The following is a 144,179-nucleotide window of genomic DNA, read 5'->3' on the forward strand; positions in this document are numbered from 1 at the left end:
GGCCCGAATGCCTGGCCCAGACTAGACATCTATTATCAGTCCTGTGGTCAGGATAGATGCAAGCAACCCAAATGTTGTTACTACCCTGTAATAACCCAGCCTAGCCAAGCACATGATCATCCCTACCTGCATTGTAGGTGGACATAGGCATGCTCTAGGAAATGTATGTTTGAAGTATTGTACATATATGCATCCATATAAGAAGCCTATATAAATACATAATCCATTTTTCCTATGAATAATCATTCTTCTATCTAACAGTAATGGAAAGTGCATTTTGATCTTCTATTTCTAATGACTTAAATTTTGCATCATATTTCATCAAATCTTTTAAATGCTTACAACTGAACAATTTCCCCAATTATTGTTTCTTTGAGATAATTTGACACAACATACCTGGAATCAGAACTATGTGAGATTTGCAACACGTAAAATACATGCAGATGCAAAGAAAGCTCTGAAGGATCTTCTTTTCAAGAGTGGATGCTCTAGATTTTCATTTCAGGTTTACCCTTCTTGATCTCTTCCGATATGTGACATTATTCAAGAACATTATCCCCACAAATAATCTTAGAATATATTTATTATTATAGACAACTAAAAAAGGTTATGAAAGATTGATCTTTCTTTTTTACTTATACAGATTGTTCTTTAAACTTTCATTGTCTTGTTTTATTCTAATTAGTAAGTTTTGCATGGGATCCGGTAATTTCTAAATCTAGTACCCACTATTCCCAAATGCAAGTCCTTCAACAGATATCATCTGTTAATCTGGTAATTTCACATTTGACAGATTTGAAGATTAGGAAATAAGAATACTAACTAATACATGTGATCAGAAAGAAGAGATCACTGACAATATTTGGTGTAGTGTATATTGTATAAAGATCTATCAAAACATCTTCAAAACAAATCCAGTTTAAACAAGAGGAATGGCAATTACTGTTCAGCGGGCACTATATATATGACAGGTCTTCCTAATCAATTTGAACTACAGATATCATCCTAAAACAATGAGCTACATAGGATGACTGGATGTACAGATCAAATTGAGAAGTCATCTGGGATGGGCATACCATTGAAAATTGTAGTTCTTTGTATTTGGTCTGTTTTGTTCCTATGTGCAAGTTTCCTTTTGCTTGTCAATGAATTATCTTCTTATAGAGAAAAAAATGCTGAGTTACAGAGGCATTGGTTCTCCACCCTCCACATGCATTGCATGTGCTATGGCTCTAACCCAATTTGTTTGATTGCACACAAAGCAATGGTTGTGCTTGAAACATTGGAAATGCCAAATTTACAAAATGTCTCTTGTTTTCGCAAAGCTGACATGGGTTGGAGAAGAAAAAGAACAAATTCAAAGAAAAAAAAAATAAATCAATAACAAAGAATTGAGACATAACAGGTTCAACTTTCTTTGACTTGCTTACCTAATTACCCTTCTCCTTCCGCTTGAAACTGGTAGAGACTTAATCAATTGAGAATTTGTATTTGATTAAAACTCGATAGCAGTTACCTCTTTCTTAGTAACGACCTTAGTTAATTAGAGCGGGTCTTCTTTTGTGTTGATGTTGCCACCTATATAAAGCAGTGTTAACCACTCTCACGGTTTTGAGAGTGGATAGCTTTTTGTACGAGTGTGGGAGAAACTAATTCTGAGTAGAGTTAGCCGATTAAACTCTTTTTGAGGAGTGGGTTTTCTCTTTGAAAATGGAAATAGCCTACCCCTGAGATGCTATTTACTGAAGTTTTAGGATGCCATGTGTTTGAATGGGGGAGGCTTCAGCTTGAAGACCTATATATATATATATATATATATATATATATATATATATATATATTTGAAGAAGAAGACAAAATATTGTTATTTCAAACAGACAGCTGAATATTGTTATTTCAGCATGTCTCTCCTCTGAGAAAAAAGCTATTTATCTATTTTCTCCTTTTTGTATTTTTTGTATTTTCTTTTGTTTTAAAAATACAAAAAGTAATCATTGTCTACTTTGATTGGATAAATAAAACTATACAATATTACACAAACACACACACACACACATATAGAATAGTAATAATATAAATAGGTTGAGGAAACAATCAAAAAATATTAATTTAAAAATCCACTAAACTTTCACTTAAAATAAATATTAACAAAACTTAGTAAATATTAAAAATGTGATTCTATTCCTCTTAAAAATCAAACTTAACAAATGCTAATAAAATAAGAAATTTAAAGATAAAAATATTAATTGATAGTTTTAACAATATTATTAGATAACATTGTATTAATGCATTTTTAATTAATTAGTAATCTTATGAGTTGAGATCGTTATTATGCATAATGAATTCATTACAAATGATAAAGATTAATGAAAATTTAAAATACAGAACCCATTTTATTAACAATATTTTATTGAAAAATTATTGAGTAATAATGAAAAAATACCAACAATTAATTAAAAATCCAGAAAATTCTAAAAACCTAAACGTAATTAAAATACTGAAAATTAACAGTGTTTTATATTAATAAGGGTATTTACTAAAAAATAATTAAAAAGTACAATTAATAGGATTTTATTATTAAAAAATACCAAAAAGTATTTAAAAAATAACGAAGCAAGAAATTATTGAAAATATTGAAAATTAAGTGTATTTTTTATTAACGATGGTATTTATTTAGTTATTTAATTTATTTTTACTGAAAACAAATGAAAATTAATTTTGTGGTGACTAAAAATTATTGAAAATACTCATATTCAAAAATTACTGAATAATAACGAAAAAATAAAAATTAATTAAAAATCCAAAAAATATAAAAAAACCTAAAACTTAATTAAAGTACTAACAATAATTAAAAAAGTTCAATTAGTTGTATTTTATTGCAAAAAATATTGAATAATAATGAAAAAAATAATGTATTTTAATTATTAACTGGAATATAATTAACAATAATTATTTTTAAACTATAATTATAATTTAAGCTATAAATATCAGAAAATTATATTTAATTAATTTTGGCTAAGGAATTATTAATATTTCTGAAAATAGGATAGTTTCCAGAAAATTACGATCTTTTATAGATACAGTAATTTAATAATTACAATATTTTCATAGGTAACAGTATTTTAATAATTATAGTACTTTTATTAATTAATAGCATTTTATTAAATACAATATTTTGAATAGTTAATAGTATTTTAATAAATTAAATTTTTAATGAAAGTGTTAATAATTACATCAATAAATAATGCATTTATTAATTAATCAATAGTATTTATTAAAAATAGCATATTTATTAATTACCAGTAAATTGATAATTATAGTATTTTTAATAATTACAATATTTTAATAAATACATTATTTATTCAAAACAGTATTTTATTACAGCATTAATAATAATTATAGTGTTTTTTAAATAATTAATTGTATTTATTAAAATATTTCATTTTTAATAAATACAATATTAAAATGGTCCCGGTTTGTCTAGAAACCTAAAATATGAAATCTATATATAATTTGAAGCTTAATAACTATAATAATAAAATTACTAAAGTTAATAAAAATATTAAGATTTAGCAAGTTTTTCTCTAGCAATTATTAGAAGTTATGAAATTAATGAAAATGAGTTAGTAGTTCATAAATTAAAAAAAGAATCTAAAATATAATTTAATAGGATAATTAAAATAAATATAAAAAGTAAAAGATTATGAAAAATAAAAATTAAACCATTTGCATAATATCATAAGACTCCTTCTACTTAGGGATGATCTTTTATAACTTAGCTCAACCTTGGGTTCAAGCAAATATTTTCTTCTAATCTAGTTTTAACTCAGATCTACACCAAGCCTAAGTATAAATTATTGATAGAATAATTAAATTTTAATAGGCTTTATTAGGGATGAACACCATTCAGTTAAAATTGAAAACCAAACAAAAAATGTTGGTTTTTGTTTTTTTTTTTCCAGTTTGGTGTTTTCGATTTTTGGTTAAATCGGTTTTCGGTTTTAGTTTTTAGAATTAGAAATTCGGTTAACCAAATTAAACAAACTTTCTATTATTATATGTAATATATGATATGTAATATGTTAGATATAATGTATAATATATAATGTGTAACATATAATATATAATAAAATTAAATTTGATTTCATAATATATATTTTATTATATATAATATATATTATATGTTATAATATATATAATAGAGCATATATTATTAAAATTTGGTTTAAACCAAAATAACCAAAAACTGAACAAAAAATTGTGGTTTTGATCATTTCAGTTTTGGTTTTGTTTTTTATACTTTTTTAGTTCAGTTTTTAAAATTTTGGTATATTCGGTTTGATTTTTAACCAAATAAACCAAATGCTCACCCCTAGGTTTTATCTAGCAACTATTTAAAATTAGTATTGATAGGATAATTGAAATTAATAATAAATTGTAACAAATCATTTATAATTTAACCTAACCTGATTAGATCTATAAATTTCTAAGCTCAAGCAACTATTTTCTTTTGTGTTAGGTCTAGCTGAGATATGCAACAAGCCCACACATTATCAGGGATAATCAGATTTGAAATCTAATTGGGTATCAAACTTTTGGAGACCAATTATGGCTTTAGCAAATAGGGCCCAAGCTAAACAACTCCTAATAAGCTCAATTTGGAAGTTATATGCATATATGGTAAATATTATTATATAATATTTAAATCATGTGTGCATGTGCGTTGACTACACCGACCTCAACAGAGCCTACCCAAAGGACAATTTCTCACTTCCTAGAATAGAGCGCTTGGTAGACACGACCTCGAGGCATGAGTTGTTGAGCTTCATAGATGCCTACTCCGGCTATAACCAGATTCGGATAGACCCGACAGACCAAGAAAAAACCTCTTTTGTAACCGAACTGGGCTTATATTGTTATAAAATAATGCCCTTCGAATTAAAAAACGTTGGAGCTATTTTCTAGTGACTTGTAAACAAGATTTTTTCACCTTTAATTGGAAATAAAGTTGAAGCATATGTTGATGACATGGTTGTGAAGACCCAATTTTCTAGTTTTTTAATTTCTAATTTAAATTGTGTTTTTGAAATCTTAAGAAAATATAACATGAAGCTCAACCTGAACAAGTGTATCTTTAGGGTCACATCAGGAAAATTTCTTGGCTATATAGTGCACCAACGTGGCATCGAAGCCAACCCATATCAAATTCAGGCAATCTTAGATATGAGACCACCTAGGTCAATAAAAGAAGTACAAAAGTTAATAGGTCAGATAGCGGCCCCAAATTGATTTATGTCTAAGTCAGTTGGGCGGTGTCTCCCATTCTTTAAGGCCATAAAGAAAAATAAAGACTTTGAGTGGACCGAGGAGTGCCAATTCACGTTCGACGAGCTCAAAATGTATCTCAATTCACCACCCCTATTTGACTAGTGTGACACCTGGAGTGGTTGAGCTTATAGCCACGTCGGAGGAATCAACTTGTACAGCACCCGTCCCGACCTGGGACGAGGAGCCCTGGATCCTCCATATTGACTACTTGTCTAACCTGTGCGGAAGTAGGGCTGGACTGATACTTTACGGGCCTAGCAATGTGAAGTTGGAGTATACCCTCCAATTCGCATTCAAAGCATCGAACTATGAAGTAGAGTATGAGGCACTGATAACTGGGTTGACTTTGGCAAAGGAGGTTGGTGTAAAGAACATCGTGGTATGCAGTGATTCTCAACTGGTGGTAAACTAGGTGAATGGGCAGTATGAGGCCCAAAAGCTCGCCATGTTGGCCTATTTGGCCAAGGTGACAGAACTCCTACCTAACTTCCACTCATGGTATATTCAATGGATACCGAGGATCGAGAACACAGAGACTGGTGCTCTTTCAAAGATGGCTAGTGCAACAAAAGTTACAAAAAGAATGGTCTACATTGAAGACCTGTCATAAACCAGCTTAAAGATGGCGGCATAAGGGTAGAGCTGGATGGATCTTGTAGCTCATTGTGACACTAGCAAGTGCACTAGCCGTTCAAGTAATAAAGTAGTGAGTGAAGTATCGTTCCCACGAGGATTTAGGAAACAATTACCAATACTAAATTGGGCACTTCTTATCTGATCAACAATAAATCAAAACTTTAATGAAAGCTAAAAATTATAAACTAAAATTTATCTAAAATATTGGCCCAATTGCCTTCAAATCAGGTTAGAAGAGTAAGCAGTAAATGTCAATCTCAGAATTCAGCAATCTATCAATTTGGATCATTCGAATAAATCATGATTGAGCCTTGGTTTGGTGAAACCCCAAGGTCATGAACAGCCTCTCTCAAGCGCATGTTCATCCTATGCTTGAGTGACGGTTCTTCTATCTCTAGAAAGAATCTAATCCCCATGCATGCATTTCTTCAAACACTTCTAAGGAATCAATTCAAATCTGAATTGATCACCAACTGAATTGTGCAAGTTATCTCTAACCTTGCACTCAATTCAGTTCTTGAATAGTAGATCTGAATTCCTAGAGTCTTTCTCAAACACTCTAGGAATTCCAAGCTTTAGATCCATTCGGCCAATCTGAAAATTGCAGATCTGAATTCTCTTTCAAGCAATTCAGATCTTGCAATCTCAGATCTGAGTTTTGAAGATTAGTTGGCCGAATTAATCTACAATAACACCCTTATTCAAGAAACTTCAAGTACAATTCATGACCATTTGAATGAATCAAAAAGAATTAGATTGTTGAACTGAAATTTTACAAGCTGAAATACATTAAGGAAGAATGGAAAAAAAGAGAAAGAAGAAAGAAAATATAACAAAGAAACTGAATTCAAATCAAAAGAGAATGAAACTACAATTGATTTATTACAAAAGATCTTTGAATCACAAACCCTCAATTCGAACTCACCTTCTCTTCTAGCTTGCTTGTCTTGAACTTCCTTCAGCCCTTCTTCTTCTTCTTCCTTGCGCCTAACCTTCTTCTCTTCTCTTCTCTCAAGGTGGCCAAACCTCTAAGAGTGGGAGAGCCTTCCTCTCAAGCAATTGAACACCTCTCCCCCCTCCTAGAGGCCTCATATAGTTTTTCAAGGGGGCTCTTTCCCCTTCTTGAAGCCTCTAGAATGGGGTGTATTACACCCCTTTCTTGAACTTTCTAGAGCTCTCTTGAAAGCCTCCTAAGGGCTGCTATTTGGGCTGCACTTAGGCTCTCTCTTAGCATATGATAACTATACATTGAGCTGCTCTTTTGGGCTGAGAATGGGCCTTCCTTGCTAGGCCGAATTCTACTCATAGCTAGGCTTTCTTTTCTTGGGTTTTCTCAAGGAATTCACTTGCTCTTCTTGGACCGAAGTGCTCTCTCTTGCTTCCACGACCGGGCTGGACTGAAATTGGTCTTTTTGAACCTTCTTTTCTTGCCTTTTTCCTTCCTTTTCTTGGATTAATTATCCCTGAAACTTATTCTTAGCATTAAGCTAAATTAAGGCAAAAATTAATAAAACCGGCATAAAAATCCATGCTAAAGTCCTCAAAAATTATAGATAAATTGTAAGTTCATCAGATCTATTCTGATAGTAGAGCCAAGCTGGATGGATCCACTCATTGAATATCTATGCCATAGGACCCTACCAGCATACCACAATGCAACTCAAAGGGTAGAGCGGTAGTCAGCTCGCTACGTCATCATTGGCGAGCAGCTGTACCATAGGTCTTTTATGCTCCCCTACCTGCGCTGGTTGTGTCCTACAGAGGCAAACCAAGTACTACACGAGATCCATGGGGGTCTTTGTAGATGTCACCTGGAGGGTAGGGCACTTGTCCAGAAAGCGGTAAGGCAAGGATACTACTGGCCTACTATGAAAGGGGACGCACTCAAGCTCGTTCAGAGGTGTAATAATTGTTAGAGGCACACTAACATACAACACAAGCCCGCTACTGACCTAAAGTACCTGACCAGCCCATGATGTTCACTCAGTGAGGGTTAGACATCCTCGGTCCCTTCCCACCTGCGACAAGGCAAAGAAGGTTCTTGGTCGTTGCGGTTGACTATTTCACAAAGTGGGTGAAAGCCAATCCATTGGTGTCAATCACAACCCGAAATGTACAAAATTTTTTCTGGAGGAATATAGTTTGCAAATTCAAATTCCCCAAAGTGATAATATCAAACAGTGGAAAATAATTTGGGGACATCAAATTCCAAAATTGGTGTGCCGAGATGGGGATCCAACAGAATTTCACATTGATAGCTCATCCCTAAGCAAACAGACAGGTCGAGGTGACGAACAGAGCAATCCTCCCCGGACTTAAAGCTTGGCTTTCCTGAGCTAAGGGTTTGTGGGTAGACGAGCTGCCCAACGTTCTTTGGGCCTACTGGACTACAATCTAAATGACAACCGGAGAGACCCCCTTTAATCTGACGTATGGAACGGAGGTCATCACCCTTGCCGAGACCGAGGTGCCCACCTTACGGTTTGAGAAGTACGACAAGGAAACCAACAACGACGAGCTATGAACCAATCTCGACCTGGTGGAAGAAGCCCAGGTCCTAGCTTATATTCAAATCACGGCCTATCAGCAACGAGTAGCTCGGTACTATAATTCTCGGGTCAAGAGGCCACTTCTGAGTTGGCAACCTGGTACTTCGGAAAGTTATGGTACCTGAGCCCTGTGTAGGTAAGGTAGGACCAAACTATGAAGGTCCCTACATAATACTAAGGGTAATCAGTGAAGGAGCGTACAAGCTCAAGACGTTGGAGGGGAGGCAGGTACCCCATGCCTGGAACATGGATAACTTAAGGAGATACTACCTTTGAGCTTAGGAGTTCGGCGTTTGCAACTTCATAAACTTCTCAAAATTTCACTAACTATAAAAGAGACCACCCACCTCGGTGACCTGGTCAAGCCGAACTGCATTATGGAGCATGTTGGCTAAACTACATCTCAAAGGGGACTCCAAGTTGCTCTTAGCTTAAAGGCCCCCTATGCCTACCTAGAAATGATGTCGGAAGTTCGATATGGATAGCCGCTTTGGCACCTAGGCACTTCGGGTTATACTATGCCTAGTTGCTTCGACACATAGGCACCTCGGGTATAATCCCATAGTATATTTTTGTGAAGTTTTAGGCTGAGCTCAAAGGCTTGGCACTTTACATATGTATAGGGGGGTCCAAGAAAAGAGGCAAAGATGATTCAAAGGTCTCAGGGCTCCTCATCCCCATCACCAACCACGTCGGCAACATCCACTTCAATAGCATCTTCATTGGCTCCAATGGCAGCTCCCTCGCCGATCCCGTCTTCTTCATCCTCAGAGTTAGGATCCAGATCAACCTTATCTGTCATCTCATCGGTACAAGCCAAGGACTTGATGGGCGAAAGATCGAGCTCAGGTACACCAACCTCACCAACATCCGACAAAGTTTGAAGCCTTGATGGAAAGCACCGGTGCCAAACTCCTCCCTCTCTTGCAAGTAGTCTGACAAAACTTTGAATTCCTTGACAGCTCAGACCTTGGAAGCCTGTACCTCATCGAGAAACTGTGCCTCGTGTTCAGCGAGGTGAGAATCCTTATCCTCCAGCTCCTTCTTGAGCTTCTCAATGTGAAGCTCTAGCTCGCCATTTTAGTTCTGCTTAGTGACCAACTTGTATTTTAGCTCGCCGATGAAGGATACGACCCATTCAACTTGAGACTGGTACTCGCCCATCGCCACCTTGGCAGTTTCAGTCCTCAATAGATGTCGCTTTAGATTGCTTGACCAAGGAGTGAGTAAAGGTGTTTGCCTACAAAAGAAAGTAGGAGCTATGTATGGAACACATATCAAAATAGCACAACAAGGATGTTTGAAACTTACCATCATGAAGAAGCGCACAACTTTGCCACCGAACTCGCCAGAGCACAAGAGAGATCAGAGACCTCCTCGGGGAAGTTGGCTTCTTTGCTTTTTGATCAAGGTGGTCCTAAAGTCCATGATGGTTTGCCTCCCCTCAAGAGTGTCCTCAACACCCAAACTACCAGTCATCGAGGCACTGGGTGGTAGAGGACGTGACTCGAATGTCTGGGTCGCCTCGGTCTCCAATGGGGTTCTCTCTGCCTGATCTTCCTCGACCAAGTTGACCACTAGGACTGCTTTGGAAATAGTCAGCGATGTGGGCTCGGTAGACAACGCCCGAGGTGCATCCTTGTGGGCCACCTTCTCTTCTTCCTTTTCCTCATGCTCTGAAGAAATCTGGTAGTTGGAATTCTCAACATGTCTCTTGCACAAGAAGCTTGAGTGTTAGTCAAATTAACATGAAGTAAAAAAAAAAAAAAACAAACACCCGAACCTGAGATGACGACCTACCTGGAGGACTCATCCTGGCCTACATTAGCTTCTCCTCAGCCAAGAAGTCACTCAGCATGAGCTGGCGGTCCACAAGGTTTCGCACTCTGGCCTACACCTGCTCATTTAGTTCTTCCCAAACGTCTTTCACTCCCTCTCTCCAGTGCATCAGGAAGGGCCATCCACTGGACAACTTAAGGAAGAAGTACTTGCTCTTCCAGGCCAACACTTTAGAAGGGAAGCCACGCAAGAGCTTGTACCTGGGTCGATGAGACAGATAGTAGCTAACCTTACCCGGGGTGCTAGCAGGGTTCTTCTTTATTTGATAGAGGTCGTCAATGGTTTTAATGTCTAAAGGAATGCCGATATGGAAGCAAAGGGGGATTGTACCGACTAGGGTATGGATGGAGTTTGGGTGTAACTAATCGAGGCTAACGTTGTAATAATTCAAGACCTCGGGGATAAATGGGTGAAGAGAAAACCGGAGGCCTAACTTTAGAGCCTCCTCGAATATGGTGACCTCATTTTCGTCATGCTCCCAAGGGAAAGCCCTAATAGGAAGGGAGTAACTGAAGTGGTCAGGGAACCTATATCGAGCCGCAAGACCATGAATCTCCCTGGTAGATAGTTTAGTAGGACCGAAGTGGTTCGGCACTTTGGCCTTAGGTGGCCGACGAGAAGACAAAGGTACATGCAACTTAGCTCTCGAATTCCATTGCAATTAAGCTCTTAGCTCTCTCAAATCTCCTCATTGCTAACTTAAGCATCGGAGTGCCCACACCGGGTAAAACACCCTAGACACTCTGATAGTCTTATTTTGTAGCTCGACTAGGCGACATCACTAGCCCAACGTTCAAGCTGTCCTCCAGCAAAGAGCTACCAGATCGTGCTACATCAGATTCTATTTAATTACCCATTAAACTAATAAAGAAACAAAATAGGCTAAATGATCTCTGACAACCAATAGATAAAGAAAGAGGGATTTGCTTTTCTAATGTCTAGCGAAGCGGCACCACTACCCCACTTTCTCCTAAATATATATATATATATATATATATATATATATATATATATATATATATATATATATTTATATATACACTAAAGTAGAGTGATGCCACGTCATGGCCTGAGCTTTCTCCATTACCCCAATGGGGAATTCTCAACCCCTCTGATTTCAGCCTTCCTTGCTCACACATGAAGCCACCTCATCACTCCCTTCTCCCTCTCTTATAATGACACCTCATCATGCTTGGCCCACCCCTCTTTTCTCCATGTTTATCCCTTTCGATATCCCTTCCTAAAACTATTCCTAAAATCTCTCTCTACCAAAATCTAATCTAATCTAACCAAGTGGCACCACTATCCCCCAATTTCTCCTAAATTATCTAAAATTCCTATTTATCTCCTAAATTATCTATAATTTAGTAGAGTTTCTCCCCTAAATTATCTCTAATTCCAATTTATCCTCTCCCCCACTTTTCATCTATAAGAAAGTTTGAATTAAAAAAATTTAAGAATTATTTAAATATTATAATAAAATTATGTAATAACTTTCAAATATTTATTAAAAACACAAAAATCATAGATTTAATAAAATTCATATTATTAATAATTTTATACTTCTATGAAATTCATAACAAAATCATGTACTAACAAAATATTAAAAATTTCAAATTAAAAAAAATATTATTTAAAAATTTCAATAAATAAATATTATAAATAACAAAATATTAAAAATATTATATAGAAAAATATTTAATATTATGTAATAAATTTAAACAAAATTTAAATAACGAAATTATGTAATAAAATTTAAATAACTAAATTTTTAATAGTTAAAATATCTAAATTTTAAATAGTTAAAATAACTAAATAACGAAATAACAAAATTTCAAATGGTTAAAATAACCAAATTATGTAATAAACTTAAAAATTTGATTAAAAGTAGAAAATCGTTATAATAGATTATAGTTGAATTAATAATAATTTTATATTTTACAAAATTAATAAAAAATTATGTAATAATAGTATAACTTATAATTTTATGGATTATGAAATTCAATAAATAAGTAGTATTGAAATAACTAAATAGTGATATTATTTACATAGATGAACAATATTGTAAATAACTAATTTTAAATATTTTAGATATTAAAAAATTAATAACTAAATCATATTTTAAATATTATTTTAAAACAAATAAAATATATTAAATAAAGAAATTATGTAATAACCTTAAAACTTTTATCAAAAACACAAAAATAATTATAATAGATTTAATAATATTTGATAATAAGTACATAAAATATATATAATTTAAAAAATTTAAATATTATTGAAATAATTAAAAATAGATTAAATAATTTATAGGTATTGAAGCTTTTAAATAACAAAAATAGGTAATAACTTTAAAAAAAATTAATATATATTAAAAAATAGAATAATAATTGCAATTGTTAATGTACTAATAATAGGAAATTATTTAACTTAATTATATCAATTAATAATTCTAGAAAAGAACTTTCAGAAAATTGATATCTACTTATAATAATTTTAAAATCTTAATCTTTATTTATTATATATTTATATATACTAAAATTTATATTTATTGTATTTTTGTGATAAATATATTTTCAATATTTATGTATAAATCTGTTTTTGTTACACACACACAAGTAGAAACATGCCACGTCATGGCCTGAGCTTTCTCCCATACCCCAACCGATAAGTCTTAGACACTCTTCATTTTAGCCTTTCTTGCTCCCTTATGAAGCCACCTCATCATTCCCTTTTACCTCTATCATAATGAATTATTTAATTTACACTACAGGAAAAATGACTTTTAGCGGTAGTCAAAACTGCCGCTAAATGTCCCCAAAACTGTTGCTAGAAACTTTATCAGAATTCGGCAAAAAGCCACTAAAAGAACTATCACTAGAAGTTCTAGCGACAGTTTTCTTGACTGCCGGTAAAGAACAAAAAGCTGTCACTAAAAATACTTTTAGTAGTAGTGTAGTGTTTCCTCAAACAAGGGGCACATTGGATTGTCAAGGTTGTCCTTTTTTCTTCAGAAAACAAAGGTTGTAATGCTCCTTTGTAGTCTATTTAGCCTAACGTTTTTAAGTTTACAAAACAAAAACTATAAAGTAAATAGTCAGTATCATTGTTTGTGGCATGCTTGTATCTATAAGAATTTATTTATGAGATTGTATCAAATATCATGAATTTAGAATATGTCATGTACTAGTCATCATCTAGGCACTGACTAGAGAGGCCAAATTGATTAATCATCACCCTACTGCATTGACAATACTGGTGATCTCATGATAGGATTTTTTTGACCTTATCTTGTGAAGGGGTCCAATTTTGTAGTATAGTGATGTTATCAATTTTTTTTTTTTTTTAATAAGAAAGAGCATTGAGTTTGCAAATACTACTGATTGAGGCATTTGCAAAGAGTTTTTGAAGATGAATATAGTGCTAGATTTTGCATGAGAGTTATGGCAAATAATTTAGGTATGAAGTTACCAATACCAAGGATAATTTCATAGGTTTTTTCAAAAAAGTATCTTGGCTGCATACAAGATGTCCTAGGAAGTATATCAGATACCAAGTCCTTGTTGTATTCCTGCAACATAAATGGCTAGATGCTGTTAACTTTGTGGTTGTAAGATCTTGAAGATTTCCATACTATCGTATATCACCTTTATACTTCTAAATGATTATTTACTTTGTATTTTCTGAGGCATTAAGAGTTAAACTTCACCATTCACAATCTAATGCACAATCTATAAATTGGCAAGTTATGCTTGAAGTTAGCTAGGGGAAAACCTGATTGGCTTGGTTAGACTGTGGAAAGATTGTACATATACTTTCCAGGTATAATAAAAGATTAGTTTAGTTTAGGAAATTGAATGTGGAGATTGTGGATGAAAGCAAGATACAAAATATCAATTTTGCAGATGGTCTAGGGAATAACTTGACAAAAATAGGTGCTAATCTTATTGATCTAAAATGAGGACAAATGGGGTTGGGTGAAAACATGTAACTATGCATTAGATTTAAAGAGTGGCCTTGATAAAGGATGGTTGGTTGATATGTATGGTCATACTCTTCAAAGAGTTTTGGAGAGTAGTATTGTCCATTCTCATTTTTTTCATTTAATGAAATTGATTGTTCTTGATATGAAAAGGCTTTTGGTAGTCTGGAAATTTTAGATTTTGTGGTGCTTAAGCAATAACAAAGCTTAAGTTAGGCTAGAATATGCCAAAATGCAAGTCATCCATAGAACAATCATCTCTTTTCATGGAAATGGAGTTAATGGTAGTTTGTTTCAATTACCTATAATGATGGATGTATTTTGGAACTAGCAAGTGTGCATATGATTAAGGGTGGTTCAATATATTTAAAATAGTCATGTGAAGCGGTGAAATCTAAAGGTTACAAGAATGGATATCAATGTGGAAGTAATTTTTGGTCCATCTACTTAGACTATCATCTTACTTGATGGTATGGGGGAAGGGCCTTAAAATCTAGTCTTGATATATTTAGTATTTCCTTCTAGGTAAGGTTTCTTCTTCCTTCCCAAGAAACTATACATACATAAGGCCTTTCCCCCATAGTTTTATTATCTTTTTGTCGTTGCCAATGCATACTAGTAAGGATTATATGATGATTGTTAAAGGATTTTAGATAATAGTTTTTTTATTTTTCTTATTTTAAAGGATTTTGGATGATTGGTTAAGATTTTTTATTTATCTTATATTTGAATATATTATATGTTATTGTGCAGAGCCATGGGTCAAAAAACACTCCCATTCCACATGGAGATGATCTCCATCCCCATCGTGTAGCGTCAACATCAAACTCTTTTGAATTTATTTTTGTGTTTTTATATCTTTTGGCATAAAAATAACATTATTTATTTTGTCTTTTGTAGGACATCCAATAACTTGGCACAAGGTCCTCTCATGCACATGTAGCAAGTAGGGAGAGGGAGAATGTGAATGTGAAGGGGAAATCTCTTCATCTTGGATATATTTTTTTTCTTTACTGTATGTAGTTTTTGGTTAAACAAAAAATGTTTAATTGTAAATAATTTTTTCTTAATTTTAATATTAAAGTTTAATTTGTTTTATTTTAATATATATTTATATTGTTAATTGAGTAGTTGTATGGATGGCAGTGATGAATTAAGTGTAAAACAAGTGATAATAGATGATGTGAACCTTCAGGACACCAAAAAAAAAGATAAAAATAGAAAAGAAAAAGAGTACAACTTCTGGTGACGTTTGTGAAATGCCACCAATACACATTTTTTGTAAACATTTTAGTGACATTTTAGAAAAAGAGTACAACTTCTACTTGTGGGAAACTTTTGTAAACATTTTAGTGACATTTGTAAAACATCACCATAACTGAAGTACACATCACAATAGCTTTTCATGGCATTACTTTTGGCAACAAGGGAGCAAACATCACAAAAACATTTTCGTGACGTTTATGCCCTCTTTGGTGACGTTTGTGTAACGTCACCAATACACATTTTTTGTAGTGATTGCCAGTCTTAGTAGAGAATAGAATGTAAGAATAGGAAATAGACTAAATCATAATTTGCACATTAAGTAAAAATTATTTATACATGAGCCAACAAAACCGGCCTCAATAGATAGGATCAGAAAATAAAGTTGTTTTAGAATAATACTTCAAACCTAAAATAACCACAACAATAAATGTTTATATTTTCAAATTACTTAAATGTTTTCTTTGCTCTACAAGATTTGTTTTTTTTTTTTTTTGCATAGTTGGTCATTTCACATCTCTTCACGGCTTAAGCTATAAAAGTGAGCTATATAGAAGTAAAACCATCATAATTCCCATGACTTCTGTTTAAATGCAACCATTAGCTCATATAAAAATTGATTTTTTTTTGCACAAATCAGTATTTACCTCTCCCAAATTCCAAAAAAGGATGCATAAATGTACACATATATCTTAATTTGGTTATTATATCAGTGTTGAGAATAGGTGCATCTAGGAGTTGGATCTATTTAACCACAGAACTTTGGGATATAGGACTTGGTTAAGAAGGAAGGAAACAACAACCATAAAACAAAGTCATGCACTTGGTTAGAACATGCTCCACAGTTCATGCTATTGTTTATATGAAAATTAATCTTTACAAGGAAGCAAAAATGCATACCTCAGTTGCACCAAACAAAGTCTTCACTGTTTTTCCATCTAATACAAGCTTTTCTTCAACAAGTTTCATGATTTCTTGTAATGCTTCTTTACATTCAGCACTATCTGACACGCCAATCTACATATGAAACTCATAAAAGATACAAATCTCATAAGTCCATAAAATCTATACCAAAAGAAGAAGTTAGTAAAACCTAAAATGCAATAGGAGCATATTGATTCAAGTTGTTAGAATTTGATTGTTTCACATAACACATTTCTATCCTATTTTGGTTAGCATGTTCCCCATTTCCCATGATTTTTTATAATGTTAACCATTTTGTTTTTTTGTTTTTTATATTTTATTTAAAAAAATAAAAATAAAACAATTAAAATTTACAATCCCATTAGAAAAGATTCAAATATATTCAACCATATTTTTAAAAATATATAGATGTATGTGTACATATATACATATATAACGTATGCATACATATATACATATATATTAGTGGGGATCCCATGGGGCAGGGAGTGTTCTCCCTGTCCCCGCTAACGGGGATGAAAATTTCCCCATCCCCGTCCCTGTGGGGGGAATCATCCCCATCCTCGCCCCATTTGGGGCGGATCCCCACAGGGATCGGGCAAATGTGGAAAATTGCCAACCCTAAGAGTGAGTACTTCAGTCATTATACCAATCAACGATTTATTCATTCTTAATTAATTGGGTTACATAGCATATTGTGCATACCTTGTTTGTAGCAAATGACACGTGATTGGCATCTTTGTAACTGAGGTCATCATAAGTAGGGTTCACTTGGTCAACATGTGATTGACCAGTTCGGTTTTTGGTCAATTCGATTCTCTATTTTTTTATATTTATAATATACTTTACAAATAAATATATAAATAATATATAATTAAATATATTATATATTATAAATAGACAATTATATATATAATATATATTTATTATATATAGTGCATATATACTTATATATAACTAGTAAACATATACGTGTATTTGCACGTGACAGTATCTCCAAGACAAAACTATTTACAATTCATGGGCAGTTTCTTAACTGTTATAAGTGGGCAGTTTTTGGAGTGAGAGTAAATGACATATATGCCCTCTTTATGCCCGTTGTATGCTGCTTAGATAAGGAGTAAAAAATGTCCAATGAAAATTCCAAAAAAAAAGGGGAATTCGCTCTTTTTAAGGTAGTATAGATAGATATAGATAATATATAATATATTTAAACATACATACCGGTTGGTTTGGTTAACCATTAGTTTTTCTTGTAGGTTAATTGGAAACCAAAGTCGATGATACCTTTGGTTTTTTCAGAAAAACCAAACTAAACTTATATTGATTCTAAAGTCTAAATGGTTCTTTCTTTTCGACTTTGGTTTTTCTGAATTTGGTTCTTTCTTTTCGAATATTTTCTATGAGCATCCCTATATTCTTAGGGCCTATTTGTTTGCATTGAATTGCAACTCTAAATGACATTAAAACTATAATAATTACTTTTAAAGGTGCATTGGTGGAGTTGATAAACTTATATTGATTCTAAAGTCTAAATGCATAGAATGTTGTTTGAAATCTGAATGTTGAGTTCTAAAAAGTGATAATTAACTATTTTAGCCCTATATGTGAAAAACCTTATTTGACTTTTTAGGCTGCATTTATTTATGGTGTAAATCAGTATTGATGTAAAACTTCATCGTTGCTTCATTTTGTCGGCATTTGTTTGCAATGTAAATCAAGATCGATGTAAAACTCCACTTTCGGTTCAGATTTGCAAGCATTTGGATGGAGTGGAGTTTTGCATCAATTATCACGTTTTTCAAAGAACAACGTTTCATAGATTTTAAACCATCATTGTTGAATTCCATCACTAGACTTTTACATTGATAGAGTTCTACATCGCTTTCAAACATAACCTTAACAAATTGATTAAACAATTATCCTATATAATATAATATAATAATATTATTATTAACATATAATTATTATTATATTAATTATTTTATTATTATAATAATTAAGTAATCTATCTATATAGCAAGACAGTCCATGTCACCATGCCTCTCCTTGCTCCATTACCCCCACCCTGCATTCTCTGCTCATGGGCTGGCCCAGCCCGGCCCGACCCAATCTAGGTTGGGCTTGGATAGGATTTCAGACTTGTAAGCTCGGGCTCGGGCCAAAAAAAGGTCAGGCTCAGGCTTTCTCAAAAAAGCCTAGCCCAAGCCCGAACCTAAGCCCGACTTGATAATGTATTATATAATAAAAATATATTTTTTATAATATATATAATATTTTTCTTTATTTTTCAAGTAATAGTGAGATCTTTCATTATTTTTTTTAGGTTTTGAGGTTTTTTAATATAAATAAAATAGTTTTTAATTGAATAAAAAAGGAAAAAAAACTTCTTCCAAATTTTTGGCTGGGCTCAGGCTCAAGACCTAAGCCCGACGATCAGGCTGGGCTCGGGCTCGGGCCTAAACATATCTATTATATATATATTAAAGGAAGGTATTCAAGCAACAACTCCTACAATTCAGACACATGGCATTGTAAAATTTCAATAGATAGAATCTTAGAAGAGGTTAAATTCTCACTCTTAAAAAAGTCTATCCACACAAAAAAATGATAACTCCACTCTCTTAAAATTCACAAACGTAGCATCCTAATCCATAAAAAGTGGCCACTTTAAATGTTATGGTAGTAACTGGATTTTATTCAAACACAACCATTTCAAAAGTAACCATTAAACAAATAATTTAACTTAAAAATATTCAAAATATTAAATAGATAAAATAAAAATAAGTGAAATTCATAAAAATGACTAAAAAATTAATACAAATGGTGTGAGTTTCATTCTTTTAGATGAAATAATTTATTAATTGCAAACTAGATTTAACTTTTTTTGGAAGCATAACCTAATTTAGCTTTTAAAAATAAATTTATCAAATAAATAGTAAATACCAATTAAAGTGGGTTACTGTTAACAAATAAGACCTCATTTAATCTCTTAAATCATATTAAAAACAACATAAATTAATAGTGATTTTCAAACAAAGTAGGTCAGAATAGATTGCCAATTACAAAGATGTAAGACCCATGTTAATTTTTCTAATTTATTTTTTATAGTTAAATAATAATTTTTAAATTAAATGATACTATAGTTGCCCCTTAGTATGGGGTCATTCTGTAGATAAAACATGGTAAGTTTCTTAAATCAAATAAAAAGCCTAACCTAAATATCTAATATAAATAATTTTAAATTTTAAATAATTCAGATTAATGGTCCCGTACTTAGTAAGGGGTCATTCCTAGTTCTATAAATGTAAAAGCAAAGCCCAGCCCAACAGGTTTAGTTCTCCTTGACTCTCTCTCCCCTCCCCTTCCCACTACTCCTAATCTGTCATATCATCACCCACTCAGTCACTCTCACTTCCATAACCGTCCTGCTATACATGGAAAACGTGAAATCAGTACTAGTGAATTCAAATTTAGAAACTACGGTAATTAAAATGGTTATCTTGGATTGATTGTTTCTGTCCCCTCCCAAAATGTCTCTCACTGGTTTTCTTTTTTTTTTTGTTTGTTTTCTCACTGCAATCCTTTCCACTTTCAATTTAATAGTCGCAGTCTCAGCCCATTCGAGGTTGGTTATCTTCATTTTGTTTCTTTTTTTGTTTTCTTTTTTAGTTTCGTTTTCTCACATCTGTTTTTGAATGTTGTTTGTTTAAGATTGTAAGTTTGCTGTCACCCTCCAGCATCTCATATTGTAGGTTTCTTTTCTTTATTTTTTGTTTTTTTTTTCATGTTCATTTGTAACTTATTAGCTCCTCTTTTGGTTTGCATAGGAGTTGTTCAAGCTACTTCAGGAGTGGGTGAAGACCTGAAATGCACTTCCATCACAGACCCGCCAGTTTTGCACTTTTCTAGCCAAAAAGACGGTCCCAATATTTGCCAATATGGCTTGGAGGTGATTAAAAATGATCTTCATGCTATTTCCAATCAAAACCCGATTCAGGCTGATTTCGGATGAAGAAGACGATTGACAAAAACGGATTTTCGTATATGACATTTGATTTTCTGGTATTTTTCTTTTTTTTTCAGCCATGTTTTGTTGATGTTTTTCTTTATTTGTTATAACTTGTCATCTTCCAGAGATGTTTGGTTTCCAAATCGTCTTATTTTTTATTTTTGCATCTTCCATTATCGTTTTTTTTTCCATTTTCATTACAAATCCACTATGCAACCAACCACACCAAATCTATGAAAGAAATTATCCTTTTTTTTATTTTTATCCTTTTATATATCTTTTCCTTCTTTAAGGGCCATGGAGTTCTCTGCTAAGAGGAGGAACATATAACATATGTTTTACAAAAAAAAAAAGAATATATAACATATTGTTTCCATGGTTTGTTTCTGCAAGTATGCATCAATTTATTTCGAGGTTCGACAATGCTGACTTGATTAGATATGGGTGCATAGGAAGGAGACTAGATCTGCTCCTCACACAAGATGTCTCACATCGACCTCATATGCACTTCCTATCATGCATTGGGAACATCTTCCATACTTATAAGTTATTATTCACGAGAGATGTTCTCAATGCACGGTGGATGTGTCTGTAAGGTGTCCCTGTGTGAGCAGCAGATACCGTGAGGTAGGATTGAAATTTCATAACCTTCATTTTTTCTTCTCTTATGACCGTAGAGAGCAAATCAGCCCCCCACAACATCCCACAACACATCCCTGCCGTGTATTGTGAACATCTCCCGATGATGACATCTTATGGATCATTCATCATTCTATCTTCTTCTGCTTTTGTCGACTTAGAAAGAATGATTTTAGTATTGAAAGTTTTGCATCTAAACTTCATTTTTCCCACAAGTAGGACAACTTTATTATCTCTCATCGACTATGTGGTACTTGGTGCTCCAAATTCCATGATAATAAAATCGTTATAAACTTTTTTTGAGCTCCATGAATGACACAGACCCTACTTAGAAGGAGTTCACTATTTACACACAAAATATTTAAAGAAAATGTCCAAAAAAGGGCAGGAAATTCAATAGGCATGCTCTCATTTAAAAAAATAATAATTTTAAAATTATTTTTTATTAATTCAAAGTCCATTTAAATTTATGCAAATTAAAAAATAATAATAAATTTAATACAACTTTATCTAATCATACCAAATAAATAGATAAAATTTATTTTATTAAAAAATTAATAATTAATAAAAATTAAAACCCTTGAAGTTATACTTAAAATAATAATTAATAAACATTAATAGAAATTAGAAAAAGTGAAGCAATGCTTGAGTTGGACTTGACGGCTAAGCTCAATTGAAAATGTCAGAAGTATTCCACTTATATATTCCATTATTTTTAATATTAAATAAATTTTAAAAAGGGTAAATTACAAAGACCCCCTTGTACTATGGGGTTTGTGACAAAGACCCCTTGTACTTTGTTTTGCGACAAAGACCCCCCTTGTATTATGACTATGAGACAAAGACCCCCTTCCGTTAGCTTTCTGTTAAAATCCACCGCTACAATATTTTTTAATCTCCACACTACCCTTATAATAAGAAAAACACTGTTCATTTTCCCTAACCTCACGATACACGAACAGGATGGAAAAGGCATCAACGAGGATGGAGTGTTGGTTTGGTATGTGAAAAACTCCTCCAATCCAAACCAGCCAACATTTGGTTGACGGAATTGGCCTCAGGGTTGCTATTAATTACTGTTGTTTCTTCCAGGAATACCTTTGTGAATTCGCTAGTTGCACTCTGCAGGCTGCAGCAAAAAAATAGGAGTCTAATGAAGGGCTTTCTGTAAATCAGTTTTCCAGTTCAATAGTTAATTGTGTGTTTGAAATCCACGAGTCAAGACCGAGATTGCTTTGATCTTTTCTACTTCTTTTATAGATTAATGTTCCTTACTTGTTTCTCTTCTCCCTCCACTCCTCTCTCTCTCTCTCTCTATTTTTATCTTTTGTTGGTTTTGGTACGGAATTCAGATTACCATGATTGAATTCTTTCTTGATCTGGAAGTTATGGTTTTACCGGAGTCGTAAGAATCAGGGTAGTTGGATTTAGGGTCATTATTGGCGAGGAAAGAACCATTGCTTTTGGATAAAATTAGTTTTGATCGATGAGAGGAGACATGAGGGGCGTCAATAACACCATGGACACTATAAGTGCTACTGTGTCTGCGATCGTCACCGTTGATGCTCGAGTCCAGCCAGCTATAGTTCAGGTAAATTTCTCGACTGATTCATTAGCTTTGAAGTTTCTTTCTTAATTATAATACTATGTGCTTGTTTCAGTTTCTAGTTTACATTATTTTTGGTTGAGTTCTTTGAATTCAAATTCTTGGACTTTATGATTTTCTTCCAAGGCTTGAGATCTGTTGAATTACTTAAGCTTGTTTTCGTTATTTGTTTATCCTTTTTGCCTTTTCCTCTACGTTTTCCTTTACCAATTTCTTTGTTTTTGTTGCATTTTCACTCTCAATTTCTTTATTTCTTCATAAGACTTAAAACTTGCCTTGGTTTCAGAATTTACAAAACTAGTTTTACTAGATTTCTTTAGTTCTTTGTAAGACTTAAAACTTGCCTTTAGAAAAACAGAGCCCATGCCTCCTTTTATCAAAATCCCACCATAGTTGAGGTTTCTAGGGTTCTCTTCATCGTCACCGATCTAATGAAATACTTCAAGTTCAACCTTTGCTTCCTCGTCGTTCTAAATCTGGTCGCTCAATTTCTCTATGAAAGGTCTCCAATCACTAGCAAAATCGTGACGGCTGGTACCAAAACCACTTCCGGTGTTTTTTCTGCATGGAAATGGATCAGTTTGGGTGTGATAAAAGTTCTGGATTCCTTGCCATTGTGTGCAGATGTCACATGCCTTGTCATTTTGGAAAACAAATTGCTGCCTTTTCAGGGACATTCCATCAACAAACTCCAAGAAATGAATTAACAACAACCCTGAGGCCAATTCCGTCAACCAAATGTTGGTTGGTTTGGTTTGGAGGAGTTTTCCACATACCAAACCAGCACTCCATCCTCGTCGTTGCCTTTTTCATCATGTTCGTGTATCGTGAGGTCAGGGAAGATGAATAGTGTTTTTCTTATTATAAGGGTAGTATGGGAATCAAAAAATATTGTAACGGTAGATTTTAATGAAAAGGTAACGGAAGGGGGTCTTTGTCTTACGATCATAGTACAAGGGGGGTCTTTGTCGCAAAACAAAGTACAAGGGGGTCTTTGTCACAAACCCCATAGTATAGGGGGGTCTTTGTAATTTACCCTTTAAAAAATGATTGATTCAGACTTAGAGTGATTTAACCCAACTAAAAATGTTATATAATTCCTTTTGCTTCAATTTTATTTAACAAAGTTCGCTCATCTCACAAGTCCCCACTAGTAATAATATAAGAGAGACAAGGGGATAGCTATAGTGGTGTTTTGGCATGGTAGAATACTGATGTATTTCATTCTATTGCCCATCGACATATTTATATAGTAAGCTGCTGCAATAAATAGAAAGAAGAAAAAAATAGAAAGAAAAGGAAATAGAAAGTACAAGAATAGAAAGAAAGAAATAGAAAGAAAAACTTTCTAAATCAATCCTTTCACAATCCTAGGAATATATACAATTCTATTTTTACACAACTACCAAATATAGATCTGCACCAGTAACCCCACGTTTTCCAACACTCCCCCTCAAGCTGGTGAATAGAGATCCTCCATTCCCAGCTTGGCTATAATTCTTTGAAAGTCTGTACTATTGAGCCCTTTAGTAAGTACATCGGCCAGTTGTCCTTTTGTAGACACATAGGGAGTGCAAATCAACTTGTTGTCCAGTTGCTCTTTTATAAAGTGTCGGTCAATTTTGATGTGCTTCGTCCTGTCATGTTGAACAGGACTGGGAGCAATATTGATGGCTGACTTGTTACCACAATATAGTTGCATAGGCTCTTCTCGTGGAATCTTCAGGTCTTCTAAAATTATCTTCAACCAGAGTAATTCACACACTCCTTGTGCCATAGCCCTGAATTCTGCCTCTGCACTTAACCGAGCCACTACATTTTGCTTCTTACTCCTCCAAGTGACTAAATTTCCTCCCAAGAAGGTACAGTAACCGGAAGTGGACCGTCTATCTACTGGAGATCCTGCATAATCGGCATCTGTATATGCTTCAAGAGCCAATCCCCCCATTTCTTCTAAATAAAATTCCTTTTCCTAGATTGGCTTTCAAATAGTGCAGAGTTCGATGAGCAGCTTGCAGATGAACTTCTTTAGGATTATGCATAAACTGACTTATTACACTTACAGTGTATGCAATATCTGGTCGTGTATGTGCAAGATAAATGGGTTTTCCAACCAGTCTTTGGAACATCTCTTTGTCTACACTTGCATTCTCGCTAGCTTCTCCAAGTTTATGATTGGGATCTATAGGCGTGGAAGCTGGTTTACATGCCATATTTCCTGTTTCTCTCAAAAGATCAACAACATACTTTTGTTGAGAGATAAAAATTCCTTGTTTAGAATGTGCAACTTCAATTCCAAGAAAATACTTTAGTCTCCCCAAGTCTTTTATCTCAAATTCTCTGGAAATGTAGTTTTTCAATGCTTCCTTCTCCTTTTTATCATTCCCAGTAACGATTATATCGTCCACATAGACTAATAGTGCAGTAACTCCCCCTGAGGCTGTGTGTTTGATAAATAATGTGTGGTCACCTTGACTTTGCTTGTAACCTGTACTAAGCATCACTTTTGTAGACCTTCCAAACCATGCTTTCGGAAATTGTTTGAGGTCGTATAGTGCTTTCTTCAACATACAAACTTTGTTCCCCTTAATGCCTTCTCCAAAACCCAGTGGAATGTCCATGTATATCTCCTCTTCTAGATCACCATGGAGAAATGCATTCTTTACATCAAACTGTTGCAAATCCCAATTATAGTTAGCAGCCAAAGACAACAACACCCTTACTGTATTTATTTTAGCTACTGGGGCAAAAGTTTCCTAATAATCTACCCCATAAGTCTGTGTATATCCCTTGGCTACCAGTTGTGCTTTGTACCTTTCTAACGACCCATCGGATTTGTACTTAATTGTGAACACCCATTTATAACCTACAGTCTTCTTGTTTCTTGGTAGATCCACAACTTCCCATGTGTTGTTCTTTTCTAGTGCCTCCATTTCCACTCTCATGGCTTTTCTCCACTCCTTATTAGAAAGTGCCTCGGCTAGAGTATTAGGAATTGGAATGGTGTTAAGGCTGGCTAGAAAACTTTTATGGGATTTAGAGAATCTTTGGAACGACACAGATTTGGCTAAAGGGTACAATGGGCGTTTGGTAAATTCTTTGGTTCCTTTTCTCAGTGCAATAGGTAGGTCATACTCAGACTGTGAAGGTGCATGTTCAGGTTTTGCATATCCCTCAATTATAGGATTAGGAGTTGAATCTTGGACTTGCACAAGTTGAGGATCTGGATTTCTTCTCCTAGAGTAAACCTACATATATCTCACAGCATCATGCACATCATTGGTGGGGTTAACAGTGTCTGAATTTGGTTCAATGGTCGGGTTGTTTGACTCTTGTTGAGACTCAGGAATGTGGGGCTCAAAGGATTGCAACTCAGAGGGATGTGATTCTTGACGGTTGGATGGTTGTGAGGAGGGTAATACATCTAAGGAGAGTAGATCCGAGGCCTTATCTTCCATTAATGAGGGCTCCTCTTGATATAAGGTTGAGTGAAAAAGGATTGTCCCTCCTCAAATGTGACATCGATGGAGGTGTAGAATTTTCTGGTGGCTAGATGATAACATTTATAACCTTTCTGAATTGGGGAATATCCCAAGAAGACACACCTGATTGCTCATGGATCCAATTTTCCCTTATTATAGACATGAACAAAGGCAGTGCAGCCAAAAATTCTTGGTGTGAGATTATTTGAGGTTTGAATATCAGGGTAGAATTGAGAAAGGACTTGTATTGGGCTTCGGTTGTCAAGAACTTTAGATGGTAGTCTATTTATGGTGTATGCAGCAGTAAGGACAACTTCCCCCCAATATTGTTTTGGCACCCGGTTTTGAAAGAGAAAGGCTCGGGTGGTTTGCAAAAGATGGCCATTTTTCCTCTCAGCTATCCCATTCTGTTGGGGAGTGTTAACACTGGAGGATTCATGCACAATGCTTTCTTTCTAAAAAAATGGGGACAAATTCTGATTTAAATAATCTGTAGCATTATTAGATCGAAACCTTTTAATTTTCACACCCAACTAAGTTTGGACCATGTTATGAAAGTTGGGAAGAATGGTACCCACATTAGATTTAGACTTAAGAAGAAAGATCCATGTGACCCTAGTGCAATCGTCAATAAAGGTGACAAACCATCTAGAACCAGTAATGTTGGGAATTTGAGAAGGGCCCCATATATCCGATGAATCAAATAAAAAGGAGTTGAAGATCTTTTATTGCTGATTGGGAAAGAAACCCTTTTGTGCTTAGCAAGTTCACTCTTCTTTCCCGAAACCTAGTTCTGAAATACACAGTAAGAAGGAAAGAACACAACATTGCAGTTCACATCCTGGGTGAGTTTATGCATAGAGATAAGGCTAGTGGATAACTTAGGAACATGAAGCACATTCTTAAGTAATAGGGATAGAGTAATTTGAATATTCCCAATCCCTGCCAGTGTGGTGAAAGAACCATCAGCAATAGAAATTTTTCTATTACTAGGACAGGGTGTATAGGTGAAAAAATGTAGTGAAGAGGGTGTCATGTGGTCATTAGCTCTAGAATCAAGAATCCATGGAAAAACACTAGCCGAGGCATGTAATCATAAAGATAAAGACTCACTTGAGAGAGAAAGAGAGGTAGAACTACTTCCTGGTTTCAAGGATTTCAGGAAGCTCCTTAGCCTTTCAATTTCTTCATCATTAAATGGTCCCTGACTTGAGTGTTCTTGCTGTGGGGTTGAGGAGACATTATGGTCCTATTAAACTCCTTTTGAAACTCCTCGATTTCCCCATTCCTTGCTGGATGTGGGAGGTTTTCCATGAAGTTTCCAGCACCGATCTTTTGTGTGTCTGGGCTTCTTGCAATAGGTGCACTAGAGGTTATCGTTAGAGTCACGGGTAGTCGTGTCACGAGCCAAGTTGTGATTATTCTCACCCTTTGAACCACTGTAACTTCCCCTTGCCACCATGGCTGAGCCTTCGGGATCTTTAGGCTCAAGCATGATTCCACCATAGCTTTCCTCAGCTCTGACAAGGGCTATGACTTCATTCAATGGAGGCACTTCTTCTTTGCCAAGAATTTTTATTTGGACCTAATCAAATTCAGCATTCAGTCCGACCAAAAAATCATACACTCTATCTCTTTCAATAAAATTCTTCAAGATCACAGCATCATCAGGGCACTTTGTCTCAAGAACCCGATAATGATCAAGTTCATGCCATAAATTTTGCAATAGATTTGCATACTCTGTAACACTTCTGCTCCCTTGTTTGGCCGCCACTGTCTTCACTTTGACCTCATAGACACGAGCAGTGTCATGGGCTTTGGAATAGGTTTGTTGGACAGCATCCCAAATAGCCTTTGTAGAGGGAAGAAACATACAAGTATCACTGATCTCGGGTGTCATTGAACTTCACAACCATGACATAATCATGGAGTCCTCTTTGTCCCAAGCATCAAAATTTGGCTCGCCCAACTTTGGCCCTATTCCAAGAAGGTGACTAATTTTTCCTTTTCCCTTCAAATAGGTACGCCTAGTTGTGACCACTTCAAGTAGTTATGGCCATTCAATCTATATGTTGTCTAAATATTCTGCAAATCACCAGTGTGAGGATGAGAATTCGTTGCTCCTTCATCGGTTTGGACGAGAGCATTTGTTGCAGTCATGTCGGACATTGTTAATGGAGGAAAAATACAACCAGCAGGAAAGGAAAATAAAGGAGGGAAGAACTGGCCGGAATAATGGAGAATAAAGGAACACTTCTGGTTACAGATCAACACTAAAGGCCAAAAGAGAAAGACACAAAAAACTGGCAATGAAGGCTGAAAAAAATCTCAAGGTTGACAAACCTAGAGCTCTGATACCATGTTTTGGAATGGTATAATACTGATGTATTTCATTCTATTGCCCATCGACATATTTATATAGTAAGCTGTTGCAATAAATAGAAAGAAGAAAAAATAGAAAGAAAAGAAAATAGAAAGTAGAAAAATAGAAAGTACAAGAATAGAAAGAAATAAATAGAAAGAAAAACTTTCTAAATCAATATTTCCACAATCCTAGGAATATATACAATTCTATTTTTACACAACTACCAAATATAGATCTGCACTAGTGATGAGCAAAAAACACATATTACTGGTGGGGATCTCAGTCGATTTAATATTATTCTAATATTTATTATTACTTTTAATAAAAAAGAAAAATAGAATGAATGAAAGAAGTATTTATCACAGCATGTGGGTCCTCAAAGGTAAATGAAGTGTTTGGAGGGTATATGTTTTTAAAAAACAAAAACAAAGATATGTAAATAGGCTAACGATTAAGTAGGTGTTTGGTATTGGTGCTGGGAACATCTCATCATTTTCTCATAAAAATAGTGTTGGGCAGGTGGAGTTGTAAGAAAATGGTGCTTATTTTTTGTTTGGAACTGGTGCTGCCACATAAGCATTTTTTGAGAAAACATCACTTGTTTTGTTTGGTACAAGTGCTGGCAGCAACGCTTTCAATATTGATCTATATTATCCAACATCCAAGATGATGCCACATCATTGCACTGTTGGTAGCAATGCGTCGTTTCCTCAGAAAACATTGAATTTGGCATTGCTCCAGACAACACTTTCCTGATTTTACAAGGCATGGTTTGGAGAAACATTTTTTCTAGAAAAACGGTACAGAACAAGAGGGCATTGTTTGAAGCACTACTTTCTCTGATGTGATGCCTACATGGTGTTGTTTTCTCAAAAAACAACATTGATGCCAAACATCACCTAAATATGGAACCAAATACTCTTAGGGCTATGTTTGGAAAGAGTACAAATACAAATATGTACAGTATAAACACATATAAATTAGGGAAATTTTCTTATTAGTACCCTGTACTTTGGGCCTAGTGTCATTTTGGTCCCTAAACTTTAAAATGTGACAATTCAGTACTTGGAACTTTCAAAAACGTGTCAATCCAGTACTAGTCCATTAACCAACTATTAAGTGGTATTTAAAAAGACACAAATGCCCTTCCAATGTCATCTAATTTTATTTATCAACCGTCCAAACATTGATAAGAAATGAACAATCCCAAATCCCTGCCTCTTCTATTCAAGAAAGTTATGGTCACTAGAATGCCCATTGAGAAGTGACTCCAGCTTTCTTGAATAGAAGAGACAAGGATTTGGGATTGTTCATTTCTTATCAATGTTTGGATGGTTGATAAAGAACATTAGATGACACTGGAAGGGCATTTGTGTCTTTTCAAATGCCACTTAACGGTTGAATAATGGACTGGTTAAAGACAAGTACTGGAGTGACACATTTTGAAAATTCAGGTACTGAATTGTTGCATTTTAAAGTTTGGGGGCCAAAATGCACTAGGCTCAAAGCACAGGATACTAATTAGAAATTTTTGTATTATATATTTGCATTTTGTATATTTGTATATACAAAATACAAGATTTTGCACTATATATTTGTATTTGTACTCCTTTCAAATTGAGCCTAAATGATTTTTTTTTGTATGGAGCACTTTAATACTTCAGCTTTAAGTGGCACCGAATGGGGCTTCAATGTAATTACGTAACTGTTAAAGAGGAAAACGGAAAACCTCTGATGTCGGAAGCCAGAGTTGATTGTAACTACTTTTTTACCCCACAGTCATATTGATGTATTATAATTCATACATAAATCTTAGGACATTATAATTGTTCCAACTAAGATGTTAGAAAGACATTTTTTATTGGCAAGATGATGTCGAAAAGACACTATACAGGAAAATCTTACAATCAATGACCAATCAACAAATTAATCAAGTGTGGGGTTTTTAATTTTTCAACAAAATTTACAGAATATTTTGGTAATTTGGTTAAAGCCCTTTCGGTGTTTTCCGGCATCATAGATTTTTCCTTTCCTCTAATGCAGGTTTCTAATATCACACGTAGGGGCAGCAATCTTGACCCTGACCCTTCTGATCCACCCAACCCACCCATTTCAGCAGTGGGTTATATGGGTCAAATGACCCATTAGGCTCAAGGAGAGGGTTACGGTGGGCTGGGTCGAGGGTACCCATTGGGTCAAAAAGGGTTAGGGTCACTTGGGTCAAGGAGAGGGTCAAGAGAGAAGCTATTGCAAGAGTCTGTTTGTTTTCGGGCATACGGGTCAATCTGACCCGCTTCTGATGCATGAAATCCTTGATAGAGATTATTTTCTTGACATTGTTTTCGGGCATACGGATCAATCCGACCCGCTTCTGATGCATGAAATCCAGGCATTGATGATGGATCATGGTGGGTTAATGGATCAAGATGAATGGTTGATATTTTAACCCTTGCCCAACCCATCCCAACCCACCCATTTGCCACCCCTCACACAGTCACATGAGGGATGAAGATTGAACGAACACATATAGCTGAGTTCATATCGAAGCCCCATAGCACATCTCAACTGTTTAGGAAACATCTCCCAAGGACAAAGCACGAGAGATGTTCCCAATGCACGCTGAGATGTGCATGTAAGACTCATGTGAACATCTCAACTGTGATTTCCATGTGACGGGATCTGCTCCTCATAAATGAGTGCCTCGTATGCACATTCAGCGTGCATTGGGAACATCTCCAGTGAATAATAACTAATAAGAATGGAAGATGTTCCCAATGAATGATAGGATGTGCATGTGAGGCGCCTATAAGGCGCCAAGTGTGAGGAGCAGATCTAGTCTCAATCTCCATAGCTCCTCTCGAGTCTGGAGAGACGAGAGCGTACAAGAGGTCTCACCAACAAGACCGGATCCGCTCCTCACACTTGGCGCCTCACAGGCGTCTCACACGCACATCCTACCATGCTTTGGGAGCATCTCCTGTGAATATTAGGTATTATTCACGGGAGATATTCCCAATGCACGGTGGATGTGCATGTGAGGCGCCCAAGTGTGAGGAGCAGATCCCGTCTCCTCACCAACTGCAATCTTTCCACGTGTCCCGTAAACGGTTGACCGTTTAAATGTCTTCTTTCAGTGAGTTTAGGCCAATAAAGAGAACTCTCGGTCCCGTCACTAAATTCTAAAAGCGTTTCCCAAGGCCCAACCCAACCCCTCCATCTCGTTTCTCTGTGCCTGCCGTCGATGAGAATTATGGCTGTGGTTGCTTGTCAGTTACCGTAGTTTTTAGAAATAGGGGTTTGTACAGATTCAAGGTTTGCTGAGAGGTATGGAATCTGCAGAGAGGAAAGATAAAGGAGGAGATCATCATGTCGTCGAATTGGTCGTTAGCGATGCTGCACCCCAAGTATCCGATCAGATCACTCCTCTATTATCCGTGGCTGGGAAACCCAAGTCCAGCATCTTCTCTGTCTCTCATCCCAGAAGGAGGCCCAAGGTAAACCCCTATCGAATGTTATTTATTTGCCTTCCCCTGCAATCGGAACTTCACTATTAGTTCTCAATTTACATTTATGCGATTGGAGTAGTTGTATTAATTCTCGTCTACCTATTGTTATTTATCGTGGTTGAATTTTGGTAATTATGATTTGGTTTCTTCTGGAATTATGTTGAAACAGTAAAGTAAACCCAGAAATGCCATAAGTTTTGCGTGGTAGTATAGGCATTATTTATGTCTGGTGAATACATCCTCCCCTTATCTTAATACATCTTCTAAGTTGTTCGTCATTTTGTTTATGAGTCTCAGGACATAATGCAAAGTATCTTAAATATATCTGGTCTACAATTGTGTAGTTTTTAGTTTTTTACTTGCTATATGAGGTAAAATCGAGGCCTTCCTTGTTGGTGCAATGTCTGTCACATTGCTTGTTATTGTGTTCTTTAGTTGCTACTGTTATGCTTCCAGGTGTGAGAAAAAGAAAACGAATTTAGCTATAATAACTTATCCATTTGCAGGAGCAAGTAGCAAAGATAAATGAAACAGACGTATCATTCTTTTCTCAATCTATTTTATGGTTATGGAGCGGACCAAAGTACTCAGGTTTAGTTTGCATGGCATTATCTTCTACTATCTATTTTGTCATGGAAATCCTGGCAAGCACTCTTTCAGGTTAGGAACTTCCTTTACTATATTGATTTTTTTTTTCTGGAAATTCTTCTGTCATGATATGAATGGAATGCATACGTGTTATTTCTTCACCGAGTAATTATAATAATATCCTACTGTGGAATGTTCCATCATTCTCTGATTTGGCAATGCTGAAGTTTGCCTTCTATATCTTAACGAACCATTCAACCTAAAAGCTTAGGCTGTTAGGTGAGGTCTCAGAATAGGTTTTTATGCTCTAATATTAAACATATGCCACATATGTTCTCAACGAGTTTCAAGCAGGTAACAGATGCCTAAACCTGTACCTTTTTCAGATTGTACTTTTTGACCTTTCAAAAGAGAAGAAAGATTTGCACTTAGTAAAATAAAATATGCATCTAATAAAATACAGTAGTGGACTAGTGGGTGAGTAAATTTATAATATTTATTTGTTCTGGGCTGTGTCCCATAGCTTTAACAATAAAGAGCTAATTGACCACACTTGAATTCTCAGTTTACCAAACTTGATAATTTTTAGTTTGTTCCATATATTGTGAGATATTTGTATAGTTTTAAGTGTATAATATAGAAAGGATGCACTTAAGTTAGCTGTTATACATGAAAATATGGTGCACAAGTATTTTTTCTGTTGCCAAGAAAAAATACAACTCAACTCAACCTTAATCCCAACCATTTGGGGTTGTCTAAACAAATACTATCCTGTCATTATTATTCTTCATCAACAACCATGTTTTCTATCAAATTGTAAGCCCTTAGGTCATTTCTTACCTATGTTACCCATATACAGCAAGGACATGATTGGACACGGTGTTGGGTACACTATTTAAACTAAATTGAAGTCTCTGACATGATATTAGCACCCTCGTATAGGTATCCAGGTATTGTAGTTTCTTTCCACTTTAGGATAGGCTTTCTTTGTTCATCAAATTGCTCTTTTAGAGCCTTCAACTTGCACCAAGTCCCTCCTCATTGGTGCAGTCATTGCTAGGACTGAAAATGGATCAGATTGAATTCAGATAGGAGTATACCCAAATCTGATCTGATAACAGATATGTAAAACATAGATATGAGTTCGATTTGTTTACATATCTGGGTATCTGATTCAAATCCGGTTTGCTTAAAATATAAGTAAATCTATATAAAATTAGCAAAAAGTTATAAATAGATATAAAACAAAATTAATATATCATAAATGAAAAAAATGATTCTATAAAAAAGTTGTAAAGCCAGTTATGCTGTATGGAGCAAAATGTTGGGCAGCCAAGAAACAACATGTCCAAAAAATGGGTGTGGAAAAAATGCGTACTGAGATGAATGAAGGGTCAGAAATGAAGTCATTTAAAAGAACTTGGGAGCAGTAAGTAATTAAATGAGAGAAAGCAAATAGTTGGTAGGATTTCAGACTTTTGTAGCAGAGACTTGGGATCAAATCCCGCTGCCACCAGGGTTGGAGGGTTAAGGGGATAGGGAATGGGCTACCCCTGTTGTGTAGCCCCATTGAAGCAAAAATGAGAGAAAACAGACTAAGATGGTTTGGTCACGTGCATAGAAAACCTCTAACAGCACTGACAAGATGAAGTAATCTGTTGCAAGTTGAAGGGGTAGGGGTAGACCAAAAAGGACATGGGTCAAAGTAGTAAGAAATGATTTAAGTGCTAATAATTTTACGATGGATATGTCATTAAATAAAACAGAACAGAGAAACAGGATTCATGTAGCTGACCCCATATAGTTGAGATAGGGCTTGGATGATGATGATGATGAAGTGCAAAAGAAAAACAAGTCTGTCTAAATCCCAAATCCAACTAATTTTGTAAAGAATTTTAATACTAGAATAATATTACATATAAAATATTATTTTTAGTATATACATGGATTGGATCCTAGCAGATTGGATCAAGCAATATCTGAATTCAATCTGGTCATGGCTAAACAAATATCTGAATCTGCCTTAAATGAACCGAATTTGAATTTGAATTGGATTAAATTTGATCCCATTGTAGCCATGATCAGTGCTTGTCTATGCACATGGCTTAACCATCACAATTCGCTTTCCCTACTTATTATTATCAATGTCGGCTACTATCAATTCTGGTTAATTGGTTATTTACAATTCTGTCTTCTCCAGTTTTGTCACTCATCTACCTCAGCATCCTCATGTCATATAAGTGCATTTTTTATAGAATTTTTCTTTTATAGCATCATTGGTATACATTGGTCACAAATGATACACCAGATGCACCTCTCTACTTCAACCACCACCTACTCTAATTCTATGGACAACATTCTCTTCAATTTGTTCTTCATTATGAATAGTTTATAATAAATATTTGAATTGTTTTGTTAGGGGATCATCAACCTTAATTGAACCACCATCAATACTACCATTTCTACTAAAATAGTAAAATGGTTCAGCCATTGTTCTAGCTTTATGTTCAACTCATGCTTATTCTTATTAACAATACCATATCTATAGCAAACAATATGCACCATGGGACCTTTTCCTGTAAATATTTAGTTAGTTCATCCATAACTAATGCAAAAGATATGTACAAGTGCTGACCTTTGCTCAGTTTGTTGTAAACCCATTATGGTTGAAAACTCTCTCATCTCCCATTCCTGAAAATGGAGTTGTCTTGTTTCACAGAGTACAGCTACAAATTTGTGCATATTTAATTGTATTGGAATAATACTGTAATATGTTTGTTCATACATGATGAATAGTCCTTAATGGAAAACTTACTAAAGTGAAGATGAAAGAATTCTAAATTCCTACAACCCAGGACATGGAAGTGGGAAAAGAAACCTGTGTGTTCAGTAGCTCAAAAACATAAAAAGATAGCCCATAACAAATATCAAACTACTGGGAAAGTGGGGATGGCAGTGCATTAATATCAATCACTCCACCAATTCCCTTGCTTAAACTATCAGCTATCGAGTTGATATAACAGGATCCATCCGAATGAGATCTTGAATCTGGAAGCCAAGGCTCTCACCTCCCTGATGGAATAAACTGTCATTCAGTCAATCAACCTTCTCCCAAATGCTGCAACTTGTACCAGCCTAAGCACTCTACATAATCTTCCCTTTGTGGGGCAAGAACCCATCCCCAAAGGTGCAAAGAAGCTCAGTATATCAGCAGGAGGCTTCAGTTCGGCACTCAGTGTGCTTAAAGTGATACCTAGCCCTGGTAATAAAATCATTATGGATGGAAAAAGGTAATTACCCTAACTCACCACTAGCTTCCAAATCTTGATTCTATATTGAAGCATCTTAGGAGTTAGGAGTATTAGCCTTCATATGCATTGTTTTCACAATGAAAATCTCCAGATTTTGGCATGATGGAATCTTTTTACTTGGATAGCTTTGAGCAGAGAAGCCTAGGAACTAAACATTTGAGAGCTTAAGAAAGAGGAACAAGAGACCTTCTGTATATAATTGATAATATAATATATATTGTATATTCAAAAGGGTAAAACTATAAAATGGACGTTTCTTAGAGGTTATAGCATTCAGATTATTGAACAGTTTCACTACATTCAGAGGTCTGAAAAATAAAAAAAAAGAAAATTTTCACATATTAGAAGTCAAACTTTCCCAGATTTTTTTTCTCTTTTTAAGATATTAGAGTTCAGATTTACCGAAAAACACCTAAATCTCCTTGACAAGTCTTCACTGAACTAATTTTGTATTTTACTAGAAGAGATTGTCTTCAAAATGCCTAAAACCCCCATCCTCTATCCTTTTATCAACAACCTTCCAATTAAGAAGTTGTTTTTATATTTGAGACATTATATCTTTATATTATTTGTTGGGTCATACTAAGTACTAACTACTGCATATAGGGCACTTGTTTTGGATTAATTAATATGTCTAGAAAAGAGTTTTTATTCACTTTTCAGTGATGTAGATTTGGATACTATGGGGCCGTTTGGCAAGTCTTTTTTGAAAGATCTTCTGGAAGCTCTGACATATGAGCTTTTGCATGAAGATCTTAGCAGCTTGAAGATCATTTGGTTAAGGCGCGTTTGTCCATGTGTCTTTCCGCGTGAAGACGAGTTGAAAAAAAGGCGAAAAGCTCCATTTGGAGCTTCCCGAAAATAGCCTAAAATGGGCTTCCCATGTCTTTTTGGGGATGTGGTTTTTGGTGGTTAGATTTTTCCCCAACCAAATGGGAAAAGACCAAAACGCGGGCTTCTGGGCTTCTAAAAAGCCGACAGCCCACGTGAAAAGACGTGCCAAACGAGGCCTATATCTTTTGCACAGTTACCCTCTCTCCTCTTGTAAAACACTTTCCAACTTATTAAAAAGGCAACACTTTAATGCATGGAAAGAAGATAATCTTAGTGGGTAACTTTCGATTTATTTGTTTTCCCCTTCATGATCCATCCATTCACTGGAAGACCCAAATGCTACAAATTAAAATGGGGAAAACTTAGATGTAAAAACATATGCTTCAAGGATCAGAATATGTATAACTTATTACACCTCTAATATTTAAAGGATCGGGTTCAATTACAAAGAAAGTAGCAACTGATATATTAACTCCATTAAAATTGGTTTAGCAGATTGTTACTGTAGAGAACATTGATGTGGGCCCCACAGCTGTGGTACTACTCTGCCCGTAGGGTAGAATGTATCTAGTCACAGCTGTGGTTATTTTGTTGTTCTGTTATTTCTAGTTTCAGTTTTATATTGGTTGTTATTTGTTAGTAGTTATGATGTAAACACCAAGGGCAGATATGTCCTTTCATGTAACTAGCATAACCTATATATATTAACTTAAAGTGGCGGCGGCAGAATATTGACATTTTGTTCTTCTCCTCAAAATCTGTGTTCTATTGCTCTTCCATCTCTCTTCTTCTACATCTTCACTTTCTCTTCTCATCGAACCTAAAATCTCTTAGTGATCAAGACTGAATAGCAGTCTTGAAAACCTACATGGTATCAGAGCTAAGTTAGGGTTTTTCATGTGAGTCTAATACCAGCCGACCACATGAGAATCTCCTAGGACTGAAAGCTGAAAAGGAGTTCGCAGACTGATTCTTTGAGATCGCCAGAGGTACTAGCAGCTGTTGGAAACTTGCTAGGGTTGCAAAGTGTTGGTGGTCAGGAAGGATCAGAGAAGACTAGGGTTCAGGTAACCCTAGAAGGCAGCGAACTATTTTTTCCTTGTAAGTTGTTACTTTTTAATAGTTCTTTCTGAGAAGATAGGTTGGACCTATCTGGAGGGGAAGGCCGAACCATTCTAGCTCTTTCCTTCTTCGAGTTCCTAGGGTTTTACATCAAACCCTGGACCGAACTGTGTTTCTCTCTACTCTAGGGCTTGAAAGTGATCTGCGGCAAGCCCTAGTGGTTGACTGAACTCTGTGATCTATCTAGAGCTACTCTTAAGTTGATTGGTAGGTCCGATCAGATTCTAGGGTTTCTTATTAACCCTACTGCAAGCTCATCTATATAGTTTGGACTGTGCGACTGAATTGCTTCCTTTCAGGACTAGCTTGCCTTCACTGTTTACTACTTACCATTTGTCTTCTGGTAGAGATAAGTTATCTATTGCTGATGGCTCCCTGGTTCCTATTTCTGGGAAGGGTGACATCAAGCTTTCAGATACCATCTCCCTATCATCTGTTTTGCATGTGCCTAAGCTTGATACTAACCTTCTTTCAGTCAGTAGTATTACCAAGCATATGAACTGCTCAGTAACCTTCTTCCCTGACCGATGTGTTTTTCAGGACTTGGAGACGCAGAAGGTGATTGGGACTGGCTGTGAGACGAATGTGATTTATCTGCTCGGGGAGCGGTTTCATCAGGGAGAGTCAGTAGAGAAGTTGTCTTTTGTTTCTAAGAGTGTGAGTCCTAGCATAACCGATTAGGTCATTTGTCTTTTCGATCTTTACAGAGTCTATTTCCTACTTTATTTGAGTCTATTGAGTTGTCTCAGCTACAGTGTGAAAGTTGTGAGTTTGCTAAGCATTGTAGAAAGCCTTATTTATTGAGTAATAAAAGGAGTGATAATTCTTTTGATATTGTGCATACTAATGTTTGGGGGCCTTATCATATCCCTTCCATGGGTGGGTACAGATATTTTTTGTTATTTGTTGATGACCATACCCGCTTTTCTTGGGTTTATCTCATGCGTTCACGAGATGAGGTACCTTCCCTCACCCAAAATTTTCACCAAATGATCCTAACCCAGTTTGATGCCAAGATCAAAGTTCTCCGATCTGATAACGCAAAGGAATACTTTGCTAAATCATCGACATCTTATCTTCTTCATTATGGGGTTATCCACCAGAGCTCTTGCCCTCATACACCTCAGTAGAATGGAGTTGCCGAGAGGAAGAATAGGCACATTTTGGAAGTGGCTAGAAGCCTCATGTTTACTTCCAATGTCCCTATTCGCTTCTGGGGGGACGCTATCCTCACAGCGGTATACCTTATTAATCGGGTCCCTTCCAGGGTCCTTGATATGCGATCTCCTTTTTCACTTCTACACCCACGTGAGGACTTGTTTTCTATTCCCCTTAAGACATTCGGTTGCACTTGCTTTGTTCAGCTTCTCGGACCCCATCCCTCCAAGTTCGAACCCAAAGCCTCCAAATGCATCTTCCTTGGTTATGCACAAACTCAAAAGGGTTATTGTTGTTATGATCCTGTCTCCGGGAGGAAGTTTGTCTCCATGGATGTCACTTTCTTTGAGGGGACACCCTATTATCCTCGGGTTGCCCCTCAGGGGGAGAGTATTGAGAGTAGGGGTTTGAGTTCTTGTCTTCAGGGGGAGAGCAGTGAGAGTGGGGCAGTTCCTTTACCTATTCCATTGGGTGATGAGAACTGCAATGGTGAGGGTGGTCAGAGGGATTAGGAGTTGAGGGTTTATCAAAGGCGGTGCAGGCAGGTTGATCCTGATCATCAGCAGTCCAGACTAGCTCCAATCTCATCTGCAGCTCCAGGTCCAGATACTTCAGTCCTAGAGCCCACAGAGACTTCCCCTACAGATGATCTTGACTTTCCAATTGCAGTCCGTAAAGGGAAACGACATTGTACCACATCCACAGCCCACTGTATTTCCCATTTTTTATCCTATGATCGCCTATCTCCTACCTACAAGTCCTACCTTAGCTCCATTTCCAATGTCCCTATTCCAAGAACAGTGCAAGAAGCCCTATCCGTCCCTGAATGGAAAGATGCAATGCAAGTTGAGATGGATGCTCTGTTGAAGAACAACACCTGGGAGGTAGTTGATTTGCCAAAAGGAAAGAAACTAGTTGGATGCAGATGGGTATTTACGGTGAAGCATAATGTAGATGGATCTATTGAGAGGTATAAAGCTTGGTTAGTTGCAAGAGGGTTTACACAGACTTATGGCATAGATTACTTGGAGACATTTGCACCGGTAGCCAAGATGACTACTATTCGAGTTCTCTTGTCCCTTGCAGCAAGTCACACTTGGCCTTTATACCAAATGGACGTGAAAAATGCCTTTTTGAATGGAGATCTGCAGGAAGAAGTTTACATGCGTTTGCCACCTGGATTCTATGATGCAGAAGTAGGTAAGAAGGTCTGCCGGCTCAACAAGGCTTTGTATGGTTTGAAACAGTCACCTAGGGCTTGGTTCGATAGATTCAGACTAGCACTTGTGAAGTTTGGATATGTACAGGCCCAGTCAGATCACACCCTATTCATCAAGAGGGTGGAATCCTCTTTGACACTGTTGGCAGTATATGTTGATGATATTGTGGTCACAGGGAATGATAGCCATGAGATTGAGTCTCTTAAACAGCTTCTTCACCAAGAATTTGAGGTGAAGGACCTTGGTGTACTCCGGTATTTCTTGGGTATTGAGGTTGCTAGATCCAAACAGGGGATCTTTATATCTCAGAGGAAATATGTCCTAGACCTGTTGGCAGAAACTGGAACGTTAGGTGTCAAGCCTGCAAATACACCAATTGAACAGAATCACAGGATTAGTGCCGAGAGTGGGGAGCTTCTTGAAGAAAAAGTTATGTTCCAGCAACTGGTAGGAAAGCTCCTATATCTCTGCCTCACTCGGCCAGATATTACTTATGCTGTTAGTGTTGTCAGCCAGTACATGCATTCTCCTAGAACCACACATCTTCTTGCGGCAGAAAGAATCTTAGCCTACTTGAAGAGATGCCCAGGTAGGGGTATACTTTTCAAGAACAACAATCACATGAAGGTGGAGGTTTATACTGATGCAGATTGGGCTGGGAGTGTTGATGACAGAAGGTCTACCTCGGGATATTGTGCCCTTGTGGGAGGAAACCTTGTCTCCTGGAGAAGTAAGAAACAAAGTGTGGTCTCCCGGTCAAGTGCTGAAGCAGAATACAGGTCCATGGCCAATGGAGTGGCTGAAATCCTATGGCTAAGATCTCTACTTGAGGAGTTGGGTATTGAGTATGAGAAGCCCCTGATGCTGTACTGTGATAATCAAGTCGCCATTAATATAGCACATAATCCGGTATAGCATGACAGAACCAAACACATTGAAGTTGACCGTCATTTTGTGCGAGAGAGGGTCTCATCTCAAGAAGTATGCCTCCCTTACATCACATCCAGTATGCAACTAGCCGACATTCTTACTAAAGCCGTATCAAGAAAGAAGCTAGAGGCGGATCTATCCAAGTTGGGAATGATGAACATATACTCCCAACTTGAGGGGGAGTGTAGAGAACATTGATGTGGGCCCCACAGCTGTGGTACCACTCTGTCCGTAGGGTAGAATGTATCTAGTCACAGCTGTGGTTATTTTGTTGTTCTGTTATTTCTAGTTTTAGTTTTATATTGGTTGTTATTTGTTAGTAGTTATGATGTAAACACCAAGGGCAGATATGTCCTTTCATGTAACTAGCATAACCTATATATATTAACTTAAAGTGGTGGCGGCAGAATATTGACATTCTGTTCTTCTCCTCAAAATCTGTGTTCTATTGCTCTTCCATCTCTCTTCTTCTACATCTTCTTCACTTTCTCTTCTCATCGAACCTAAAATCTCTTAGTGATCAAGACTGAATAGCAGTCTTGAAAACCTACAGTTACTCTTGTATTTTAGAAATCTATAAGATTAACAAAGGATATTAATTTTTCTCGAGATTAGATGTTTATTATTGGTTTTAATTACATTGACGTTTTGTTTAGTTCAACATATGGCACATGAGGGTAAAAATAAATTTATCCAATGTGATCCAATAGAGTTATCTTCATTGTATTATTATTATTATTATTATATTTTTTTTGCTTAATTTAAGGAGTTAGAAGTTAAAACATTTTGTACAAGATGGAAGTTTTGGAAGAAAATTGCGTATGTAAGGTAATTAGGTTGATAGAAGGTGGATGGTGGTCTTCTTGGTGCATTAGATGCTCTTAAACCATTTCTTGTATGCACTTGTACATACTGTCGAGTATTTAATCAGTTTTGTGCAGATTTAGCAATAATCTTTTATATGTTTACTGTTTAGATAGGAAGTGGGGACCACAACACTCTTGTTGGGCCCTTTGTTGATTGCCTTTTAAGTGTTATATGCAGTTTTAGATTAAGAGCTTTCTTTTCTCTCAAACCTCTTCCTCTTCTTCTTCTCTCTTCTCTTCTTCAAGAAAACATCTTTTCTTTCACAGATTTTTTAATTCAGCAAGATTTCTACTTGGTATCAGAGCAAGGTTGGGGTTTCTTGGAGTTCCCCTATGCAACCCTAGATCAGCCGATTGCATGAGGAGATAAAGGGCTGATCGATCTACTTCAGACTGCCCAGTTCTTGGATTTTTTGGTGTATTTCAATCATCAAGAAGGTGATCTAGGTTTTGGCATCAAAATCAGGAAGAACTGGAGTGCGGGGAAGAATCCTAGGTAAGTTGGACTCTTCATTCTTGGTCTGATCTTGGGCGCTTGGACCTTGTTGGACTTCTTTAGGGTTTTTAGAGTAGGCGGTTGGGTTTTTGGATATTTTTAAGCTTTCTAGAGTGATCGAATCACTCTTCGCTCCAGTGGAAGATGGTGGGAGAAGAGGGTTTTCTCCTTCCAGAAAGGTCAGTCACCACTATGAGTGAGATCGATCTGATTTTAGAGGCTTTTTACCTAGTGTTTTGCTGTTTTTAAATTGTTTGAAGCCGAGATGGAGGGCTGGAGTACTGAGCAGAAGTCCACTGGTAACATGGGTCCAAGTGTTGGAGGTACAAGTGATATGTTTGTGTTTGGAATTATTACCACAGTTAAATTGGATGGTACAAATTATTTAGAATGGGCACAATCATCCAAGATGGCCATTGGTGCTCGTGGAAAACTAGGGTACATAACTAGGGAGGAAAAGAAACCTGATACAGATTCCTCTCAGTGGGTACAAAAGAATTACATGGTGATGTCTTAGCTATGAAATTCTATGTTACCCCACATTGGCAAAAAATTTCTTTGGGCTAATACAACAAAGGAGATTTGGGATGGAGTGACTAAAACCTATTCCTAGAAGCAAAATGTAGCCATAGCCTATCAGTTAAGGAATCGGGTGATTAGTATAAAATAGGGAGATAAACCTCTTGCCATGTATTTCTCCATGCTGAAAACCCTTTGGTAGGAGATAGATCACTTAGAAACTGTGGTTTGGGAAAGTTTGAATGATGCAGCAACCTATCAAAAGTTGGTAGAGAAGAATAGGGTTTTTGAGTTCTTGGCTGGGTTAAACCCTGAATTCGACATTTCTAGGCAACATATTCTTTCTAGAGAGAGTGTGAAACTTTCTCAAGCCTATGCCTTTGTTTCTGGAGAGGAGAGCAGGAGGAATGTCATGTTGAGACAACCTGGGATTGATCAGTCTACTATGGTTAGTACAACCAGACTCAAGCCAAATGGAGACAGGGGGAGCAGTGAGACTAAGAGGGAGAACAAGAAGGACTTGGTGTGTGATTATTGTAAGAAGGCTAAGCATACCAAAGACACTTACTGGAAGCTCTACCCACACCTTATACTAGGTCGGGTCAAGAACAAGAAGGGAAATGCAAATGTGGCAATTATAGGAGACTCTACGGAACCCCTTACCCAAGCTGATTGGGAGACCATTGCAATAGCAACAGTCAGAACCAAATTGGAGAAGTTTGGATAGGTTATGAATAAGAAGGATTCAGCTGGTTCCAGTTCTTCAGATTGATAGTAGAGTGCAGGAGCCAATCACACCACTTCTTTTGCTCATATAGGTAGCTCATATGCAATTGCAAATTATGCATCCACCTCAGGTAAGGGGGGACCTCCCTGGATTATAGACTTAGGAGCATCTGAGCACATGACTAAAATGCCTACCATTTTCAGTTCTTACCAATTGTGCTCTGGTAGAGACAGAGTCTCTACAACAGATGGTTCACATGTCCCCATTGTTGGGAAAGGGACAGTTAGAGTGACCAATAATATTACTTTATCTTCTGTCTTACATGTCCCTAGATTTCATACTAACCTTGTTTTTTGTTAGTTCTTTGACAAAAAATTTAAACTATTTAATGACTTTCCTCCCTAGTAATTGTGTTTTGCAAGATCTGGAGTCAAAGAGGATGATTGGGAGTAGACCTGTTCATGGGCTGGGCCGGGCTTTCACTCTGTATTAACAGATTTTTCTAAGGCTAGAGCCCGAGCCCGGCCCGACCATCGGGCCTACAACTTGGGCCCGAGCCTGATCCTCATAAAAAGCCCGAAGTCTGGGCCTGGGCCCGAGCCCGAAATTTAGCCCATGTTGTTACTACTGCTGAATAGAGAGAGAAATTATAAAGAAAAAATAAAAAAATGTATATATTAAATTATAAATATATATATTTCAGGGCCGGGCTTTCACTCCGTATTAACAGATTTTTCTAAGGCCAGAGCCCGAGCCCGGCCCGACCATCGGGCCTACAACTTGGGCCCAAGCCCGACCCTCATAAAAGCCCGAAGTCCGGGCCTGGGCCCGAGCCCAAAATTTAGCCCATGTTGTTACTACTACTGAATAGAGAGAGAGAGTGAGAGAAATTATAAAGAAAAAATAAAAAAATGTATATATTAAATTATAAATATATATATTTCAATAAATATTATATTATTTATATATTTTATATAATATATAAAATACATATTATGTATTTTATAAAATATGTAATGCTGAGTTGGGCCGGGCCGGGCCGGGCTCGGGCCGGGCTCAGTCGGGCTTACTGTGTTAGGCCCGAGGTTAGGCCCGCGAGCCTAATTACATGATCAAGCCCGACCGGGGTGCGGGCCGGGCCGGGCCATCGGGCTACCTGGCCCATGAACATGTCTAATTGGGAGTGGTCGTGAGGTGAATGGAGTCTAGCTTTTGGATGAGATACTGAGACATCAAAGCCACCATGTTAGTAGCAATAGTAGTGGATCATAGTCAGCGAGTCAGATTATGCTCTGACATAATCGATTAGGTCATCTTTCTTTTAGGTCATTAAAGTTTTTGTTTCCAAAGTTTTTTGAGTTTATCTAGTTATCTAGTTTGGAGTGTGAAAGTTATCAGTTGGGAAAGCATTGTAGACATTCTTTTAAATCAAGTAATAAAATAAGTACTTTTGCTTTTGATGTTGTTCACACTGATGTATAGGGACCATACCATATTCCTTCCATGGGTGGCTATCGTTATTTCCTCTTGTTTGTGGATGATTATGCGCAGTATTCTTGGACATATTTGATGAGATCTCGTGATAAGGTACCTAATTTGGTACGACAGTTCCACCAGATGGTTCTCACACATTTTGGAGTGAGAACTAAGGTCTTCAGATTAAATAATGCCGGAGAATACTTTGAGAAGGATTTGGCCACATACCTTTTGGAGCATGGTGAAATTCATCAGAGTAGTCGTGCATATACATCGCAACAGAATGGAGTAGTAGAGGAAAAATTAACACATTGTGGAGGTGGCAAGAAGTCTTATGGTGTGTGCTTTAGTTCCTATTCATTTCTGGGGGGATGTAGTTCTCACACCTATGCATTTAATTAACCGTGTCCTTTCACATACTTTGGGGTTTAAGGTTCCATTTGTTCTTCTTTTTCCGGATGGGGAGTTGTTTCATATACCTTTGAGGGTTTTTGGGTGTGTTTCCTTTGTTCACATTCTTGGCCCTCACTGCAAGAAATTAGATCCTAAGGCCAAGAGAATGTGTTTTCCTTGGGTATGCTCAAAACCAAAAGGGGTATTGTTGTTATGATCCTGTGTTGGGGAGCAGATTTGTCACTATGGATGTTACCTTTTTTGAGTCTGCTTTCTTTTTCTCTAGTGGTTCTCCTCAAGGGAGAGTTTTGGGGAGAACTCACAGTTTGTTCCTCTTCTTGTGCCTCCTTCTCCATCAACTTTACCCTTAGCACCTCCGTCAGTTCCATTACCTGATCCACTACGGGCAGCCACACAACACTATTAGTGTTGCTACCAAAGAGGGTTGACCCCACACATGCTCAACTAGAAAAACTTGCACCACTCTCTATCAGTCCTTCTGAGTTCCAAATTTGGCAGATATAGTTCCAAGTATTCCCCTTGAGCCTAACCATGTTATTTTTCCTGATGATAATGCTCATGTACCTAGCACTATTGTTGCAGCTGATCCCATTGACCTTGATCTTCCCATTGCACTTCGCAAAGGGTAGAGAAAGTGTACTACCCATTGCATCTCACACCATCTCTCTTATAATGCCTTATCATCCTTCTAACGGGCCTTCCTTTCTTCCTTGGATTCTGTGTTTATACCCAGGAATGTTACTAAAGCTCTTTCCAAACCTGAGTGGAAAACATCTGTGCAAGAAGAGATGGAAGCATTGGTTAAGAACCAGACTTGGGAGATAGTTGATCCTCCTCCAGACAAGGAGACAGTTGGATGTAGATGGGTGTTCACTATAAACAAGGATGATGGCAGTATATAGAGGTACAAGGCAAGGTTGGTTGCAAAAGGGTATACACAGACCTATGGTGTTGATTATCTGGAGACCTTTGCATTGGTTGCTGAGATGGGTTCAGTTTGAATACTCTTGTCTCTAGCAGTCACCTATTCATGGCCCCTATTTCAGCTTTATGTTAAAAATGCGTTTCTTAATGGTGATTTGTAGGAGGTATATATGGACATCCCATCTGTTTTTTTATAAAAATGTTGGTAAAGGAAAGGTTCGTAAGGTGAAAAAATCATTGTATGGTTTGAAATAGTCACCAAGGGCATGGTTTGACAGGTTCAAAGGGGCACTTATCCATTTTGGGCACACACAAACCCAGTCTGATCATACCCTTTTTGTGAAAAGGAGAGATGCACTTGTGTCAATTCTGATTGTGTTTGTGGATGATATAGTAGTTATAGGAAATGATCTGAAGGAGATTGATGTTCTCAAGAATTCATTACAACAAGAGTTTGAGATCAAAGATCTTGGTGAGCTAAAATACTTCCTGGGGATTGAGGTTGCAAGATCCAATATGGGATTTTCATCTCTCAGAGGAAGTATGTACTGGACCTACTACGGGAGACTGGGAAGTTGGGAAGCAAACCAACTGATACTCCTATTGACTCAAATCATAGAATTAATGTTGTGGATGGTGAGTTGGTTAAGGATGTGGGTATATATCAGAGAATGGTAGGTTGGCTATTATATTTGTGTATGACATGTCCGGATATCTCCTATGCTATTAGTGTTGTGAGTCAGTACATGCATGCACCTCGGGTTCAAATTGGGAAGCCATTGAAAGAATACTTGCATACCTGAAGAAGCACTCCGAAAGTGGTATTCTTTTCACAGACCATGAAAATATGAAACTGGAGTCATATACAGATGTAGATTGGGCAGGTCGCTTAGATGACAGGAGGTCTACATCAGGGGTATGTACCTTTGTGGGTGGAAACTTGATTTCATGGAAGAGTAAAAAACAAGCAGTTATGGCTAGATCAAGTGTAGAGGCTGAATATAGATCCATGGCTCATGGTGTTTCATAACTACTTTGGGTTAGGTCCCTTTGATTTCATAGAAGAGTAAAAAACAAGCAGTTGTGGCTAGATCAAGTGTAGAGGCTGAATATAGATCCATGGCTCATGGTGTTTCATAACTACTTTGGGTTAGGTCCCTTCTGAGTGAGATTGGGATAAAAGCAGAGGAACCTATGATGTTATACTGTGACAACCAAGCTGCAATCAATATTGCCCACAATCCAATTCAGCATGACAGGACAAAACACATTGAAGTTGATAGGTACTTCATAAGAGAGAGGGTAACAACCAAAGAAGTTTGCTTGCCTTATGTTTCTTCAGAATTGCAGTTGGCTGATGCCCTCATTGAAGGAGTTGCAAAGAACAAGCTTGAACATGATCTACTCAAGTTGGGAATGTGTGACATTTACTCCCAACTTGAGGGGGAGTGTTGAGGATTTAATCAGTTTTGTGCAGATTTAGCAGTAATCTTTTATATATTTATTGTTTAGATAGGAAGTGGGGACCACAACACTCTTGTTGGGCCCTTTGTTGATTGCCTTTTAAGTGTTTTATGCAGTTTTAGATGCTTGCCGCCCTATAAGGGCATATTTGTCATTGTACTCCACTTTATATTTTTAATATAAATACTAGTGAAGGGGGCGGCCAGATTAAGAGCTCTCTTTTCTCTCTCAAACCTCTTCCTCTTCTTCTTCTCTCTTCTCTTCTTCAAGAAAACATCTTTTCTTTCACAAATTTTTTAATTCATCAAGATTTCTACTCATACAACCTTATTTGTTTTAAGAATAAGAGAGCACATCCATTTAATTGAATAGTTGGGCTATGATGCATGTATCTAAAATGGGTGGAACCTTGATAGGGGAAGCTTAAGTACATTTTGCCATGCTTTCCTTGCAAAGTGGTGGCCAACAGAAGAATAGGACATCCACGAATATCTTTTTGCATCTCAGATCAATCTAAAACCATTATCTCTTGGTACTTAGCATAGGGATGTTAATGGGTCGGGTTCGGCACGGGTTTGCCTCAACCCTAACCTGACCCTCCAGCACTCCAACCCAAACCCGATCCGGCCTGGCTTAAAATACATGATTCCTGAATCCGACCTGACCCTATAGGTTTTAACCCGGTTCTGACCTGACTTGACCCGTATAGTTTTAAATGTATTTTTTAACACATTTTGAAGACCTAAAATACATTAATTTAAATAAGGAAATTGTTTTATAGATTCTAAGGTGTTATTTTTTCCATTTAGAAAAAGAAGAAAATCAAAATCAACATATAAATAAATTATAAACTTTATGCCTATAAAGTTAGAAGTCAAACAATTGCAAGAATACATGGTATATATGCAAGGTATCATGACCCAGCGGGGTGAGTCAGCCAAAACCCAAACCTGACCCAAACCCGATTGGGGTCAAAGAATCAAAACCCTAACCCGACCCTAAACCAAATAATACTTGACCCTAACACGATCCTATAGGGTCGGGTCAAGCCGGGTTTACCATTTAACCCAACCCATTTTCATCCCTAAGCATAGTGAAGTAAAGAAACTACAACTTAATATTAGTGATTATTACCAATTACCAACAAAGTTTAGTATGTTTGACGTTGCTCCATGCAGTGATTTAAAAAGCATGGCTAGGCCCAACATTTTCAAAAGGTGTGTGTGCCTAGTGCACCCAGGCATGTGCATTGTACACCTTGCACTTAGCTCAGGTGTGCACGTTTTCGAAATTTGTGCATTTTGCTTTTTTTTTTTAAGCCTAGTGGCTGGGTTGGGGGTGGAGCCCCCGGACTTGCTCACCAAAGCTCTGAGAACCCCCTATTTGCTAATGTTGTTCATTCATTTCATCCTAATACAAGATATATTTTTAAAAGATAATTAAAAATATAAAATCATTTTTCTTGTAAGGATTAAGAACTTAAGAACCTAACATGGACTTGTTTGGGTTGCCTCAAGGGGTTTAGTACAAAGGTGGCCTGTAGAATTAGGAATGCAAAATGTATAGCAATTTGAAGTAATGCGGTTGGGAAAAAAAATAAAGTGACCAAAAGTTTAACATGCTTTTCATTCTGAATATGTTTTACATGTTATGTTTATGTATTTTAAAATTTAAGTTTATATTTTTAATTAATATTATGTTTAACATTTTTAAAATTCTTGCATTTTTTTGAATTTTTGCCTTTTGCATTTTTGTGCCTTGCTTCAAAAAGGTGCATTGCGTTCCTTGCCTTGTGCCTTGTGCTTTTAGAACACTGGTTCCATGGAATTGGCTATAACTTTTGTGTTTATGTGGATGTAAGTGATAATTTCTTGTCATATTATGCTTTGGCTATGATTATTCAGTTTATGTGAAATGGTAAGATCTCGGGATGATAAGCATGGTTCAAGTCTGAGAGCGGCCACCTTATGCAAAAAACATAAATAGAGGTTAGGTTGTATTTAGTCCACCCCTCCCAAGACACCTGATTGCTGGGACCAACATTGGGTAATGTCCTTTTTAAGGACAGAGTTTTCTAGTTTAGACAGAATGAATTGCATAAATTGCCTATGGAATACTCATATTGATTTTCTTTCCTTGTTCTGATGTTCTATTGGTCATTATGTTCATCATAGCTCTTTTTTTATCTTATTTTATTTTGCAATGACAGGTCAACCAATTCCATTATTTGAAATTGTATTTGTGAGGTGTACAATTATCTTGATCTCATCATTTGTGTGGTTGAAAAGGACTAGACAACCTATCTTTGGACCAACCCATGTACGGAAACTTTTGTTTTCAAGAGCCTTAATGGGATACCTCTCATTGTTCAGTTTTGTATACAGGTAAAAGTTTTCTAAAGTGGTTCATGTTTATTATTTAGGCTTGCATGTATTATGATGGGAAGAAGTTTTTCTCTTTATGTCTGTCATGCACATACAAATATGAGTCTGTGCTATGGGTCAGGAGGATGGAAGACTCCAATATGTGGTATCACTGAAAAGATCTCTTAAGTCAAGAATCAGCATATATTAAGTAGTTTATGACCTTATATGTGGATTTTCTGTTTTAGGTCTATTCAATCATGTTCTTTTTTGATTGCTGTGATGGTATCGGTTCTAGTGCAGTAGAACTTTGAGCACCCTTTTGGATCTTCCAACTTACTTTCTTATTTTAGTATCTCTCTACAAATGGAATATGATTTTTGAGCTATGATGTTTTTAGGTTCTAATGGGGGAATGTTTAGATATTTCTGTACATCTTACACAACTATCATCTTTGCTCCAACATTATGCTTTTGTCGTACTCCTCTCTTATAAAAGTTATGAGTTTAGAAACTTACATGGGAATGATGGTCAACATATATCTAAGCTTTATATGGGGAGGGGAAGGTTTGAGAGGTAGAGGGAGAAGAAGAACCGGATGCATTATTTAAGAATTGGACACAAAGCAATTTGTACTAGAGAATTGGTGCATGGGATAGTATTGTGATGCCCAAATATGGATATGGACAAGATCACTGATATAGGTGAGGGTATGCCATGTAATATCATGCTTTAGATCTAGTTTTTGAAACTATATTTTTTTGGTAGTACAAATAAAAATTTTATTAAAAGAAAAAGAAATTACAAGAAAGGTGACCAGAAGTCACCCAAGAGAAGAGATAGAAAAACCTGACATCCAACCAAAACCCTTTACCAAACCCTCAACTTCCAAGCCAAAAGAACCTTCCAAACTCCAAAGAACAGCCTCCTTGAACCAATACACAAACTCATACATCTTACCAAAACTTGACCCCTGACTATTCCCTATTGGAACTTCACCCCTACAACATTGCATTTGGAACCCTCTTTATTCACATCCTCTATGTCTCCAGAAGGTATCAGTTTTTCTCTGAGCTTCTTCAAACCCTAAATTATAACCAACCGGTTCATTACCCGATTTTTCTTTTTCCCAACCCTAAATTAAAACCATCAGAAAGCCTCAGTCAAGATTTGTCTTGCCATATTTAATTGAATTTCTAGCATTTACAGACGCTTTATGGTATACCTTGTTTGAACATACTATTTTACAAGTGTTGATGCCATAGAGATAGAGTACATCTACAAGTATCTATTCTGTATGTGATGTTACATTTGGTAAATATCATGTTCAACCTTGGTCATCATCCAGTTCTGGGTATGCTTGGTCCACTAAAGATCAATCAGGCCCATTAAAGAGTGAGTATCTATTTGTTAATTTTCTTTTATGGTTAACAAATACAAATGGCATGACCGGTTTCGAATTTTGATTAGTGTGAATAAGTATTTGGAGCAGGTCCCTTACATGAGTAGGGAAAAAAGAAATGAAGATTGGGTGGCTAAGGGAACCAGAGAAAGCGCCTTGGTCACGTAGGGGAGCTTTGTGAATGGTGTGGCAGATTGTTTAGCTAAGCAAGGGATACACAAGAATCAGTTATTTTGGGCACAGTTGTAATATGCTTTTTTCTCATTGAGGCTGCAGCTTGCGCCTCTGTGGTTGAAGTTTCCACCTTGAACCTTTCTCCTGTTATTCTTTAATTTCAATAAAATTTCATACCTTATCAAAAAAAAAAAAGAAAAAATAAATGAAGATCTGTCACCCATCTACAAATTGGTGAGGAGATTGGTCATTCAGATTTAAGAATGAAATGCAAATTTTGAAAGCAGGCTCCATATGGACTACTAACCATGAGAAATGGATAAGTAGGCCATTTTTGTATCAAACCATCAAAAAAAGTGAGTTTCAGACACAAAAAGTGGAGGAAAAGATTTAAATGAAAAAGGATATGTTTGCATCAGCTTATTACAATATATTCTCTCAGTCATTAGAATAACAAAAATATCACCTTTCTCCATGTTGATAGAACAAGTTTTTATGGAAAACATTTCTAAAATCTAGAAGAAAATAGTGTGAACACAGCTGGTTTAAAGGGTTTCTGGGAAGAAATTTAGGTTTATCATGACACTGCAAAATCTGTACAGGGATTGCTTTGATCAATCAAACCATGAAAATGAAAATGGAAGTGGAGGGCTGAAAACAAAAGATAAAGAGAACATCATTTACTTGTCTAGTATCACACATGCAGAAAGCCAAGTTGGTTGAAAAAACGACCTAGAAACCAAGACTTGAAAAATGTAAGCAATGTTTAGTTTTTTTATTAATAAAGTGGTGGACAAAAGGGTATGGAATAATGTGGTTAGGATTACCATTGGTTCTTTCACAAGGTGGCACCCATGGAAAATTTATTATATTAATAAACCAAAAGTGGGGTTGCTACTTGAAAATTATCAAGTATAGGGTTCTTTTTTCTCGCAAAAGTATAGGGGTGCTTAGGCACTGGAATGCAACATTATCATTCTTTTAATCTAATCAATAAAATTTTCAGCAGCTGATGAAAAAAAAAAGTCTCTTTTAAAATGACAGTTAAGAGAGAATAAAGGATGAAAATATTAAATTGAAGATACGCAGAAACATTTGGTAGTTTTTAAAAGAAGCAAAACAAAAGAATGAGGGATTAGGTTTTTGTATACCATTCTTTTCTTTAATAACAAAAAATGTTGTAAGCAAGAAAATTTGAGATTAAGGTGTTATGCAGCAGGGGCTGGCCTATTCTAGTCTAAAGGGGTGCGTGGCATAGAATTTTTGTATATCATTCTTTTCTTGCAATATGATAAAATTAATCAGTTAGCAATAGAAAAGAGGGGATTGGATTTGGGGCTCAAATTGGGTAGGATAAGCTATTAGAATTTCCCTAGCTCTAAACATGGCCATTATATGGAAAAATCAAAAGGAGATGTGGATTAAGGAATTTTGGACGTTTTTGAAAAAAAAATACAATGATGATGCAAGGGATGGATGTGGGGGGGGGGGTATGACACTTCTAATTTTAGAATCTAGTTTTAGGGAAATTTCAGAAAAAACTGACAGAATTTCCCCTTAGAAAATCAAAATTTGATGACAACTTAAATCATCATCATCCGTGTCTTATCCCAACTATATGGGGTTGGCTACATGAATCTTGTTACACCAATCCATATCCACTGTTAAATAATTAGTGCTTAGATCATTTCTTACTACTTCTAGCCATGTCCTTTTTGGTCTACCCCAAGCTTTTCTAGGCCCTTCAATGTGTAACAAATCACTTCTTCTAACTGGCATAGTCGGTGATCTTCTATGCACATGCCCAAACCATTTTAGTGTTCATTCTTTGAGGGTCTGAGTGAGCGGTATATACCTACAGGAGCTAGCCCTAGGTTCCTTTAGATAACTTCATTCCTAATCCTATCCTTTCTGGTTTTTCCACTCATCCTTAATATTTGCATTTTTGCCACATTCATTTCATGTTCTTTCTTGGCTGCCCAACACTTTGCTCCATACAACATAGCTGGCCTAACAGCTTTTTTATAGAATTTTCCTTGTATCTAGGTGGTATTTGCCTATCACATAGAAGTCCAGATGCACCCCTCCATTTTGCCCATCCTTCTCTAATTCTTCGGGTGACATCCTCCTCAACCTCTCCCTTGTTATGAATTATTGAACCAAGGTACCGGAAATGGTCACATTGAGTTATCTCTTGGTCTCTAATCCTAAGTGTATTTTGATTTGCACTCCTATTATTACTAAATTTACATGTCATATACTCTATTTTGGCCCTACTTATTTTAAAATCTCTTGTTTCTAGGGCATTTGTCCATAAATTTGATTTTGCAGTTAATCCTTCATTAGTTTCATCAATTAAAACAATGTCATCCACAAACATGCACCATGGAACTTCCTGAAAATATTTAGTCAATCACAACTTAAATAGATATTTATATCTAATCTCCTTTTAAGCAAATGAAGTACTAACATATTAATATCCAACAAATTTCTACTTGGCTTGGAAAGGGAGTTCTATTCAAGAGAACATTTTGGCAAAACTTCCTCTTAGAAAAATCAAAATTTTGTCAAATAGTTAGTGGAAATTTTGACATTATTTTCCCTAAGACAACTGAGAAAATCAGTTTTTTTTTTTTTAATAAAGTTACCATTTTATTTAGAAAAAGTAAAACTAAAATATGCAGCTTTAAACAGTGGCTTTTAAAGACCTAGAGGTGCCTCTTATTGCCTCTGTTCATTCAATCAAATACCACTTTTTTAAACAAGTTCTCTGGCCCTTGGTAATTTATTTCGAGACAAGGGAAGGGTTCCTAGCTTAGCTAAGGCTCATCCATAAAGAAAGAAAAAGAAAGGGAAAAGGACAGTAGGGGAAAATGGCAGAAATAGAGAGAGGAAATATAGAAAATAAAAGGTAAACAGAAGATCCTTGTTTTTCATTTTCCCTTTCTTTTAAACAGTGGCTTTTAAAGACCTAGAGGTGCCTCTTATTGCCTCTTTTCATTCAATCAAATACCACTTTTCTAAACAAGTTCTCTGGCCCTTGGTAATTTATTTCAAGACAAAGGAAGGATTCCTAGCTTAGCTAAGGCTCATCCATAAAGAAAGAAAAAGAAATGGAAAATGACAGTAGGGGAAAATGGCAGAAATAGAGAGAGGAAATGTAGAAAATAAAAGGTAAACAGAAGATCCTTGTTTGTCTTCTTGTTCCCAACTTTTCTTCTCCTTCTTCACAACAAAAGAGGAACAAAAAATTATCCTTTACCAATGACAACTGAAATGATTATGCTCCCAACTTCTCCTTCTGGCTTCGTTTGATTTTTTTTGGGCCTTTTCTACCTTGTTTTGGAAACTTTGGAAAGTAAAATGGGAATTTTAGAGAGTTGGGATCATGGAGAGGCATGGTGGTCAATATTTGTAATTGAATACCTGCTCAGGGATGTATTGTTCATAATAATGCAACCATGTTACATCATCTAATGTTAAACCTATGCTTTCTTACAAATAATACAACCACCAAGCATTTTAAGAGAAAACAGCAGGCGGTTATGACTGTCTGCCTTATGTGGCAGATTCTGCAGATTTGAGATTATTACAAAAAATATTCCTCTGTTATTTATAATAATCTGCCTCTCAAATGTGTTGTTAGAGTTCACATAAAAATCTGACTATAATCCAGCTGAGGCTGATGTGGCAGAGCAACAACACAATACTGCTTGAATATGGACTATGGAGTTGAAACATTATTTTGAATGATGCTTAGTTATTGTGTAGTCAAAATAACCATAAACCTCATATTAGGTCAGCAGAACATGTTCCACATTATTTTTTAATACTGCAGAAAAGGAAATAATTATTTAGGATGCTCAAGTGTTGGGAAAAATTAGGTGCTTATAATTAATATAAATCATGTCCCATCCACAATGTTTAAAGATATGGGGGTCATTACTTGGTGTAAGGGTAAATTCTAGCATGAGAATGTGGGTTCAGGTCTGAGAGCAGACCACTTTTAGATTGGCAGGGCCAAATACAAGAAACCAACTCTAAAAATGCCATGCATCCCAAAAACAACAATGCAACTATACAGGGTGAGAAGGCCCAAAATACATCCTAGATGTAGTGGTACCACTTCTAGTAAATCATCTAAGGGGATGCCCACTGACAAGTTGTCATCCAAGTGGCATGCTGTCATTGACTAGAAGTTAAAAGTGCCGGAAGGAAAGAGGCTTTCTAATTTTCTAGCACCTCTCTTTCTTGTTATTGTCATCTTTGGGATAAGGATTGTTGCATAATGTTTGTCTGAACCATGCCTAAGTTTTATCTTTCAAGATTTTTTTGAATACTTTAAGGGCTTGTCTTTATTTTGTTTTCTTATTTCTTACCATTACTATATCTTTAACTTAATAATTACAATTTGAAGCCCATTTTGCTTAATGTTTCCTGGTCACTTCTCCTGTGTTTTTTTCTCAAGTACCATTGATACTCCGATCATCTTGCCTTCTGTTGTTGATGACTTTGCTTTGATTATAATGTTTTTGCAATTTGCTTCCAACTTCTATCCTCTGAATACTTGGTAACTACTTTAATAATGACAAGCTAGTTGACTTTCCTTTTCAGCATACAAAGCTTACCTCTATCTCAGGCTATTGTGTTGAACTTCACCACTCCAATTATGGCTTCTATTATGGCTAGAATCATTTTGAATGAGAAGCTGAAATTTTTAGATGTTGGAGGTATGCATTTAATATGGTGGGACTGAAGCATCGTTTCTTATGTCAATGCAATTGAAACAATGTCCTCTATGTAAATTTTTTTTTGTGTGTTTTAATATAGCATCTTGGTAAGGCAGGTATTCCTGAGTATGGAGATATAAAAATAAAATAATATATATATATATTATGATATAAATAAATATAAAAAACAAAATAGGGAACATGGTCAAAAGTGTGGACTTGAATGTTTAAGAATCTTTTTTTGGCTTTTCTGAAGAGGTTGCACCTCATGCCTCATCTTGGGTCACTTGTATCTCCTATGTTCTTTGATTAATAAATTTCCTCATTTATAAAAAAAAAGGTTCTGTAACACTGAAGAATTCATGTTGGGTAGAGAAATAGAAAAGCAAGAGGAAAATGATGGTAGGGAAAATTTTCTTCTACTTTCACATGGACAGCCTGCATCACACACTCCCTCTTGGGTGACTGTCAGTGTTGCAAGGGCCATCCTAAATGAATTCCAAAACCTTGGATTCTTAAGGTGCCCTTCTACATAGTGTTTCCATTTTTCTCCTAGTTTATTTGAAATGAATGAACAACTTATGTACATGATGAGTACCATTTTCCCTAAAGACCATTAGTAGTAAGATAAACCTTTTGACCTTAGATATGTCCCATGCCCCATGCAACACTAGTATTTCTGGATCTAAAATCTTAACTTTTTATTTATTTAATTAAATTGGATTTGCTGAACTTTACACTTGCGCACATAGTTTCTACATTTTCATATATCTACTTATCTAAAACAAAATGAGTAGAAAATTCAGAAAATATAACCAGATTTATAACAAAAAATAAAAGAGTATAAGAAGAAAGGTTTCTTAGAGAGAAGAGAAGAAGAGAATGAGAAGAAAAGATGGGAGAAGCCAATGATAGATCTGGATGCCCCACTCATTAACTTATATAGTCACTAATTAAAAAGAAACTACAATGTCTAATATTGCCCTTAATAGGGCGGATGCTGTCAATACCATAAAAGAAAGCATTAAACTGTTGGGACTTGGGCCCAATAACACTAATTTAAAACATAAAACATAAACTACTAAAACCTCAACACTCCCCCTCAAGTTGGGAGTAGATGGCGTACATTCCCAACTTGTGTAGATCATGTTCAAGCTTGCTTTTTGCAACCCCCTTGGTGAGTACATTAGTAAGTTGGAAGTCAAATGATGGCAGACAAACTTCCTCAAATGTCATCCTTTCTCTTATGAAATGCCTATCTACTTCTATATGCTTTGTCCTATCGTGCTGAATTGGGTTATGAACAATGTTAATTGTTGCTTGATTATCACAATACAACGCCATATGTTCCTCTGCGTTGATTCCAAGCTCTCCCAGTAAGGACCAAACCCAGAGAAGCTCTGAAACACCATGTTCCATAGCTATTCTGCTTTTGCACTTGACTTGGCTATAACTGATTGTTTCTTACTTGAAGAAAACTGAGAAAACAGACTTTGAGAGTTCAGCAATGAGGGTTTTGAGAGTGAGAGTTTCGAACATTACTCCTTCTCAGCACTCTAACACTGTTTTGTTAAGGTAAATTTGAATAATTACGAGGAGGCCCTTATTTGGGCAAGAAATTACAAAGAACAAGACATAGAAAGGATGGGCCTGGAATAAGGCCCATTACAAAAAAGAACATAAACAGTAAGAAAGAATAAACAGCCTATGGGCCATTCGGCCCATCTTCTCTACACTCCCCCTCAAGCTGAGCATAGATGTCAATCATGCCAAGCTTGCTAGTATCATGTTGAAGTTTTGCCTTGGGAATGCCTTTGGTGAGAAAATCTGCCAACTGCCCTTCAGATGAGATAAAAGGAAGACATACTTCACTGGAAGAGACCCTTTCTCTAATGAAGTGTCGATCAACTTCAATATGCTTAGTTCTATTATGTTGCACTGGATTGTGAGCAATGTTGATGGCAGCCTGATTATCACAGTACAACATCATTGGCTTGTCATGTTCAACCCCAAGTTCCTTCATCAATGATTTTAGCCATAATATTTCAGAAACTTCATGTGCCATGGCCCTGTATTCTGCTGCAGCTGAAGACCGAGCAACAATCGATTGTTTCTTGCTTCTCCAAGAAACAACATTACCAGCCACCAAGCTGCAATACCCAGAAGTAGATCTTCTGTCATCAATGTTTCCGGCCCAATCAACATCAGTGTAGGCTTCAAGTTTCATATGACCATGCTTGGAAAACAAAATTCCCTTTCCTGGGGAGCCCTTCAAATAACATAGGATTCGCTCTACTGCTGCCATATGAGTGTCTCGGGGAGCATGCATGAATTGGCTAATGCAACTGATTGCATTGTCAGATCTGAAAATTTTAATCTTGGTATCAAATTGGGTTAGAACAAATTCATGGAATTGTCTTACAAGTCTTGGAACTTCATCACGGGATTTCATTAGGAATATCCAAGTGAACCGAGAAAAGTCATCAATAAACAATATAAAATATTTGTAGCCACCCATGGAGGGTAAGTGGTAAGGCCCCCACACATCAGAGTGCACAATATTAAAAGGAAAAGAAGATCTTTTATTGTTCAAAGGATAATTGTTTCTACAATGCTTTGATAACTCACAAGACTCACAATGAAGATTGGACAAACTAATTCCCTTGAACAGTTTAGGGAATAGATGACTCAAGGCAGGAAAAGACAAATGACCCAAACGACGATGACACAACATAATCCGACTAATAGACTCTGAAGAAACAGACCCGAAAGCAACATTCCCAGGATGATTAGTGCATTGTCCCAGAGTATCAAGCAGGTATATTCCATTCGCCTCATGGCCACTCCTAATCACCTTCTGAGACTCCAGATCCTAAAAAACACAGTAGGAAGGAAGAAGGTTACACAACAGTTTAGTGACTTGGTTAAACTACTAACAGACAACAAATTTGTATTTAGTCTAGGTACATGAAGGGCAGAAGGTAGGAACAAGGAATCTGTAGCCTTGATGGTTCCCTTGCCAGAAATAGGGGCAAGTGAACCATCAGCTAAAGTGATTTTATCACGTCCAGGAAGCAAGTCATATGAAACAAACAAGGTAGAAAGGTTGGTCATATGATCAGAAGCACCTGAGTCAATAATCCAAGGGATTTTAAGATTACCTGAAGTGGTTGCATGATTGGCAGAGGCCCTTATACCTGAATGAGCAAATGCAGAAGAAGCTGAATTTCCTGAAGGGTTGGAAGAAGTCACATCCTCTAGATGACTGATCATCTTCCCAAACTTTTCATATTCTGCTTTCATGGCTGCCAACTGTGCACAAGCAGACATCTCTTCAGTATAGTACTTATCACTATCTGGCCCAGTAGCCACATTTGCGCTTCCTGTCCTTTTACTATCATGTTTTTTTCTGAAACCGAATGGGAACAAGATCAGGATGTAATTTCCAGCACTTGTCTTTGGTGTGCTTCGGCTTCTTACAGTACTCACATACAACTTCTTTCTTTCCTGAGCCACTAGATGTCCCAACAACACCTTTGGGTTTAACCCCCATATTCGCAAAGTGATCACTAATACTAACCCCTTGAACCTGAACAACCCTTCTGCTCTCTTCACCGCTCACCAAAGCATAAGCTTGTGACAATGAGACACTCTCCTTGGAAAGAATATTCTGTTTTGTGATATCATATTCTGGGTTTAGTCCGGTTAAGAACTCAAACACCCTGTTCCTTTCAACCAGTTTTCTGTAAGTCTCTGCATCATTGGTGGTGTCCCAAGTTACAGTTTCTATTAGGTCAATTTCTTGCCACAGAGACTTATGGGTCGAGAAGTATGCAGCTAAAGGTTTCTCCCCTTGCCTTAAATTCTTCACATCACTTCTCAATTTATAGGCTCTAAACACATTTAGTTTTTGGGAATAGGTTTCTGCAACACTGTCCCAAATTTCCTATGCTGAATTCATCCATAGGTAGTGTTGGCTAATTTGTGGCTGCATTGAGTTCACAAGCCACCCAATGACAGTGTAATTTCTTGCATCCACTTCTTGTAGGATGGATCATCTTCTGGGGGAGCCTTCTTGCTCCCGAAAATAAACCCCCACTTTCCTCTACTGCATATATGAATCTTTACCGATTGTGACCATGCCAGATAATTAGTTCCATCTAGTTTAACTGTGGTCACAGTCAATAAAGAATCACCTGGAATCCCCTGAACCGGTCCATATTTAGCACCAATCTTGTTTTCAAATTCTGTGGAGTTCATCATGTAAACACTTCAAATATGATTTCAGATGACTTCTACAAGTGTACCGAATGAGGATGAGCAAGGACTGAGTTCAACCAACCTCAAGACAACAATACACAAGGCCAAACTACACCCGGAAGTTGCAAGAACCAAGACTGAAGTAGAACCTTGGTTCGGACTTCAAGAAGTAATCAGAAAACTTCTAAGCACTCAATCGAAGTTCCTTTTCTAAGCAGGGACTTCAAGGTAATCACCAAAAAGTAATCAAGAAGAGTAAATACCAGTCCGTATTGCTGAAGAGGCCTTTTTACAAACACAGTGTGGACAATAGAGAAGACCCCATCGTCAAAGGTGAAAAAGGTCTCAAGAACAATCCGTACAGGCCCCCAAAACACAACCAAAAGAAGCAACAATTTGCAGCACTGAAACCAAGGATGTTTCGGCAGTTTTAACAGTCCAAAAAGGAGTGAAAACAACCCAGAAATCTCTGGGTTAAACCAGATTAAAAGACAGTCGAATAGCTGTACAGAAACAACCCAGAAATTTCAGACACTTCAACAGTCCAAACACAGAAAAATAACCTAGAAATCTGAGCACCTTACAATATTTAAGCTTCAAATCAGAAACCAAGCTGTTTCCCTTTTTTCTCTGATTCTTTTTGGCCACCGAACCCCTTCTCCAGGAGATTTGAGTCTTGGGCACTTTCCAATGACCTCCAAGAATCAGGCAACACGAGCTGAAGCTTCCAGCCCTAGAATACTGAAGTTCAGGCCTGCTCTGATACCATGGAGAAAACTGAGAAAATAGACCTTGAGAGTTCGGCAATGAGGGTTTTGAGAGTGAGAGTTTCGAACATTACTCCCTCTCAGCACCCTAACACTGTTTTATTAAGACAAATTTGAATAATTACAAGGAGGCCCTTATTTGGGCAAGAAATTACAAAGAACAAGACATAGAAAGGATGGGCCCGGAATAAGGCCCATTACAGAAAAGAACATAAACAATAAGAAAGAATAAACAGCATATGGGCCATTCAGCCCATCTTCTCTACATTACTCTTCCATGAAACCAGATTACCTCCAACAAGAGTGCAAACTTCTGAAGTAGATTTCCTATTATCTAGGCACCTTGCCCAATCCACATCAATATAAGCTTCCAGCTTCATATGTCCATAATTAGCAAACAATATCCTTCTACCTGGATGCCTTTTCAAATAGGAAAGTATCCTATCAATAGCTTCCTAGTGTTGAACTTGTGGGGCATACATGTACTAGCTCACAACACTACTACATAGGAGATATTTAGACATGTCATGCACATGTATAGCAGTCAGCCCATCAATTTCTTATACGTCCCAACATCCTTTACTAACTCACCATCTAAAGCATTAATTATACGGTTCTGGTCAATAGGCGTATCAATTGGTTTGGTTCCAAGTTTTCCAATCTCCTATGTTCAGATCCAACATATACTTTCTTTGGGAGATGAAGATCCCATGTTTGAACCTTGCCACTTCAATACCCAGAAAATACCTTATCTCCCCAATGTCCTTAATCTTAAACTCTTAGTGCAGGTTCTTCTTTAAGGCATTAATTTCACTCAAGTCATTCCCTGAGATTATGTAACCCACATATACTATTAGCATTGACATTAGTGATCCCCTTCTCTTTACAAACAAGGTATGATTTGATTAGGTTTCAGTGTCCAAAACAAATCAATGCTCCCCTAAACTGGTCAAACCAAGCTCTGGGTGACTAGTCCAATCCATATAATGACATTAGTGATCACCTCTTCTTGCAAATTTCTATTGAGAAAAGCATTCTTCACATCAAGTTGAAAGAGAGGCCAAGAATAAGTGGATGCTAGAGACGAGAATCCAAACTGAGTCCATTTGGGCAACTGGTGCAAAAGTCTCCATGTATTCTATCCCATAGGTCTAAACATACCCTTGTGCAACCAACCTTTCCTTGTACCTTTCTATGTTGCCATTAGCTCTGTACTTTCATAATATACACCCATCTACATCTAATTGTCTCCTTGTCAATAGATAGATCCACAATTTCGCATGTTTGATTTTTTATCAAGGCTTCCGTTTACTCTTGCATATCTATCCTCCACTCATTTTTGGAGAAAGCCTCACTAATATTCCTTGGTGTAGACACAAAACCAAGAGAGGAAAGGAAGGCACAATAAGAGAGAGATAAGCCACTATAGAAAAGATGATGTGAAATACAATGGTTGTACACTTTCTCTTCCTCTTTTGGAGTGCAATAGGAAGGACATACCTAAGTTTGTGTCAGATCTCAAATGAGCTGATGGGAAGTGGTGTGGGTTCCTCTATTGTGGAATCAACCCCCTTGTGTTTCCATATGCGTTGATGTGTAAGAAACTGAGAAGTGGGATGTAATGGAGCGGGCAAAGTAGGTGGAACAACTGGGGCTGGTACTGGAGTAGGTAAAGGAGATGGAATATGTTTGCTGGAACACAACAACCGAAGAAGAAGAAGAAGAAGAAGAAGAAGGAGATGGAATATGTTTGTTGGAACACAACCCCCTTGGTATCTCTCTTTGTCAAGGTAGTCCTCTCCTATTGATTCCTGTAGACCATGGTTCTGTTCTATTGGAGTATCTGCTGGTCTACACCCCATCATATATGTTTCCTCTAGAAGATCAAGGACATACTTCCGTTGACATATATAGATGCCCTCTTGTGACCTAGCAACTTCAATTCCAAGGAAGTATCTCAGATGGCCCAAGTCTTTGATCTCAAACCCAGAAGCCAAGAACTCCTTTAATCTTGTTATCTCTTCCAGATCATCCCCAGTAATCACCATATCATCCACATAGACGATGAGTGCCATAAGTTTGCTATTCTGTTTCCTTATGAACAAGGTATGATCTGCACCACTTTGAGTGTATCCCACTCTTTTCATGGCCCCACAAAGCTTCTCAAACCAAGCCCGAGGAGACTGCTTAAGGCCATATAATGCTTTCCTCAGTTTATACACTTTCCCATCAAAACCATAACTTGGTGGAGGATCCATGAATACCTCTTCACGTAGATCGCCATTTAGGAAAGCGTTCTTCACATCCAATTGATGTAGATCCCGTGAGAAGTTTGTAGCTAATGACAATAAAACCCAGATTGTGTTGAGCTTCGCGACTGGAGCAAAGGTCTCTTTGTAGTCAATCCCTTCCTTTTCAGTAAACCCCTTTGCTACAAGTCTGGCCTTGTATCTTTCAATGGACCCGTCCTCCCTATCCTTTACAGTGAACACCCACTTGCATCCCACAATGCTCTTCCCTTCTGGTAGATCCACTAATTCCCAAGTCCTTGCTTTCATTAAGGCTTTCATTTCTTCATTCATAGCCTCTCTCCATCTTGGGTCAGACACTACCTCTGAGTACCTAGTAGGGACATGCACAGAGGAGAGAGCAGACACAAAGGAATAATAACGAGGAGATAAACATGAGTAAGAAACAAATTCAGCAATGGGGTGTCGGATAGTACAAGAACGGGTAGATTTACGAAGAGCAATAGGGAGATCCAAATCAGAAGTATGAGTTATAAGATTACCTAGAGTTGTTGAGACAGATTGATCTGAGTCTGATTGGTTGCTGCCATGAGTTAGAGGGTCTTTTTTCCTTCTGTTGTAGGTGATTCTTATATCTTTTTGTTGCCTACTGGTGTCCTCAGTTACATCTGCAGCATCAAGAGTGGTAACAAGTGCAATGGGAGCCTCACTAGGTTCACCCGAGATGCTACAACTAGGAGGATCAAGAGGAGAAGATGGAAGGCCCTGAGGCAGAAAGATGCACAAAAAAGGAGGGGGAAGAAGAATCCTCTTTCATCCCACTAGTCTCCCCCTGAAGAGGATTCTAGGAAGAATGAAAATAGGGTTGAGACTCAAAAAATACCACATCTTTTGTGACGTATTTCTTCTTGGTGACGGGATCATAACACTTGTAACCCTTCTATGTAAGAAAGTACCCTAGAAAGATTCCTTTCGTAGCCCTAGGATCCAACTTGGTCTTCTTTGGATCCTTTACATGTATAAAACATACACAACCAAAGACTCTAGGTGGAAGAGGAAAGTCTAGAAGATTAGGACAAAGGACAGAGAAAGGAGTTTTCATACCCAACACCTTGGATGGCATCCGATTTATCAGATATGATGTGGTAAGGATTGCTTGAGACCAGTAGTGCTTGGGAACCTATAGTAAAGCTCGAGCGGTCTCCAATAAGTGTCTATTTTTGTGCTCAGCAACCCCATTCTGTTGAGGGGTACTAGCACAAGATGACTGATGTAGCATGCCAGCATCCTCCATGAACAAGTTCAAGGATCTTTCAAAATATTCAGCAGCATTGTCCGAATGGAATTGTTTAATCTTCTTGTCAAATTGAGTTTCAATCATTTTACAAAATGCCATGGTTATTCATGGCACTTCATCACGTCCTTTTAACAAGTAGATCCATGTGCATTGTGAGTAGTGATCAATAAAACTGATAAAGTAACGAAAGCCATCTACAGAAACAAGAGGTGAAGGGCCCCAAACATCAGAATGGACCAAATCAAAATGAGCTTGAATTTCATTACTAGAAATTGGATAAAGAGTTCTACATTGTTTTGACAACTGACACACTTCACAAACTAAACTTTGACTTGAAATACCCTTGAATAATTCAGGAAACAACCCTTGCAATGATGAAAAAGGTAAATGACCTAGCCTAGCATGCCACAAGTGTAACCTAGCTATTGACTCCTGATTATTCTGACTACTGGCAACAGATGTTTGTAAGGCCGAACTGATGTCTACATCAAAATAGTAGAGACCTCCACACTCATGACCGCTCCCAATCGTTCTCTTCGTCAATCTATCCTGAAAGACACAATGAGTAGGAAAGAAAGTTATGCTACAGTTTAAATTCTTGGTAAGCTTTGAAACAGATAAGAGATTGGAAACATGCAGAACAAATTTAAGAGAGAGGTCCTTGCTTAGGTCAACCCCCCCCTTCCCAGAGATGGTGGAGAGAGAACCGTTAGCAACTCTCATCTTATCTTGGCCAGACATCAATTGATAAGAAGAAAATAAAGAGGACATGTGTGTCATGTGGTCAGTTGCACCGGAATCAATAATCCAAGAAGTAGAGTCAATAGAACTAATTGCACTATAAGCAGAGACAATACCTGATCTGGCAAGGGAGGTGGAAGCAGGGGAATTAGTCCTTAGATGGGTCAAGGCCCGGCTAAGGACCTCTACCTCATCAGCAGTGAAACCTAAGGACCCGGATGCGGAGGAATTAGCAGTTTGTCCCATGGGAGAAGATGCAACTGTAGATGTGTTCTTCGAGCTATCACCACTATGACTAGTAACAAGGTTTCCACTTGTTGTTTGATTCTTCTGGTGCTTCTTGTCTTTCCTTAACGCAGCTGGTTTCAAATGAGGATAAAGAACCCAACAAGTCTCTTTTACATGCCTTTCACCTCCACAATGAGTGCACTTAAGATGCCTCTTGTCTAAATGCTTGTTCCCCTTTTGGTTTGAAGAAATCAGGGTTGAATGTTCAACAGGCTGTTCAACTGGCTGTATTTGAGTGTCAACTTGCATCTCTTTCCTACTAGCCTCTTCATTCCTTACTAGATAATAGACATGATGTAAATCTGGCATTTCATCCCTTCCCAAAATTTGAGACCTTATACTCTCATACATTGGGTCTAAACCAGCCAAGAACTTAAAGGCTCTACCCTCTTCAATTTGTTTATCATGCTTCTCCTTGTCTTTTGCATTCTCCCAATCAAGAATAAGATGATGATCAGGTTCTTCCCATAGTCCTTCTACGGTTGCAAAATATGTTGCAACTGCCATATCTCCTTGTCTCAATGCAGCAATGTCTTGGTTTAGCCTATAAATTCTAGCATTGTTCTTTCTCTGTCCATAAGTTTTAGAAACTTTCTCCCAAATCTTAGCAGCAGTTGGAAAGTGTTGAACAGTCCTGGCCACTCTTGGAGTCATCGAAGCAAGTAGCCAGGACATAACAGTAGCATTTTCCTTACACCATACTGTGTACTCCACACTACCCACTTCAGGTTCCTTCTTCTATCCATCTAAATAACCCGTGAGTTCCTGGGAAGTAATGAAGAGCATGGATGAAACAGACCATTCTCTGAAGTTGTATTCATCCAACAATACACTGGTGATCTGCAAGCTGTGCAGATTTGGATTTTCCAGATTAGGAGACCTCCCACTAGTTTTATTATCCCTAGAAGACACTTATCCCGATATTGAAGACATCTCCTTCCTCTTACAGTGATCACAATTGAAAACTCAATACAAAGAACACTATTTCAGACTTACTGAAGCTGTTACAAGCCTGAGAACCCCTCGTAACAGGTCTGAAACCAAGAACAATCCACCTTTGTATTGTGCTGAACACTTCTGGACTAGGCTAGGCTTTGACTTTTGCTGTCGTAGACTGTGATCACCCTTACGATCTGTACTAGGACTGTCGAAGTCAGTCCTTTCACCTAGATCTGTTCCACACATCTCTCTTAGCAGCCGAATGGCTACTACCTGCTGCAAGGTGTCTAGTAGGGCATCGACTTCTAGAACAGACTCCCCTTGGGCCCTACAACCAAGGGAAACCCTAGATATAGACCTTGCTGTGTTTTACGGTCAACCCTAGGGTTTCTTCACAGCGGCCAAGATAGGAGAGAGAGAGGAAAAAAAGGAATAGAGAAGAGCAGAAAAGTGGCGGCTGTAACCAGATAGATGGATTAGTGCTCTGATACCATGTTTGCTGGAACACAACAGCTGAAGAAGAAGAAGAAGAAGAAGAAGAGAAGAAGATTTGAGAATGGTGGCTCATCTACTTCAGCCGACCCTACAATCTTATATAGATGTTTACAAAATAATGTTACATGAATGGATTAGAATGCCCCTGATTAGTGATGGGACACCTAGTCAAATAAAACATTAAACAAGTTTAGGCCCAATAACTAAGGACTTAAGACACAAATATGACTAGCATAAACACTAAATCAGCCGAACCAACAGAATAGGAAGTGGTGTGGGTTGCTCGTTCTCTCCCTTAAAACACTCCCCCTGAGAAGGATTACCTGAAAAGAAAGGTGTGGGTTCAAAGAAAACATCCATAGTGACATGCTGACTTCCTAACACCAGATCATAACAACAATACCCCTTTTGATTTCTTGCATACCTAAGGAATATAAACTTCTTTGCTTTAGGATCTGGTTTCGAGCAGTGAGGACCAAGGATATGGACAAATATACATACCCAGAAACCCTCAAAGGAATATGAAACATTTCCCCCTCCAGAAAAAAGGAGGCTATATGGTATGTGTACCCAAGAACACGAGAGGGTACCCAAATTAATCCAGAAGACTGTCATAAGAATTACATCACCCTAAAAACGAACTAGAACTATGGAGCTCACCACAATACTTCTTGCCACTTCCACAATGTCTATTCTTCCTTTGTGCTACATCATTTTTTTGTGGAGTATATGAACAATTGCTTCGATGAATCACTCCCATGTTCTAATAAATAAGATGCTAGGTCTTTTTTAAAGTATTCCCTAGCATTATCTTATCTAAATACCTTAACTCAAACTCCAAAATGCGTAAGAACCATCTAATGAAACTATCATACCAAAATAGGCACCTCATCACGAGAATGATCATCCACAAATAATAGAAAATAATGATAACCACCCATAGAAGGAAAATTATGGTCCCCAAACATCAGTTTAAATAATATAAAAAACCGAAGAGTTTATTTTATTACTTGACTAAAAAGAATGTCTACAATGTTTTCCAAGTTGACAATCCTCACACTCTAATTTGACAACTTAACGAACTTAAATAACCTTGGAAACAAAAAAACGTAAAGAACCCAAAGAGATATTAGTGTTTTAAAAGTGAATGGCACAAGGCGCAAGGCAAGGCACATGCCTTTTTTAAAGCAAGGCACAAAAATGCAAAAAGTTCTAAAAAAATAAAAAACCAAAAAATTCAAAAAATGTAAACTATAAAAATATTAAACAAATTATTAACTAAAAATATAAACTTAAATTTTAAACCTATTATCTCAAATTAAAATACATAAACATAACATGTAAAACATATTTAAAATGAAAATTTAAAAATAAAATCAAGTGTAACATATAAAATGTATTTAAGAATGTAAGCTCTTACTCTATATTTTTCCCAATTGCATTACTTCAAATAGCTAATGCTCCGAAAGCCCAATATTTTCTAATGTTACTTATTCATTCATCCTAATAAAAGATATTTTTAAAAGACAGTTAAAGTTATACCTTTCTTTTTTATAGGGATTAAGAATTTATGACCCTAATATGGATTTATTTGGGCCTGCCTCGAGGGGCTTGGTCAGGGTCCAAGGGTGCAGACCCCGACCTAGCTGCTAAACACAAGAAAAAAACAGAAAAAAAATGCACAAATTTTCAAAAGGCATACACCTGGGCTGAAGCATAAGGCACACCAGGCACATGCCTAGGTGCACCTTAGGCGTGCCTTTTAAATCATTGAGAGAGATGCCCTTACCAATTATGCCAAAGCACAATCTAACCCACTAACTCTTAACTCATTACTCCTGTTGCTAACATGATGACTTTGGTAACTAGGAAGCACATCGAGTATGTAGATTCCATTCACCTCACAACTACTCCTAATCATCCTCTTTGATTCCAAATCCTACAAACACAATGACCAAGAAAAAAAATATTACTGAACAAAAGGCAGGGTAACGGTATTGGTTACTTACAATTTCTGAAAGAAAAGATCAAGGAATGGAATCAACTGGAGTTTGGAAGGATTGAAGATAGAAAGAGAACTTTGATGGACCAAATTGTGAGTTTAGATGTGAAGGAAGAGAGGGAAGAGTTTGGGGAGGCAACAAGGAGCAAAGAAGAAGTCTGAGAAGACAGTTAGAGGACTGCCTACATAAGGAGGAAATAGGTTGGAGGTAAAAATCTAGATGCAAGAGGGGGATAGGAATACTAGGTTCTTTCATTCTATGGCTAATGGAAGGAGAAGGAGAAATTTTATTTCCAAACTGGAGGTGGATGGAGTTGAGTTTACACAACAAGTTGAGATTGCAGGGGCCTTTGTAGGACATTTTAAATCTATCTTAAGGAGGCCTGTGAGTAGGGGGTGTGGTTGGAAGGCTTGGACTGGCCAGATGTGGGGGATGATAATAGGAGAAGATTGGAAAGAAGGTTTGAGTTAGAAGAAATTAAGGAGGCTGTCTTCTCAATGGATAGAAAAAAAGCTCCAGGTCCAGATGGTTTCGCAATGGCTTTTTATCAAGATTGCTGGGATACTTTGAAAGATGATCTGTTGTTGGTGTTTGAGGAATTTCATAGGAGAGGAGTGGTTAACCCGGGTGTGAATTCCACCTTTTTAGCTATGGTTCCAAAAAAGAAAGATGCATCCCACTCAAAGGACTTTAGGCCAATCAGCTTGATAAATAGTTTGTATAAGATCCTAGCTAAGGTGTTGTCTTTGAGATTGAAGGAAGTATTGCCAGATATCATTACACCAAATCAAGAAGCCTTTGTGAGTGGAAAACAAATTACCGACCAAATCCTAATTGCTAATGAGAGTGTTGAGCATTTCAGAAAGGATGAGAAGAAGGGAGTGGTATGTAAGCTGGATTTGGAAAAGGCTTATGACTTGGTAGGTTGGGACTTTTTGAGGAGAGTCATGTCCAAATTTGGATTTGGGGATAGATGGTGCAAGTGGATTATGGGCTGTGTTCGGAATTGTCATTATTCTGTACTAGTGAATGGGGGCAATGGTTGATTTCTTTCCAGCTATTAGGGGTATAAGACAAGGGGGACCCCCTCTCTCCTTTCTTGTTCACATTGATTGCTGATGTTTTGGGGAGACTGATTCATAGAGTTGACTCTAGGGGTCTCATTAGAGGATGGAGAGTTGGAAGGGAGGAAACCCCCCTCACCCACCTACAGTTTGCAGATGACACGATTTTGTTCTATGAAGGAGGAAGGAGGAAACTTGGGGTATATTAGGAATATGAAATTGGTGGTACTACTTTTCGAACGAATGCCAAATTTGAAGGTGAACTTTGAGAAAAGTTGTGTAGTGGGTGTGAATTTGGAGGAGCAAGAAACTAGGGAAAGTGCAGAAGTGCTAGGGTGTGTGGCCTTAGGATGGCCATTGAACTACTTGGGATTGCCATTGGGTGACAATCCAAAGAGGGAGAGTTTCTAGAATCCGGTGGTGGAAAGATTCGAGAAGAGACTTGTAGCTTGGAAAAAGAATTATCTTTCTCCTGGAGGTAGGATAACACCGATTAAGGCTACTCTAGCAAATTTACCCATCTATTTCCTTTCAGTGTTCAAAATCCCAGTAAAGGTTGCTAATAGATTGGAAAAAATGATGAGAGACTTCCTCTGGGAGCCGGGAGAGGAGAAGAGGGACCATAGGGTAAGCTGGAAGGTGGTGACTAGGAGTACAAACAATGGTGGGTTAGGGCTTGGGAATATTAGAAAAAGGAATTTGGCACTCTAGGGGAAATGGTTGTGGAGATTCCCACTAGAAAAGGATAAACTATGGGCCAAAATAGTGGTAAGCATGCATGGGTTGGAGCTGAACAGATGGAATGTTGGAATTCTGGCTAGGACCACAAGTGCCTCGCCTTGGAAAACCATTCATGACTTATTACCAGTTTTCTCCCCTCTTATCAGGTTGATTTGAACTCAGGAAACTCCATAAAATTCCGGGAACAAACGTGGGTGGGGAATGCACTTCTTAAGAACCAGTTTCCTTCTTTGTATGCTCTCTCTGATTTTAAAAATGAGCCAGTTTCCTCTTTTTTGACCCCATTCTCTTTCATTTCTGGATTTAGTTGGAATTTGGGTCTGAGAAGGGCTGTGAGAAGCTCAAACCTAGATAGTATCTCATGTCTCCTCTCTATTCTTGATAATGTTTTCTTGGACCCTTTTAAGGATGACTCCAGAATCTGGACCCCCACCCCTACTGGTTCTTTCTCCTGTGCCTCCTTTAAAGTACTAAGCCAACCTACCAATCCCGTAACCCCCCTTTCCCTGTTAATGAGGCTTGGTGCAGACCAATCCCTCCTAAGGTTGGTAGTTTTTGTTAGGAAGCCTTTTTGGAAAGAATCAACATTAGTGATCTGCTCCAAAAGAAGAGACCCAATACTTGTTTGTCCCCTCATTGGTGTGTTCTTTGTAAAGCTGATGGGGAGACCAGTTTTCATCTTCTGGTGTCTTGCCATTTTGCAAAGTCTATTTGGGAGTGGGCTTTCTCTCTTTTTGGGTGTACTTGGATTCCTCCTTTGAATTTGCAAGGCCTTTTTTATCCTTCTTTTTGTAGGTGGTGTATGAAAAGGGGAAGGACTATGTGGAGAGGACTAAGGGCAGCAGTATGCTGGTCTTTGTGGGAAGAAAGAAATTCTAGAATCTTCTCTGATGTAGAGAGAGGTGCTGAAGAGTTGAGGGCCCTGATCCACATAAGGGTTGTTCAGTGGATGAAGTCCCTAGAGCTTTTCACAGAATACACATTGGATGATATGCCGAGGAAGTGGGGTGAGATTGCTAGCTGTACCCAGACTACAGTTGGGGTGAGTGTGTCTTGGGACTCCCCCACCTGTGGGCTTCATAAAACTAAACTTTGATGGTAGTAGCATAGAGAACCCCGGACAATTAGGGATTGGGGTGTCTTCAGGGATGAGAATGGGGTCGTTTCTGCCATGTTCTCAGGCCCAATTGGAATGTGATGAAGGGAAATTTGGCCCGGCCTCGCGATCGCCCGACACGTGGCAAAGACAAGCAGCTCGGGACAGTAGAGCACCCAAAGCAAACATCGGAAGCAAGTCCGAACTCACTACCGAGCCCGAACTCCAGACCGCTGTACTTAGTCCGAGCTCTTTGTTAAGAGCGAGCTCCCTGTCAAAGGTCCGAGCTCCCTAAAACCAGAGCTCCCCAAGTCCGAGCTCGGTACCAGGAGCCCGAGCTCGCTAAATCCGAGCTCCCTACTAGGAGCCCGAGCTCCCTGATTAAGAGCGAGCTCCCTGTCAAAGGTCCGAGCTCCCTAAAACCAGAGCTCCCCAAGTCCGAGCTCGGTACCAGGAGCCCGAGCTCACTAAATCCGAGCTCCCTACTAGGAGCCTGAGCTCCCTGTCAAGAGCGAGCTCCCTATTGAGAACCCGAGCTCCCTGCAAGGAGCACGAACTATACTGGGCCCCAAGCCTCACAAAGCTGGCCCGAGCTGACCCGTGACAGCTCGGAACCCTCCAAACCGAACTCAAGGCACCTTGCTCGCCACTCCAACACTTCACTTCCAAAGCACCAGGCCAGCCAAAACATACCCGTCACCAAGGACGTCTTTATCCAAGGGCGACGTACTTGACTGATTTGGGATCTGACGCCTGACAGCCGCATTTCAAACGGCATCCTGCCACCGCCACCTGCAACCGTCGTCACTAGCCGCAGAGACGGCTCTGACAAAAGGAACAGCGGCGGTTCTGTCCGACCAGAGGAAATGAGACCCGAACTGGCAGGAGTTCAGAAGTAATCATGCCCGACCTGACGGAGGCCTGGAAGTGAGTGCGTGAGGTGGTTATAAAAGGCTTCTACCCCCCAGGGACGAGGTAGCTCTCGCGCTATCTGGTTATTCTTGCCTTTGAAGGATTCTAACTTAAGCTTCGGAGCCCTTACGCCGGGTTCTCCCTGGGGCTTCTCTTCTCCTCCCGTTTCAGGTCCCTGTTACTCGGTTCAGAGGCAAGATCATCGACAGCTAAGACCGGCCAGATCGTGCATCATCAATTGGCGCCGTCTGTGGGAATACGCTTCAAAAAGCCTCCCTCCAAAACTTTCATACCCTTTCCTTCTTCTCTGAAAAACTCGTTACTTATGGCCTCGTCCAGCAACGCCGGACGCGGCACAGAGACAAACACCCCCGGGGAACAGCTCCAAGTTCCCGTGGTGTGTGTGGGGCAGTTCACCATCCCCCTCACGGTGGATGGAATCCCCAACCTGACCACGCCACAAACAGTGGCACCTATAACCCTGCCCTCCGCAAACATCTCCTTCCCTCTTCCCATCGAGACTACCTTCTCTAAACCGACCGCCGTCCCCCTGGCAGCTAGCCAGAATCGGTTGGACGACTTAATGCAATGCATGCGGGCAATGCAAGCCCAGATGCAGCAGTTCCAGCAACACCAGCTTCACCAACACCAAGTGTTGCACAACCTCTCCCAATACCACTATCAGCAGCAGTTTCCCCAACTGACACCGAAGCCAGTAAAGGCCTCTCCGCAGGATGGGCGCCTTCACCAAGGAAAGGCCTCCAGGCCCCAGAATCCCCCAAACAGCCAGGCCTCGTCCCCAGGCCGGAGAGAAAGAAAAGTCATCCCCGCCTCGCGGCTCGCAGGCGGATCAGGAACCTCGCCCGCGAGGTCAGCACCTCGGGTCTCAAAACCGGAGTCCCCACTGGTGGGAAACCGATTCGGCGCACTAACAGCAGCGGACTACCAGAACTCCGAGACCATCGAGCTCGGCAACACGGAGGCCAGCAGCGCCAGCACAAGACCCACTCAGCAGCGGAGACGCCGTCGAAGTCGACGAACCGCCACCCGCGTCTTATCCGAGCTCAGAGGCAAAGGCGAGGCGAGCTCGGACGAGGTAGGAATCGCCCCGATCCTCTCAGTTCCTTCCCCCCTCGCCTCAGAACTCCTGGCAGTCCCCTTGCCTAAAGATTTCAAGCTCCCGCCCCTAGACAAGTACGACGGATCCTTCGACCCCAACGACCACGTGGACGCTTTCCAGTCCCAAATGCACCTCGCCAGGGCCAGCGAATCATGCATGTGCGTGGCCTTCACCACCACCCTCAAGGGGGTAGCCCGCACTTGGTACAGGAACCTGGCCCCCGGATCGATAAAGTGTTGGGCATAGTTCGTGCAGGTCTTCACTGCACACTTTGTTACCAGCAAACGGTGCCCCAGAGCAGAGGAGAGCATCTTCGGAGTAGTCCAAAGGGAAGGAGAACCCATACGGGGCTACATCAAACGATTCAACGAGGCATGCTTACAGATACCTCGGTTGGACCCCGCGGTACAGCTCGCCGCAGCGAAAAGAGGGGTGACGCACAAGGAATTCAAGTGGCACATGGTAGCTAATCAGCCCGCGACCGTGGCCGAGTTCCTCAAGCTCGCGGACAAGTTCATGAGGACGGAGGAGGAAATCAACCAAAGAACCGAGGGCGGAAACGAGAAAAGAAAGAGGGACGGCGAGCCCTCTAGCTCGGCCGACCGTAAAAACCCGGCCCGGGACCCGAAACCGCACCAGTCACTCCGAGCTCCCCTCCCAGCCCGGACGGATTACACGCCACTGAACACGAGGCGGACCGAGATCCTAATGACGATCAAGGACGCCCCCTTCGTGAAATGGCCACCTCGCCTAAAGGGAAATCCGAACGAAAGGAACAAGAATTTGTATTGTAGTTTCCATAGGGACCACGGTCACAGTACCGAGCTATGTAATAACCTCCGAGACGAGATAGAGGGGCTCATCCGTCGCGGATACCTAAGAAACTTTGTACAGCACAACAATAACAGCAATAAAGCGGATCAACCGGGCGAACACTTAAAAGACGCCCCGGAGACTAGCAGCAGGCCTGCCAAACCAATGCAGCGACAGCCCCCGGCAGAAAGGCCAGTTCGGGGAACCATCCATGTAATTGTGGGAGGTTCAGTAGTGGCGGGGTGCACATCAGCGGCAGCTCGGACCTCAGTCCGCGAAGCGGTCCTCGAGGAGCAGAACCCCCCGAAGAGGCCGAAGACCGAAGAGCCGATCCTTTTCACAGAAGACGACGTGCGGGGAGTTCGCTACCCTCACGACGACGCACTCGTCATTAAACTCCAGATCAGCGACTTTGAAGTTAGGCGCGTACTCGTAGATTCAGGTAGCTCGGCCGACATCCTATTCAAGTCGGCATTTGATCAGCTACAGCTGCCAAGGAGCGAACTAAAACCTGCGAGCACTCCCCTGGTGGGCTTCAGCGGGGAGGAAGTCAGGCCCCTTGGGAAGATAACGGTGTCCGTGGAAGTCGGCACATGGCCTTGTGCGGTCAGACTCAGCCACGATTTTCTGGTGGTCGCGACCCCCTCCCCATACAACGCCATAATAGGACGGCCAATCACGCATATCCTGCGGGCGGTGGTCTCTACCTATTATTTGGCAATGAAGTTCCCTACGGACTTCGGTGTGGGGGTAGTGCGGGGCGACCAGCTCGAGTCCCGCAAATGCTACGTCGCCGCCCTAAAGGGCAAGTCCAAGCCGGCCGGCGACCTCGACCTGGAGCGGCCTACGGAGCAAGGCGAAGAACGAGCCTCGCCGACAAAAGAGACAGTCGCGATCCCGACCTCACCTACGGACCCATCTCGCGCACTCCAGATTGGTGCTTCTGTCAAGGAACCCCTACGGGCCGAACTGGTAAGTTTTTTACTCCAAAATTTAGATATTTTTGCATGGTCCGCGGCCGAAATGCCCGGTATTGACCCTAGTCTTATAACTCACAAACTTAACACTGACCCTTTAGTCAGACCCGTTAGACAGAAGAAACGGAACTTAGCCCCGGAGCGCTGGAAAGCGGTCGACGAGGAAGTCGAAAAGCTCCTCGCGGCAGACTTCATAAGGGAAGTCCATTACCCGAACTGGGTGGCCAACCCTGTGCTGGTGAAAAAGGCGAACGGCAAGTGGCGCATGTGCGTCGACTACACCGACCTGAACCGAGCTTGCCCGAAAGACTGCTTCCCCCTTCCTAGGATCGACCGTCTAGTGGACGCGACCTCGGGACACGAATTGCTAAGTTTCCTGGATGCCTACTCAGGCTACAACCAAATCCGGATGGACCAGTCCGACGAGGAAAAAACCAGCTTCGTAACCGAATTCGGTATATACTGTTATAAGGTCATGCCCTTCGGGTTAAAAAACGCCGGGGCGACCTTCCAAAGACTTGTAAATAAGCTGTTTCGGCCCCTGATCGGCACAAAGATAGAGTGCTATGTAGACGACATGGTCGTCAAAACACAGTTTTCACAAGAATTAATACAAGACTTAGATTCTGTCTTCCAAATCCTGCGTCGGTATAACATGAAATTAAACCCCAACAAATGCGTCTTCGGCGTCACCTCGGGCAAGTTCCTGGGCTACGTTGTCAATCGACGTGGCATCGAGGCCAACCCAGACAAAATACAAGCCATCCTAGATATGAGACCACCTCGGAAAATAAAAGAAGTCCAAAGGCTGAACGGCCGCATAGCCGCCCTGAGCCGCTTCATGTCCAAGTCGGCAGACCGCTGCCTACCCTTCTTCAAAGCAATCAAAGGCCAAGGGTTCGAGTGGACCCAAGACTGTCAGCTCGCGTTTGACGAGCTAAAAGGCTACCTCGCCAAAGTACCAACCTTAGCTCGGCCCGAGGAAGGCGAAGTCTTGGAGCTGTACCTCTCGGCCAGCGACGAGGTAGTCATTTCGGTACTAGTAAAGGAGGCAGACCGGGTCCAACGACCCATATATTATGTTAGCAAAATCTTGCAGGGAGCAGAGACAAGGTACCCGCAGATAGAAAAACTAGCGTATGCTCTGGTGATAGCAGCACGGAAACTCCGCCCGTACTTCCAGGCCCGCACCGTCATCGTCCGGACCGACAAACCTCTGAGACAAGTTTTACTCAAACCCGAGGTTTCCGGCCGGCTGACGAAGTGGTCCATCGAGCTCAGCGAGTACGATGTCCAGTATAAGCCAAGAACTGCCATCAAGGCCCAAGCCTTGGCAGATTTTATTGCAGAATGCACGTTTAGCCTCGAAGCCCCTGAGCCGGTAGAGCCCGAGATCCCCAGTTCGGGCGAACTCGGAGCTCCCGAGCCAAACGAGTCCGAACCCCGTGAAGTAGCAGCCAGTATGGCATCCCTCCTGGTTAGACCTAGCGCGAACTGGGAGGAGGAGCCCTGGATCCTTCACGTAGATGGCTCCTCGAACCAACAAGGCAGCGGGGCTGGAATAGTGCTACGCGGCCCGGGCGGAACAAAACTGGAATACGCACTACGCTTTGAGTTCGCGGCGTCCAACAACGAGGCAGAATACGAGGCACTGATAGCCGGGCTAAACCTAGCGCGCAAGGTCGGAGCAAAGCACGTGGTTATCTGCAGTGATTCCCAGCTCGTGGTCAACCAAGTTACAGGCGAGTACGAAGCACGCGAACTCACTATGATTGCGTACTTGGCAAAAGTAAAGGAAGCCCTGCTGAACTTCCAATCACACTTCATCAAGCAAATCCCGAGGTCAGAGAACGCCGAGGCCGACGCCCTGTCCCGACTGGCTAGCACGAGCCACAACGCCAGAAGAACCGTGTACGTAGAGGACTTATCTCGGCCCAGCATTCTCGGTGGGGCAGAAGAGGTCGCTCCCGTCATCGAAGCAGAGCCGAGCTGGATCGACCCACTCGCGAGCTTCCTGTTAGACGGAACCCTCCCCGCGGACCGCAACGCAGCCAAAAGGATGCAGCGCCAGGCAGCCAAATACGTCATGATAGACGAACGGTTGTACCGACGATCCTACACGCTCCCCTATCTGCGATGCTTGCGCCCATCTGAAGCCGAGCTGGTACTCCGCGACATCCATGAAGGCTTGTGCGGCGGACACCTGGGGGGCAGAGCCCTCGCCCAAAAGGCACTTCGACAAGGATACTACTGGCCAACGATGAAGGTAGAGGCAATCGAGCTCGTCAGAAAATGCGGCAAGTGTCAGAAGCACGCCAGCATCCACCACCAGCCCGCTGCCGACCTCAAATACCTCACCAGTCCATGGCCCTTCGCCCAATGGGGCATCGACCTCCTGGGGCCATTCCCACCAGCGACAGGCGGGAGGAAATTCCTAGTAGTGGCAGTAGATTATTTCACAAAATGGATAGAAGCCGAACCCCTGGCAATAGTTACAGCCCGAAACATACAAAACTTCTTTTGGAAGAACATCGTATGTCGCTTCGGGCTACCTCGGGTACTGATCTCCGACAATGGCAAACAGTTCGAAGACATCAAGTTCCAAGAATGGTGCCAAAGTATGGGAATTAGTCAGAACTTCACATCGGTCGCACACCCGCAGGCAAATGGCCAAACGGAAGTAATGAACAGAGCCATCCTCCGCGGACTAAAAACACGATTGGACCGGGCCAAAGGTTTGTGGGCAGACGAACTACCAAGTGTTTTATGGGCACACCGAACCACGGAAAAGACCGCCACGGGTGAGACCCCCTTTAACCTCACCTATGGCACCGAAGCAGTGATCCCGGCGGAAATCGAAGTGCCTACGTTACAACTAGAAGCGTACGACGAACGGACAAACGAGGGCGAGTTGCGCACCAACCTCGACCTACTGGACGAAGTGAGAGACCTCGCGCACATCCGAACTGCGGCTTACCAACAAAAGGTAGCTCGGTACTACAACGCGCGAGTAAAAAAGAGGAACTTCCGCGTCGGCGACCTGGTTCTCCGTAAGGTCATGGTGCCCGAAACCGGCGTAGGGAAACTGGGACCGAACTGGGAAGGACCCTACAGAGTAACGAAAACACTCGGTGGGGGAGCGTACGAGCTCGGAACCCTAGAAGGGAAACAAGTACCCCGAGCATGGAACATTGTCAACTTGAGAAGGTACTATCTATAGGCCACCAAAGCAACTACGCCGAAGTCATTTCATTAAACAGACGGACCGAAATGGTCAGTTCGGCAAAAAATATAAGCTCGAAGACACCAGTACATGAACAAAGAGACGTTTCATTTCAAAACAAGTGTACATTTCATTTCATTACATTTTACAAGCCCGGAGCTACTTCATCGTTATCAGAAGCCTCTCCGACAACGCCCGAAGGACCTGCCTCCCCCTCGGAGTCTGGTTCGGCATCCGCGGCATTAGCCATCTCCGGAGTGATGCGCGAAGTGGATATGGCGCTGGTATCAAGGTCGGGGTACGTATTCCGGATCATCCACCGACTTAGCTTGAAACCCCTCCTGTAGGAGTCTACCATCAGGTCATCGAAATCTGGCGAAGCAATGTAATCACTAACAGCCTTCTTCGCGTCTTCGATGCCCTGAGAGAAGATCTGAGTCCTCTCCCTGATATCCTCCTGAAGATATTCGACCTGGTGCTCCAAGTCCAGCTTCATTTCCGCCATGCGCTGCACCACCACCCCCATGGCCTCGGCATCCCTCTGAGACCTCGCCTGCCTAGACCGCGCACGGCGAGCAGCAGCATCAGCAGCGCGAGCATTCTCCTCGGCAGTCCGGGCATTCTCCTCGGCAGCCCGAGCAGCCTCCTCGGCAGCTCGCGCCTGCCGCGAGCATTTCTCCACCTGGTTCGCCAAGGCGTGAATGGAGGAGTTCACCTATCAAAGGAAAAGGAGATCAGAGAAACGAATGAAAAAATAGAAGCTAAGCACGGAGGCAGGCCACTTACCACCATGGCATGAGTAACGGCACGGCAGGCCACTTGGTGCAGAGGGAGCTCGGTCCACGCCGCGACTTCCTCAGGAAACGTCGCCTCCCTACTCCGTTGAAGAGCATGCACGGGCGACAGCACGCTCCTGAAGTCCTCCGGGACCTCCGAGCCCGACGGCCCAGCTCGCATATGAGCGGACTCGGAATAAGCGGGAGCCCCCGTGTGTGTGGTTTCAGCATAAGGAGCCCCCGCCGGCCCCTGCATGGGAGGAACCATCTCGGGCTCCTCTGCCGGGCAGTCCGGCACCTCGGGCTCCGCAGCCCGGGATGGCTCGGCGCGAGCTCGCTTGGCCACCCGCTTTCTCCTCTTCATCCCCTCGAATAAGTGCGCACCTCGTGACCCTCGTGAATCCATTGTACCTGCGAAAAGGAGTTCGGCATCAGTAAGACGTAAGCGAAGAACAAGACAAGATCACTAGGGAAAGAACCTACCCGAACTAAGGCCCGCAGCAATAAGCGTGGCCTCCGTCAGATACCATTGGCAATCCAGCCCAAGCCGCGCCCATTGCCGAAGGCCCTCCGCCGTCTCCTCATCAAGTGTGACGCCGGAATCAGGAGCGGCCACCCCCCAGCCGGTCTGAAACGGCCACCCCATCGCACTTCGCACCCCGAAATAGTCTCGCTTCCACGCCGGGACCTTATTGGGGAGTCCGTGTAAGAGCTTGAAGCCTGGGCGAGGGGACAGGTAGTATGCCCGCCTACGCCCAGGGAGGGGACCCACTTGCTTTTTCAACATCAAGATAGAAGAAAAAATCTCCAGATCCAGAGGGAAGTTCTCGTCGCAAAATAAAGAGATCGTTCCCACTAAGTTCCTAATAGAGTTCGGGTGAAGCTGGCCAACCGTCACACCGAAGTGGTTTAGGACCTCGACAACAAGAGGGTGGAAGGGCAGTCGCAGCCCCGTGGCATGCTGTTCCCGGAAAATCACCATCTCATCGGGGCCATGTTCCCAAGGAAAGCTCCCCGTTGGGATAAAATAACCGTACTCACTGGGCAAGTTATAGTAGTCTACGAGGGTTTGAAGTTCGTCAAGCGTCATGGTCGAAGGGCCGAACTGATCTACAACCCGGCCACGGCGGGAGGTGGATGCCGACCTACCCGAAGCACCTCGGGTGGTAGGCCCAACCCCTCCCTCAGGACCTACATCGGGCTCGCTCGAACTACCGTGGGACGCAAACTGGTTCGTGGAACCCACATCAGACCCGCTTGAAAAGTCTGAACCATCCAAACCGGACATCGCGAAACGGAACGAGACTCCAAAAAAGATACTCACCCGGGAAGAAGACAAGCAAGACCTAAGACGCGAGCTGAAAAGCTTGGACGCGAGCTGAAAAGCCTGGACGCAAGCTGAAAAGCCTGGACGCGAGCTGAAAAGCCTGGACGCGAGCTGAAACTTAAGGCGCGAGCTGAAACTTAAGGCGTGAGCTCAAGATATACGACAATAGCAGGGACGGGCCCCCCCCCCCCTGTGCACTATTTATATCCACAGCGTACGGAAAGCGACGGCCCAGATCAAAGCCAGTCCAACGGCCCACAACCGCGCTAGGACGCACGTCTTCCAAAAAACCAATCGGCGCACGTCTTTTAGAGACTGACGGAACGTCGCGCACGTCTTGTCAGAGGACAGGTGTCGGCACGCGTCTTCCGGAAACTGACGGAGCAACGGCGCACGTCCCCTCGCAATAAAAGCGTCTGCAGCGTAACTCTCGAATAACTGACATCACGACTTCCGAACGCGCGCCCCTTTTTGAAAATCAAATTGGAGCGAGCGCGCTCAGTACGGACCAAAACCCTCCCACTACCTTGCAAACTCCCTGCGCCAAGACGGAACCGTTGTCACAGGGAGTGGGGGGCAATTGATGAAGGGAAATTTGGCCCGGCCTCGCGATCGCCCAACACGTGGCAAAGACAAGCAACTCGGGACAGTAGAGCACCCAAAGCAAACATCGGAAGCAAGTCCGAACTCACTACCGAGCCCGAACTCCAGACCGCTGTACTTAGTCCGAGCTCTTTGTTAAGAGCGAGCTCCCTGTCAAAGGTCCGAGCTCCCTAAAACCAGAGCTCCCCAAGTCCGAGCTCGGTACCAGGAGCCCGAGCTCGCTAAATCCGAACTCCCTACTAGGAGCCCGAGCTCCCTGATTAAGAGCGAGCTCCCTGTCAAAGGTCCGAGCTCCCTAAAACCAGAGCTCCCCAAGTCCGAGCTCGGTACCAGGAGCCCGAGCTCGCTAAATCCGAGCTCCCTACTAGGAGCCTGAGCTCCCTGTCAAGAGCGAGCTCCCTATTGAGAACCCGAGCTCCCTGCAAGGAGCACGAACTATACTGGGCCCCAAGCCTCACAAAGCTGGCCCGAGCTGACCCGTGACAGCTCGGAACCCTCCAAACCGAACTCAAGGCACCTCGCTCGCCACTCCAACACTTCACTTCCAAATCACCAGGCCAGCCAAAACATACCCGACACCAAGGACGTCTTTATCCAAGGGCGACGTACTTGACTGATTTGGGATCTGACGCCTGACAGCCGCATTTCAAACGGCATCCTGCCACCGCCACCTGCAACCGTCGTCACTAGCCGCAGAGACGGCTCCGACAAAAGGAACAGTGGCGGTTCTGTCCGACCAGAGGAAATGACACCCGAACTGGCAGGAGTTCAGAAGTAATCATGCCCGACCTGACGGAGGCCTGGAAGTGAGTGCGCGAGGTGGTTATAAAAGGCTTCTACCCCCCAGGGACGAGGTAGGCTAACTCTCGCGCTATCTGGTTATTCTTGCCTTTGAAGGATTCTAACTTAAGCTTCGGAGCCCTTACGCCGGGTTCTCCCCGGGGCTTCTCTTCTCCTCCCGTTTCAGGTCCCTGTTACTCGGTTCAGAGGCAAGATCATCGACAGCTAAGACCGGCCAGATCGTGCATCATCAGAGTGGGTGATTCTCTCGGAGCTGAGATCCATGCAGTTATGGAAGGTTTCCAGAAAACTAGGGAGATGAATTTTAGAAAACTTATAATTAAAGGAGACTCGGAGGTGGTGGTTGGGTGGCTGAACAAAGAAGAGAGTGGTTTATGGAGTTATAGTAACTTGAAGAGGAAATTCAGATGGCTGGTTCGAGAAATGGAAGTTAAAATCTGTTGGGTAAAAAGATCAGCTAATTCTTTTGCTGATGGGTTAGCTAAACAAGGGGTGGACAGGGATGTCATGTTTTGGGCACAGATATAATTTAATTTTTCTCTTCTTATGTTCTCTCTTTCTCTCTTGTTTGTTCTGTTGGGGCTCATAATGTAGTTGGAAGATAAGAAAGTTTGTCTTCTTCTTTGTAATTATTGTGATAATTAATGAATTGTGTTATTGATAAAAAAAATGGTATTAGTTACTTTGACCGACCCCTTCCTATCAATGGGAAGATGGGAACCATCAGCTATAGAGATTCTATCTAAACCAAAGCATAGGTGGTAGGAAGAAAAAAGTGTGGAAATGTTGGTCGTATGTTCTAAGGCTCCTGAGTCTATAATCCAGGGAGGTCCCCCTTGTAGTGGAGATATAATTTGCAGTAGGATATGAACTATTTGTATGAACAAATGAAGTAGTATGACTAGCTCTAGACTTATTTGCACCTTTCTGTCCACCCAGTGAATAATTGGAGCCAATTGTATATCTTTGGCTCAAATACTACTCATATCTCTCCAACTCAGCCTTAATTGTGACTATTGCAACTGACTCTATAGAGGCTGGTGTTAGAGGTCCAAATGGCTCTCTAGTCACTATCATATTAGCATTCCCCTTCTTATTTCTAAGTTGTTGAATTTTGGGCTGATATAACATGTTTTTTTATTTACATAGCATAGTTAGGGAGTTGGCCTTAGGCCCATTAGTTTATGTTTTAAGTTAAGAGTGTTTTTAAGTTCTCACAAGTTGCCAATTTACTAAGGGCATACTTGTCTTTGTACTCTCTTTTATTTATGAGTATATAATCTAATGAAAGGGGCAGCCAGACCTAATTCTGAGCTTCTCCCATTCTCTTCTACCTCTTATCTCTCTCTTTCTTAGCTGAAACATTTTCTCCTCTTTCTTTTCTTCTTTCTTTTACAGCTTTTATATCAAAACAGGTTGTCCAAACCTTTCTACTTGGTATCAGAGCAAGTTTAAACATTTCTTGAGCTGCTCCATCGTGCAGCCTAGATCGGCCAACTGCATGATAAGGTAAAGGGCTGATCAAAGACTTCAGGTAAGCCCAGTTTTTGGATTTTATGGTGGAACTGCAATCCCTTGTAGCTGGTCTAGGGTTTTACACCAAAATCAGGAATAATTGGAGAAAGGGGGATGTTATGTTTGTGGATTTCTCTATTGCCAACTTCATAGTGGATTTCTGTTCCTCCTTCGCCTGTGGACATAGGCTATAAGCCGAACCACGTAAATCTGTGTGTGTTCTCTGTGCTTGTTTCTCTTTATCTCTACTTTTACTTTCAGTTTGGGTGCCATTCGAATCTGTTTTCTTGGGTTTTTCCGCAATAGGGGAGAGTCCTATTTTAGTAGGACTTCAATTTTGACCTAGGAAGTGGCACTCTAGTTTTCTAGGGTTCCTTGAGGTTTTCTGAAGGGGGTGGTTCAAGTCCTAGCCTCTTTGGAGGAAGGGGCTTCTAGGGTTCCAAGAGGGTATTTGAGGTTTCTAAAGGAGATAAATACCTTCCTTTTCATCTCAAATTGATTTCCTAATCTATTCTGAGAGTTATAGAGGGTTGTGGAGTTGGAAACAAATTTTCAAGAGAAATGAGATTCGGGGGGAGGAGGTACTGGAGACCTCTTTGGGGCCGGAACCATCACTACAGTCAAGTTGGATGGTACAAACTACTTAGAATGGTCACAATATGCAAAGATGACCATTGGTGCTCGTGGGAAGTTGGGGTATGTCACCATTGAGGAAAAGAAACCCGAAACTAACCATTCCCGATGGGTACAAGAGAACTACATGGTGATGACTTGGCTGCATAATTCCATGTTGCTCCATATAAGAACTTTTTATGGGCTAACACAACTAAGGAGATTTGGGATGGAGTAGCAAAAACCTATTCATAGAATGAAAATGTTGCTAGAACCTATCAGTTGATAAACTAGGTGATTGCTACTAGGCATGGAGATAAGTCTGTTGCTATTTGTTTTTCAGCCCTAAAAACCTTATGGTAGGAGATAGATCATTTGGAGACTGTGGTTGGGAAAGTAGCAAAGATGCAACAACTTATCAGAAGTTGGTAAAAAAGAATAGGGTTTTTTGAGTTTTTAGCTGGACTTAACCCTGAGTATGATATTGCATGACAACATATTCTTTTCCGAGACAGTGTAACTCTCACTCAAGCATATGCCTTTGTTTAGAGAGGAGAGTAGGAGGAATGTGATGATGAGGAACCCAGGCCTTGAGCATTCAACTATGGTTAGCACAGTGAAGCCTAAGCCAAGTGGGGATAAGGGTGGAAATGAACCAAGGAAGGACAAAAGGGATCTGATCTGTGACTACTGTAAGAAACCCAAACATACCAGAGATACCTATTAGAAGCTTTACCCACACCTTGTAGCAAGCTGACTCAGAAATAAGAAGGGAAATGTGAATATGGCAGTGATTGGTGATTTATCAGGGCCATCTACTACAACCTCTCTAGAATCTGTTGCAGCAGCTATAGTGAGGGCCTAATTGGGGAGATATGGGCAGTTCCTGAATCAGAAGGGTACAACCAGTTCCAACTCATTATCAAGTAGACAGCAAGGTGCAGGTGGATCAGGAGGTAGTCATTCTACCTTGTTTGCACACATAAGTAGTTCACATGCCACTACAAATTATGTATCCACTACAAGTAAAGGGGGACCTCCCTAGATTATAGACTCAGGAGCCTTAGAACATATGACCAACATTTCCACCATTTTCACTTCATACCACCTCTTCTCTAGCAGAGATAAGAGTTTCCATAGCTGATGGATCACATGTTCCCATTGCTGGGAAAGGATATGTTAGGATAACTGATATCATTACCCTACCTTCTGTCCTTCATGTTCCTAGACTGAGCACTAATCTTTTATCTATTAGTAGCTTGACAAAGAATTTGAACTGTTCTGTGATTTTTACCCTTGGTCATTGTGTTTTGTAGGATCTGGAATCAAAGAGAACGATTGGGAGTGGTTGTGAGGTGAATGGAATCTATCTTCTTGATGTGCTTCCTCAGTCATTAGAGTAATCATGTTAGTAGGAGTATTGAGTTAGAGTCAGTGGGTCATATTATGCTTTGGCATAATCAGTTAGGACATTTGTCTTTTGCTTCTTTGCGTTTTTTGTTTCTCAAATTGTTCGAGTCTGTCAATTTGTCCAGTTTGGAGTGTGAGGGCTGTCAACTTGGAAATCATTGTAGACATTCCTTTAAAGCAAGTAATAAAAGATGTTCTTCTAGTTTTGATATTGTTCATACTGATGTGTGGGGGCCATACCATGTTTCCTCTATGGGTGGCTATCGGTATTTTCTTCTATTTGTGGATAATTATTCTCGGTACTCTTGGATATATTTGATGAGATCCTATGATGAGGTACCGTCTTTGGTTCAACAATTCCACCAGATGCTGTTGACACAGTTTGGGGTATGAGTGAAAGTGTTTAGATCTGACAATGCCAGGGAAAACTTTGGAAAAAACCTGTCATTATACCTATTGAAGCATGGAATTATCCATCAAAGCATTTGTACATATACTCCACAACAGAATGGTGTAGCAGAAAGGAAGAACAGACATATTGTGGAAGTAGCAAGAAGCATGATGTTGAGCTCTACAGTTCTAGTTCATTTTTGGGGTGATGCAGTTCTTATAGCAGTGTTCTTGATTAATCGGGTGCCTTCTCGTGTTCTTGGATATAGCACTCCATTCAGGGGTGTTTGGATATAGTTCTTATAGCAATGTCTCCTGAGGGGGAGACATTCCATATTCCTCTAGGGGTGTTTGGATGTGTATGCTTTGTCCATGTTCTTGGTCTTCATCGCTCAAAGCCGGATCTTAAGGCGAAGAAGTGTGTCTTCCTTGGGTATGCAGGAAATCAGAAGGGGTATTGTTGTTATGATCCAGTCTCCGAGAGTCGGTATGTTACTATGGATGTCACCTTTTTTGAGCCCACACCTTTCTTTTCAAGGGGAGTGTTTTGGAGAAGGAAGTGAGCAATCTATACCACTTCCTATTCCAACTCCTTTGTCTACTCCAGTGTCTGACCTACCTATCTCACCCACTTTGCCACCTCCATTGTGTCCTGCCTCTCAGTGTTTTAAACGACAATGCCTACGACAGCACGGGGAGGTTGATTCCATAGTAGAGGAACCCACGTCACTCCCTATTGGCTCATTGGAGATTCCAAGTTCGACTGACACAGACCCAGGTATGCCTCTTGTTCCCCCTGATGGTTTAGTTCTTATTGATACTACTACCCCTGCTCCTAACGCCATTGTAGATGACCTTGATCTCCCTATTTCCCTTAGAAAAGGGAAGAGGAAGTGCACTAATTACATCTTACACTATATTTCCTACAGTGGATTATCCCCTTCCTACCAGGCCTTCCTTTCCTCCCTTGACTTTGTGTCTATACCCATGAGTGTTAGTGAGGTTCTCTCTAAGCCTGAATGGAAGATACCTATGTAGAAGGAAATGAAAGCAGTGGCAAAAGGTTCAAGGCGATGAGTTTATACAGTGAAGTACAAGGCTGATGGGAGTATAGAAAGGTACAAGGCGAGGCTATTTGCAAAAGGGTATACTCATACTTATGGCATAGATTACTTGGAAACTTTTGCACCAATGGAAAAGATGAGTTCAGTTTGGATTCTTCTATCTATGCAGGTTGAAGAAGTCCCTATATGGTTTAAAGCAATCACCTAGAGCTTGGTTTGACAGATTTAGACGTGCATTGGTTATATTTGGCTATACTCAAACTCAATCAGATCATACTCTTTTTGTGAAGAGGAGGGGGTCACTGGTGCCAGTTTTGATAGTGTATGCTAATGACATTGTAGTTACAGGAAATGATTTGAGTGGCCGTGAAGAAGAATCTGCACAAAGAGTTTGAGATTGAGGATCTTGGGGAGCTGAAGTACTTTCTGGGCATTGAAGTGGCAAGGTCCAAGCATGGGATCTTCATCTCACAGAGGAAGTATGTTCTAGATCTACTATAGGAGACAGGAAAGCTTGGGGCAAAGGCAGCTGATACCAATGTTTTAAAAGGCGTGGGAGGCATATGCCTAGAGGTGCGCCTCTAGGCGAGGCGCTCCCAAAACACCCCGAGGTGTACGCCACATGCGCTTTTTTCATGAGGCGTGCTAGAGGTGTATGCCTCATTCACCTCATGCACATCTTATATAAAAAGACAAAAAAAAGAAAAAAGAAAAGAAAGGGAAGGGAAAGAAAAAGAAAGAGAAGAAAAAAAGAGAAAATGAAAGAAAAGAAAAGAAAAGGAAAGGGAAGAGAAGAAAAGATAAGGGGAAAGAAAGTGGTTTGCCCCCTTCCTCTTCATCCTCCCCCCCTTCCTCCTCCTAACCCCCCTCCTCTTAAGGAGGCTTACGCCTCTTGCGTTTTGAACTACTTCTCACGCCTCTAGGTAGTGGAACGCCTCGCATCACCCTTCCGCGTTTTAAAACGTTGGTTGATACACCTATTGATCAGAACCATAGGATAAATGCTTCAAAGGGTGAACTAGTGAAGGATGTTGGAAGATATCAGAGGTTAGTGGGGCGGTTGCTATACTTATGTATGAAACGACTAGACATCTCTTATGCAGTGAGTGTGGTGAGTCAATACATGCATGCCCCACAAGTTCAGCATTGGGAGGCTATTGACAGGATACTTTCTTATTTGAAGGGACACCTAAGTAGAGGCATATTGTCTGCTGACCATGGACAGTTGAAGTTAGAGGCTTACACAAATGCTGATTTGGTAGGGTGCCTAGATGACAGGAGATCTACATTAGGAGTTTGTACTCTTGTTGGAGGTAATTTAGTTTCGTGGAAGAGTAAGAAATAGACAGTTGTGGCAAGGTCAAGTGTAGAAGCTGAATACAGAGCCATGGCACATGGTGTTTCAGAGCTCCTTTGGATCCGTTCCTTGTTAGGGGAGATTGGAATTGAGGCTGAAGAACCTATGATGCTATATTGTGACAATCAGGCAGCAATTAACATTGCCCACAACCCAGTTCAGCATGATAGGATGAAGCATATAGAAGTGGATAGACACTTTATAAGGGAAATGGTGACATCCAGAGAAGTTTTCTTACCATATGTTGCATCTAACTTGCAGCTTGCTGATGTTCTTACAAAAGGAGTTGCAAGAAACAAGCTAGAACATGATCTATGCATGTTTGGAATGTGTGACATTTATTCCCAACTTGAGGGGGAGTGTTGAGTTTTGGGCTGATATAACATGTTTTTTATTTAGATAGCATAGTTAGGGAGTTATTGGGCCTTAGGCCCATTAGTTTGTGTTTTAAGTTAAGAGTATTTTTAAGTTCTCAACAAGTAGCTGACTTACTAAGAGCATACTTGTCTCTGTACTCTCTTTTATTTATGAGTATATAATCTAATGAAAGGGGCGGCCAGACCTAATTCTGAGCTTCTCCTATTCTCTTCTATCTCTCATCTCTCTCTTTCTTAGCTGAAACATTTTCTCCTCTTTCTTTTCTTCTTTCTTTTACAGTTTTTATTAAAATGGGTTGTCCAAACCTTTCTACTTAAGCCAAACTGGTATAAGATGTGGGTGAAGCTTCCAACAAGTGTCTTTGGTATGTTTAGGCTTCTTACAATAGTTACAGACCAAATCCTTATTGTCCTCCTTCTTACTTTCACTACCACCCTTGTCCCTACCAGGCTTAGGTTTTATCATGCTAACCATAGCCGATTACTCAATGCTTAGATTGATCAACATAACATTCCTCCTACTCTCTTCTCTAGACATAAAAGAATATGCTTGAGAAAGAGTTACACTATCACAGGAAAGAACATATTGTCGTGCAATGTCATATTCAGTATTAAGTCTTAATAGGAACTCAAACACCCTATTCTTTTCTACCAGCTTCTAGTAAGTAGTAGCATCCTCCGTATCTCCCAAACCACAATCTCCAAATGGTCCATCTCCTACTACAAGGTTTTAAGAGCTAAAAAACTAGACTGCAATAGGTTTATCTCCCTGCTATGTACCAATCACTTGATTTCTCAACTGGTAAACCCTAACAATGTTCTCACCCTATGAGTAGGTCTCTGCAACTCCATCCCAAATTACCTTAGTTGTATTAGCCCATAGAAAATTCTTGCTAATATGGGATAACATAGAATTAGAAAGCCAAGTCGTCACCATGTAGTTCTCCTGCACCCTCCGGAAAGAGTTGGTCTCAAGTTTCTTTTCTTCACCAGCTACATACCCCAATTTTCCACAAGCACCAATGCCATTTTGGCTGATTGTGACCACTCCAAATAATTTGTACCATCCAACTTAATTGTAGTGGTGGTACTTGTTGCAAAAGAATCACTAGCACTGCCTACACCTAGTCCCGTGTCACCGGTAGATTTGTGTTCTACTTCATTACCCTCCATAGTTCCCAGAACAACTAGAGCTTCAACTGTAAACAAGGAAACACTCCTCGAAACAGATTGATCCCCTTTGGAAACCTCAAAAAATCTTTTAATAGCAAAAAAACTTCACTTAGAGAGATTTTTGTCTTCCCAGGAGCCGGTAGAAACAAGAGAAGGTTTCTGCTCCCTCCAAAGGTCTCAGAAAACTCCAAAAACTGAATCATCCCGTTCAGAAAACGTCAAAGATTGCAAAAGACTGGGTCAAAAACAAAGAATCCTACTACAATCAGGATTATTCTGTTATGGGCCCGGGCGTAGGATCGCGTCACGGGTCGGTCCATGGGGAAAAGCTCCTGTTTTCCCTTGTTCCTCCCCTTCCTAGCTGAACCTATCTTGGCGTCCTAGAGGGTGATTTGTCCAAGAGATCATTGAACTCTCCTTTTGCTCTCTTTCTTGACTGGAAATTTTGATATCTTTATTCAATAATTTCAGCTCCTTAAATAGGAGATTATAAGAGGTAAGAGTCCTCCTTGTAGGAAAACTCCTTGATAACTAAACTGCTTACAAATAAGATAGATAAGACTCCTAGATAAGACTCCCTAAGATAAATCAGACTCTATACTAATCCTTATTGGAACAGATAAGATAAGAGTAAGAAAGCAGATAAGATAAGGATAAGGTAAGATGAACTGTGGCTAGCTAGATAATCTGATGAGGGTCCCACGTTACTGCTGCTGCCGGCAGCGGTACTTCTTCCCCACGAATGCGTCCATAACATTACTCCCCTCCTGGACTTCGAGCTTGTCCTCAAGCTCGAAATCTGGATATGTGTCTTGGAGTTCAGTCAAGGGAATCCAGGATAGGTGGAATGATTTAGCCCTCCTGGATCGGGTTCCAATGAAGGGGGTTCATCCTCTTCGTCCTCTTGTTCCACCAGGAGGCAGAAAAGTCTCTTGCACTTGTGCCTTGTTGAGTAGAGCTCATCACAATTAAAACACTGTCCCCTCGCCCTGCGTTCTGCCATCTCAGCCCTGGACAAGTGCTTACTAGGGGGTGCAACAACGCTGCTCCCCTCACTGCCTTTTGATTTGGAATTGTGGCTCATCTATGGTTTCCGTTCTTGGCTGGCTGCTGAAGATGGAGCCATTCCGAGTGGTTCCGGGGATGCCCATGCGGATGGAGGCCTCCCCATACTGAAGGTTCCGCAGCTGAGCTGCATCTTTCGTTCGAAGGCGCGAGCTAGATTCATGGCTGTAACCAGGTTGGGGGGGTGTTGCATCTCCACATCCACCCTCAAGGGTTCTGCTAACCCTGCGGTGAACATGTCTACCTGCTGGTCCGGTCGTACCGAAGCTGCTCTGGCAAGGAGGGTCTGAAATTGGCACTGGTATTCAGCCACCGTTCTCGCCTGTTTGAGGTTGATCAGTTCACCTAACGGGTTGCTCGTCAGTGGGGGCCCAAACCTGAGGAGGCAGTAGGATTTGAATTGGGTCCAACTGAGCCCGGGTTCCTCCTGCTCCAATTTATAAAACCAGAGCTGCGCCTCCTCCGTCATGTGGAATGCGGCCAAGCTTACCTTGTCGTTGTCCCCTGTCCGTTGGTTGCAGAAGAACTGTTCGCATCTGTACAGCCATCCCAAAGGATCTCCGGCGCCGTTGTATGAAGGGATCTCCAGCCTGCTGTACTTGAGAACGACCGCGGCTACCGGGGCGCCGACCTACTATTCGCCGGACGACTCCGTCAAGTCTGGTCAGTGGTTGTTTGTGGTTACAACCCCTTCTGGATTCCTCTCCTTGTTAGAGAAATACGATTCCAGCAAGCATCGCAGCTCCCGGACATCGTCTTTGACCTCACGAACCTCCACGCTGGTTTCCACGAGCCTATGCTCCAGTTCGTGGACCCTGGATGATAGCTGCTCCAGATCTTCCATGACGGTTGGCTCTGATACCAAATTGTTATGGGCCCGGGCGTAGGATCACGTCACGGGTCAATCCACGGGGAAAAGCTCCTGTTTTCCCTTGTTCCTCCCCTTCCTAGCCGAACCTATCTTGGCGTCCTAGAGGGTGATTTGTCCAAGAGATCACCGAACTCTCCTTTTGCTCTCTTTCTTGACTGGAAATTTTGATATCTTTATTCAATAATTTCAACTCCTTAAATAGGAGATTACAAGAGGTAAGAGTCCTCCTTGTAGGAAGACTCCTTGATAACTAAACTGCTTACAGATAAGATAGATAAGACTCCTAGATAAGACTAACTAAACTGCTTACAGATAAGATAGATAAGACTCCTAGATAAGACTCCCTACTCAAGAAGGATAAAAACTCCCTAAGATAAATCAAACTCTATACTAATCCTTATTGGAACAGATAAGATAAGAGTAAGAAAGCAGATAAGATAAGGATAAGGTAAGATGAACTGTGGATAGCTAGATAATCTGATGAGGGTCCCATGTTACTGCTGCTGCTGGCGGCAGTACTTCTTCCCCACGAATGCGTCCATAACATATTCCTTCTCCATTTTTTCCTGATTTCAATGATCAACCCAAGATCAGACACATAGGGTTCTAGATCCACCAAAAAATCCAAAAACTAATCCCTTTTGAAGTCTTCGATCAGCTCTCTATCTCACAATGCAGTCAGCTGATCTAGGGATGCATGGGAGAATCCCAAAAATCCTTAGAAAATGCTCTGATACCAAGTAGAAAATTCAGAAAATATAATCAGATTTATAACAGAAATGAAAGAGAAGAAGAAGAAGAAGAAGAAGAAAGGTTCCTTGGAGAGAACAGATGTGAGAAGCCAATGATAGATGTAGCCGCACCACAAGCCAATGATAGATCTGGTTGCCCCACTCATTAACTTATATATTCACTAATTAAAACGAAATACAATGTCTAATATGCCCTTAATAGGGCAGCTGCTGTCAATAACATAAAAGAAAACATTAAACTGTTGGGCCTTGGGCCCAATAACACTAATTTAAAACATAAAACATAAACTACTAAAACCTCAAAAAATGCCTAGGGATTCTAGCTGCTATCATCTATCATGTGGTTGGGTTTACCCATTTCTGACCACATTGGCAAATGTTTCCCTTTTGTAAATCCAAGCTAATAGGCAATCATCAAGATTGAGGCATCCAAGATTCAATGGGCTTAGCACCACCTCGTTGATTTATGTTCCAAGACAGAGAAAGAGAACCAAAATTTCTCATTGATTTATGTTCTTATGAATTCTAGTTGTCACTAGTTCTTTATTGTTATCTTTGTAGAAAAAAATGCATTTTCAAATATTCTAATTTTTACTTGCTGTAGGCCTTGATTTCTGTTTTTGGTCCAATTCATTCATGTAAAGAGATATTAGATAGTTTAAACCAATTCCTTCCGTCTTACATTGGCTGATGCATAAATCTTCCTTCCCCCTTTATTATATTTTGAGATATTATACTTTTAAGATTCACCAAAGTGATTTTTCTTATAAAAGCCATTGGTACATTAGTTAATCTTTTCGTGTTTACAAAAAAATCATCTACCTTGTTCTTAAGAGAGTGAATTTATTCTTTGGCATGAGGCTTTGCTGTTTGTTCTTCCCTTTCTCTGTATTTCATACATATGGAACTGCCAAAATTTTATCTTGATTCTTTTTCTTCCTGTTTAATTCATAATTTATAAAACTTGCATTTAGTGTGGATGGAATAATTGGCATTTCTACCTCATTGACTTATCAGGACTGATTTGCAGTTTCTTTGGCTTGCTGTTCATTTTTCGACCAATACTCGTTAAACAAGGTACAAGTATAAATAGTCCCTTCTTTTGTATATTTTGAAAACCATTTTGATTCGAGAAATTACCAGTGATATAATTCCAATTTTCAGTTCCTAGTTTACATGCTGAATTTTCTTTTTTTTTCCCCTCCATATGTTTCCTGATGTTTGTTTTATTTTTTTATGTTATGCTAATATGCTATACTATCCTGTTGATTTTAAGTGGTTCAACTTTTTTTTGATCAATTTCTAAGTGGTTCAACTTGTGGATTGTATGCTTTCCTTTTCTTTAAAAAATGGATTCTTCATCCATGTATACCAACGGCTTATTGGCATGAAACCATTTCTTAACATTTATGCACCTTTTCTCTTTGGGGCATTTTTTATAGGTAATCAGAGATTTTTTTTAACAATACACATATAATGATTTAAGAAGGGCTAGAGCCCCTAAAATCTGTACAACACACCACCCTCTATGTTCAAAATCTTTTAAAACTAGGACCTATTCTATAATGAGGATGTTAGTGTCCACTTAAAGCAGAGTAAAAGTTGTCCTTTTGTCATTTAAAATTCTGGAACTCCCTTTATTCCCAAATACACCAGCAAATGGCACATGAAGCCTTAACCCATAAGAGAACCCTCCTATAACCTTGACCAAAAAAAAAAAAAAAAAACTCCTATAACCATCTATAAGGATGACCATGGAGGGATAACCTTAGGAACAGTGGAGGAGAAATCCAAGAGTACAGGGAACCAAATAACTCCCACAAAGGAGTTGTTGAGGGACAAAATAAAACTAGTAGTTTACCTTTAAACATACAACAATTGTTTCAGGTAGGAAGGCTCTATTCTTAACATGGTCAACTGTAAGCACCTTCTCAAGAAAAACCATACACATGAAAGCCTCAATCTTGGGAGGGATGTCCCATCATGATTACAACTAGCAAGAGCCGCATTGAAGAGCAAAGTGTAAATTTGCCATTGGATTTCTTCTTCCAACTGATCCCTTCTCTCCAACCAGGAATGATAGGAGCAGCTTCAAGCTTTGGAAACAGGAGAAACATTCATTAATTTCCCCATTCAACAAGGAACTAACCCTTCTAAATATAGGAGACTGGACTCTACTAACCCACCATTTGAAGAAAAGAAATCTTTAATGGATTGACTGACCTGAGAAGAGACACTATAGTCTTGGACAAAACTCAAAAAAAAAAATGTCAAAACCACTCCAGTTGTCTTTGCCAAATCTGTCTCTTGCATTATCCTAGAATCCAACTCTAAAGGGCTTTTACTCTCGAAATTCCTCCATGATTCCTTTTTCAAAGGCTAACACCATAAGATCAGTTGAGCACTTTAAATGTCAATCCAAAATGAGCTTGTCCACATTAGCCACACCGATTTTCTTCCACATGGCTGACTCCTCCCTAGAATCTCCATAACCATTTCCCCAGGAGTGCCTTATTCATAATGCCTAATTCTCGAAACATGAACCACCCACTGCATTTGAATGACACAGGTCAAATATCTTTCTATATCCTCTTCCATCCACAATGGATGTAGGTGTTTTCCCATACCCTTCAAGTAATCTATGATAATCAAAAACATTGCTATAAACTGATGCATGACATGGCTGATTTTTCTAGGGGGGACTGCTGGGCTTGTGGGCTTCACTGGTTGGTATCTTGTGTAGTCCAATCTGAAAACCTCTCTAACTTTTGAAATTTCTCCTTCCTATTTTTGTTCTTTGTGAATCTGCACCATATAATTTACTGCATGCTTTTGATCCATAATTCTGCAATATTATTGTCACTTATTTCCATTTTAAATTTTTAAATGGTATTAGTAATTTACATTTAGTTAACAAGACAAGGATATTCAATCAGGCTAAATGCAGTTCAAAGAATTCATATGTTGATAGTATGTTGTGAATTTTTAGAGCTAATTCATTGCATTATCTACAATTATCCTTGATATTAAGAGGGTATCTGCAGTTAAGAGGGGTAATTCATGCCCTTCAGATGGATTTATGTTTCTTCTCTATTGGAATTCCACATACTTAGCATGGATCTATGCAGGAAAGTTAGCTGATGGCGAGAAATCAAGCAATACGTACAGCAGTAGAGAAGGCGAAATTATATATGCACTGTTAGTTGCCATGTTTTCATCAATAACTGGTGGAATTAGCTATTGCCTTATAAGAGCCGGAGCGAAGGCATCTGATCAACCTGTGTAAGATTATCCACTTGTATTTCTGTAATAGAAAATATTTTCATGCTACTGACAGGAAAAATAAAGAAGCTTGCATGCTAAAACTATCACTACATTTTGGCAGTATAGTCTAGTGTCTATACATTGAATCAGAGTTCTTCCAATGTCATTGTTTGTTATAAGCTTTCATCAACTTCTTGTAATTTTTTTTCCTTTTTCTTTTAATTCTCAGTAAAGTATCATATCTACTTTTAAAAAGAATAGCTGAACTGAAAGGATTTTTACTTGAACATGCATTTTATCTACCACTTACCATAGAGAACCAAGAATGTCCTGAAATTTCTTCCTTGTTCACAAAGTATAGTATACCTGCTTGAATATGCTTGATTGGTTTTGTAATGTGAATAATTACTGCAAAATTTGAGGAATTTGGTTATCTTATTATAGTTTCAATCCATTCACAGGGTTACTGTTTTCTCATTTGGCTTATTGGCTACTCCTGCTGCAGCAATTTGTACCTTTGTTCTGCAGGTATATTCACATTGTTGAAATTCAATATGGTAGTAATACATTAGCACCCTTACTTTCTCAAATAAATCAAGACCTGGATACTAAATGTGTTAGTTGTAGGTACAATAAAAAAATGCAACTAAACTGAACTACCCCTGCCCAAGCTATTTAAGGCTGTGTACATGCATCTGATTAATCTAATCTTGCTATTCCACTCTTTTAATGGTTATATTTTGCATCAGATGAATCACCAGTTCTTGTCTGACTACAATGAAAACCCTTATTGGTCTTACATTGCCCTTTGTAGAAACATCAATTTGCACCAGACTATTCCTCTTTTTAGATGCAATTGATATCTAGACATGATAAAGCCTTCTCATTCCATTTCCCGGCTCTTCTGACTACAATGAAAACCCTTATTGGTCTTACATTGCCCTTTGTAGAAACATCAATTTGCACCAGACTATTCCTCTTTTTAGATGCAATTGATATCTAGACATGATAAAGCCTTCTCATTCCATTTCCCGGCTCTCTGTAAGAGTGCCCCAGTTTCTAATTTTATACATTCGTAGTTTTGCCACTTTATGCTTATTCTATGGAAGTGTTGTTTCAAAATGAATGTTCAAAGTCAAGCAGTTAGTGATTTATTTGTTATTTATTGACATTGAAGCTTGCAATGACAGTTGACGGTTGAAGATGTGATTAGTTTGTTTGTGAATTATGAATGTATTTTTTTCTTTCCTTAGCATGCTTTCTTACATCATCAACATGATAGAAGTCTCTAAATTCGAAAGCCTTATTTTACTTTACATGTAAGTTAAAAACTTTTTGATTTTGGTGGATCTGGAAAGGGGGATAACTAGTGGGGGCCCTGTGCGATGCATAGGATAATCAAAAAATTGATTAATTTTATTAATTGATAATCTAAAAGATGTCGGAGATTTTTTTCTTGTTTTTTGTTTTTTTTTTTTTTTTTTGGCAAAGTACAGAGAAGGCTTAAAAGTTGTTGCTTCATGGGGCTACAAACTGAGGGATCATCCCCCAAACCCATAAAGCCCCCCCCGTCCCCCCCAATCCTAATGCAATCTGGATTCAATGATAAGCCTCCGCTACAACCAACAGGTGACCTTACCAACCAACTAGTTGGCACTTTACAGGGGATGTTTAAAACTAAATTAATAAAAAAAGATAGAAAGAAAAAACTTGAATATGTTAAAAATCCTTAGTACAAATGTTGATATGAATAAATTACTTTTCAAAATTTTATGAATAAATTTCTGAATTGATATGAATAAACTTTTCAAAATTATTGATATGAATAAATTAACTTTCAAAAAAATTGAATTTATGATAATTAATTACTAAAAAATCAGTAAATTAGATTTTTTTTAAAATTAACTTTACCTAAATTAAATTACCAAAAACATGAAAATTAGTTTATGGAAATCACTATATTAAGATTTCCATATAAGTAACAAAAACCAATGAAAATTATCAATATTAAAATTCCTCAATGTTTTGTAGTTTAGGCTGCATTTGGAAGCGATGTAAAATTTACATCAGTTCAGTTTTGTAGGCGTTTGGAAGGAGCTTGTAATTATGATCGACGTAAAACTCCACTCTGGTTTAGATTTGTTGGTGTTTGGATGGATAGGAGTTTTACATCATGAATGAATGTACAACCTCATCAAGCATAAAGTTTTACATCGATAATCGATGTAAAAACTATCTCGATTTTATCGATGTAAAACTTTACACTTTTTACACTGGTTTTCAAAATGTAACAGTCACCTATATATATGGTTCAGTGTTAAACGTCATCAGTGTACTTTTACATTGATGACGTTGTACACCGGATCCAAACGAAGCCTTAATAATTACCAAAAACCAATGTAAATTACCAAAAATTAATTATGGAAATTATTAAAACTTTCTAATTTAATAATTTTCAAAAATATTAAATTTTCTAAATAGTTATGGAAATTATAAATATAGTTAAAATTCTTAGATAATTTTCCAATTTAATATTTAATAATTACCAAAAACCAATGTAAATGAAAATATCAATAAATAATTTTTATTACCAAAATTAATTTTCAAAATCAATAATTTTCAGAAATTACTTGAAAGTTATTGGAAATTACTAAAAATCACTAAAAATTACTTTTATGAAATATTCAAAGTAACTAATTATCTAAAAATAATTAGTTTCATAAATAATAATAATAATAAATTAATATTTAAATATCCAAAATTTTCAGTAAAATGTCATTAGTTATTAAGGTTTAATTAATTATTGATTGTTTAATAATTAATTAATTATTCAATGAATAAATTCATTTTCAAAAATATATGTATTTATGAATAATTAGTTACTAATAATATCAAAATAAATTGATTATTTTATTCATTTTAATTATCCTATACATTTAATGTTTGGGAAGTTTTACCTTTGTTATGGTAGTGAAATTAGAGGCAGGGTGAGTGGCCAAAGGCTAAGATACTGATGATGTGGCAAAATGATGGGCCTAGGTAGGATGAAGGCAAACCCGTACTGAACCCGGCTTGTTGTGTTTATTTTTATTATTTTAAAATTGAATTTAAATTAATAATTTTGACTTTATTAAATTTTAATTTATTTAGTAAATTGTTATTGATGTGTAATTTAAATTATGATATTATCATAAGCTTATTACTGTTTAAAATTTTTAATACTGTTAGAATTTGTTATTATAAATTAAGTATAATATTATTGTAATTAATTTTAACAATTATTATTATTAAAATTAAAAAAAAATTAATTTGTTTTAAATTTTCTTTTAGGTTAATCATTTTGAAATTGAAATTAAAATTTTTTACTTTATAATTATAAAATTGTTATAATTAATTATTAAATTTTATTACTTTCGTTTATTATTTCCCTTATTATATTATTTATTTTTTCTCTTCTTAGTATTTTAGATATTTTTTACTCATCTTATTTCATAGTTTAAGTTTTAAATTTAACTATTTTCAAAAAATTAAATTAAACATTATTATTTTAATACATTGATGAAAAATTAAATGCATGTATTTAGAAGGTTGAGAGATACAGAGATAGAAATAGCTAGAGAATAAGAGAGATAAGGGATGGGAAAGAGACTTTAGAATATAGTTTATTGGGCATGTGAATGTGAGATGGATTAGGAGATGTTTTAGAAGGAAGTTTTAGGTGGGGGAGATAGTTTAGGAATAAGATGATTTAGATGATTGGAAATGAGAGAGAAAGAGAGAGAGAGAGAGAGAGATTTTAGGAAGATTTTCAAGGAGAAAGGGGAGTCTTTAATTGGTTGTTTCAAAAATGACATGGAATTAAAAATAAAAAATTCAAAAAAAAAGGAGAAAAAAGATAGACTCCCTTATTTTAGTATATGTGTGTGTGCACGCGCGCTTGAAACTATTGAAATAATGGAAATGTTTCCATTTGCATGAGAGAAGCATAAATGTTTACAATGAATTGGGACCATAGTTCCATTTTGGCCTTGGCATAAATACATGTTTTAACTTAAAAACTTCTGAAAAGAATTACTGTTGTGTTAGAAGAGAAGATTAGGAGATATTTATCAGAGAGAGAGAGAGAGAGAGAGAGAGAGAGAGAGAAGATTAGGAGAATAAATAATGGTAAGCTTGGCAAGAACATGTGATTTGTTAATATCCAAATTAACTTTATTATGTACATACAACCAATAGTCATATCTTATAAATGCAATAAAAGTTCATAAATATCATAGTTTAATGCTTATAATAACCTAGATACAGATTCCAGATTACTTCTCTTGACACTCTTGATGGAATTCCAAGTAGGCTAGAAATTGTCCATAAGTACTATGTATACAGTTTTTGGGTCATGGTTTGACATAATTTATCTTGTGTTTCTTTTTAATTATGTCTTTAGATTATTAAAAGATACTTGGCTGTATTAACTTAATGATGAACTGTGTGCGATGGTTACCAAACAAGTTAAGTTGCATCACTTAAAGAAAGGCCGAAGCCCTCCAGAAAAAACAAAGCATATAATCCACTCTAATCAGGCAGAAACCCCTCAATCTCTTGCTTCTTTCCAACAAGGATTATAGAGTTTTTTCCTCTACAGATGGACTGGCAAATTTCAAATGAGATGACTTCCAAAAAATGTACATACACACATATTGCCTTTCAACAGAAGAAGGCAATATGAGGATGTACAGAATAGACTGTTTGACCTATACAGTGAGAAGCTGTATAACTGTATCCCCCCCTCCCCACCTTCCAAAGAAGAAAAAAACAATAAAAGTTACAAATGCCCCATTGAAAACCCAAACAAAACACAGATAAAATAATCAGTATGACAGCTCCCCTAAACTCCTGGTAGACAACTATGAATTGCTAGATGCAACAGCAATCTTCATGATAAAAATACAGTGCTCGAATTAGCAACTGTACCCAATTCTTCAAATGGAATCACAGTTCGGGTATCCTTAACTTGCATGGCAAGGGATCTGATTCAAGAAGTAACTATCACAGTAGCGGCAACCTAGTCTCTAGGAACTACAAGAATACATTGCAATAGGAAAGTTCTCATTCAGAAATTGTACAGTTTTCATCTTTCTTGTTTATTATACATTTTCCTTGTACTAACCTCATTTAATTAATATAAATATTCCTTGGCCTCTCTCATCAACTAAGTGAGAGAGAGAGAGAGACCTCATTCAAATTCGAGCTCACATACTCCACTGATGCAAAATTTTCATCAAATATTCTTCTATTACATTCCTTCCACACCACTTAATAGAGTGCCCCTGGAATAGAGCTCCATAAAAGGCATCCCTTGCTACATAAACCTTTCAAATGCCATCCAACTACGCCAACTTACATTGATTATTTTAAGAAAGTTTCCCCAAAGGCTAGCACTAAACTGGCTTGTTACAAACAGATGATTTGCATCCTCTGGAGCATAAGCAAAAAAACGCAAGCAGGGATAAATGGTCCAGACACCTACACAGTAGTTTATCATGTGTTTGAAACCCGACTAATATGGCAGTCCACATAAAGAAAGTCATCTTTGAAGGGATTGAGGTTTCTCACATCTCTTTAACTGGAAAGGAATTATTTTCATCCCAGCTCAGATGAGCAGCAAAGAATTTAACAGAGAAATAACCCTAGCTGTCCCATTCCCACTGCCTAGCCTGCCTTGTATCAAGTAAATGCATCATACATCCATGTTAGAAGTTATATTATCTTAAAACACTAAGGGTCAGTTTGGAAGGAGTACAAATACAAATATGTACAGTGCAAATATATACAAAATAGAAGGTTTCGTACTCTACATATTTGTATTTGTACTCTTTCCAAACTGATACTAAATGAATAAAAGTCAGAGTTGGAATCCAACCTCACATTTCTTTGTGAAGTATGTGGCCTACAAGTCGCACTCTGATATCCACTTTCTTCTTTTCAGGAATTTGTGCTGCCTGAACTATATTCATTTATTTTCATGGTTGTGCTTGGTGAACTGGCTTTTCTTGCACAGGTACAAGTCTAATACTCGTCCATTATATGTTAGTGTTTTATATCCAGTATTTGATTCAGTATCAAATGTCACTGAAGAGTTGAGACCTTGTTGATGTGTCTGCTTGATTGAAGGTACTTTTAGCACGTGCACTTCAACTTGAGAAAACTAGCAAAGTTACAAACATCCAGTACATCGAGGTATACTTTAAATTAACCTATTCCTTTTGAGTGGGTTTTTGTAGCAGAAAGTAGGAAAAAAAGCGTTATTGTTTGCATAAATATTCTTTTCTTGTATTTTCCCTTTTCTAAAAGATTTTTCATCACGTCATAGCAACAATATATGACGGTGTCTCTATAATTCACTTTGTTTTCCCTCTTGATTTCACTTTATTTTTTTAGTGAATTCTTAAAGAACTGTATCATTGTGACTTTCTATATTTCAGGTCTTTCTATCACAGATTTGGGGCATTGGTTTATCATGGGTAGCTCCCTCTTTTGGTAGACTTGCTGGGTGTTTGCTTATCTTTATTTCAGTGGGTAGCACCATGTTTTTTGGACCTGAGCAAGAGAATGAATGAAGGTTTCCATACACTCCAGTATAATAGCATGCATCCAATATGGTGGACTTAATTTTTTTTGTTGTATCAAATGGCTTAAGCTTCCATATTCCTGTAAGATGTTGCTAATTTATGCTGGCAGCAGAAGCCTCTTTAAGAAGTGTTTACTGATTCTTTTTGTCAAGGTAACATGAAATACTACTCTGCTTCTTCTTATGAGAACATTTATATTCTAGATAATAGAAATTGGAACCTGGCAATCTTTTTGCTATGAAATTTCTTAGAATATATGGCTGAAAACTTACAAAGATGATTTAAGAAACATTGTCTAATATGCAACTTAAGCTTATTTCCATTTAGCAAATTTTGTGTGCATCATTGCTATACTATAGAATGTCAAACCACTTCGAGATACTGGCCAATGCCAACCCTGATATGTAAAGAATTCTTCTTTTGCAGGATTCAGTTGTTTTTGACAATGATGTGATTAGGAATTGTTGAACAAATTTACAACTGAGTTGCTGCTAAGGATCGCTATCTAACAAAGCTCTTGCTGTAGACTAACGGGGCAAGGTCTATGTTCCTAGTCCTCTCTCTCTCTCTCTAGCCTCCTGCAATTATCTAGTGCATTACCAAAATATGGTTTGATGATCATGTAAGAATTTCAAGGCAGCATTTTTAGTCTTTGTTTATGAAGGCCTTCTGAAGTAAAGGGACTCATTTAATTTTCGACTGCTGAAAGATCAAAAGTTTTAAATGCTATCTACAAGGTTCTTGTGTTATCTCTCCAGACTTGTAAGGTTGAAGCATGGAAAAGATTAATTTGAATAAGAGTTTAGCTCACCCATAGACGAGGTAAATGACCATGGAAGATTACATCTAACCCTTTCTGGTGAGTTTTCAAGCGTTTCTTTTGACTTCCGCTGCTACCCATAACCTAATTCGTAGTTCATCCCAACCTCTGGCTGTCCAACTGATGAATCAGTCTCTCTAGAACTTATGTTGTACCATGTTATTTCGCCCCACATTTGATACCCTACCATGTGATTAGAAGAGATGGATATGATATCTGTTCTGTATAACGGTCTCCTACGACATACATCAGCCTGTTAATAGAAAATTCACCACCCAAATTATCCCTGGTTTCCCGAATGTCCAGGAAAATCCCCACTCAGGATTTCCTATTCACTTTTCCTACCCACTTTCTATCCGCCGTGAATTGTAGCCAAACATCTCTATTATAAATTGAGAGATGCGTGACTCCAATTCACTGCAGGTAGAGAGTGGGTAGGAAAAGTGAGTAGGAAATCAGGGCTCTATGATCCCTGGTCAAACAACATTGTAGCCACTTTACTATCTCCATTGACTATAGGATGAAAGTTGAAGCTTCACAAAGGGGTAATGAGATGGGTTGGAATTTGTAAACCAGCGCAACAGATGTAATTCTTTCTATCAATTCTCAAAATCCATAGCCCTTGTACTATTGCTCACCATAGAAGCTCTGGTAGCAAATCCTATGGTTCCAAACGGGTTGAGCACCTAAAGCTCTTTTTTAAAGGTATAACAAATGAAGATTGAAGGGCACCTTTCTTCTTGAATATAGGGGTGTAAACGGATCGAATTTGAATTGGATCAGGTAATATCCAAATTCGAATCCGATTAGAAATCTGATATCCGAATTCGATTTGATATTTGTCGAATATTGAAAATTAATATCTGAATTCGAATCCGATTAAATATTCGAATATTCGATTTATTAGTTAATTATTTTAGATAATTAATAAATATTTTATTGATATAAAGTATATAAATATATAAATTATTTATATATATAAATTATATAAAATATTTTATATATTATATATAAGAATTAAATAATCAGTCGAATTCGGATATTTATCAAATCGAATCAAGTTATATCCGAATTCGATTCGATTATGTCGAATATCGAATTTGAAATCAGATTTTTAAATACCATTGACACCCCTACTTGAATACTCCCCAGATCCGAGACATTCCCTTCTAGGCTTTTACAAATACCATACTCAAAAGCTTGAAAAGAACTGAATTTGTCTAAAATCACCATGAGGAAGTAAATTGTAAGGCTTAGCTTGGAAAGAGTACAAATACAATTATGTACAGTGCAAATACATATAAAATGATACAAAATATAAGGTTACACTACAAATTTGTATTTGTAGTTTTGTACTCTTCCAAACTGAGCCTAAGGCTTTGGTTGCAATGCAATTTTATTTGCACTAATGCAAGTGCATAAAAGTGCAAATGAAAAAAATGCAAAATTCTTGTTTATTGTTTGGACTTTTACATTATTCTAGCTCATGTCTTAATTCACTTCATTTGTACTGCAATCAAACAAAATAAGATAAATTTTGAAATAAGTCAAAATTTACACTCAAATCATTTGCACTATCAAAATACAAATTTATTTGCATTACAACCGATGGAGGACGATTTGGCCTAACCTACAAAACAATGACACGTGAACCTGACTCAGCACGAGCCGCAGCTCAGCATCATAGCCTGATAATAGTTAAGTAATTGGCCTATAAAGCTGCTCGCTATATCACAGCTCGCCAAAGAAGGAGCTCGTTACAACACAAGCTCTGGGTTCCCCGAGCTACCCCAAAGGGGATATCCCGATGCCACCTTAGCTCGCGAGCTAGGGAAACCAGCTTGCTCAAGCCCCTAAGCAGATAAGTCATTGGAAGGGCAACCCTCAAGTATTCCTAAGCTCGCTACAAAATAGCTTGCAAGTGAACAGCGAAGCGTTCCTCAGGAAGATTCTATCTGACAGACTGTGCCACGTCCCTTGTTGGACGGTGCAGTCCCTGTCCTTTCAACAGTCTGCACCCACATCTCTCAGCAGGCGGAGGCGTGCCGGCCCTTTGGAGACGTGTCACCCATCCGAGCAAGAGGTATGTTGCAACGGCCACCTGCGCAGCCCTGGCAGGTAACGGCTGCGGCAGGGACTCAATGGAGGTTACGCCCGATCTGACAAGAACACCCCTATAAAAGCCCTTGAGGCAGAAGGGGAAGGGATCTTCAGACTTTTTGAATACTTTCACACTCTCACACTCTCACGCTCTAACTAAGTACACCTTTGCTCGCGAGCTAACCTCTCGAGCACAATGATAAAGCGCGACCTACACTCTTAGCTTTTGCACTGTTTTTTCCTCTTTCCCTTACGTTCTGACTTAAGCATCGGAGTATTTCCATCGGGTAAACCCCCGAGAATCCTTCTTTTCCATCTTCTAAGGTGTCATCCGTTGCCAGCAAGGAGCCAATCCCTAGCCAGCTAGGAGTGCCTGGATCGTGCCGCATCATTTGGCGTCGTTTGTGGAAAACGTTTCTAAAAGCCTTCCTCTGAGCTTTCATAGTTCCTTCTTTTCTGAAAACTCAGCATTCATGGATTCTTCAAGCAATGCTAGACGTAGCATGGAGATGGGCATTGCTAGGGAACAACTCCAGGCCCCCGTGGTCTGCGTTGGGCAGTTCACCATTCCCCTTTCGGTGGACGGAGTCCCTAGCCTGAACGTGCCACGAGCACTGGCGCCTGTGAGTGTTCCCCTTCCCCCCTCTGTTGAGACAACCTTTGCTGAACCAATTGTTGTCCCTCTGACGACAAGCCAGAGCCAACTCGACAACCTGGTGTAGTCCATGCGGGCCATGCAAGCCCAGATGCAGCAGTTTCAACAATTACAACTCTACCAATAGCAGGTGCTGCACCAAGTCTCTCAGTATCACTATCAGCAGCAATTCCCTCAGCTGCCTCAGTCTCAGCTCCCTCCTCGGCACCCAGCCTCGCGACAAGCCAGGTCTCGCCGTCAGGATAAACGCCCTTCTCGCCAGAAAGAGGCTTCCCATAACCCCCCTAAGAGCCAAGCCTCCTCCTGCGGCAGAAAGGAAAGACCAGCCACTCCGGTCTCGCCGCGGGTAGTCAGGTCGGGAGGACCCCAACTCGCCAGGTCTACATGACCCCAGCAATCAAAGTTTGAAGCCCCACTTCTAGAGAGCTGGATCGAGATCCTGGCTGCAGACTCTAAGTAGAACCCCTCTGTCCGCAGCCATCACCAGTAGCCCGAGCTGCTTCCTGCACAAACTGTTCCTGACAGTACAGAGGTGAGCAGCACAAATGCGGAGCCCGTCAAGAAACAAAGACGCCGCTGCCGAGCTCGCTGAACTACCACCCACAACCTGCCCGAGCTCAGAGGCAGGGAAGAGGTACGCTCGGGTGAAGTTAAAGCTCCCCTCCTTTCTGTTCCATCCCCCCTCTCTCCCGAGCTCCTGGCTATCCCAATGCCCAAGGACTTCAAGCTCCCCCGCTCTTGATAAGTATGATAGGTCGTTCGACCCAAATGACCATGTAGATGCTTTCCAGTCACAGATGCACCTGGCCAGGGCCAATGAGTCTTGCATGTGTGTGGCCTTCTCCACCACTTTCAGAGGAGCGGCCCACACGTGGTATCGGAACCTTGCACCCGGATCTATAAGAAGTTGGGCACAATTCACGCAAGCCTTCACGTCCCACTTCATCACCAGCAAGCGGTGCCCGCCAACTGAGGAAAGCCTTCTCAGCATAGTACAGAGAGAGGGAGAGTCCATCCGGGGCAACATCAAGCGATTCAACGATGTGTGCATGCAGATACCGTGCCTGGACCTGCAGTGCGCCTTGCAGCAGCCAAGAAGGGCATGATGCACAAGGAATTCAAGTGGCACATGGTTGTCAACCAGCTGGTGACCATAATTGAATTCCTTAAGCTTGTAGACAAGTTCATAGCCACGGAAGAGGAGATTAACCAGAAGGGCGAAAGCGCGCCCGAAAAGAGAAAGAGAGAAGGGGAACCTTCCAGCCAAGGAGACAGCCGAAAGAAGAAAGAGTTAGCTCGGGGGGCAAAGCCGAGTCAGCCATTCCGAACCCCTGTAGCGGACCGGACTGACTACACCCCACTGAATGCTAAGCGGGCCGAAATCCTAATGGCAATTAAGGATGCCCCGTATGTGAAGTGGCCACCCGCTTGAGGGGGAATCCTAATGAAAGGAATAAAAATTTATATTGTAGTTTTCACAGAGACCACGGTCATAGCATCGAGAACTGTAAGAATCTCCACGACGAGATAGAGGAACTCATTCATCGCGGATATCTAAGGAATTTTGTACAAAATAATAATAATAATAATAATAATAATAATAATAATAATAATAATAATAATAAAGCAGGTCGACAAGGGGAGCACGGTAAGGATTCTCCCGAGTCCAGCAACAGGCCGGCAAAGCAGTCACAGAGGCAGCCTCCGAAAGAGAGGCCAGTTCGAGGCACCATCCACATGATAGTTGGAGGCTCGATTGTTGCAGGCTGTACCTCGGTGGCAGCTCGGATGTCAGTTCGCGAAGCTGCCAGAAAAGAGCAGAATCCTCCTAAGCGGCTGAAGACAGAGGAACTGATCTTCTTCACGGAGGACGATGCGTGCGGGGTCCACTACCCCCACGATGATGCACTCGTCATAAAAGTAAGGATCAACAATTTCGAGGTCAGGCGCATCCTCGTTGACTCAGGTAGCTCGACAGATATCCTCTTCAAGGCCGCGTTCGACCAGCTTCAGTTGCAAGGAAGTGACTTGAGGCCTACGAATACTCCCATGGTAGGATGCAGCGGAGAAGAAGTCAAGCCCCTCAGGAAAATAACAGTACCTGTGGAAGTCGGCACATGGCCCAGCGTAGTAAGACTCAACCATGACTTCTTAGTGGTCGCGACCCCTCCCCGTACAATGCCATAATAGGTCGGTCAATCACCCATGTCCTATGGGCAGTGGTCTCCACTTATCACTTGGCGATGAAGTTCCCTACAGACTTTGGAGTGGGGGTAGCGTGGGGTGACAAACTTGAGTCTCGCAAGTGCTATGTTGCCGCCCTTAAGGGAAAGACCAAGGTGGCCGGCAACCTCGAACTAGAGCGACCTACGGAGCATGGCGAAGAACGAGTCGCACCGACGGAAGAAATCATTGCTATTCCGGCTTCAGCAGAAGACCCAGCTCAGACACTTCAGATCGGTGCTTCTGTCTAGGAACCCCTGCAATCCAAACTAGTAAGTTTCCTACTTCAAAACTTTGATATTTTTGCATGGTTCGTGGCAGAAATGCCCAGTATAGACCCTAGTCTTATAACTCACAAGCTCAATATTGATCCTATAGTTAGGCCCGTTAAACAGAAGAAACCCAACCTAGCCCCGGAGCGATGGAAAGCAGTTGACGAGGAGGTCGTGAAGCTCCTTGCAGCCGACTTCATAAGAGAAGTCCATTACCCGAGCTGGGTTGCCTGAAGGGATGAGAGATCCATCCTATGGACGCCCAAAGATTGCGGAATAAGGGGCGAATTTCAAAAAATTTATCTCTCCCTTCAACTGGGAATCGTATTCCCTATTTAAAAAATCATATTTTCAAGGATCAATGTTGAACCATAAACTGAACCAGATCTGAACCAAAAGGAGTGGGAGAGGATTATCCCTAATACGGAGAAATACTATCTCCCAATGGAGGTGTTCACGCCCAAGGAAGGATCCAAAATCTGCTCCCATTGAAGATGGTGCAGTGAAGGATGGAGCAGAATCAACAACGTTCTTCAAAAGAACTTGACCCTTCGCAAGAATCAACTGGACGGCTTGTGAGTACAACTCCAACCAATCTTTTACCAAAAGATTGAGATCAAGATCAAATCTTGATTGCTCCCAAGAACTGGAGATCGAACTGAAGGAATGGCAATGGCAGGAAGGTGGCAGTAGGAGAGAATTCGCAGTATGCAGGAAATCTCTCAATCTCTCTTTCTTTAAGAGAAGAATGCTGTTGATGATGATAAAAGGCTGCCGCCCCCTTCCCCTTTTATAATCTCAAAGGGATCAGCTCCTAATCAGATTAGGAGTTGCTAATCCAAATCATATTTGGGTTAGAAGTCCCTTAGTGATAAGGGATAATCCTTATCTTATCTGCAGATCAGATCAGCTATCTCCTAATATAATTAGGAGGTTTCCAGATCTAAATCTCATTTAGATCTTGGACTCTCTGAGTGGATAGGGTCTAAGCCCAATCCTTTTAGCTGACCCACTTCAGAATTCGCCCCCTTTAAATGACTGATCAAATCAGTCTAGTTCGAAATGGGCTTAAGGCCCATTTAAGGTTATGTACTCAAACAGCCTTCCAAACTGCTGCCCAGTTGGGCTTCCTTGTATGGCGTGGGACCCAAGCATTGATCTACACATCAGCCACATGGGTTCAGCCCAGCCTTTGTTACAAGGCCTGGCCGAATGCACTGCTGAAGACAGTGTACCCCCTGAAACCCATCAAATGGGCTCTATGGGCCCAACACTTACACTAAGTGGTCCCTGGGCCAAGCCACCTTGTAACACCCAGGGACTGTGGGCAGATGCAAGATTAGCCCATCAGGTGTTATCCTCAATGGTCTTACACTTAACCTCTCAGCCCATAATGATCATACACTGCCCGACAAGAGAGGACCTCTCCCTCGGCTACGAGGAACAGTGTTGCACTCTCCACTTATATGGATCCCGGGAATTAAAACCTTTTGCAAACCTTTTAGAAACCATATATACTTTTATATCTCATATAAAATATACTTCGCAAAAAATAAATCTCAACGATTGAAATCGGCTGCCGGTAGTCTTGGCTTCCATCAGTGAGAGTGCATCCCTGATCATTACCTTTGTCCGACAAAGGGGCCGATCCTGTCACTATGATCACCCACTCAGATGAATTCTCGGACTGTCCCAACATACCCAGGTTTTGACCCCCGCTAAGGATCTCACTGATTGGTACACCAAAGATAGCCCAATCCGACACCTAGTGCAGTATCATAATCGAGTCTAGGGGTCAGGTGTAACTTTCTAGTTTTGCCCATCAATCTCCAAGGTCCAGGGCAATACTGGAAATCTGGTCCAGTTCAAAGATTCAATTAATCCTACACTGTATGTGCCTAGGGTCTCACCCTGGCAGCTGAGACAGGCCACCCCAACCGACTTGGTGGCACCACAGTGTCAGCCTTGTCAGGATAGGTCTCCCTAGACCGACCCACTGGCTGTGAACATTCTAAACTAACACGAGTCTCATTAAGTGTCCAGTTTAAGGGTATTACACAGAAACATACCAAGGGAACATGAATCAAATATGTATCTTTATTCATTTACAATAAACTCATAAAGTACATCATTCTTATTGAAGCTAAGGGCATACAAAACTGTCTAACATTGCCAACCCCGTTCGGGTAAGGAAGGCTAACGGCAAGTGGCGTATGTGCGTCGACTACACCGCCCTAAACCGAGCCTGCCCAAAAGACTGCTTCCCACTCCCCAGGATCGACCGCCTGGTGAACTTGACCTCAGGGCACAAGTTGTTGAGTTTCTTAGACGCCTATTCGGGCTATAACCAAATCAGGATGGACCCGGCAGATGAAAAAACAACTGCCTTCATCACAGAGTTCGGTCTATATTGTTACAAGGTTATGTCCTTTGGGTTGAAAAATGCTGGGGCATCTTTCAAAGGCTTGTAAATAAATTATTTGAGCCATTAATTGGGAGAAAAATAGAGTGTTATGTAGACGAAATGGTCGTCAAAACTCAATTTTCACACGAATTAATACAAGACTTGCATTCTGTCATTCAAATTCTGCGACAATTTTACATGAAGTTGAATCCAAACAAGTGTGTCTTCGGTGTCACCTCGGGCAAATTCCTAGAATACATCGTTAACCGGCGCAGCATTGAGGCCAACCCGGATAAGATTAAGGCCATCTTAGATATGAGACCACCCCGAAAATTGAATGAGGTTCAGAGGTTGAATGGCCGCATAGCCGCACTGAGCCGCTTCATGTCCTGGTCGGCAGATCCCTGCCTACCTTTCTTTAAGGCAATTAAAAACAAAGGGTTCGAGTGGACCCAAGATTGCCAGCTCACATTTGACGAGCTCAATTAATACCTCGCTAGTGTACCAATCTTAACCCGGCCCAAAGAGGGCGATATTTTAGAGTTGTACCACTCGGCAAGTGACGAAGTGGTCAGCTTTGTGCTGATAAAGGAAGTAGATTGGGTCCAACGACCCATATATTATGTTAGTAAAGTATTGTAAGGAGCAGAGATGAGATATCCAGAGATAGAGAAGCTAGCCTACGCACTGGTCATTGCAGCTCAGAAGCTCCGTCCGTACTTCCAGGCTCATACTGTTATCGTCATCACCGACAAACCTCTGAGGCAAGTCTTACTTAATCCTGAGGTCTCTGGTCGACTGACTAAGTGGGCCATTGAGCTGAGCGAGTATGACCTTCAATACAAGCCGCGAACTGCTATTAATGCCCAAGCCTTAGCAGATTTCATTGCGGAGTGCACTTTCAGCTCCGAAGTCCCTGGGCCGGTTGAGCACAAGGCCCCCAATTAGGGTGAGCTCAGAGCTCCCAGGTCAATTGAGTCTGAGCCCCGTGAGGTAGCATCCAGTGTAGCATCTCTCCCGGTTAGGCCAAGCGCGAACTAGGATGAGGAGCCCTGGATCTTTCACGTAGATGGCTCCTCGAACCAGCAGGGTAGCGGAGCCGAAATAGTTCTACAGGGACCAAGTGGCACGAAATTGGAGTATGCACTACGTTTCGAGTTCACGGCATCCAACAATGAAGCGGAATACGAAGTGTTGATAGCTGGAATAGCTTTAGCCAGAGAAGTAAAAGCCAAGCACATCATCATCTGCAGCGATTCCCAGCTCGTAGTCAACCAAGTCACAGGAGATTACGAAGCTCGCGAACCAACCATGGTTGCCAACTTAGCCAAAGTAAGAGAGGCTCTGCTCAACTTCTAGTCACACTTCATCCGACAAATCCCGAGGTCGGAGAACGCTGAGGCCGATGCCTTGACCCGGTTAGCCAGCACCAGCGATATCACCATGAGAACCGTGTACATAGAGGACCTACCTCAACCTACCATTCTCGGGGGGGGCAGAGGAGGTCGCCCCCGTCGTTCAAGCAGAGCCGAGCTGGATTGATCCACTCGCGAGCTTCCTGCTACACGGGACCCTCCTTGTAGATCGCAATGCGGCCAGAAGGGTAGAGCGCCAGGCAGCCAAATATGTAAGAATTGACGAACGGCTGTACCAAAGATCCTACATGCTCCCCTACCTGCACTGCTTGTGACCTACCGAAGTCGAGCTCGTACTCCGCAACACTCATGAGGGTCTGTGCGGCGGACACTTGGGGGGCAGGGCCCTCGCCCAAAAAGCACTACGACAGGGGTATTATTGGCCAACAATGAAGGCAGATGCCTTCGAGCTTGTCAGAAAATGTGACAAATGCCAAAAGCATGCCAATATCCACCATGAGCCCGCTGCCGACCTCAAGTATCTCACCAGCCCGTGGCCTTTCGCACAATAGGGCATCGACATACTTGGACCGTTCCCGCCAGCGACAGGCCAGAGGAAATTCTTAGTAGTAGCAGTGGATTACTTCACCAAGTGGGTAGAAGTTGAACCTCTTGTAATAATCACAGCCCGGAACGTCCAAAACTTCTTTTGGAAAAACATTGTGTGCCGCTTCGGGCTACCTCGGGTACTAATTTCTGACAATGGCAAGCAGTTCGAGGACATCAAATTCTAGAACTGGTGCCAAGATATGGGGATACGACAGAATTTCACTTCGGTCGCACACCCTCAAGCAAACAGTCAAGCAGAAGTCACAAACAGAGCCATCCTCTACGGACTGAAGGCACGTTTGGACCGAGCTAAAGGATTGTGGGCAGATGAGCTACCTAGTGTTCTATGGGCTTACCGAACCACGGAGAAAACTGCCACAGAAGAGACTCCCTTTAACCTCACCTACGGCACCGAAGCAGTTATCCCAACAGAGATCAAAGTGCCTACGCTGCGAGTGGAAGCATATAATGACAAGACAAATGAAGATGAACTACGTACAACCTCGATCTACTCGACGAAGTAAGGGACCTCGCGTACATCAGGACCGCAGCTTACCAGCAAAGAGTAGTTCAGTACTATAACGCCAGGGTTAAAAAGCGGAACCTCCGTGTCGGTGACCTGATCCTCCATAAAGTTTTGTTACCTGAGCCTAGCGTTGGCAAGCTCGGGTCCAATTGGGAAGGACCTTACCGAGTGAAACGAGTGCTCAGGGAAGGAACATACGAGCTCGAGACCCTCGAAGGGAAACAAGTATCTCGGGCATGGAATATTGTCAACTTAAGACAATATTACCTGTAACAATTGAGTAGACCACGAGTCACTCCTAGAGCCTAAGGGCCAAAATGTCGAGCTAACGCAACCTCAGCGCAATAAGACCCAGTCGTCTCCATAGCATGGGCAAACTACAAGGGCAGACTATAAGTCACCCCCCAGCGTACAAGCTAAAACACTGAGCTAATTGAGACCTTGGCATCAAGAAAAATTTAGCCACTCCAGTGATGAAGGCAAAGTATGAAATATCAAAGGCGTAAACAGGTCGGATTTAAACCCCACGAAACATAGCTCGTCTCAGTGCGTTGGTTGAACTAAGGAATAACCGACAAGTGTATGGGTCAGGGCACACATGGTAATCACTTCGTCGTGCACCATAGAGATGCCTTAAATAATCAATGGACAGTTCGAGATAACGACTATTGAGAAGTCATACTTCGGGTATGTAGCTCTAATAGCTCGGGTGTTGAGATCGCCTTAGAAAAAATAAAGAGAGCACATCATACTTGGAAGAAAAGGAAGAAGTTTCATTACCATTTAAAAAAAAAGAAAAAAAAGGGAAAAGAAAGAAAAACAGCGAATGACAAAGCAATAACCGAGCTAAACAGCTCGGGAAAAGTCTGACAGTAAAAGGGCACAACCGCCCAACAAAGGATCTTTCCAAGACTGGGTTTATGGCACCTGGGAGCCACCAGAAGTCCAGAAAAACGCCGCCAAAGCCTCAGGGATCCGCCTCCTCGTCCTCATCCTCCGGAGAGTCAGGCTCCTCTTCCTCCGCCTGGTCCACCGTCTCGGGAGACAGACCTTTCATGGTGATACCGTCGAGGTTGAGCCCAGAGAATTTCTTCCGGATCAACCACCAGCAGAGCTTAAACCCAAAGTGGTACGAACTCAAGCCATATTCTACCTGGAGGTCATGATATTCCTGGGAATCTTTGAAGTCCCAGACCGCCTTCTCACGCTCGGCCTCCACCATGTTGTCAAAGTTACAAGTTCAATCCAACAGAGTGGACTCCAAATCCCAAACCTGTTGGCGAAGGAGCTCCCTCTCCGCTACCACCCTTGACGACTCCTCCCTGTAACGCTCGCTCTCTTCAGAAAGCCTGGCGATCTGCGCCTCCTAGTCTCGGACGAGCAACTCTTGGGACCCACTCCCCTGACGAGTGTGAAGGAGCTCGCCCCGAGTCCGGTCGAGCTCGCCTTGAAGCTTCTAAAGGTTGACCTTCTGGTTATGAGCATCGCAGGAGTGGACGTGCGTTTGGAGGGCCATGGCGTGTATGGCGGTGTTTACCTGCCAACAAGAGACAAGAATCAAAAGACAACAAAAATGAAAGGAGGGCAAAGGAAGATAGAAGGGCCACTTACCACCATACAATGAGAAGCAGCGAGCGCGGCGAGATCCCCAGGCTCCATCGCCCCCCATTTAGCGACCTCCTCGTTGCAGATCGCTCTCTGGCTCCTCCTACGAGCCATGACGAAGTCATTTTCGCCCTCCCAGTTCCCCATTGGGAGCCGCGGATAGGGAAACGACCGAGAGGAACCCGGAGGGGGTACTTCTGGCTGCTGGAGCTCGCCCTCCTCGAGGCTGGCCCCGCCCGCACCCCCTTCGGATGGAGGCGGCGGGACTTCGGGCAGCGGAGAGGTGAAACCTGGCTCTGCAGACCCGAACTCAGTACCCCCGGAGGGGGGAGTCTGGTCAGGGCGCAACCTCTTTACTTTGTGCCTCTGGTTGCTTGATAGAAGGCGACGCGAATCAACACCTGACATGATGGCGGCCAAGAAGAAAACGTAAAATGTCAGTTCGGTGAAAACAAAGTACGCGTATATACAACACTGTGACAAGGTGCTATGCGACCTAAAGAGGCAACCTACCCGGGCTCAGGCTGGCCTGCACGAGCTTCTCCTCGGTCAAGTAATCCGAACAGAGGAAGCCAATTGATGCCTAGGACAGCATCATTTTTTGAGTATCGGGGTCCTGCTCGACCTCGAAGTCATGGATGGCGCCTCCCCAAGAAGTAGGGAAGGGCCACCCCTCAGGGTTGCGGACCAAAAAATAATCCTGTTTCCAGGCGGGAATTTTATTCGGAAGCTCGTATAAGAACTTATAGCCACGATGGGGAGAGAAGTAGTAGAGACGCCTCTCCAGTGGAGCCCCGGGAGTGGTATTCTTTATACAAAGGATAGCAGAAAAAATGTTGAGGTTCAAGGGAAGACAGTATTCATAACACAAGGATATGGTCCCAACCATGTTCCGAATGGTGTTGGGATGATGCTGATCGATGGTGACATTAAAGTGGTTTAGCACCTCCACTATCAAGGGGTGCAAGGGGAGATGCAAGCCAGCCTCGAGCTGCTCTTGGTAGATGACTATCTCATTGGATCCATGCTCCCACGGAAAGTTACCAGTGGGAAGACAGTAGATGAGGTCTCTGGGAATGTGGAAATAGCTAATTAGAGACCTAAGTCTCCCCTCTGTCATGGAGGAAGGGCCAAAAGTATCGGGCTCCCTTCCCCGGGAAGTGGAGGCTCCGTCACCGAAGGTCTCCCAAGCCCCTAGAGCCTGTTCCTAAGCTCCCCCTGAACTCGAGGGAGCATCATTATCCTGGTCACCGCCCCAATGACGAGTATAGTACGGGTACTCAGACATGACTGATAGTAATCGAGACTCACCGAAAGGGACGGGGCGGAGTGAACTGAGGAACTCGAGTAGACTTGACAGATGCATGACCTCAGAATCCAAAGACAGCAAGATGGCATGAGGGAAAATGAGACCCAGAGGGCCCTTCTATTTATAGCCTTCACACCTTCGATTCAATGGCCCAGATTAAGGCAGATCCGACGGTTTGCAGGTGCGCTGACCGCACGCCTTTTGAAAACCGAAAGGCAATTGGCTGCACATCTCCCATGATTGAGGTAATGACGACTACATGACATCCGGAGTTAAGAGCCACTGCAGCACGTTTTTGGAATTCGAGGTTAGAAAATCTCCTAATTCCCGCGAACGCATTTAATGTGAGAAGTCAATCAAGTTTGAATTTCGGTCAAATCAGTCCATCATACTTCATGAACTCCTTGCGCTAAGGTAACGCTCTCAGCCCAAGGAGTGGGGGGCAATTGATGGAGGACGATTTGGCCCGACCTACAAAACAATGACACATGGACCTGACTCAGCACGAGCCGCAACTCAACATCATAGCCTGATAATGGCTAAGTAACAGGCCTATAAAGCAGCTCGCTATATCACAGCTCGCCAAAGAAGGAGCTCACTACAACACGAGCTCCGGTTCCCCGAACTACTCCAAAGGGGATATCCCGATGCTACCTTAGCTCGCGAGCTAGGGAAACCAGCTCGCTCAAATCCCTAAGCAGATAAGTCATTGGAAGGGCAACCCTCAAGTATTCCTAAGCTCGCTACAAAATAGCTCGCAAGTGAACAGCGCGAGCGTTCCTCAGGAAGCTTCTATCTGACAGACCGTACCGATCAGACTGCGCCACGTCCCTTGTCTGACGGCACAGTCCCTGTCCTTTCAACAGTCTGCACCCACGTCTCTCAGCAGGCGGAGGCGTGCCTGCCCCTTTGGAGACGTGTCACCCATCCGAGCAAGGGGTACGTCGCAACGGCCACCTGCGCAGCCCTGGCAGGTAATGGCTACGGCAGGGACCCAATGGCGGTTATGCCCGATCTGACAAGAACACCCTTATAAAAGCCCTTGAGGCAGAAGGGGAAGGGATCTTCAGACTTTTTGAATACTTTCGCACTCTCACACTCTAACTGAGTACACTTTTGCTCGTGAGCTAACCTCTCGAGCACAGTGATAAAGCGCGACCTACACTCTTAGCTTTTGCACTATTCTTTTCTCTTTCCCCTACGTTCTGATTAAGCATTGGAGTATTACCACCGAGTAAACCCCGGGAATCCTTCTTTTCCATCTTCTCAGGTGCCATCCGTTGCCAACAAGGAGACAGTCCCTAGCCAGGTAGGAATGCCCGGATCGTGTCGCATCAACAAGCAAACAAAGCGGGTACAGAACCGTAGTACTCAGTAATTTTCCTTCAAAAAGGAAAATTCAGCCGGTAATTCCAACTTAATAAATTAATATGTATCCTCAGTTCCTCACAGGCTTCCGCAACTAATGCATGATTAGTAAAAAGGAAGAAAAACAGAAAAAAAAACTGTAATCGCAGAAATCGGCTCCGTTGATGAACGGCTTAATATCAGATCCACAGGTTCCTATCAGCAGCGAAACAACAACAAATTGTTTTGATTTAGGCCCGATCATAGCATCGCTTGCAAATTTTCGCTACCGGCGACGTGGCATCGGACATATCAAAAGATCCAACAGAAAGAAGATAATACAAGAATGAATGAATTAAATGAAAACCCTTAGAGACCCATTTCAAATCATACGCACAGCGGGCGCAAGCCAATAATCCCAATTCCCAACAAACCAAACGGAACCCTAAGAAAGCGAATCAATAAAATTGAAACAAATCAGAGGAGAGTCGTTGGTTTTATGCGGGAAACAAGAGACTGCGCCGCTGCTGTTTGGAGTGTCATACGGCACTTCTTATCGAGGGCTTTCTTCCTCATCGAGAACCATTTGTTTATTTCAGTTTTCTCTCAGTACATAACCTCACCAGTCACCTCGCATTTGTAATGGGATGAAGTGAACGAAAGAAATGAGAGGGGATCCTCTTATATAGAGTATAGACATGGATTCCAACCCTGAAGGCCTGAAGTGAACCCTGACCCTAACCCTCCCTAATTCCTGCCTGCGTTAGAGAAGCATGCGAGCGTGATGTCCAGATGACATTTGAGATTTGTTGTTGGGATTATGATCTACGGGTGATCATGGGCCGGTCCGCCCGGGCTTAGCTGTGATAACTGGTAACTGATAGTCTTGATAAAGACTATACCCGGGCTGGGGCCCGGTCCAGATTCTCTGGAATTATGGTATAAGTATTTAAAAAAAGTGCTGAGACCATATATTAAGTGAAAAAAAAAACACTTATACATGTTTGATAAATAAGTCAGATAAGGTTTAAAGTATCGGAAATGTCAAGTGTATTGGAAAGGCAATTTAAGAAACGTATCGGGATACACATGTTTATCGGAGAAAAACTAAGATATGCATAAATACATTTGAAAACACAATATATACTTTAATAAATTATAAAAATACATCAACAATACTAAATATAAGACCTCAATGAGGTGTATATACATTAAATTAATATATTTTAATGGTTTATGTAGAAATATATTGTAGTTAATTATAATTTCATTAAAAATCCTATGTTTAACTATAATTTATAAATCATAATTCTTAAGTTTTAATGATTTATGGGATGGGAAAAAACCAATTCTCCTATCTAACCATAAAACATGCATTGGCACAACTTCTAAGTGAAAATAAATTAATAATTATTTATTATTTATTTTTAAAAATTATAAAAAATAAATAATCATTGTATATATATTAAAAAATAGTTATTAAAGAAGAAATTTCAATTGCATTGTGGATATGGTAGATCATCCATAGAATTATAATATATTCCATCACTGTGATTAAATGATAAAAAATAATTAATTAATTATTTATTTTTTAATTCTAAAAATATAAAAATAAAAAATAATTATTTAAAAAGAAATTTAAATTGGTATAGAATTATAATATGTTCAATTGTTATGACCAAATGATAAAATATAATTATTTATTATTTATTTTTTAATTCTAAAAATGTAAAAAATCAAAAAATAAATAAAGAAGAAATTTCAATTGTTCTATGGATATGATAGGTATATCTTAAACATATTTAGTCTTTATAGGGCAGAGAAAAAATTACATTTTTAAATTTTTTCTTAATTTATATTTTCCCCAAATATCTCCATGAAATTTCCATAAATCTACTGATAACACAAAAATGTGATTTTGAATGTAAGAAATGTATATCAACATAAATTTAAACATTCAAGGAAAAAAAGAAATCACAAGATATTATAAAAAATTCAAAAAAATACCTACATTTGCCATATTTTTTCAAAATTTGAAAAAACTTCAATAAAAATTAACGATTCACACTTGTTTCTTTCAATTTTTTTTGCAAATTTTGTACTCTAGGAATGAGGTTTGGAGTTTTAAAGTCATTTGGGGGTGGAAGAAAGCTTATTTCAAGGAAAAGAAGCTTGCTTTCTCCACTTACTTTTTTTCCAGTTTTTGGCCGTATCTTTTTCGTCGATATACTACCGATACACATCCGATATGAATTCAATATGTATGAAAAAAAGATGAGATGGCCAATTTCCTATCTTTTTTCAAAGATATGATACGATACACCCCGTATCAGGTGTATCGTATCGAAATTTTAAACCTTGAAATCAGTATAAATTCTCTTTTTAGAAAAAAGCACTTAACAAATAAGCAGGTTCAAGTTTGCTTTTTTTAAACACTTGTTGAACAAGTGCTCCTTTAAAAAATATGGGACAGTCCAGTCTCTTATGAAATTTCATAATGCCCAAACTACCCCCACGAATGGAGAAAACCCTTGTCTTCTCCATTCGCCTAATTCAAATAGGGCAACGATAGCAAGATATCAGAGGGCAACCAATAGCAACTTTGAATACAAAAAATCGACCAATGGGTGGGTCATTTTTTCAGTTCTAGTCAATAATCTTCATTCCCATTTTGTTTTTTTTTTTTACTTTTTTTGCGATATGAGACGTTTCATGCATGTATTGTCCCAAATCTGAAATCTTCTACCGAAACCCTACCTGAAATGCATTGGCGACGATAGGTAAAGCTCCCTCACCTACCACTTTGGCCGTTTTTAGTTTTTTATCTTTTTTCTTGTATATTTTATTGAAAGTCATTTTTTTTATTTTTTTAGTTATATGAATTGAAAAATGATGCATGTTATGAACAACTATGATTTTTTCTCATTATTGTTGAATATTATGTAGTTATTTGAATTTAATTTGTTATGTTCTTGCATATCCCAAATTTTGCTTCATTTTTTCAGGAATTTTAATGTGAATAATTGGTGAATTTGTGAATTTATTTTGTTATGTTCTTGCATATTTCAAATTTTGCTTTATTTTTTCTGGAATTTTAATGTGAATAATTGGTTAATGTGTAAGTTTATTTTGTTATGTTCTTGCATATTCCAAATGTTGCTTCATTTTTTTTGGAATTTTAATGTGAATAATTGGTGAATGTGTAAATTTATTTTGCTTCCATTTTTCAAATCCTTATTCCATTCTTTTGGTCGCTTCATTTATGTGAATTTATTTTGCTTCATTGTTATGCTCTTTATTTTTTAATTATTAACCTACTTGTTTTTTAATTTTTCACTGCAATTTCGTGATGTGTTTTACATGTTTTTTACCAATCTGCTCCCTAAAAGTACTTCTTGAAAGTACTTTGTGAAAACTGCTCATTGAAAGTACTTTCTAGAAGTACTCTTCAATATTTGTCCTTATTTTTATTGTTCACTTATTATTATTATTATTATTATTATTATTATTATTATTATTATTATTATTATTATTGTTGTTGTTGTTGTTGTTGTTGTTGTTGTTGTTCATTTTTTTTTATTTGGGTCCTTGCGGCATTCCACAAGTGAGTCCACATGGGCTAAAATTGTTTATATGTGTGGGTGAAATAAGGGCTAAAATTGTCATTTATAATAAAATAATCACTTGTGGGGATACTAGCTCACCAAACATCCCCACCCCAATAAGTGCTTAAAAAACCCAATAAGTGATTTGGCAAATCGCTACATCATAGCTCGCAAAAGAAGGAGCTCGCCACAACGCGAGCTCCGGGTCCCCCGAGCTACCATGGAAGGGATATTCTGAGGCAACTTTAGCTCGCGAGCTAGGGAAACCAGCTCGCCCAAGCCCCCAAGCAGATAAGTCATCCCAGGGACCAATTCTACTAAGGGTAACCCTGAAGCATTCCAAGCTCGCTACAAAGTAGCTCGTGAATGAGCAGCACCAGCGTTCCTCAGGAAGCTTCCATCTAATAGGCCGTACCGATCAGACTACGCCACGTCCCTTAACTGACGGCGCAGTCCCTATCCTATCGACAGTCTGCACCCACGTCTCTCAGCAGGCGGAGGAGCGCCTGCCCTTTGGAGACGTGTCACTCACCCGGGCAAGGAGTACGTTGCAACGGCCATTGCACAACACTGGCAGGTAACGGCTGTGGCAGGGGCCCAGTGGTGGTTATGCCCGATCTGACAAGAACGCCCCTATAAAAGCCCTCAGGGCAGAAGAGAAACTTCTTCTTCAGACTTCTAATCTCTCAAGCATAGTGAAAAAGCGTGACCTACACTCTTAGCTACTGTGTACTTCTTTTCTCTTTCTCTTGTGTTCTAACTTAAGCATCGGAGTATTCCCACCGGGTAAAATCCCCGGGAATCCTTCCTTTCCATCTTCTCAGGTGTCGTCCGTCGCCAACAAGGAGCCAGTCAGCAGCTAGCTAGGAGTGCTCAGATATGCCGCATCATTTGGCGCTGTCTGTGGGAAACGCTTCTAAAAGCCTCCCTCTAAACTTTCACAGTTCCTTCCTTTCTGAAAACTTAGCACCCATGGCTTCTTCAAGCAATGCCGGACGTAGCATAGAGATGGACATCACCGGGGAACAACCCCATGTCCCTGTGGTCTGTATTGGGAAGTTCACCATTCCTCTTTCGGTGGACGGAGTCCCTAGCCTAAACGTGCCACGAGCAGTGGCGCCTGTGAGTGTTCCCCTTCCCCCCTCTGTTGAAACAACCTTTACCAAACTGACTGTTGTCCCTCCGACGAAAAGCCAGAGCCAACTTGACAACCTGGTGCAGTCCATGCAGGCCATGCAAGCTCAGATGCAACAGTTTTAGCAGTTCCAGCTCTACCAGTAGCAAGTGTTGCACCAAGTTTCTCAGTATCACTATCAGCAGCAATTCCCTCAGCTACCTCAGCTTCAGCCTCAGCTTCAATCTCAGCTCCCTCCTTGGCACCCAGCCTCACGGCAAGCTAGGTCTCGCCGCCAGGATGAACGCCCTTCTCACCAAGGAGAGGCTTCTAAGAGCCAAGCCTCCTCTCGAGGCAGAAAAGAAAGACCAGCCACTCCGGTCTCGTCGCGGGCAGTCAGGTCAGGAGGACTCTAGCTCACCAGGTCTACATCACCTAAGCAATCGAAGTTCGAAGCCCCACTTTTGGAGAACCAGTTCGAGATCCTAGCTGTAGACTCTAAGCAGAACCCCTTTGTCCGCAGCCATTACCAGCAGCCCGAGCTGCTTCCTGCGCAAACTATTCCTGATAGCACGGAGGTGAGCAGTACCAATGTGGAGCCCGCCAAGAAGCAAAGACGCCACTGCCGAGCTCGCCGAACTACCACCCACAACCTGCCCGAGCTTAGAGGTAGGGAAGAGGTAAGCTCAGGTGAAGTTAAAGCTCCCCTCCTTTCTGTTTCATCCCCCCTGTCTTCCGAGCTCCTGGCTGTTCCAATGCCCAAGGACTTCAAGCTCCCCCCTCTCAACAAGTATGACGGGTCCTTCGACCCGAACGATCATGTAGACGCTTTCTAGTCACAGATGCACCTGGCGAGGGCCAGCGAGTCTTGCATGTGCGTGGCTTTCTCCACCACTTCCAGAGGAGTGGCCCGCACATGGTATTGAAACCTTGCACCTAGATCGATAAGAAGTTGGGCGCAGTTCGTGCAAGCCTTCACGTCCCACTTCATCACCAGCAAGCGGTGCCCGCGAACTGAGGAAAGTCTTCTCAACATAGTCCAGAGAGAGAGAGAGTCCATCCGGGGCTATATCAAGCGGTTCAATGATGCATGCATGCAGATACCGTGCCTGGACCCCGCGGTGCGCCTTGTAGCAGCCAAGAAGGGCGTGACGCACAAAGAATTCAAGTGGCACATGGTTGTCAACCAGCCGACGACCATAACTGAATTCCTCAAACTTGCGGACAGTTTCATAGCCACGGAAGAAGAGATCAACCAAAAGGGCGAGAGCGTGCCCGAGAAAAGAAAAAGGGAAGGAGAACCTTCCAGCCAAGGAGATAGCCGAAAGAAGAAGGACATAGCTCGGGGGGCAAAGCCGGGTCAGCCATTCTGACCCCCTGTAGCGGACCGAACTGATTACACTCCACTGAACGCGAAGCGGGCCGAAATCTTGATGGCAATCAAGGACACCCCGTACGTGAAGTGGCCACCCCGCCTGAGGGGGAATCCCAATGAAAGAAATAAAAACTTATATTGTAGTTTTCACAGAGACCACGGTCATAGTACCGAGAACTGTAAGAATCTCCGTGGCGAGATAGAGGAACTCATTCATCGTGGATATCTAAGAAATTTTGTATAGAATAACAACAATAATAATAATAAAGCAAGTCGGCAAGGGGAGCACGGTAAGGACGCTCCCGAGTCCAGTAGTAGGCCGGCAGAACAGTCACAGAGGTAGCCTCCGGAAAAGAGGCCAGTTCAGGGTACCATCCACATGAGAGTTTGAGGCTCGATCGTTGCTGGCTATACTTCGACGGTAGCTCGAACGTCATTTCGCGGAGCTGCCAAGGAAGAACAAAATCGTCCGAAACGGCCGAAGACAGAGGAACCGATCTTCTTCATAAAGGACGACACGCGCGGGGTCCACTACCCCCACGATGACGCGCTCGATATAAAAGTAAGGATCAATGATTTTGAGGTCAGGCACGTCCTCGTTGACTCAGGAAGCTCGATAGATATCCTCTTCAAAGCCGTGTTCGACCAGCTTCAGTTGCAAGGAAGTGACTTGAGGCCCGCTAATACTCCCTTGGTGGGCTTTAGTGGAGAAGAAGTCAGGCCCCTCGGCAAAATAACAATACCTATGGAAGTCGGCACATGGCTCTAGTGTAGTCAGACTCAACCATGACTTCTTGGTGGTCACAACCCCCTGAAGGGATGAGAGATCCATCCCATGGACGCCCAAAGATTGCGGAATAAGGGGCGAATTTCAAAAATTTTTCTCTCCCTTCAACTGGGAATCATATTCCCTATTTAGAAAATCATATTTTCAAGGATCATTCTTGAACCTTAAACTGAACCAGATCTGAACCAAAAGGGGTAGGAGAGAATTATACCTGATACGGAGAAATAGAATCTCCCAATGAAGGTGTTCACGCCCAAGGAAGGATCCAAAGACTGCTCCCATTGAAGATGGCGCAGTGCAGGTGGAGCAGAATCAACAGTGTTCTTCTCCAAGAACTCTGTCCTTCGCAAGAATCAGCAAGATGGTACGTGAGCACAGCTTCCTTTCAATCCTTTCTCAAAGAACTGATGTCAAGATCCAATCTTGACTTCTCCCCACAACCGGAGATCGAACTGGCAAACAGGGCAGCAAGAACTGGGAGGCGGCAAGAGAGTATTTGCAGGGAGCAGAATTCTCTCTTCTTTTTCAGCACTAAAGAAAACTTGATGATCTGTGTATCTTTTAGGCTGCCGCCCCCTTCTTCTTTTATAATCTTAAAGGAATCAGCTCCTAATCAGATTAGGAGTTGCTAATCCAAATCACATTTGGGTTAGAAGTCCCTTTAAGTGATAAGGGATAATCCTTATCTTATCTGGAGATCAGATCAGCCATCTCCTAATCTAATTAGGAGGTTTCCAGATCTAAATCTTATTTAGATCTTGGACTCTCTAAGTGGATAGGGTCTAAGCCCAATCCTATTAGCTGATCCACCTCAGATTTCGCCCCTTTATTAACTAAATAAACAGCCCAGTTCGAAATGGGCATTAGGCCCATTAAGCTTATGTGCTCACTTAACCCTCTTAACTGCTGCCCAGTTGAGCTTTCTTGTATGGCGTGGGACCCAAGCATTGATCTACACATCAGCCACATGGGTTCGGCCCAGCCTCTGTTACAAGGCCTGGCCGAATACACTGTTAAAGACAGTGCACCCCCTGAAACCCATCAAATGGGCTCTATGGACCCAACACTTACCCTAAGTGGTCCCTGGGCCAAGCCACCTTGTAACACCCAGGGACTGTGGGCAGATGCAAGATTAGCCCATCAGGTATTATCCTCAATGGTCTTACACTTAACCTCTCAGCCCATAATGATCATACACTGCCCGACAAGAGAGAACCTCTCCCTCGGCTGCAAGGAACAGTGTTGCACTCTCCACTCATATGGATCCCGGGAATTAAAACCTTCTTGCAAACATTTTAGAAACCATATATATTCTCTTATATCTTATATAAAATATATTTTGCAAAACAAATCTCAACGGTTGAAATCGGCTGCCGGCAGTCTTGGTTTCCATTAGTGAGAGTGCATCCCTGATCATTACCTTTGTCCGACAAAGGGGCTGATCCCATCACTATGATCACCCACTCAGATGAATTCTCGGAATGTCCCAACATACCCAGGTTTTGACCCCCGCTAAGGATCTCACTGATTGGTACATCAAAGATAGCCCAATCCGACACCTAGTGTAGTATCATAATCGAGTCTAGGGGTCGGGTGTAACTTTCCAGTTTTGCCCATCAATCTCCAAGGTCCAGGGCAATACTGGAAATCTGGTCCAGTTCAAAGATTCAATTAATCCTACACAATATGTGCCTAGGGTCTCACCCTGGCAGCTGAGACAGGCCACCCCAACCGACTTGGTGGCACCACAGTGTCAGCCTTGTCAGGATAGGTCTCCCCAGACCGACCCACTGGCTGTGAACATTCTAAACTAACACGAGTCTCATTAAGTGTCCAGTTTAAGGGTATTACACAGAAACATACCAAGGGAACATGAATCAAATATGCACCTTTATTCATTTACAATAAACTCATAAAGTACTTCATTCTGATTGAAGCTAAGGGCATACAAAACTGTCTAACACCCCCTCCCCGTGCAATGCCATAATAGGCCGGCCGATCACCTATGTCCTACGGGCAGTGGTCTCCACTTATCATTTGGTGATGAAGTTCCCTACAGACTTCAGAGTAAGGGTAGCGCGGGGCGACCAACTTGAGTCTCGCAAGTGCTATGTTGCCGCTCTCGAGGGAAAGACCAAGGTGGCCGACAACCTCGAACTGGAGCGACCTACGGAGCAAGGCGAAGAACTAGCTGCACCCACGGAAGAGACTGTTGTTATTCCAACTTCAGCAGAAGACCAAGCTCGGACACTTCAGATCGGTGCTTCAATCCAGGAACCCTTGCGATCCGAACTAGTAAGTTTCCTACTTCAAAACTTAGATATTTTTGCATGGTCCGCGGCAGAGATGCCCGGCAAAGACCCTAGTCTTATAACTCACAAGCTCAATACTGATCCTGTAGTTAGGCCTGTTAGACAGAAGAAACATAACTTAGCCTCGGAGCGATGGAAAGCAGTCGATGAGGAGGTCGTGAAGCTCTTCGTAGCCGACTTCATAAGAGAAGTCCATTACCCGAGCTGGGTAGCCAACCCCGTTCTTGTAAAGAAGGCTAACGGCAAGTGGCGCATGTGCATCGACTACACCGACCTAAACCGAGCCGGCCCAAAAAGACTACTTCCCCCTCACCAGAATCGACCGCTTAGTGGTGCGACCTCAGGGCACGAGTTGCTGAGTTTCTTAGACTCCTATTCGGGCTATAACCAGATCAGGATGGACTCGGTCGACGAAGAAAAGGCTGCCTTCATCACAGAGTTCGGTCTATATTGTTATAAGGTTATGCCCTTCGGGTTGAAAAATGCTGGGGCATCTTTCTAAGGCTTGTAAATAAATTAATTGAGCCATTAATTGGCAGAAAAATAGAGTGTTATGTAGACGACATGGTCGTCAAAACTCAGTTCTCACACGAATTAATACAAGACTTGCATTCTGTCTTTCAAATTCTGCGACAATTTAACATGAAGTTGAATCCAAACATGTGTGTCTTCGGTGTCACCTCAGGCAAATTCCTAGGATACATCGTTAACTGGCGCGGCATTGAGGCCACCACGGATAAGATTAAGGCCATTTTAGATATGAGACCACCCCGGAAGTTGAAGGAGGTTCAGAGGTTGAATGGCCGCGTAGCCGCCCTGAGCCGCTTCATGTCCAAGTCGGCGGACCGCAGTCTGCCTTTCTTTAAGGCAATTAAGAGCAAAGGGTTCAAATGGACCCAAGACTGCCAGCTTGCGTTTGACAAGCTCAAGAAATACCTCGCTAGTGCGACAATCTTAACCCGGCCCGAAGAGGGTGATGTTTTAGAGTTATACCTCTCGGCGAGCGACGAAGTGGTCAGTTCAGTACTAATAAAGGAAGTAGATCGGGTCCAGCGACCCATCTATTATGTTAGTAAAGAATTGCAGGGAGCAGAGATGAGATATCCAGAGATAAAAAAGCTAGCCTACACGTTGGTCATTGCAGCTCAGAAGCTTCGTCCGTACTTCCAGGCTTATACTATTATTGTCATCACCGACAAACCTCTGAGGCAAGTCTTACTTAAGCCCAAGGTCTCTGGTCTATTGACGAAATGGGCCGTTGAGCTCAATGAGTATGACCTCCAATACAAGCCGCGAATTTCTATTAATGCCCAAGCCTTAGCAGATTTCATTGCAGAGTGCACTTTCAGTTCCGAGGTCCCCAGGCTGGTTGAGCACGAGACCCCAGTTCGGTTGAGCCCGGAGCTCCCAGGCCAGTTGAGTCGGAGCCCCGTGAGGTAGCAGCCAGTGTGGCATCTCTCCTAGTTAGGCCAAACGCGAACTAGGATGAGGAGCCCTGGATCCTTCACGTGGATGGCTCCTCGAACTAACAGGGCAGCGGAGCCGGAATAGTTTTACACGGCCCAAGTGGCACGAAATTGGAGTACGCACTATGCTTCGAGTTCGCGGCATCCAACAATGAAGCGGAATACGAAGCGTTGATTGCTGGACTAGCTCTAGCCAGAGAAGTAAAAGCCAAGCACATCGTCATCTACAGCGATTCCCAGCTCGTAGTCAACCAAGTCACAGGAGATTGCGAAGCTCGCAAATCAACCATGGTTGCTTTCTTAGCCAAAGTAAGAGAAGCTCTACTCAACTTCCAGTCACACTTCATTGGGCAAATCCCGAGCTCAGAGAACACTGAGGCCGACGCCCTGTCCAGGTTAGCCAGCACTAGCAATATCATCATGAGAACCGTGTACATAGAGGACCTGCCTCAGCCTAGCATTCTCGGGGGGGGGCAGAGGAGGTCGCTCCCGTCGTTCAAGCAGAGCCAAGCTGGATTGACCCGCTCGCGAGCTTCTTGCTACACGGGACCCTCTTTGTAGATCGCAATGCAGCCAGAAGGGTGGAGTGCCAGGCAGACAAATACGTCATAATAGATGAACGGCTGTACCGGAGGATCCTACACGCTCCCCTACCTGCGTTTCTTGCGACCTACCAAAGCCAAGCTCGTACTCCGTGACACTCATGAGGATCTGTGCGGCGGACACTTGGGGGTAAGGCCCTCGCCCCAAAGGCACTACGACAGGGGTATTATTGGCCAACAATGAAGGCAGATGCCATCGAGCTCGTCAGAAAATGTGACAAATGACAGAAGCATGCCAATATTCATCATCAGTCTGCGGCCAACCTCAAGTATCTCACCAGCCCGTGGCCTTTCTCACAATGGGGCATTGACATACTTGGATTGTTCCCGCCAGCGCCAGGCCAGAGGAAGTTCTTAGTAGTAGCAGTGGATTACTTCACCAAGTGGGTAGAAGCTGAACCTCTTGTAACGATCACAACCCGGAACGCCCAAAACTTCTTTTGGAAGAACATTGTGTGCCACTTTGGGCTACCTCGGGTACTAATTTCTGACAATGGCAAGCAGTTCGATGGCATCAAATTCCATAACTAGTGCCAAGATATGAGGATACGACAGAATTTCACTTCGGTCGCACACCCTCAACCAAACAATCAAGTAGATGTCACAAACGGAACCATCCTCCACGGACTAAAGGAACATCTGGACCAAGCTAAAGGATTATGGGCAGACGAGCTACCTAGTGTTCTATGGGCTTACCGAACCACGGAGAAAACCGCCACAGGAGAGACTCCCTTCAACCTCACCTACGGCACCGAAGCAGTTATCCTGACAGAAATCGAAGTACCTACGCTGCGACTGGAAGCATACAATGATAAGACGAATGAAGATGAACTACGTACCAACCTCGATCTCCTCGACGAAGAGACCTCGCGTACATCAGGACCGCAGCGTACCAACAAAGAGTAGCTCGGTACTATAACGCCAGGGTCAAGAAGCGGAACCTCCGTGTCGGCGACTTGGTCCTGCGTAAAGTTATGGTACCTAAGCCCGACGCTGGCAAGCTCGGGTCCAACTGGGAAGGACCTTACCGAGTGAAACGAGTGCTCGGGAAAGGAACATACGAGCTCGAGACCCTCAAAGGAAAACAAGTACCTCGAGCATGGAATATTGTCAACTTAAGACAGTATTACCTGTAACAACTGAGTAGATTATGAGTCACTCCCAGAGCCTAAGGGCCAAAATGCCGAGCTAACGTGACCTCGGCATAATAAGACCCAGTCGCCTCCATGGCATGGGCGAACTCCAAGAGTAGACTATGAGTCACTCCTAGAGCCTAAGGACCAAAATGTCGAGCTAACGTGATCTCGGCGTAATAAGACCCAGTCGTCTCCACAGTGTGGGAAAACTCCAAGGGTGGACTATAAGTCACACCCCGGCTTACGGGCTAAAACACCGAACTAACTAACACCTCGACGTCAAGAAAGACTTAGCCATTCCAATGATGAAGACAAAGTACGAAAAGCGTAAGCAGCTCGGGTTTAAACCCCGCCACACATAGTTCATTTCAGTATGTTGATTGAACCAAAGAACAACCGACAAGTGTATGATTTGGGCACATATGGTAATCACTTCGCTGCACACTATAGAGATGCCTTAAATGATTAAGGGACAGTTCGAAATAACAACTATCGAGAAGTCCTACTTCGGGTATGTAGCTCTAATAGCTCGGGTGTTGAGATCACCTTAGCAATAATAAAGAGTGCATATCATACTTGGAAGAAAAAGAAGAAATTTCATTACCATAATAAAAAAAGAGAAAGAAAAACAACAAGGCAATAACCGAGCTAGACAGCTCGGGAAAGTCTGACAATCAAAGGGCACAACTGCCCAACCAAAGATCTTTGCAAGACCGGGTTTATGGTACCCGGGAACCACCAGAAGTCCAAAAAGACACCGCCAAAGCCTCAGGGATCCGCCTCCTCATCTTCGTCCTCCGGAGAGTCAGGCTCCTCTTCCTCCGCCTGGTTCGCCGTCTCGGGAGACAGGCCCTTCATAGTGATGCCGTCAAGGTTGAGCCCAGAGAATTTCTTCCAAACCAACCACCGGTAGAGCTTATGCCCAGAACGGTACGAACTTGAGCCGTGTTCCGCCTAGAGGTCATGATATTCCTGGGAGTCCTTGAAATCCCAGACCGCGTTCTCTTGCTCAGCCTCCACTATCTGGTCAAAATTCCAAGTCCAATCCAGAAGAGTAAACTCCAAGTCTCGCACCTGTTGCCGGAGGAGTTCCCTCTCCACCACCACCCTCGACGACTCCTCCCTATAACGCGCGCTCTCTTCAGAAATCCAGGCAATCTGTGCCTCCTGGTCATAGACAAGCAACTCCTGAGATTCACTCCCCTTGCGAGTGTGATGGAGCTCACCCCGAGTCCGGTCGAGCTCGCCCTGGAGCTTCTGATTGGTAGTCCGCTGGTCGATGGTGTCACCACGGTGGATGCGCGTCTGGAGGGCCATAGCATGGATGGCGGTATTCACCTGCCAACAAAAGGAGGATCAGAAGACAGCAAAAGGAAGCAAAACGAGAGAAGAAATGAAAGAATCACTTACCACCATGCAGTGAGAGGAGGCAAACGCGGCGAGGTCATTAGGCTTCATTTCCCCCCACTTGGCGACCTCGTCGTTACAGATCACCCTCCGGCTCTCCCGTCGAGCCACGACGTAATCATTCACCCCCTCCCAGTTCCCCACTGGGAACCGCGGATAAGGGAATGGCTGGAGAGGATTATGGGGAATCACCCCCTGCCGTGGGAGCTCGCCCCCTTCGAAGCCAGCCCCACTAGCTCCTTTGGGGGGAGGTGGCGTGATTTCAGGTGGCGGAAACTCAGGCGGCGGAGAGGATAAGACCGGCTTGGCCGATTCAAACTCGGTGCCCCCCGAGGGGGGAGTCCGATCGGAGCACGACCTCTTCTCTCTGCGCCTTTGGTTGCTTGAAATGAGACGGCGCGAGTCGATACCAGACATGATGGCTGCCAAGAAGAAACCACAAAGTGTTAGTTCGGTAAGAACGAAGTATATGTATATAAACACAACGTTATGACAAGTACTACGCGACCTAAAAGGGCAACCTACCCAGGCTCAGGCCGGCCTGCACGAGCTTCTCCTCGGTCAAGTAGTCCGAACAGAGGAAGCCTACTGATGCCCAGGACAGCATCGTTTTCTAAGTATCGGGGTCTAGCTGGACCCCGGAGTCCTAGATGGCGCCCCTCCAGGAAGTAGGGAAGGAACACCCTTCAGGATTGCAGACCAAAAAATAATCTCACTTCCAAGCATGAATCTTTTTCGAGAGCTCATGCAAGAGCTTGTAGCTACGGCGGGGAGAGAAGTAATAGAGACGCCTCTCCGGTGGAGCCCCGGGGGTGGCATTCTTTATACAGAGGATAGCGGAAATAATATCGAGATTCAAGGGAAGATAGTATTCCCAACACAAGGATATAGTCCCAACCATGTTCCGAATGGCATTGGGATGGAGTTGATCGATAGTGACATTAAAGTGGTTTAGCACCTCCACTATCAAGGGGTGCAGGGGAAGACGCAGGCCAGCTTCGAGCTGCTCCTGGTAAATGACTATCTCATTGGGACCATGCTCCCATAGAAAGTTACTAGTGGGAAGGCAGTAGAGGAGGTCCCTGGGGAGGTGGAAATAACTAATTAGAGACCTAAGTCTCCCCTCTATCATGGAGGAAGGGCCAAAAGTGTCGGGCTCCCTTCCCCGGGAGGTGGAGGCTCCTTCGCCGGAGGCCTCCCTAGCCCCCGGAACCTGCTCCCAAGCTCCTCCTGAGCTCGAGGGAGCATCATCGTCCTGGTCACCGTCCTAGTGACGAATATGGTACAGATACCGCGACATGATTGACAATAATTGAGACTCACCAGAAAGGACGGGGTGAAGTGAGTTGAGGAACTCGAGTAGACTTGACAGATGCGCGACCTCAGAATCCGAAGACAGCAAGATGGCGTGAGGGAAAATGAGATCCGGAGGGCCCTCCTATTTATAGCCCCCACGTCTCCGAATTAACGGCCCAAATTAAAGCAGATCCAACGGTTCACGGGCGTACTACCGCACGCCTTCTGAAAACTGAAAGCGATTGGCTGCACGTCTTCCATGATTAAGGTAGTGATGGTTGCACGATGTCCGGAGTTAAGAGCCACTTCAGCACATTTTCGGAATTCGAAAAGTCTGAAGATTTCTTGATTCCTGCGAATGCATTTAATGTGAGTAGTCAATCAAGTTTGAATTTTGGTCAAATCAGTCCATCATACTTCATGAACTCCTCGCGCTAAGGCAACACTCTCATCTCGAGGAGTGGGGGGCAATTGATGGAGGATGATTTGGCCCGACCTACGAAATGGTGACACGTGGACCTGACTCAGCACAAGCTACAGCTCAACATCGTGGCCTAGTACAACCAAGTAACGAGCCCGTAAAGCAGCTCGCTACATCGTAGCTCACAAAAGAAGGAGCTTGCCACAACGCGAGCTCCGGGTCCCCCAAGCTACCCCAGAAGGGATATTCCGAGGCAACTTTAGCTCGCGAGCTAGGGAAACCAGCTCGCCAGAGCCCCCAAGCAGATAAGTCATCCCAAGGACCAATTCTACTAAGGGTAACCCTGAAGCATTCCAAGCTCGCTACAAAGTAGCTCATGAATGAGCAGCACCAACGTTCCTCAGGAAGCTTCCATCTGACAGGCCGTACCAATCAGACTGCGCCACATCCCTTAACTGACGGTGCAGTCCCTGTCCTTTCGACAGTCTGCACCCACATCTCTCAGCAGGCAGAGGCACGCCTGCCCTTTGGAGACGTGTTACTCACCCGGGCAAGGAGTACGTTGCAATGGTCACCTACACAACATTGGCAAGTAACGGCTATGGCAGGGGACCAGTGGCAGTTACGCCTGATCTGACAAGAACGCCCCTATAAAAGCCCTCAGGGTAGAAGAGAAACTTCTTCTTCAGACTTCTAATCTCTCAAGCATAGTGAAAAAGTGCGACCTACACTCTTAGCTACTGTGTACTTCTTTTTTCTTTCTCCTGCGTTCTGACTTAAGCATCGGAGTATTCCCACCGGGTAAAATCCCCGGGAATCCTTCATTTCCATCTTCTCAGGTGCCATCCGTCGCCAACAAGGAGCCAGTCAACAGCCAACTAGGAGTGCCCAGATCATGCCGCATCAATAAGAACTTACAATAAGCACTAACCACTTAATCACCAAACATAACCTATGTCTTGAATGTAAAAGATTAATTATATATAATATAAAACATCATTATATACAATATGAGATAATATATGTAAGAAATCTATCTTATACTTTATAATATGTATTACATGTCTCATATTATAATATTTATATGTAATATGAAATATAATATAAAATCATCATCATGATAGTCTAAGCCTCATCCTAACTATCAATGTTTTAAAAAAAGTTTAGCAACTCGACCATCCAGTCCAAAAGGATCAACAAATAATTAAAATTAAAAAATGATCCAAAATGTGTTCTTTAGGTGGAATAGATTGATTGCTTGATAACATAGTTAACATGTTCAAGTGGAATAAATTAAAAAATGATCCAACTCAACATTTTTTGGGAAAATACTCGATTTAAGGCTAGAAATGGAACCAATACCCTAGTTAATTTCTAGGTTGAGCAATCCAACTGTAATGGTTAATGGTGTTTTTAAAACCTTGCTAGCTATAGGGTCAGCTACATGAATCCTATTTTGTCATCCCTTCTATTTAATATCATATCATTAAATTTTGGGCACTAAAGGGGGTGCTCTATAGTGTAGATGAGAAATTGGGTGGTGTGGTGTGGATGAAAACATACCACACCTCAACAAGGTAGTTGTTTTGCACCATGGATAGAAATGTGTAAATTAAACCACACCACATCCCTATAGGCATTCTACAAGGTGTGGTGCATTTCAATCCACACCCTATGTTTTGATTCCATGCATCTCACCTAAAACATGCGAGATGATATATGTTGCTAATCAAAAAATAATATTATTTTATTCTTTAATAATATACTTGATAAAATAATATTAATATATTGCTAAGAGACCAATTATCAAGAGAAGTGTAGACATTCTATGAGACAATTGTGTATTATTCCAAATTGATCTGGAAAGTGAACCACCTACTAGGCCACTGCTCTTTCAGAGTAAAGGTATGGGTGATTTTTTTCTACAGAAGCTCAATGTAAAGTGGTGTTTTAGAGGTCATCAAGGGATGAAACATTCATTCAAAGCTTAAACATTGGAATATTGGAAGACAAATTAATGAGATCATTATAACAATCGTACAAGATGTCACATAGGGAGTATTGATAGATGCCCAAAATACATGTGTACCATGAAAGGATCATATGAGTGTTATTGATAGGTAAACATGTAGATTTAGATACATGATCGTGTCTTGAAGAATCTCTGTGATTAGGAGGTATAGTTATGTATAGGGGTCTCCTTGAAGGATGAAGGAAAGTTGAGAGCAGGTGGTAGACTAAAGGATAGGGCGAATGAAATGATAGAATGATGATCTTGTTATGAGTTGGACCCCTATTTATAAGGAGAGATCCCGAGGTCTCTAAAGGAAGGAGTTAAAAGTGTTTGATTTCCATTAGGGAAGGGAATCTTGGATTCGGTGTCGATTGTCAATGAGCACTGTTAGGGTTTCGCCACGTGTCTTATGAGATATCTTAAGGACGAGCTTTGCTTTCGTCTGAGGATTCTCATAATACATGAGTGCTACTTCCTTTCGCGTAGAGGTGTAAATTGGGTCATGTCGGGCCAGCACGGAACCGCCCGCGGGCGGCCTGCGCAAAGTGTGGGCCGTGCCACCCTCCTCGGTGAAAAATTTGGGGGTCGGCCCGGCACGGCCCACAGCCCAGTTCCGTGCCATGCCGTGCCGTGCCGCGGGCCGGGCTGGCCCGTGGGCCGCGCCTTGGGCCAAAGCTATTTATTTAAAAAAATTGACAAAGAACTCAATTTTAATTATGAATTTTGTGTATAGAATTGGTTATATATACAATAATTAAATAAATTAGTATAATAAAATAAAAAAAAATTATTTATTTTATTAATATATTATATACTATATATTATTATATAATTATAATTTACATAAATATATATAATATAAAATATATATATATAAATAATATATATGGGTCGTGCCATGAGCCATGTTGGGCCGGGCTGCGGGCTCGGTTGAGCCAGCCCACTCGGTCGTGTTGTGCTGTGCCGACCTGTGGACCTAAAACCCCAGGCCCAACATGGCTCGCATGATCGTGCCAAGCTGGTCCGAGTTCGTGTCGGGCCGCAGGCGGCACGACCCGATTTACACCTCTACTTTCACAAACCTCTTAGACTAACGTGTCGTGGGTGAATACTTATCTCACGTCCTTTCTAATCCTACTAGATGTTCTGTCACGCGCATTATTAGTGAAGCATGTGCTCCTTTACTCGTTTCTGACTTACGATGAGCTTGAGCTCCATCGTGGTTGTGCAATGGCTTTGAGCTCATCGCAAGTCTATGCAGGTCCTTAGCTCATCGCAACTCATTTTGGGTCTCGAGCTCATTGCATGTCTCTATGGGTTCTGAATTCGTCGCAGATGTATGCCAAGTTGTGAACTCATCGCGAACGTTCTTATGGCATTGGTTTAACACTTCTGTATCTCCATAGTTGTGGCAATATAGAATCTCATATTGACAATACCTAAATATCCCAAATAGATATCACAAGTCAAATAGAAAAAAAAAATATCACATACAAAAAACAAAGAAAAAACATAAAACAAAACAGAGCAATTGGTTGTAGAAGAAACATGAAACAAGGGTTTCTCATATTCGATTAAGAGGAGATGAAACATGTTCAATAAACATAATTCAAAGTATAAAAAATAATACTGTAGCAAACAAATGTAGAAAAGTCTTACCTAGTGATAATGGCCATTGCAACAGCGGGCGATGGCGGTCACTTCTTAACAACAGCGGAGTAGCAACTTCGAGCCCTGAAGACCAAGAGAGTAATGTGGTATCAAAAAACCAAGATGATAAAAATCTTAGAGTAAAATAGAGAAGGAACACTTATCACCGATGGCCCAGTGCAACAGTGAGCGGTGCGATATCCATTAACAGTAACGAGTAGATTAGCAGTAACAACGGCCAATAATAAAAATGTGAGATGATAAATTGGCCTATAGTATTAGTCGATTTATGAAATAGTGTGGATCAGTTCACATCACACAGGTCAATGAAATAGTATGGATCAATCTACATCACACAGATCAACCAAACACCTTAACAGGTTGTAGTGTATTTCAAGACAGTACATATAGTAATCAGACCATTAAGGCCTTTTCAGTGATTCAGTAGTCTACCGCTAATTCTTATAGATCTTAACTGTCAAGGGTAAACTTCTATGTTCCATCATATGACTTTATTTTTTAACCTTATCGTTTTTAAGTTTTACCTATCAAAGCATTTGCATTTCTATCGCATTTATTTGTTGGACATGCTATTTCTCAGCTGTCCAACACTTTTATTCACTTGTCCATCAAGCTCGGATACATATAAGTAAGCTTGGGCCCGGGCCGGGCTGCAAATCATATATCACCCCCTATTCTGATTCCTTTTTCTACATAATTGGCTACTATCTAGTAGGGGTATCAATCGGACTGAATTTGATCCAATCTGATTCAATCCAATGTGAATTCATTACAAATGGATCAGGTATAGTCCAATCCAATGAATATTTTGAATCATTTTTGGATTAGCCCAATTCAATGTCTGGACCATCAAATCTATTTAAATTTGTTTTAATTTAGATTAATTCTAACCCAAAACTGGTCCATGGACATCTATATTCCTATCTTCTATCAATGGACCAGATATTGGCTCAATCCAACCCAATCCAATATAAATTCATTATGGATGGACCATGGCCAATCCAATCTAATAAATACTTTGGACCGTTATGTTTGGATTGGTCCAATTCAATATGTCTTGTTGGCCCATCCAATCCGCCCAAATTGATTTTGGTTTGGACGGGGTTCAATCCAAAACTGGTCCATTGACACCCCTACTAGCTAGATATGGTTATCCATGGGGTGTTCGGTACGGTGGTGAGTTCATGATCGAACAACTAGGTCTGAAACATGCCACACTTAGGGATGGCTATTTCCCCCATCCCCGAGTGGGACTTGATTTCCCTAACCCAACGGGATGGATGGGGATTGCTTTGGTGGGGTGGGGATGGGGATGAGGATTAATAGGAATCCTAGATCAAGGTCGGGGTCAGGGATGGGAATTGAGGTCCATGTCTCGCCCTGAACCCGATTATATATTTATATTAAATATATTATTACATATATGATATTATATATATCAACATATTTAAAACATAATTTATATTTTAAAATTTTTATTTATTTTAAATAAATTTATTTTTTCAAAAAATACTATTATCTAAAAAAAATTGGGGATTCGGGTCCTTGCGAGGAACCTGTCCCCGTTAGGGATCGGGGATGGAGGACAACTTTTATTCCCAGTAAGAATCGAGGATGGGGACATGGACTAATTTCAAAATTGGGGTCAAGGACGGGGAATATGATCCCCGCCCCATTTCCATTCCTAACCACACTGAGGCTGCATTTGGAAACGATGCAAATATATTAAATATATATATTATATATAATATATATAATACATACTTACATACATATATATTAAATATATATTAATATATTATTTATATTATATATATATATATATCAAAGTATATTTAAAACATTATTTATAATTTAAAATTTTTATTTATTTTAAGTAAATTTATTTTTCAAAAAAATACTATTATCTAATAAAAATTCGGGGATTCGGATCCTAGCAAGGAATCCATCCCTGTCGGGGATCGGGGATGGAGAACAAATTTTATTCCTGAAAGGGATTGGGGACAGAAATTGAGGTTAATTTCAGAATCGGGGTTGGAGACAAAAAATATAATCCCCGCCTCGAACCTACCCCATTGCCATTCCTAAAGGTTTCACTACCTTTCCCTTTCCCTGTTTTTTCCTTCAAACCAAACATATAAGGCTTAGTGTGTTTTAGAACCAACAACTCTTCAAAAAGATTTCTTGAATAATTATTTCTTGTGTTTCAGGACACGCCACACTTCATTGATTTCATAGCCATTAATAGTACATTACTATTTCATTGAGAACCAATAAATTACAAAAACTGATATTTTAGAACATACACCCCACGATAGTACAAAACAGCTCCAAAATGTACAATCTCAAAGACACCACTGTGGGGTTCAATGGTCTGAAAACACACCACACCTGGTTGAAACCACTGTATGAATCTCACCTAATGGGTTAGTTAATTGACTAACTCTATTGTTTACATATTGTACCCTTAAGTTCTTCAACAATTATCTAAAATCTCCTTATCATTAACATCGTCAATGGAAAAACAAAAAAAAGACTATTTTACCTATTTTTTTTTTATTTTCAAAATAAAACAAAAAAAAAGGAAACAACAAAGAAACTTGAAAGCATCGTCATCCGCCTAGCCATCTCGACCTTTGGCCAAATGGGTTGATCTAATGAACTGATTCCACTGTCCACTTTGGTCTGAGTTTCAAAACATTGAAATAGCCATACCAAAGATTATTAGATAACATATTAACAATTCTTATTTTACTCTTGTAGTGATTGATTTAACAAATGAGTTGTAAGCTTTTTCTTATTTCTACTTCTTTGAACTTTTAGCATTTTTTGTTTTTTTGAATGTTTTATGTGATTGGCCTAGTGGCTGTTACGTTCAGACCCTTGACCCACCAGCCGCAATAGTCCAGGCTTCTTTACACTCATCATGATCAGTGATAACTTGTTAGAGGGAGACAAAGTCAGTCAGTTTGCAATTACCAACTCATGCATCTCATCTCTCACACATAAGATCAAATTACTGCACATTGACACACTGGATAAACAAGAAAGGTAAAATGATTGCATGCATGGCAAGACAGCTATTGGCATTCTGAGGTAGTGCTACAGTGGTATAGACAAGAGGGCATAGTTAATTAGTGGTGGCATATCGCATGAGTCAGTAGCTAGCTTAGGCCAGCTATAGGGGTCACATGGTTATAACATGAGCTATATGTGTTACTGTGGCACTTTACAAGGACTCATCCAACTGTATGTTCACAAGTTGCATTAGAATTAGTCCATCACAAGATTATCATTAGTACTACACTACTTCCCATTTGCAGTAATTCATGATAAAGTTTTTTTCTTCCTCTTCCCTGAACATGAGACGATTGGTTAATATGCCTCTAGAAATGCTCTTGTGGGGTTATCCAGATGCAACCTACCTAACTCTTTTCACATAGAGAGGTGATAGGGAAAACAAGGAAGAAGAAGAAGAAGTTATTGACTGCCAAATCAATAAGCAAGATTTTGAACCCATCATGAAGATTCACTAATATATGGAACTAAACCCAAGCAGCTGGTGTGCATTAGCTAGTGTTGTAGATGAAGCGACAGACAAATAAGAATCAGAAAAGTGGAGATTCCACAACAGCTGTGAGTGTATCTCTGTCGGGATATCTTCATAATTGGAAGATAAAATAAGAAGGTTTAAAGAATTGATTCCGACAGGCTTTTAGATCAAAAGAGCAACAAAAGGAAACGTGGCTCGGACTATGGTTTCAGTAGGTAGTACACAAGACAGAAAGCAAGCATTAGACATGCCATGCCTACACCACTAATCATGACTCATGCCTCATTAAATCCACATAATTCAAGGGATTTGGTAGGTGATTTATAGGGACCACGTTCTTCCCCTCTTCAGCTACAAGCTTTAAAGCCATGCCACCTAATTAATAACCCTTTAAACAAGATGGTCATCATCCTGGCTAACCTACTTCCAACATCATAATCTCTAGTGATTAATTTAAACTGCAGATAATCCCTATTTAATTTATAAACACATGCTTCTGATCCTACTTCCTTCTCCCTCATTCATCTCTCTCGTATATTTTGATTTGATGATAACTATAAACTATAACTAAATCTCCCAAAGTTCAAGAAAACAAAACATGATCAAATGCTTAGCTTGGCATCCAACCCACTTTTCCTAATTGTAAATAAATGATTAGCAGCACAGACACTCCCCACTCCCCACTCCCCCCCCCCCTTCCCTCTCAAGGTGGCTGTTGATGTGTAAGAATGCAAGGTTCTAGGGAAACCAAGAAACAGAGGAGTCAACTGAACGGATGCAGCGCTTTCTGTTGCAGTTGTCGGCTCAGCGTGTCTTCCTCGGAGGAGGTTGAAGGTTCCAAATCAGACAGCCTCGTCCCAATCTCAAGCCTAGCGCACGCCATGGTTCAGGAGAAACTAGACCAGATGATCAGGGACAGAGTGGAAGCAAGAAACGCAACAAGGAAGAAGAAGAAAGGAAGGTTTGATGGCTCCAAATGCATTATAATGGTGGCCATGGACAAATATTCTTACGACCCCAGGGAGGACTTCAGGGAGTCCATGGTGGAGATGATAATAACTAATCAAATCGAGGATCCCAAGGACCTCCGTTGCCTCTTGAATTGTTATATATCCATGAACTCCGACGAATATCGGCCAGTCATACTCCAGGTCTTCCATGAAGTTTGCACCAACCTTTTCTTGTCTTGTAAGTGCAACTGATGATGAAGGGAAGTTCAGGAAGAAATCCAGAATTTTTAGATAAATGGGTCTTGTTTCTAATGCATGTATACTGGGGCTGGGATGATCATTATTTGATTGGTTTATGCTCTCTCTCTCTATCTCTCTCTCTCTATATATATTTTAGCTCCTCTCACTCTGATTGGTCAGTAAGTTAGAGCTCTGATCGAGCTCCCACGGTCATGGCCTCCGGGGTCCGAAACATTTCTCGACTTAGGCGAAAAATGCTAGAGAAATCATCAGAAAGTTCAGTTAAGGGTTAAGGAATGTTGATGCTACTGGCTGGGTTAGAAAAGAGATTTTCTTTTTCTTCCTTCAAACTTTTTTATTTGTTCTGCACGTTAACATTTGAGCTATGTTGTTACTGAAATTCCCTCTTTTGTGGATTAGACTCGAAATGGATATATTATGTAAAACAAATAGAGTATATCTATGTTCATAATCATGCCAGTGATTTTAGATTTTACTATTTTCTTGTTGGGAAAGTTCAGCATTAATTTAGTCTTGTTGTTACATGAAAGACGATGAACCATTAGGATGGGCCGGATAGGAGTTGCAATTGGGAGGGAGTGGTTGTGGGTTGAATTACAACCCAACACTCTAAAACAACAGGGAGAGAGAGGAGACTGGGGGGTAGGCATGGCATGGGTGGGCTTGGGGAGGATTTTGTAAATTCGAGATCATACCCATCTCCCTAAACCTCCCTCTCTACATGAAAATGCAAAATCCTCCAATCCCATCTTCCATGTGTTTAAGGGTAGGGTGGATTGACTTTGGAAGTCGCATCTAATTTCTTATTATTTCTTATTATATATAAGTAATAAATAAGTAAAATAACAGAAATATATAATAAAATTTCCAATTATTTGATTAAGTCGTGTAAAAAATACAAACAATTAATTATCTTTCACATAAAATTCAAATTAATAAATTTAACACCTAATACATAAAGTTTATATGCTCCCCAACAATACGTGAATTTGGAAAGGTTGGATTTAGCTTAATACCATATTCTACTTGTACCCATGTGAATTGTAAAATCCTAAAACCCATCTTTCAAACAAAAATGCCACCCCATCGGTGTGGATAAAAGTGGGTATCCGCCGGGCATGGTTAAAATTGCAATACCTAATTGGGGTGGGTGGGGGTGGGGATGGG

The 144,179-nt window shown here is 40.7% G+C and overlaps 1 protein-coding gene and 2 non-coding genes across 3 annotated transcripts; 1 reads left to right on the forward strand and 2 right to left on the reverse strand.

Annotated features, from left to right (window-relative positions):
* Positions 1-31,801: 31,801 nt before the first annotated feature.
* On the forward strand, positions 31,802-104,566 carry LOC104588054 (Nodulin MtN21 /EamA-like transporter family protein). The gene is made up of 11 exons (XM_010245860.3): positions 31,802-32,119; positions 32,638-32,791; positions 50,390-50,564; positions 56,734-56,849; positions 94,945-95,004; positions 97,056-97,209; positions 97,653-97,719; positions 103,175-103,246; positions 103,360-103,425; positions 103,671-103,969; positions 104,244-104,566. Exons 1-10 carry the CDS (start codon positions 31,952-31,954, stop codon positions 103,803-103,805), a joined length of 1,167 nt encoding a protein of 388 aa, XP_010244162.1. The 5' UTR covers positions 31,802-31,951; the 3' UTR covers positions 103,806-103,969; positions 104,244-104,566.
* A 14,632-nt stretch (positions 104,567-119,198) lies between these two features.
* Positions 119,199-119,352, reverse strand: LOC148803967 (small nucleolar RNA snoR2/U65). Its single transcript, XR_016081799.1, has one exon. It is a non-coding gene; the product is annotated as a small nucleolar RNA snoR2/U65 (small nucleolar RNA).
* A 54-nt stretch (positions 119,353-119,406) lies between these two features.
* Positions 119,407-119,624, reverse strand: LOC148803968 (small nucleolar RNA Z112). The gene has a single exon (XR_016081766.1). It is a non-coding gene; the product is annotated as a small nucleolar RNA Z112 (small nucleolar RNA).
* Positions 119,625-144,179: the final 24,555 nt, after the last annotated feature.

Source organism: Nelumbo nucifera, chromosome 1 (genome assembly GCF_055504915.1).
Source record: "Nelumbo nucifera cultivar China Antique chromosome 1, China Antique-T2T, whole genome shotgun sequence".
NCBI lineage: Eukaryota > Viridiplantae > Streptophyta > Magnoliopsida > Proteales > Nelumbonaceae > Nelumbo > Nelumbo nucifera.

What these genes read in the sequence shown, in the direction of transcription:
- LOC104588054 (XM_010245860.3), top strand. Translation starts at nt 31,952, where the DNA reads ATGGAATCTGCAGAGAGGAAAGATAAAGGAGGAGATCATCATGTCGTC. An exon ending in TTGTTCAGTTTTGTATACAG is followed by an intron (nt 50,565 to 56,733) that starts GTAAAAGTTTTC and finishes TTTCCTTTTCAG; the next exon opens with CATACAAAGCTTACCTCTAT. An exon ending in AAGGCATCTGATCAACCTGT is followed by an intron (nt 97,210 to 97,652) that starts GTAAGATTATCC and finishes ATCCATTCACAG; the next exon opens with GGTTACTGTTTTCTCATTTG.